This window comes from Protopterus annectens, chromosome 8.part0 (assembly GCF_019279795.1).
Source record: "Protopterus annectens isolate FY-2018-M chromosome 8.part0, PAN1.0, whole genome shotgun sequence".
In the NCBI taxonomy this organism is placed as follows: Eukaryota; Metazoa; Chordata; order Ceratodontiformes; family Protopteridae; genus Protopterus; species Protopterus annectens.
In genome coordinates, this window is record NC_056741.1 from 1,141,897,482 (window position 1) to 1,142,041,660 (window position 144,179).

Consider the following 144,179-nt stretch of genomic DNA (forward strand, 5'->3'; position numbering starts at 1 on the left):
AATAAATGGAGGTGTAAATGTTGCTAAGAATTGGGTTGTGTTGTTTGGAAGAGTGGTTAGGTTTAAGAAAAAAATTGTGAACTGGAGATGAGAATGTTAGTTTGGTGAAGCTTAGTGGAGAATTAGTTGGGAGAGGTGCAAGGTATTTGTGAAGGGAGAAGGCACTGAGAAGTACTTTTGTTTCTGAGTATATGAGTATATCAAGGGGGGACTGAGATTGGTAAGAAATTGTGATGAGTGTTGCAAAAGTTATAGTGGGGAGAAAAACTTTCTGAGATAATACAGGAAACGTAGAAATCTATGTAATTTTCTGTTTCTCCTGACTTATGAGACAGTCATAATAAGTAGATGTGTAGATAGCCATGCTTAAAATACTTGCTTTTATTAAAGCACAGTATTTTCTGCTGAGAAGATACTGGCAACAACCTGCTGCTGATGTAATTACATGGCCTGAACCTTCCTGCAATAGACATGATCCTAATTCCAAGGGTTCATTTTCTTATTATATTATTCACACTCTATATCTGTTTGTAATATATTATATTCATGGATGGGAATGAAGAAGTGGTATCCTCTGTTATGTACAGTGCTTTATAGAGTTTTCAGTTCTGTTTACTTTGCCTGCTATCATAATAACACTTGTGCTTATATGATTCAGATATAAGAAACTGCATTGCTCCCTACTAGCAGAAATATTGCATGTTTTCATACCTCCTTATGCATGGTGAATAGTTTGAATATGTCCAGACATGACTTTTTGAGGCATTTCTACTTCTGACTGACTTGTCTTGAATGACTGTCCGAATTGGATGGCTGCAAATATGTTCCTGAATAGCTGCAGTACAGCTGGTTCATTTGTATGCTGGAGTCCTATCCACCTCACCAATGTCCTGCAGCAGGGCTTCCTCAAATATGCCCAAGACATTTATGGAACACTTAGAGTGACGTTCCAAGGGGCAGTCATTACACAATCAATGCACCTGTATTCTGCTGGTCAACATGTAAGCACACAATGTCTAAGAAGTCTTAGTTGACAAATGCTTGTTAGAGAATGCACAATATCCAATAATTTGTGTAAGGCCTGACAGTTCAATCAAGAACTCATAAATGTGTTCATGATAAGTACATTTTTTCATCTGGCTCTGATGTTTCTGCTTGTGCTGAAAACAGGTTGAGGTTTGCTAAACATCTTGCATTTGCAAAGCAGAGATATTTAGCTCCAATTTTTCCACACCAGTCATCCAGCCACTCTTCAGGGTGATATGTACCAAATAACTAAAAGCCTGTAATATAGTTTTTCACATAAACTTTAACTCAAAGTACAAAACTTCTCAGGTTTGCATTTTAAAAAAAACTCTTTTAAGCACACTATTTTCTCAAGACTTTTGATTTTAAATGTATCAGAAGCAAATCAGTGATGTATTTCACTTTTAATGATGCATTTTTCCTGAAGATAAACCTGGTTTCATCTACACGGTAATTCATTGTTTGAACTAGAGTACTGGCAGCTTTGTTTACATAGCCTCACCTTGCATTTTCTGCAGCTATTCTTCCAAAGACTGTACAGACCACTGTACAAGCCCAGCTGATGAGGTATGAGATGGCACTGTTAAGTGATTAATTCAATTTCTTTTCACAATGTTTGCAAATTCTACCCCTTGTGAAACAAGATTCATTATCAGGCCCTTTTTGGATCACCATGTACGTTAAATATTTTACTCAATATTCTCAGTGACTATATACAAAGCAACAGAGTTCATAACAAACATATACAAATACTTTGAATGACTATCTATACAAAATAGAAACCTTTGCGTACAAATTAACCAGCATAGTTCATGTGCAGTCTTTACTAAGTATTTTCAGGTTCATCTTCATTATTACTGCTAGCACTTGATAACCAGAAAGCTGTAGATCTAGAAATATAGACTTAAGAACCAAACACATTCTACTGTCTCTGTGGCACAAGGTGCAAGTGCAGTGAGACTAGCTAAAGAATATAGCTCACTAAGGGTTGAAATCCCTCTAAAACATACTTTTGCAAAGGGTGTCAGAATTCCTATTTCTCAAAGTTCTCCTGTGGCATTGACAGTTAATCAGCAAATCTGGACAGAGGCAGTCAGTAAATCATCCCCTATATAAGTCAAATTTGTGCATCATGTGGGGTCCTAGTAGCTGCTAGCCTTGTAAAGAACTATGAACCTACGAACCTATGAACTAAGTATCAAAAGGGAATCTTAGAGCTCTCATAGGCTGCACTGTACTGAACTATATAGACCAAAGAACATATAGAAATTCATGACATGGGACGATATAGTACTTGACCTCAAGATCATGAAGATGCCCCACACAAAAATCTCTGGCACCCTACAGTATGAATTTGCATGTTGAAGCAAGTTATGCAGTTTAACCATGTTGACAATCTAAATGACAAGTGAGATGCTTGCAGTAACTACAGTAAAGGCTTTTTTGGTCTCACTTTTTAGCTTCTAGGAATTCTGACCTCATGGGTTAGTACTTGTGCTTCAGAGTCTTGCTGATGTCATTGACCAGACTGTTCACAGCAGCTGTAAGGCTAGAACAGACTGCCAAAAATCCCTAGAGTACAGTCAACATTTTTATATCCTACACATAAGCTCTGCAACAGAAGTACCTTCTATGTCACGTGTATGCTTACAGGTGGCTTGGAAGGGATCCTTGTTATGTTTTATGGAAAGCCTAGGATGCTACCCCTTATTTGGACCTTCTAAATGTCCATGTTGAGGCCAAGAACCTCTGTGCATGTCTCCTAATTTAGCTAAAATACAGGCCTTTAGAAAGACATCGGGTGTCTTTTCCACACTGTGCTTTTTGTTGAGCTACTGTATTGGGTAAGGGGTCTGATGATATGATATTTTGCATTAACTAGTAGTCACTGTCTTTTAGAAATATTGTAATAATTGTGTCATTGGCATTAGGTGTAGTTGTGCCCAGCATACTGACTATGTGAAGAATGCATTAAAACCTGACAAGTATTACATTGGACATCACTGGTGATGGTAAGAAAACTGCAGGCTGACCTACCATCACTGCTATTACCAGTGTTGTTTTAAGCAAGGGGGTCTGTCATGTTGTGCTAAGGATGGATAAACTGCCAAACGAGTCACTGGGAGAGATGGCAGTGATAAGGTGCAACAACTGGCACACTGCCAGTGGATCACAGATAGACCAAATCAGTGAAGCATTTCTAGTAATACATTAATAAATAGGTTATGTTTGTCACACAGGTGATAGCAAATTGTAAAGAGTGATTTGGGGAATATCAGTATACTTACTGTTAAAAAGCCCCTAGAAAAAAATGTAGAACCTAAGGACAGCTGAGGCCTGGTACAGTATACCACCATGTGACTGCATGTCTATTCACAGATGAAAAATGCTAAGGAACATTTCCTGCATAATAATAAAGAAGCATCGGGTCTTAAAGAACACTTCTTTGATTTTACAGAATGATGAAAGTACGATTTACATCAATTTTTTTTAGCACTTCTCTGAGTACCTAGATGACTACTTTAGGCAAACATTCTGGAAAGCTTTTCATCTGTAACTTCCTCACAAATTTTGCTGGGCCACTGTATGCCTTCTGATTAACCTGAGTTTAAGTTTTTGGTATAGCTTTCAACTCAAGTCTTCCTAATTAAGACAATTACATGTGCAGAATGGATGGAAAGCAGATAGGGCAAGCAGAATGCTGCATTTTAATACGTTTGTGGTTATAATGTCTGGGTTTGCATAAATTCAGAACAACCCTCCACTGCAGACTTCCAGTTCATCAGAAACAGGCCAAACAAGCATGCTGAAGATGCTTGTATAGAACTCAAGTAACCATATTGTCTGCAGTGTATTGACCTAATTGTTGTTTTTCTATAGTTTGAGAACTTCTTAATTTTACTTTTTAAAACATAAATTGTGTTATTCTCTTTGCTTAGACTTTCTACACCTACCTGTCATAACCTTTCACTGATAATTTTACTTTTTAAAACATAAATTGTGTTATTCTCTTTGCTTAGACTTTCTACACCTACCTGTCATAACCTTTCATTGATATCTTGAACTGTTTGTAAGTTTCTTGGAGGCCATTTTTTGCTTGGGCTAAAGGGAAGTCTCTCTGTTCATCAGTGGCAGTGATAAACATTGAGCAGCCTGCCTGCCCCTGTGGGAGTGGTTACTGCCTTGAAACTGTAGTTTTATTGGCCATTTTGGGTCAATTCCAAACTCCTTGATCTCCCTCTCTTAAAACCAGATTGCCTCGTGGTTTTGGCGTCTTTTCAGACTTGTTGGCTGTTGGGGAAGCACCCACCAAGAGGAGAAAACGCTGAGAGAAGAAAGGAGCCACTTTTGAGATTTTGAGTATTTTTCTTCAGATTATTTGCTAAGTTTTTCTGCATAGCCGCCTACTTTGAGCATTTTCTGGCTTGTTAAACTTGATTTCTGCATTGGTAACTGTATTTAGAACACAACCTAGAGATGTTTACTGAATTTCCTGTTTGCATTTATTTTTAAAATCATTTTTTTCTTAAAACTTGCATTTTATCTGTCTCTGGCCTAGCACTCAAGTGTGTGGTCATTTACTGCACTGTTATAACTTGTTGATACTTGTGAACCTCTGCTGTCTTAAAAAAATCAAAAAAACAAAAAAAACTTGTTTTTTTCCCACTTTTCTGAGATTTAAAAAAGTTCAATTACAGGCTTTCTGTTCTGAACTGTTTGTAAGTATCTTGGATATTGGCCATTTTGGGTCAATTCCAAACTCCTTGATCTCCCCCTCTTAAAACCCTCTTTTGCACAGTTTTGCACGTTTTTGTGCATAGCGCAACAACGGGCAGCACCGCCTAATTGGGTTTAAACTATTCCTGGCTCCACGAAGTCTGCTCTTCACTTTTTCCCTTAGAACTGCTCTATCTCTCAAATTAAACACCATATTCTCATTCTAAGGCCCTTCACTGGTCCAAATAAGTAATCTTACAAGTTAGCACTATTAAACCATAAGCACTACATTACTCTTATACTCTCTACAATTACCTTGACCCCTATTGGTCCGTCTTAATTCAGTTTCCCTATATTACTCTAGCATGTCCAAAGGTCAGTCAATGGTTTCCTCTCCAGTCCAGCTGGTGAATCTGGGAATTTTGAGGCAATGTTACAACTGTCTCACGTACACGGACAACCCTCTCCTCCTCCAAACAGGTTCAAATATATGTGAGAGATGCAACCATATAGCCAAACTGGAGGCTGAGCTCTCTCATCTCAAAACTGGTGAAACCAGTCAGGAGGAGAATGTAACCTCACACAACACAATTTCAGTATCACATAGTCCCACCACATCAGTGAACCAAACACATAAATACACAAAAACATACTCAGAGGCTCTAAATAAAAATCTACCTAAGCAACAGAGACATCCAAAACAGACATCCAAGCAAACGCTACCCCAAAACAAAACACGCACAACACATAGCCCACAAAGTCAGTGTGCCAAGAAGCCACAGCCCTTAAGGCTGAATAACACACCTGATACTCTTGTAATAGGTGACTCTATTGTCAGACACACTGACGTCCCGCTCACCAGGCTGAGCAAAGAGAAGGTCACAGTGAGCAGCCTGTCGGGCGCTAGTATTCGCCACATAACGCAAGCACTCAGGTCACTCCAAAGCAAATACAAATATGACTCAGTCATCGTACATGCTGGTGTGAATGACCTGAGATGTACCTCCCTGGACTACATGAAAAGAGACATAGAGAAGCTCTCTGATCATGTAGCCCAGGCCAGTATGACCCTGACCTTGAGCAGCATCTTACCCTCACCTAGAATGATGCCACAGTACAAAGACAAAATGATAGATTTTAACAACTGGCTAAAATTTTGGTGTCATTCAAAGGGGATCCAGTGTCTGTCAGCCTGGGATGACATGCTCGACAAGCCACGTTGCTTCGCTAGGGATGGCTTGCACCTGTCACCACTGGGCTTTCGGATATTGGCAAAGGCTCTTGCCACCCCCATAGTGCCTTTTTTAGACAAGGCTCAAAAGTCAAACCCACCTCCATAGACAGCACAAGGAACAAGAAACTAAGGGTAATGCTGCTAAACACCAGAAGTCTTAACCTCAAGATGCACACTCAAGCTCTCCTCAGTATGGAGAACATCGATATCTGTGCAGTGACAGAAACCTGGTTCAAGGCTCCAGGGAGCACCCCAGCACTACCAGGTTATACCTCATATCATGCTTTTCGGCCCCAAAACCCGGACCGAACCACAAAAGGAGGGGGAGTTTCCATATTTATCAAGGATATCCACACCTCCAGGTTAGTGGCAACGCACGAAGCATCGGAGACCATCCAGGTGCAACTAACAGTGGGCAAGACTGCTTTTCAGTTTATAGCATCCTACAGACCACCCTCTCAAAGTCAGGAATCCCACTCGGCTTTCCTGAAAACATTGGAGAACATGAAGATCTCTCCGAACACCATTATATTGGGCGACTTCAACTACCCAAACATAGACTGGGAGCACTACTCAAGCCCCAGCACCTTAGCCCAAAGGTTCCTGGAAATTATAAACTCAAATGCTATGGAACAACTAGTCACCACTCCCACAAGAGGGGATAACATACTAGATCTGATCATTACCAACATGGATACTCTATGCTCCATACCAGAAGTATATCCCTCATTGGTAAGATCAGACCATAAATTAATTTCACTGGATATCTACATCCCGACCTCACCCCCAACCCAGAAAACCACAGTGAAAAACTTCTCAAAAGTGAACTTCTCACTTCTCAAAACCGAAGTGGAATCCTTCAAGGCCCCAGGGCCAGTGGAAACTACGGCCCAAACTGCAGAATCCTATATAAACGCATTCTACGGACATCTCCAGGAATGCATGGATCATGCTATCCCAAACAAAACCAAGACCCAATCATCCAAAGGCAGGCATCCAGTCTGGTGGACCCCAGCCATAAATAAACTGTACAACAGAAGGAGGAAGCTACTACATGACAGAGCAAAATCCCTAATAGGGAAGGCAGCTCTGATCAGTACTAGTAAAAAATTACGATCCCTCATAAAATCCTCCAAGGCCAGCTTCGAGAGAAAAATTGCACAGGACACTAAAGACAATCATAAGGCTTTTTTCAGTTATGTTAGGAACCTGGGACTTGTTCTGAGTTGATTCTAAACAACAAAAAATACACTGAACCCACAAACATCGCCAATATCCTGGCAGACAGGTTCAGTGCAAACTTCTCCACCCCCTCGCCCCCAAAAGAGCAAGTATCTATCCCGGCAGAGGGCTGCCTCCCAAACATCTCTGATGCTCAGGTGAAGGCTGCCCTCTCCAAAGCAAAAAACACTGCTTCCATGGGACCAGATGGCATCCCAGGTTGTGTCCTACATGAACTCCAAGAAGAACTAACCCCTCAAATAAAACAACTGTACAATCTCAGCCTCACTACAGGATATGTGCCCACAGAATGGCGTACAGCAACAGTGGTCCCACTCCACAAAGGTGGAGCCTCTATGGACCCTGGAAACTATCGCCCCATAAGCCTGACTAGCCTAGTCTACAAGGCTATGGAGAGGATCATCATGGAGCTCATAAACAAAGACTTTGAGGACCTACAGACACTAGATCCTACCCAATTAGGCTTTGTCAAGGGCAGATCCTGCCTTTTGAACCTGGTCGACTTCTTTGAAACAGTCACCAAAGCCATAGATGAAGGGAAGGTAGTCCACACAGCCTATCTGGACTTATCAAAGGCATTTGACACAATACCCCACTCGGGCATCATAGATAAGCTATCCATCTTAAATATAAACCCCTATGTCACAAGATGGGTCGCAAACTGGCTCAAAGACAGAACCCACAGAGTGAGAGTTGCTGGAGCCATGTCAGACTCGAAACCAGTCACAAGTGGCATCCCACAAGGTTCTGTCCTGGGACCGCTCTTGCTCGGTATATACTTTTCCGAGGTACAGGCCAACGTGGGAGGACTATGGCTCACCAAGTTCGCAGATGACTGCAAACTGGGCACCATAATCGACTCTGCAGCTGACACAAACATCCTTCAAAAAGGTCTCAAAGAGACGGATAACTGGTGCCAGAGCCATGGTCTAAAGCTAAATCCCAAAAAGTGTATAGTCATACCCTTTGGCAAAAACAATGTGCCCACAAATTACCACATAGGCGGTAACCCATTAAGTACAGAGAAAGTAATTAGGGATCTGGGGACCCAAGTTGATAGCAATCTCTCCTTTGACAATCACATTGCCAAAGTGGTTAGAAAGACCTTCTACATAGCCCACCTCATCATGAAAGGATTCACATCTAGATCAAGAGAGGTAATCGTGCCCCTTTATCCATCCCTCATCAGGCCTATCATAGAATATAATGCCCCTTTTGGGATGTACCTTACCCGACACCTGCAGCAATTAGAAAGACCCCAAAAGTACCTCACCAAGAGGATCAAGGGACTCAAGCAGATGCCATATGCTGCTCGGTTAAAAAAACTCCAGCTCTACTCAGTTGCATACTGCCTACTTCAAGGCGATCTATGCCTGACATATAAAGCTATGTCCAATCCAGAATTAATGGACATGCTCCACCTCAGTAAATCTAAATCCCTTAGAGCCACACGCTCGAGGGACTTGAACCTCAGCACAGAAATAAATAGAACTTGCTGGAGGGACAGATTCATAACCCAGAGGCTCCCTTCGCTCTGGAATAGAATTCCAATTCATGTTAGGCAGAGCACCTCACTGAATCTCTTCAAGAAGAATCTTGATGAGTGGATGGGGGATGATAGGTTTGTCCCGGGGATTACTTCCATGTCACTATTAGACAGAGGCACAGTAAACTAAAACTTAAAAAGGGCACAGTATACTCAAATCAAGGGGTAGCGTAAGCCAAACAAAATCGGGCTAGGTTTGTAATTGCCCCAGGGCAGATAGCCTAGTATAAACCTATGAACCTATGAACCTATACTCCAGAATACCAGAAAGCCTTTAGTTCAATTGCAGGCCACTGTGCTATTCTTAATTTGATCTGGCAAATAACCTATGTAGACTTCTTATGGAATCTTTATTTAAAAGCTCAGCGTCCTTCTCCGGTCCACCGGACTCCTTCAGTCTATTTTGCCTATTGGTAGTCATCCCTGAAAGTAAATGTGATGATAGGTTGAAATGAACCATCCCCTTATTTACTGTCTGGACATTTATGGTTTTTTACTGGATCCTTCAGTCACTATTTCCACCAAGAATACTAACTGTATGACTGCCTTTTCATGCTTTTTGCTTATTACAAACACTTTTTTCCCATACCACATCTAGATTAAGCTTTCACTTTCATGTTTTGATCTTCTTTATCCGAAACCATGCTGGCATTTTTATAGCTCAGACCCTAGTCTGTCTGTAGTGAGTGGGCCTTCTGGTTGTGTAGCAGAGTCTAAATGTGATGCTAATGATTGACACTAGTGAACTGGACTCATTAATGAATAGAGGATATCAAAGAGCCCTCAGAAGTAACCAAGGTTCAATACCCACTTGAGGAAGGGTTAATGCAAATACTGAGATCATTAAATAGGCTTGGTGAAAGAGGGTGGAGCTGAGAATCAGCATAATGTCATTTTTAATACTTTTCAAACTAGGTACTACATTCAATCTATGACCACAATCCACATGCCAACATTACAGTAACCCTGGAAAGTAAAAGGAAAGCTCAAAGTCAACAAGAAAAGGACTTTACCAACCTGCCTACTGCTGCTGGGAACCAGATCAGTGGAGCAGAGCATCATTCAGACCAACATGTTTGAACCAGAGGGATATCTAGAAAGGATGCAGTCCTTTGAAGAAAAAGTCACTAGGAAGGATCCCTCTTGTTATCAAATACCAAGCAGCATGAATGGGGAATTGTTCCTAGGTATGTAATAGGCGAATGATCATCAGAGCCTTTGTAAGCATAGCCTTGCAACGCAACCCAGTTGTGTCCCTGTGTATCACGGACATTTATTAGGAGGGGTATGTTAGCTGGAAAGCTTCTGGAGGTTATTGGGAGTATGTTAGTTTGGGCATTACTGCGGTGAGCTAGAAAACCTAATGCAACAAAATGGTAGACTAGCCCAGAAGATATCAAAGGTTAAGGAGATAAAATTGAAATGCAATTAAAACAAGCTATTGTCATATGAACCCTCACACAAGCATAACGTTAGCATACGTGTTTCTGTCTTTACAGCTGTTCCTATCCTTTTCACTTTTTCAGGACCCCCTCCTAAGGGACAAATACAAACAATGTGGTAAATGTCTTGTGATACTTTCAGCTGCTAGAACTGGCAGGTAAACTGTGAGATATATCTTAAAGAAACAGGCAGAGACAAAAAGAGTTGGAAGTGCAGGTATAATCTTAAGGACACTAGCAGATATAATGGGCCTGTTGTTATTCCAAGACTCAAAATTGCAAGTCAAGAATTATGAAAAAAAAGAAAAGAAGACCACAAAAATGCAGGGGGGAGCAAATGTCGAACATCACTGTTCTCCTTTAAAGTTTTTTTCCAGAGAGCAGGCCTCCCTGCACCCCTATATTTTAGACAAAAAGGAATACTCTGAGAAATACAGATTTTGGACTTAATATATCTAACTCTGTATTTTGGTTCATTCACTCCCACTGTTGCTAGACTCAGACTAATGAGTCTAAGAACTAAAAATGGTTACTCAATACAGCTTGGTAAAGAATTTGCAAACCTGCTAATATGTTTCAAGTCTGACAAAGAATAATTTTAATTATGGTTCACCTTATTCCATAATCACGCATGGAGTTTATTGGGTCATTGATCTTCTAGTAGAAACCATGTCTTTTAGAGGGCTAAAACTTTTTTTTTTATTTTTTTTTTATTTTAAACATCCTAATGGGATAAGAGGATGTTGTTGACTCATTCCACCCATCTTGGAATATCTTACCCTTGCTGAAGGGGGAATGGACCCCTGAAATACACACATCATGATCTGTAATACTGCCTGTATGCAGGATATTGCCTGTAGTCAGATACACTAACCAGTATTCCCATGTAAGACTATCAGTATAGCCATATTTAACTTTTGCTGTCCAGTTTGTAAGTGTAAGTTTTTGTAGAAGTGTTCTTGTACCAGACTACTGTCTTCCATATAGACTAAGTTGCTAGTTAAAAATATTGTGCCACTGTTACACACAACTCAATGGCTGGCTAGCCATGCAGTAACCCACAATTTGTCCAAGGCAGGTCAGCTCCGACTTAAATGATAAAGGGGAAAGGTGAATAGTCAGGTAGGGTAAAGTTAGGTTAGGAGGATTAGGGAGGGATGAGCTAGCTGGGAGAGGTACTAAAAAGGTCAGGATAAACCAATTCAATCTTTCAGTTCCTACTTTGGCAGCTTTCAAGTGGTGTAGCAATGTGGGTGGTCTTGGAAGTAAGGCAAGAGCCTTTATGATTTTTTTCTTTTAGCTCTGGTGACAGGTAGTGCTTTTTATCAGGAAAGTTAGGCAAGTTATTTGGTATCAGTAGGTTTAAAGTTCTTTACTCATAAAAAAGTAGGTTTTCAACAAGCAGTTTTCAGCTATTGTTTGCAAGAGGTTTTACTGGGTCTAAGAGTTTAGGTTATAGAAGATTGTGGGTCTTTGTACAGAGTTACCAATATAAAAAACAAAACAAAAAAGGATATAGTGGTACACTTAGTTGTTAGTTTAAGTTTCAGAAGTGTAACTTTCATGTATGGTTTTAAGAGGGCTCTTGACAAAAATAAAATAAAAATAAAACATATAAAAGTAATTTCAAGCCAGGATTGGAATATCTTTGTGAGGTGGATTACAAAGGCCCTAAACAAGGGACTCTAGGTCAGACCCGAAGCCTGGTGATTTTAGTCATGGAACTTGAGTACAAGAAGCCATAGGATCATATTTGCAATGGTCCTTACTTCAGGGTGAGGTTGTTAATTACCAACAGTGTTAATAGTACAATAATATCTGGACAGTTGAGAAGTGTGCAACAATACTGCAGCCAAGTCCTACTATAAATCTTCTGCGGTGAACACTCTCACCCACTGACTCCTTCCTTCCTAATCTGTTTTGGAGTTAGCCACATGCACCCAAGTATCGTCTCCTGACATTTGCACATGCTCCATCGGCAACACCGTCTGCTGGTCTTTCTTTTTCTTTTGTTTAGGGCTGCTTTTCTGTTGGCCTTCTATGGGGCCTTCAGATGGTTAGTAATCCTTCAACCAAACTTATTAAGAACAGACTGCTCACTGAACAGGCTATTATTTGTTGGTCAGAAGTGGTTCAGAGTAGGAAGTGGAGGGGTCCATTGCAGCAGTAGATAGGATGAGGAGTAGAATTAAAAATATCACATGCAAGTTATCAATCAATAATACCATGTACAAGTTATCAATCAGTAATACCATGTGCAAGTTATCAATCAATAATACCATGTGCAAGTTATAAATCAGTAATACCATGTACAAGTTATCAATCAGTAATACCATGTGCAAGTTATCAATCAATAATACCATGTACAAGGTATCAATCAGTAATACCATGTACAAGTTATCAATCAATAATACCATGTACAAGTTATCAATCAGTAATACCATGTTCAAGTTATCAATCAATAATACCATGTACAAGTTATCAATCAGTAATACCATGTGCAAGTTATCAATCAATAATACCATGTGCAAGTTATCAATCAGTAATACCATGTGCAAGTTATCAATCAGTAATACCATGTACAAGGTATCAATCAGTAATACCATGTACAAGTTATCAATCAGTAATACCATGTACAAGTTATCAATCAATAATACCATGTACAAGTTATCAATCAGTAATACCATGTACAAGTTATCAATCAATAATACCATGTACAAGTTATCAATCAGTAATACCATGTACAAATTATCAATCAGTAATACCATGTATAAGTTATCAATCAATAATACCATGTACAAGTTATCAATCAGTAATACCATGTACATGTTATCAATGAGTTTGAAGAGAGTTTACATATCTCACCATAACAGTGAAGTCAAGAACTTTATCAGAACTCAGCTTAACAGTGAAATCAAAACCTATTTCACTATTAAAAAGAACAAAAGCAGAAACTTATTTTTTAATAATTATTAACTTTTTCTTTGTTAAAGTATTTTTAGTAGTGTTATTTCATATATGTTGCCTTTGGTACTGCTTTCTGTTTTATTTTTATTTGAGCAGCTAAACATTATTCAAACTCTTTCTTGTAAGATGGCCTAGGGTTACAAAGTGGCTTTTATGCAGTGTCTTTCAGCTTTTCCCGGTTAGGGGTCGCCACAGCGGAACTCCGGTCCGCTAATGATTGGCAGTTGATTTTTTACGTACGGGCTTGCCAGGCCTGATGCACAAACTTCAACGAAGGTACGCCCATTCACGCATGTCTCCACACAGAAGACGCTCTAGCTGAGAATCGAACCGGACAGCGTCTTACTGTGAGGCGACAAGTAAGAACATAATATACTTGCTGTTATAGATTTTGATGTCACTAAAATACTGGAGGAGTAGAGTATGTACCAAGAAATAGAACAGGAATATTTTCCAGTGGGTTTCTGCTTCACTGTACGAGTCTGATAATGTGAAATGAAGATTATGACTCGGCTCACACAGTTCTTGTCCCCCGAACTTCACAAAAGGGTACTATTATAGTAACAGAATATATAATGGCACAAACAAATTCCATTTGACACTGCATTTGCCCTGAGTCAGCAAACTTCTATTGTTTTTTTAGGGTTAGATGGGCAAGCAAAGTAAAAATGCTTGGTCTTTGAATGAATCCCATTCATTTCTCACTTCGTTGAAATGAATATGATACAAAATAATTATTGCTATTAGCTCCAACCTCTATTAAATGAAGACACTCAAATGATAAATTTGTTTTATTCAAAACAGATATACTAATGCACAGAGTAAAAATAACAGTATTTGTGAAATGGTACTATAAAATATTACAGTTGTTTAGAAATATTTATAAGAAACTGCTTTCTAGCTGTTCATTTTTTTGCTTCTCCTGGTTTCTTTGATTCTGGTCCAGCAATCTGAGCTGTCGATTCAAATTTGACAGGAATGGTAACTTCTGAGGACTGGATGGCTGGTTTAGGCAAAGGCGCTTCCACAGTCAGGACACCATCTGGGGCCAGGGAAGAAGCCACCGTTGCAGAATCCACACCAGCAGGAAGCCTGGGATAAAAAGGGGAAAGAAATATTAATCTTTGTGTAAGTTTGTATGTACCTTCATCTGTATCACCAGTAATCTTCCAAATGTTGATCTTGTTAAAATGACCTTGCAATCGTCTGTAGCCATACAAAGGTAGATCAGAATGAATTCTAGGGATCGTTTTGGAAGTATCATAGCTAAGTTCTTAGGTTCTTCATACTTAGTATTACAGACTAATTAAGTATTTAGCAGCTGAAATTAATCAGGTATACTTGATGATAATGACACTAGACAGGCTTAAGCATTTTATGCCATTTATTTTATTTTGTAAACATACTACAACTCTAAGGAAACAAACTGCCAGGAAATTAATACTAACTGCATAAACGTTACTATGCAGTATAGCATATGTAGTATTGTATTGTGTGCTACAGTAACCAATGAAAAGCAATAAGCTGTATAATGCTAGGACAGTTAATACTGCAACGTCTGAACATTAGCGAAGAAGAAGAAGATGTTGAGCTTTTAACAGGTTGCTTCCTGTACTTGGGAGACTCTCAGCCTTAATGCACCCACTGTCTGATTCTGAACCATTTGCTTAACCACACATGACTCCCTGGTAGTACCTGAAAAGGGATACTTGGTTCCAGTACACTTGCTTGTTTAACAAATAAATTAAAAACAAAAATAAAATAAAAATGAAATGTTGCACTCAACAATATGCATTGCTTGCCAGCTATAATTAAAACTCTAACCAAACACAATCATGTAGGCAGTCTCGTTATTATATGCTGTGAATCATGCTCCTCTTTCTTCATTTATCAGTATCCTAAATATACAAGCAATGACTTCTGGAATATGGCAGGAGTATTCACAAAATTACTAGCTCTGTCACACTGCTATAAGCTAGCATTATGAATTATTTCTTATTTGTACATAATAAGGTTACGTTTGCATATTTAGCCTATTATGTGCAGTTAGGACAGAATTCAAAATATTGTCTCGCAATAATTTGCTCTATGTGATGATGCTAATGATTTCTGAATACCCCCATAGTCTCTTCAGGTGTTACATGCAAAAAGCAATTTATTATGTAAATTTGCAAGATTTGTGTTGCTTATAAAAATGTTAGCAAACATCTTCAATTGTTGGCTGTTACTTCTAAAACACTGTTTATAAAGTAGGCAATAGCCTTTCATTTTGTAGAGCCACCTGGCAGAAAGAAAATTAAATGTGCCCTAAGCCTGCTTAAGCCCCGCAGTAAGACAGGGTCCCCTCAACTCTTTAATAAATGACTACTGGCCCTAAATGTTTAAATTGTCCCTTCACTCTTTGTAAAGAGAGCAAACGCTAAGGGACTTTTAGAATTAGAAATCAGCATTCTTTGCTGCCATTTGGGTGCATCTGAATTAAGATATCCAGACCACTTCACATTTTACCTTGTTCATGCTATGTCTGTTGGTGCCCTAGAAGAGGCACCAGTGTGCATCCTGCCTGCATTATTTCCCTTTTTTTTTTTATAAAATGTATCTGTGGCCTCAGAGACCACGTCATTAAAAAGAGCAGACCCCTGTAGTCATTTTTTTTTAAACAAAGAACAGTGAAACTTCTTTGACACCTACTTCATTTGATCCACAATCATGATTTAATGTGCAGCAATGCATTTTATAAATATGGGGAGGTTTGGGAGATTTTATGTTATTTATAGACCTCTTTCGATTTTGTCAGTCCTGACAGATCTCTAAATCAAAAGCATGTTTTGGTTCTTCCTCTAAACCTCACCCTCACCACAAATTAAACTTCTTTCAGCTTACATTTCCTCGTCTATTCTATCTTCACTCCATTTCTTACAAGCTTCTCCACCTTCAAATTCATTCACCCTTACATCATCTCCTTGTCAAAGTCTGTTGTCAATCACTGTACATCTCTCCCTGTGTACCTATTTTCAGCTTCATTTGCGGCATCATCATTTCTAAGTTCCTTTTTTTATGTTTCTGTTGCGTTGTCCTTTCAAATCTGCAACATTTAATTTGCCTCCTAATCGGTGACACTGGGATTTTCTTTTATTTTCTGTCATGTACACTGTGGCTGTACCAACCTGCTTGACTAAGTAGTGTTTGAACATTGGTTATTCACAAACTGGATCACCAAAGCATATTGCTAAAATGGAGCACTTGATGAATTCAAACAGCATGCATATTGTGCTTCTGAATGCAAGCACAAACTGATGCTAAAAAGCATGACATTTAAAGAGGATAGCAGGGTGGTGTTGCTACCACTAGCTAGCTACCAATGAATGTATATTTTAATAACATTAAAAAATGAAAGAAGTATCAGAGGTCAAACCACTGAATCACAAAGGAAAATGTGAAGGAGGATTCAGACGTCTGGAAGGACATTTTTCTACTGTAAGGAAATTATCATTCTTTGGGAAAGTAGAATATTTGAAGGTGTTTATCTTAACTCCAAATGGCTGGTCAGACTTGAGATATGATGGGATATTACTTTTATGTTTGGAGTTGTATTCTGTTCTGGAAATATTCACAGAAGCAGAATTCTACTATGCACTTTTTCACTCTCATAACCAATGAGTTTCAACTTAAATGAAATTTTCTGGAATACAGCGAACTGAGGAAATATTTTGGATTTCAGTGTCAAAAGTTCATTTTTTTGAACACCAACAGGTTTATATGTCTTTTCTGTTAGCAATATAGTTTAGTTGTTAATTATACGTACATGTAAACCTAACTATATTTTGTCATTGCATTTTACTTTTCTATAAAACTATTTTTGTATAATTTAATACCCTTACAGAAAAATCATTTGCTTTATTTCTATAAACTGTGATTTCCATGAGAGCTTTTATCTCAATTTCTCCACCCTAAAAAGGCCTATCTAACTTGTTACTTGGCATAAAGTGCACCTCTAATGAAAGATTTACTAATTAAGAACAGACTGCTCACTTAACATTTGCAGATATATTAGTAACTATTTAGGTTAAAATCAAAACTCACAGAAATAGCAGTCAAAGAATACATTTTTGCAACAGCCCTGTGAGCATGCATACTGCTATTTATACCTAAGATCACCATTCCCCAATTCATCTCTAACTCCAATATATATTGTTGTTACTTTTTCTAAGCTGAACATACTGCTGTGTTACAAGGTACAACTGATTAAGTGAAATTTTCTACTTACTTATATTTTCTTGTAAAACATCTTGAAATGAAACCATGTTCGTCTTGTTTCTCTTCATGTTTACCTATAAGGAACAGACAGTGGAGTTAACAAAATATGTGTTTTATGGCAATAAGAACTTTCAGTGGATTACCTAGCTGGAACTGAACATGTCCAACATTAGAAATGTACCTCCAGTAGCAATATAGTAAAGCTTGCTGTCTAATTTCACTTTCCTCATAGCAACATGGCTTGATTAATTTTCCTTCAGTCTCAAAATGTAAATGTAATACACTTGTTCATTCATTTGCTTGCAAGAAAGAGCTCTGAACTGTTATAATTATGAGAAAGTATACAGAATACTTTAAAAGCAATTTTACACAATTATGCCTTATTAAGATCTTAATCGGTGCAATAAACAATGTTTTCGCATTTACATTTTTAATACTAAAACTACAGTTTTCCATTTGCAGCACCTTTTAAGCAATGCCACATGTCCTGCTAGTGCAGTATCTCATATTCTGTGGTTGATTCTAGTTGCTACATTGTTTCAATGCTGTTCCCATTTTTTATAATTTTTAATATAATAATGGAGTACCTTCAATTAGATCTGCATTTAATGCATGCAAGTCTATAATCCGCAGCAAATCTTGCATCCAGAACAGTAGACATGAGAATTACACCACAGGCAACTTACTGAATGTAATTTTTGTTCGGATGAAGTCCTGAAGTGTTGGTTTGCAGGACAAAAGTGCTAAACATTTTTTTAAATTTGTATTCAGCCACTGGCCTGTAGAGTTTTCTTATGTAGACTGCTCTGGTCGCAAAATTTGTCATGGATTATTGGCGCTTTTTCTTGCTTACAGCTGTCTTTGTTTCATACAAGTTTATATTTAGCAACACACTGATCTTTCTTCCAGTACAGTCAGCTATCTTCAAGTTCTAACTTTATTAATAGTAAAACTTACAAATAATCAAACAATGCATGCTAAGATGAATAAGACGAACACCAGGGTCTCTTTTTTTTGTTACCTGCGTCTGACTCTCATCTGCCACCTGCTCCTCTTGACATTCACCAGGTCAGCCAGACTTGCCTTAATTACCCCAGGGCTTTACCCAACTCATGTCTGAGGCCAGCAAGGAGATCAAGGATGCTGGTGCACCATCATACTGTACCATGGAATGTGTCCTAACCATACCGAATTACTCAGTTTGTACCAAGTTTTGGGGTCCAAATGAAGGGGTGCCATGATTCCCAAGTGGCATCCCTTCATTTCTGATTTTTTTCTTTTGTTTTTTTTTTAATTTTCCCACTGTTTGAGCTGACGCCATCACATGCACGATGACGTCAGCTCCATCAGGGCTACCAGCCTGTCTGAATTGAGCTCAAGGAGCTCAAGTCTTTTCCGGCTGGCCTGGCTGCTCAAATGTGAGTGGGAACGGCACTGTTTTAATGCCATCAGTATCAAACTTTAGTACTCTGTGATTGTAATTACTTTATCGTGTTTGAATGGCAGCTATTAATAAAGAGCGATGGTGCACTTTGCAAGCAGTCTGTATTGACAGATAGCTTTTTGTGTGGTTTTTACTACTTGTAACACGCGTTACTTCAAATGCTTTAAAATTTAGATGCTCGTTGCTTTGCTAGATGGTTTCACATTGTATTGCTTGGCAAGTGGTTGTCTAAGATGCTAGCGTAATAGGTTACTGTAGTTTTCAGCACACCATGCCATGGCGACTTGAACACTGCCAGACCAGCTGGAAAATAAATAAAGCTGAGAGTAAAATGAAACATTTAACACGTGTTCTTTAATAAGTGAACATCATGCATAGGTGTGGATGCATGCATCTGCATATATTTTATTAGCATTGTATTTACTTTATTTATGCCTTTCAGTATAATCTTAATCATTTATAACAGGTCCTGTGAGAACTTCATGTAAGTTTTTGTGTGAGATGTTAAATGGGTTGTGAATTTTAAGTGGTGGGAAACTGATAATGGAGTCTCTTGATCATGTTAGCTTCTAAATTTACACAAATTAGAAAATTACTAGAATCGGACATCAGAGTTGATTCAAAGAATTATGAATAGCATGGGGTCAAATCAACTAAAAGAACGCCTAATCCATTATTGCCGAAATGCGAGCGGGAACGTTATAATAGATTATTTTAGGGAACAGCAGCACTCTTTTAATGCGAGCTGGAACATTGTAATGGATTATTTTAGGGAAAAGCTGCACTCTTTTAATGTGAGCAGGAACATTGTAATGGATTATTTTTAGGGAACGGCACTTTTTTTAATGCATTATCAGCAAAATGCGAGTGGGACCATTGTAATGGATTATTTTATGTTTGGGAACAAGGAATCAGAAGGTCTGGCCAGAAAGAATGAAGGCAAGTAGGGAAACTGTGTGTGTGTGTGTGTGTGTGTGTGTGTGTGTGTGTGTGTGTGTGTGTGTGTGTGTGTGTGTGTGTGTGTGTGTGTGTGTGTGTGTGTGTGTGTGTGTGTGTGTGTATGTGTGTGTGTGTGTGCATGTGTGTGTGTATGTGAGCATGCATTTATGCATGTTTGTGTGGGTCGATCTGTGTGTGTGTGTGTGTGTGTGTGTGTGCGTGTGTGCGTGTGTGTGTGTGTGTGTGTGTGTGTGTGTGTGTGTGTGTGTGTGTGTGTGTGTGTGTGTGTGAAAATATCCCCATTTAATACACCTGGTGGCTAAAGGTATTCAGGCTCAAACCCTATACTTTGGGTACAGGGTAAAAAGAGCCTAAAGTCCCTAGCCACCACCACTTGTGAGCTTTATACAGATTTTTTTGTGCTAAAAGTTGAGAGTTGAAAGCTATGGGGAGAAGTGAGAACTGAATTCACTAAATGATTTTTCAGTCTTCCTGTTTTTCAGGAAACTACTGATTTGGCATAGTGGTATGTTGCTCTGACTGTACTGCATAGGGTCCTAGGTTCAAGACTTGCCAATGAAATGCATGGTGGTAACACAACATTTTATTCTAGCAACTTTCCAAAATTATACAAGCAATGTTTAAAATGTGTCCCCGGTTTCTGACCTTTTCTCCCCCCCAAAAAAAAAAAAACTAAAATTGAAAATAAGTGTGAGAAGCTGTGCAAGATGCCTATGGCTTACACTACTGTCATTCTATTTATAGTGTGGATCTGGAATTCTGAATTGGGCAGATTTGTCATTATTGGTTCATGCATTTTGTTTCATTGCCCACAGTACAGCCTACTGGAAAAATGTTCAAACAATAAATTTAAAATGCCCTCTGTCTAACAAGTGTGCTGTATTATACAAGGAATATAACTTAATAAAGTCAGAAAGGTGTATCAAAGAAAACAACACATGTATGTTTCTTGTTTTGTGTGCAAGGGGCCAGTGCTTTGAAAACAGCCCAAAGGTAATCTTTATCCACCACTGGCCAGATACATTTTGTTTGGATGTGGTGTGGGTTTCAATGAATGTGAGTTTCAAGGGCAGAGAAGTTTTAATGCCAAGACTATTTTCATTGTGAGACAGTATTGCTTTGTTTAGCAGATGTATGTTAGTGTTTGTGCATTGTTGTGCTGCAAAATGTATAAAATAAAATCCAAATAATCATTGTAGAACTAAAGCAGTATGCACTATGCACACATTATGGTAAATGGGGTGAAATAGCCAGGTAATGGAACTTTGGAATGGCTGCAGGGGCACTCTGGTGCCATATTTTGGTTGTCTGTTCTTCAGTTTGTGTTGAAAATTAGCATCCCACAATTCCATTAGAGTGGGTGAGGTTATGTAATTATGTATGCAAATTAGATGTCAATCAGCGTACAGATTTGTACCTATTTTTCATGGGCCTTCTCCAGATGTTTGATGTTTCCAGGTTGAGAGGTATAGTCTTAACTCCTATCACTCCATGGCAGCCTTGCAACACCTACTAAGAGGCCTTTGAGAGCTACATGCTCACTTCTGTGTTTGCATACATTCCCAACCCTTCTAGCAGCATGGTGTTTGCCTTGCTCTTAATGCTGCCACTGCAATGTGCTTGGGCTGTCTCCCAGCATTAGCCAATCACTCCAGTTCTCCTCCACCTGGTTCCTGCAGGACACATGCAGCTATTCAAATACAGGTAATCTGGGGTGCAGGTAGGGCTTTATCCATGTGCACCATGGGGGTCAGGACAGCAACATTTGATACTGAACAGTGTAAAATGGAAAAATAAAACATGAGCTACAAGTGGCACAGATAGCGGTACAAATGATAATTATAAAAATAAACAGTAAAATGCACTGAGAACAACAATCCATAGTAAAATATTTGTACACTCATAGAGTGCAGTGACAAGCTAGAAGCATAGCATTTCACTCAGAAATCCCATCAGCTTTTTGATTCTTTTACAGCTTGCAGTTTGGGTAATCATAAAGAAAAACAAGCTGTTTCTGGCTAGGTATCTAAAGATTCCAGAGATTAGCCTCTTGAAGAACTAGTAGTGAACATTCAGTTAGAGCTGTTGTGACTTCTGCTATGTTTTCAGTGGACTAGGCTTTGCAGTGATCGCTGCGGCTGCCAGCTGGTCTACAGTGTCATATGTTTACAGGGCACTTCAGCTAGAACTAATTAGAACTGACCACGGAATGCTCAAGATGCTGTGCCCGAAGTCTTCATTTCAAACAATGTGCACATGAATCATCATAGCCTGCTCAAAGCAAATCTTTCCTCCAGATGCTCACCTACAACTCTACTACTGTTAGTTTGAATTCTTTACATATTTTAAAGGTTCAACACACAGTTTGTAAGACAGCTCAACACTCCCTGTTTAGCTTACCCATAACTGACCTACAAAAGATACCTAGGAAAATGCCATAAATGTAACAGAGTTCGCAGAAGTGTCACCTCCTCTGCTTCTCAACTAAGGTATAAAATAATAGTATTTAAGAAGTTAGTTGATTTGCAGCAGGGTTTACAAGAGTGTGATACATTTTATCATTGTATGTGTAACTGCTAATTGAGTGTATTGAAATGAAAACGTTAAGTTTTCTTGGTATTCATAATGGCCAACAATGAAAATGTATTTCTAATACACCACTGTTAATGAGTACAAGTATGAATTATCTCCTTCTTTTGAATAGTTCTAATAACATACATAGACAGATATAATACAAAGTGCTATGGGAGCTGAACCCCAAAACTGGATGTTAAGAGCATTTGTGATCCAGAAACAACAAAATGCCAAACCCTTTGAAGTAAGGACATACATCAGCCTTGGTTAGCATTTCATGACATGGACCATATGTTCTTAAATCATTTAGAAAGGTTGTGCCTTGTGAAAAGCAGGACCAGTTTCTTCTTCTTCTCTAAGAACCAAACCTGCATGTTACATCACACAAATCTAAACCTTAAGATTAATGAAATAGTTGAAACAAGTAGACCAGGTGTGCCAAATGCCCACATTTCATCTGAGATACCATTGGGAAGACCATGCCAATATGGTTTCCAGTGAAACTACTAAGGCTAACAAATACGAATCAAAGGCAATTAGTTAATCAATTTTTAAATAACTTTCAATGTCTAGTTCCTGTTCTGGTCTGAAAAATTAATGTGCATATTATTTCTAAGCAGTTGCAGACTTTACTCTAAACTCTGCTTGTAACAGTCAGGTTGATTACCATATTTTTTGTATATACCATACCAATAGCCTCAGTTGTCTCTGAATTTAGATTATCTTACTCATGGGTTACAGTCTCTTTGCCTTTTATAGTGTGAATATTTAAGATTCCTTTTGGACTGTAAATTATCTCACTAATGTCTTAGGTTTTATGAATTAAACAAAAAAAATAAGATATGCATAGCTTTATGATGTTTATTGTAGCAAACTTTGCTGCCAAGGAAACTTAACTTATTCCTTCCCCCACAATTAAAATAATATTGTATGAATTTTGGAAGGCTACCTTCCTTAGAGTAAGGCATATTTTATGCTAACATTAAAAATTCAGAATTATATAAATGCAAAAAATGTGGCAAAGCATGACATAGTCAGCAAAGTAAAGATATTTAAAAGAATGCATCAGGGCACATTCAGAAAAGTAATTTCTAACTCTTTAAGATAACAGTTTAATGTTGTATCTTTCGGCTTTTCCCGGTTAGGGGTCACCACAGCGGAACTCCGGTCTGCTAATGATTGGCAGTAGATTTTTACATGCCGAGTTGCCGGCCCTGACGTACAACCTTCAATAAAGGTACCCCCATTCACGCATGTCTCCACACAGAAGACGCTCTAGCTGAGAATCGAACAGGACAACATCTTACTGTGAGGCGATAACGCTACCACAGCACCACCACCCCAGTTAAGATAACAGTTTAATACTGAAATGATATAGTACATGTTTAATTTTTGATGGCAATGTATTTGTTTGTTTTTCTAGAGCTCTATACAAAAAATATGGTAACCAACCTGACTGTTACAAGCAGAGTTTAGAGTAAAATCTGCAACTGGTATGGGGGATTGAAGCATAACCCGCACACTATTCCCAAAGCGAAATGCTTTTTTTGCCTTTTGTTACACTAAGAAAAAAGAAGTCAGAAACTTAACATTTTATAGTGAATATGTATTTGTATACCGTAACCAGTATGACAAAATCTTTGGGTTTGTTCACCATTAGATGAAATCTGTTTACTGCATTCATGTTATATTTTATTTATGTTTTTATTTTTTGTTACATTTGCCCAGTTGTCCAAGTAGCCTGTGGCCTATTTCCAGTGACGGACCAGGAGGAAAGCTCCATAAATAGTCATAGGCTGAATACATTTACATGTAGAAAACCAAAGTTGTGTCTTTCCATATAAGTAGAACTATTTAAATTCATTATAACATAAACAAACTAAATCAAATACTGGCTTATCTATTATGACATAAAACTGTTAAAATAACAACACATAGCCTATGAACTTGTGAACAACAGTGATAAAATGCATTTATTATATATACAATGATAAATACTTTTATGACAATGTGCTGTACATTTTTGATACAGAGAATCATTAAGGATATTAAGACATATTGAAGGGTTGTATCATGATCGTAGGTTATAGGTATTCCCTAATTCTAATAACCTTAAAACTAGAGAAAGTTTTGCTCAAATTATGAAAAAAGTTCTTAAATGTATAATTCAACTCAGATGTGCTGGCATCCGCTATTACATGGGGTAAGTCAGCATGATTTTTGGAAGGAACTTTTGCCTTTCCTAATCTGTGATTTATGCAGTCTGTCTGCTGGCTTAGTAGGTGCCAGGCTTACCAGACACTCAGGTGCATTACAGGGATGTTGTAGTACTTTTTTTAATACCATGTCTTTGTTTTTATAATTTAATTATCCTCATCTCTTGTCTTGGACATATATGCCAGTTAATAAAAGACACATTTTCAATGTGTGGACATTCTTTTAAAATACATAGTTCTAGTTTGCAACGTCAAAAAATCACATTATGATGCAGGTGACATTTACAGCATCTAAAATTTTCTTATCTCTAAAGCTAGACTTGTACTACCTTCAGTTAAGTCATGTGATATGCTAATGAAGTAAAATACACATGCATCATTGTTTACCAAGCCATTGCAGCAGGAAGTTATCTTGCTAAACAAGCATGCCAAACTGCCAAATATCCCATGGTTCATGTTAAACAAAGACAAATAAATAAATAACCTTGTCAGTTTTTTTTAACATTAAGGGAACTACTAAAACATTAGATAGCTTATATAATTTTCTATGCAGTAGCCCTTTTGACTTTAAAAATGGACCACTTGAACAGCTGAGCACTTTTCACCTCTGACAAAAGAAAATGTTTAAGTATTTCAGTTATATTTTTTGTTTGCACATAAAAATTTGCAGTACAAAATTAAAAATAACATCCTGGCCAGAGCTTTTTTCTTGGGCCTAACCTTGTCAGTCAGGAATAAACCCTTCCACTTATTAAAATGTATTACCTCCTGGCCAGAACATTTAATCTCTTATGCCTCTCCCTTGAGCCTAACCTTGCAAGTCAGATATAAACTCTACCATAACCTGTACCTGAGCTCTGGATTCTTGCTTAAATATTCGCTTACAGTTTTTATTAGAACATACTAAGGCAGTGCTCAGGCAAGAAAACAAAATTCTCTCCCAGACCAAGTACTTTTTATGTAATTACAAAGCACAACTGCTGATAAATTAGTTTTATGCCTAAGTACTTGTGTCCTACCTCAAGGTCATTAAATCTCTTCTGACATAGAAAGTGTACAGTTCTTTGTTAGTAAAACACATCACATGGCAGGACTTGTATGCAGTCATTCTATATGCTATGACATGTAACAGTAACAAAAGATTGTGAATGAGGAAAATATATGTTTGTGCAAATAATTCACAGTTGCCCACTATTGTTGAATATGTAATCATGCTAATCCCCCACAGAGTAAGATAAGTGGTGACTACAACATGGGGCTTAGATTGACATCATCATAAAAAGGATAAGGTTCGCTTCCCAGAAATTCTCAATAAGCATTGCTTACCTATCCACAGATGTCATCAGTACCATATGAAACACAGATTGCAGTATCATCTTCCCCTCACTTATCATAATAAAAAAACAAAAGTATAGTCTGTGGGATATGACCAGGTCACAGACCATTACACACAGCCTTATAGGTAGGCATTGAAATTGTGATCAAGTATCCTTGTGGGTAATAGAATGGAAGAGAGACTTTGATAATGTTTGTTACTCACAATGTAGACTGTTTTCCTTTTGGTACATAGTTGGTTCATTTTCTTAATCTGTTTTCTTATTGCATGTAATAAATGAAAAGTGCACACCTAAGGCATTTAATAGTTTTCACCTTTTTTTCCTCTTTCAGAAAATACTTTTTCATTAGTATGTAGAGGTTCAAAGAGAGAACCGATGCAACTCCAGGTATGAAATATGTACCGTTTTTATGTTCACCCCAATGTGGTTTGATGCTGATTGCTGTCTGCATTTCAAAAAATTATTCTTGCTGGTACCATCTGGTCAATGAAAATAAAAGCATTCTTGTTATCCCCTTGGGCAAGGCTTTAGATCTTAAAATACAGGGTTTAAAAGGCAATAAAGGAGTGCTCTCATGAAATTCCAAACCATAACAAAAGGATAATCATGCTAAGGCTTCACAGATTTATTGTTCCTTTCATAAAAGAATTAGATTCAACTCACTTGCTTGATGCTTGTGGAACTCCTGGAATGTAATGCATATTAACTGAGGAATAAGACACTCCAGTAATTTAATGAAGGTTTAAATAATCTAACAGCCTACTATTAAACTCAGGCCTAAGGTGCATCCTTCTACTATTAAACTCAGGCCTAAGGTGCATCCAAGCTTTTTATGCCTATCCTGACATGTTTCAGAACCTGATGAGCATTCAATCAGACATGACACACGTGAGGCACTAAGCAAAGTCTAAAGACCATAAGCTTGTTTCTTGGAATTATGGGATTGGATCTATGAATCTGGAGGGCAAAGACTTAATGCAAGATTGTAGTATCACAGAGTATTCCCCCTACTTTAAGTTACAGCATTCTCAAAGTTAGAATGTATACAAGATGCAAGAGTGTTGGGGTGCCGCTTCTCATATCAGGGAGTACTGAAGGGAGCCCTCACTTAAAAAAAAAAAACTTCAAACATGTCAACGGTGATTTTCAAAATGCAGGGCTTTTTTAACTAGCAGATTAATTTCATAATTTCAGGATTTACACTATCAAGTCTCGCACTTTTGATAGGAAGCTAGAGAACTGTCCTTCATACGTATAAGGACCTTTTCTGGATAACAGACACCCCATGCCTGCACTTGTCTGGATTTGTTGCCGCTGCATTAGTTTTTTTTTTTGTTTGTTTTTTCTCATGGTCTTGCATTTTAACCAAAACAACAGGAAACAAGTAAAAAGGACTTGCATGATTCTTGGATAATGACTTCCATCACATGTAAAATAGCATTGTATAGAATCTCAGGTACACATTTTTAACATTGAATAACCATCTCAGAAGTCCCTTTCTTTTCTTTGACTTCTCATTAAAGCAAGTCCATATTTTGCATTTCATGTATTCAATTTAAATGTATGCCATTTACCACCCTTTCACATCCATTAATTTTGGTGTCTGATTATAAGCTGAAATATTTACAACGAGCTCAAAGAATAATTTAGTCACCAAGCCTTTTTTATTTTAATTTTAACCAATTTTCTCCATTCAGAAGTATACATTTTCTCACTTATTTCATCAATCCATCCTCGACCCCTCTTACCCATTTTGCACATTGGGTTGGGGTGTCACTTCAATAGTGACAATCATCTCGAGTTTACACTGCCAGGTGGCTAGCCCTGCTGCAGTTTTCTAACCTATTTGTCCTAATACAAATACTTCACATGTTTGTTTTATCTTCACATATCAGTTAGCTGCAAGCCCTTATGTACAGCATTTTTCTTTTTCAAAATAAGCTTAAGGAAAAAAATGAGTAGCACTGTTGTCTCACAGCAAGAGGTTTCCCGGTTCACTTCTCAGCTGGGGTGCATTCTTATGTTCACATGCGTTTTCTCCAGGTACTCCAGTTTCTTTCTACATGCAAAGATGTGTAGAAGGTGGACTGGTGGCTCTAAAATGTCCATAGGTGCGTGTGTGTGTGTGTGTGTGTGTGTGTGTGTGTGTGTGTGTGTGTGTGTGTGTGTGTGTGTGTGTGTGTGTGTGTGTGTGTGTGTGTGTGCATGCATGTGTATATATGAGTGTGTGTATGCATCTGCAGTTGTGTGATAAGTATAAGAAAAGCCTAGCAACAGTAAACTCTATAGATGGAGGTGGATATTCATTTGGTCGCTACAGCAACTGGGTATGAGTCAGTAGCATTGGATGTGGGCATAAATGTGAGTAGTATGTGCATTGCAGCATACAGATATTCTGACCTGGAACCTTGGGTAACACTTTAGTCCATAAGTGCTGTCCAACGCAATGAAAGAAAATGCTCATTTCTCAGAAATGTAAATTGATAAGGATCTCTTTTCTCACCTGAATGTGTGAATTTTCATTTTGAAACCCAAGACACTGAATCATTTGTAAAAAAAGAACTGTAAGGACTAACATGTTAAAATTAGGGATAAAGTATTCTCTTCACCACCCTATCAGCATAAACACTTTTCTTATTCCTCCAAGAGGAGACAGTCTTGGCATTTATATAAATCTTAGAGATGGGGTGAAAAGTGCAATGTCCAAAAATGCACATATGGTTGCGAAGGACAATATATTCTGCAGTAGGAGGACTTCCAAGATGGCTGCACACTGATCAAGAGCTTACTTTCAGCTCTCCCAATGTGAAAAAAGAAATTGAGAGAGAATGGCCAATAACTCTGCCAGATTTAGTAAATGTAGTTACTTGCTAGTAAGTATACTGCCTGGTTGCCAGCCAAGAAGAAACTTAAGAGAGCCTGAAAGAAAAATAGACAGAAATGCTGAAGAGAAAACATTGACTGGGAAGAATCCTGAAGCTGTTTATTAAAAAGCAGTTGAAGCTCCAGCTTTGGTGCAAGACATGGCTTCCAGTAAAAAATAAATCAAATGTGCTCAGAGCTGATTAAAATAAACAAAACATTGAATGAGTATATAAAGTCAAATACAAAAAGTCTGGAAAAATGGAAGAAGCTTTAAACAACTATTCAGATGAACTGATGAAGTTGCAAATAGTGGATGAAATGAAGAAAACACTTGCTGAGTATGAGACTGCTCAAGAACAGCTGTTTCAAAAAATGGTAGAGTCAGAGAACAGAGCCAGCAGAGAAAATTTAGGATATTTTGCTGTACCAGAGAAACTGGAAAAACAGATTGCATTAATTTTATGGAAGCACAAACAGGCAACTGAACTGATATTCCATAGCAGAATTTCTTAATTGAAAGGGCACATTGTATGTATGCTTCAAATCTGGCCATGAGAAAGAAGCAAAGACCTGTATTAATGAATATGCAAGCATACCTGCAGAAAGAGTTGATCCTGACAAAACTGTAGCAGAAAGGAAAAAATTGGAGACAGTAGAATGTTTGTGGAAAATGATTATTCACTGTACACCAGGCAAAAGAGAAGCAAATTTATCCCAAAAATCAGGGAATGTCAAGGCCAGATTCAAGATGCTCTATCCATCTGTCTTCAGAATATTTTTTCTGGGAGGATCAAAATAATTTTTTTGATTGATGCAGAACAGGTTAAGGGGGAAATACAAACATTTGTCCAGCAAAAAGTAAGCCAACAGAGGGGGGCTCAGCTTCTCATTTTTCTCAAAATAAAGCTCATAAAAAAAAATTGCCATTGAAACTTTTTCCAGTGTTCCAGAAGAAAATGCTTGAGAGACAGAAAGGGCACAGGAGATGACAAAATAATCAGTAGTTCCTTGGACCTAAACCAAAGTTTGTGACTGGGAGATGGAAATGAGCAAGAAGGAGATCTGCAACACTAAAAATAGTGAATAAATATTAGATTATAAAGCATCAATCAGATTTGTAAGATAGGGTTTTGCAAGAAAAAAGGAAAAGATTACACTTCATTGACTTCATTAAAGTTGTGGGGGACTGAAAAGTGTATACCTACTTTATGTCATTAATGTTTGGAAGGACACTAAGAGGAAACAGGAAATTTAACTGTAAGTAAAACAATTCTTTTTCTTAACAATATTTGTACAAAACATTTCATGATATAAATTGTATTTTATATAGTAAAGCATTTAGTTATAGCTGTGTGTGATAAATGTACTTAAGTAAGCAAGTGCCATATATTTTTTTCTTCTTTTTTTAGTTTTAAAAAGGTAGGCATTACAATGTAAAGAGTGAAGAAAGGCTTGGCAAAAATATGTTTAAGTTAACATGCTGTAATTTTGGGTTGTTGAGATGAAGGATGGGGGGTAAAAGTGCACAAATTATAGTATATGTAGAGTTGATATGTTTTCTCTTACTTTTACATAAGTGAATGTCTGTATTAAGGCCCTTGTCATAATCTAATTGTAAGTTTTTGTGTAAGCAAGTAAATAAGAGAACACTGAATGTAATGAAGTTTCCTTTTTATTCTACAGTTTCTACTGTGATAAGCTGACCAGTATGCAATAAAAATGCCAAAGTACCTTTTTTAAGGCTAAAAGTTAATGCTGTCTGAAAACATAGAAGCTGTTTTTCACATCTGTGAGGGGAAGAAAGATAAAACAAGAACAGACAACAATAATAGGAGTAGGAGTACAGGCTGCAACATGCATCTTAGCATGGATAACTATAATCTTAGGTTAGGTTTTGTCTGTGTATGTAAGTTTAAGGCAATTGTTCCAATAAGAGGTTAAACTTCATTATTTGAAGATGTACATAGTTTTGTGTGTTTGTTTTAAGTTAATATGCTATGGCAGTGTTTTGGGATGTGTTTATTTTTTTGTTTGAAGGTTTTCATTAAAATAAAAGTCTTGTAAAATGTGACAAAGGATCAAATGGATATGACAAGAAACAACTGTATAAAAGATCAACATGTCAAACGTTAGTGGGTTCATGTGACGCAAATGCTTTTAAAATAGCTGTCATAAATAATAGATTATAATAATAACTTCTTATTATAATGGCTACACTAAACATATTATTTTGGCATGTGAATGACCTTGCAGGTATAGACAAAAAAGAAATGCAGAGCATAAATAGTAATGCTACAGGAGGCACACTTGGAAAGAAATGAGCATGTGAATTTGATAAAGAATTGATCTAAGGAAGGATACTCAGCAGATAACATGGGCAAAGGAAAATGGGAGTACTAATGGAAAATGGGAGTACTAATGGAAAATGGGAGTACTAATGGAAAATGGGAGTACTAATACTAATTGCAAGAGAAACTCCAATATAGATAGAAGAAGAAAACAAGGTAATAATGGCAGATTTGTGGTAGTAAGGGGCTACTGACAAGGGAGGATTACACTGGAATGTATTTATATTTCACCCAAAACTTCTATTATGGAGCTTAAGAAAATTTGGGATAAATAATGAGCTTTCATTAGGGAACATTACTTTACATGTAGGTAGGGTCTGGGGAACTTAGAAGGGAACATATAACAAAACAAGGTAGATTTCTGAAGAAATATGTAAAAATATTTGGTATGGAAGATGTGAATTTAGTAGTAGGAACTTTAACAGAATTTGCAAATTATTCCCCAAGGTAAAATGAATAAGCTATACCAGACAGAAATTATATTTGACAACAACATGTGCATTTAATTGAAAGCTTCTATACACATCCAATAACTATTTCAGATTGTGTACCAATTAAGTAAAATTGAGAAACTGGTACTACCCCACCTACCTCTTAAAAACAGAAATTTAAGGAATGGGTAGTGGAAATCTAAGAGTTATTATGGGAAGTTAGAATTTTATGCAGAAGTTATAGCTAGTGAGTAGGATAAAATGAAAGTGCAGTTTAAGAAGAGGGTAGTTGTAAAAGAAAAAGAGATATGGTTAACATTTTTATTTATTTATTTTTATTTTTTATTTTTACATTTGTTGACCGGGCTAGTCTAACTGGATATATGTCCATTTTCAGTAGAGGCCCGGGGAGAAAAGCTCCAAGCATTAACAGTGACAAAGTTTACAATATATCAAAAAACACTTAAAATCACAGTACAGAGGCAACATTGGTCTAAAGAAAAAAGACACTTAAAATCACAGTACAGAGGCAACACTGGTCAAAAGAAAAATTATACTAAACACAATAATAAGATTGAGAAAGATGCAAAGGCGAGAAGAGCCTTTTATTTTATCCTTATACTAAGAAGGAAAGTGACTAGAATTAGAGGTTTAGGTTAGTGGAGTAGAGAAAGAGGTGAGTGCAGGATGGGGAAAGAGATATCAGTCTGTGTTTGCACATGAACAAAGCCAGTGAGTTTTAAAATGTTCTTTAAGATGTTTTTTAAATAGAGAAGTAGAAGCAAGGGTTTATATTTCAGAAGGTAGTTGATTCCAGTTTTTATCTGCTTTGTTTGAGAAAAGTGAGTTACCAGCTTTGTTGTAAGATTTAATCGAGGAAGCTAGGAGCTTATTAGCAGGGCGTAGTGTAGCCAGATTTTTGTATGGTGTAATCATATTAGTGAGGATAGGGGTGTTGTTGGGGTGGTGTAGGATCTTTTGGGTGATAAGTAATTGTTGAAAAAGTATATGGTTCTGTAATTCTAGCCATCCCAATTGTTTGAGGTTGAGGCAGTGGTGAGTTTTAAAGGGGGAGCAAGTGATGAATCTTGCTATGCTATTATAACAGGTGGAAAGTTTGGAGAGGTTGTTTTTAGATAGGTTAGTATATATAGCAGAGGCATAGAAAAGGGTAGAAATAAGATGGGTCTGGGCAATAGTTTTTCTGGCAGAAGGGGTAAGGAAGGATTTAATTCTATAGAGGATCCCAAGTTTTTTATTAACAGACTTTATAGTGGAGTTAATGTGGTCATCGTAGTTGAGGCGATTATCAATTGTTACACCTAGTAGGTCGGTTGTGGTATCTGGGGTTATGTTGGTAGCATTCTTAGAGATTATTGAGAAGAATGGATGAGGTGATGTCAAACCCAGAGCTGTTGGACATGCTACACTTAAAGAAATCCCAATCCCTCAGAGCTACACGCTCCAGGGATCTAAATCTTGTCATCACAATAAACAAAACATGCTGGAGGAATAGGTTCCTGACCCAGAGACTCCCCAGACTCTGGAGTAGATTGCCCATACATGTCAAGCAGAGTGCCTCTTTGGATCTCTTCAAGAGGAACCTTGACGATTGGATGGGAGAAAGGAAATTCACCCCAGGGATCACGTCAGTTGCCCTGCTAGACAGGGGTCCAGGAAAGTAAATAATGTGGGAAGAAATAGCCAGGGAATTGTTATGGCTAGGCTTGTATAGGCCCTAGGGCTGATAGCCTAGTACCAACCTATGAACCTATGATTTATGAGTTGGAGTAAAAAGCAGTAATTTTGTTTTTTTGGGATTTAGGAGGAGGCAGTGTTGCATAAACCAATTTTTAACATTATGGAAAACAGTTTGGGTGAGGGACTGGAGAGAGGCTATGTTCTTAGCTGTACAGATTAAAGTAGAGTCATCTGCATATTGAATGCAGGTGGCTTGTGGAATGTTTGTGTGTAGATCGTTAATAAATAAGGAAAAAAGAAGGGGACCTAGTATAGAGCCTTGGGGTACTCCAATATTTACTGGAAGTAAAGTAGACAGATTGTTATTCCAAAGTACTGCTTGCTGTCTATTTTCCAGATAAGACCTAAACCATTGTAATGCTTGTGGATTGAGTGAATTGGCTTTCAGTTTGTCTAGAAGTAAGTTATGGTTAACCATATCAAAGGCTTTTGACAGGTCAATAAATAGTGCAAAGGAAAAAGAGTTATTGTTACGATTTTTGTTTATCATGTCGGTGAAGGATAGCAGGGCAGTCGTTGTGCTATGGAATGGCCTGAAGCCATGTTGGCAGTTTGCCAGTAGATTATTTTGTAGAAGGTGGTTAAGTAGTTGTTTGTGAATACATTTTTCCATTATCTTAGCTATTGGGGAGAGTAAGGCAATAGGCCGAAAGTAAGAAAGCTCAATAGATGATCCACCTTTATGTAGAGGGATGATGTGGGATACTTTCCATATGGTAGGGATTTTGCCTTCTGAGATAGTTCTATTAATAAGGATAGAGATGGGATAGTCTATGGTTTTTGCGGCAATTTGTAGGTATTCAGCTGGGAGACAGTCAGCAGAAGGGGTGCAAGGTTTCAATTTTTGAAGGAGCTTACAGATATGAGATGTAGGTACAGGTTGTATTTGAAAGGTAGGAGATGAAGTCTTAGAGGTATTTAGAGAGGAAGCAGTAAAAGGAGATAAAGAATTGGCTAGGGTTAGAATGGCTTCTGTGAAGTAGTTATTAAAGGCATCAAGAATTTTTTTGGAGTTAGTTTGGTTGAATCCTGCAGGGGCAGGAGTAGTAGAGTGGCCTGGCCGAATAAGTTTGTTAATCCCTAACCAAAATTTTTGTGGAGTTTGTTGACTGGTTTGTTGGAGGTGAAGGTAGAAGTCTTTTTTGTCTCTAAGAATATCTTTCTTGGTGGCATTTCTTAACTGTTTAAAGTGGTGATGATCTCATGGACATTTGGTGGCTCTCCATTTAGCCCAGATTTTGTTTCTGAGGAGCATCTTTTGCCTTGTTTGTTTTGTGAGCCATGAGGCAGATTTGGTTCTTATTCTGAAGAAAGATAAGGTGCATGGGAATCGTCAGGAAGGGTTCCTGGTGTATAGGTTTCATGGTGGCTATTAATAAGGATCCAGTCAAGTGTGGTTTCCTTACTGCTAACTTTGTGGATTCTAGTTGGAATAGTTATTATTTGTGAGAATCCAAAGAGATTTATGTGATTAGTAGGGTTAGGGGAGCTGCAGGTAGACCAGTCAATGTTAAAGTCACCCAGTACAATGGTCTCCTGGGGTAGTTGGGTACAGAGATAACTAAATAAGTTTTCAAGAGTACTGGTATTATTACCAGGGGGGGATACATGCAAATTAGATAGATAGATTTGGAGTTGTTGATTTGGAGTTTAGCAGTCAGGGTTTCAGACTTTGTATCTAATGATGGGAGCACATTAAAGGGGGATATTTGTAGATTAGATTTATAGAGAATGGCTATGCCTCCACCTTTTTTGGTTTTACGGTCACATCTAAGGATATTATAGCCAGGAGGGGTTATTTCCTGGTCCAGAGTGGATAGTTTTAGCCAAGTCTCTGTAAGGCAGAGAATATCAAATTAGTGCACTTCTAGGAGTGCATGCAGGTGGGAAATGTTATTGTTTATACTTTAAATGTTAAGGTGAGCTATAAGGAGGGAATTAGGTGGTTTAGTTAATGTAGGGATCACAGGCAATGTTAAATTGTCTAGGTGATTGGTATAGTTAGTATTGGGGCCAGGGTTTGGATGGATATCACCATCTAGGAGGGGGTGTTGCTGGGAGTATTGTAGAAATTTAAGGATTTTGTGGAAATTGTTAAAATTCTTTTTGATAGTGATGTAAGTAACTTGGGTTGTTCTGTGATATTTTGGTAGTATATAGTTAGAGGTACAGGTTATGTTACTGTGGCTAAGGTAATAGATGAAAGAAGATGGTAAAGTTTGCTGGAGGTGATGGTTTTGTTCAGGAAGAGAAAGATTTTCTAAGAAGGTTAGTAAGGTGTTGAAAGAGAGACTATTGTGGTAGTTAAGAGTAGTATGTTTGTGTAAATAGTTTTGTGTGTTGGGGCCATTCTAGTAAGTAGAAATGAGGTAGGAGTAGTTTGTATGAGTAGATGAAGCAGAAAAAAAGGAGAAAGTGCTGAAAGAGATTTAGTATGGTTAAATTAAGCAAATAGTAAAGTAGTGGAGGTTGTATAGGAGTTGATTTGGGAAATAGTCAGTGTATTAAATGGTGAGGAAAGGTGAATGAGTAGCCAAACGAGAGTTACTTATTACTAATGAGGAGAGATATAGGCAGGGGAGTGGCTTAGTGATGAGGAGGATAGTGATAGGATGAGCAGAAAGGGGGGGGGGTTAGTGAAGTATAAGTTTAGGACCACTGGGGTGGGTGGGAATTGGGAGTAGGGGAGCGGAGTGAGCCCGCAGGGTGAACAGAGCAGGTTAGAACAGGTAAAGGAAGAAATTCCAGAGACAATCAGTGAGCAAAAGAGTCTTGAGGAGCTCTTGGAAGTTCCAGGAGAGTGGGGTAAGATAGCTCAGCTGTATAGATGTTAAGGGATAGTAGAGAGGAAATAGGAGGACAGTAGATAAGCAGCAAGGGACAACCTTAGGAGCAGTCTAGTACAGCAAGGTAAGTTAAAGGTAGTCTGGAATCCAATACAGGGGAGTAGGGAAAATAGATGACCACACATGCAGTGATTAGGGTGCCACCTAGTGGCCAATAGGTATAAAACAGCAAAGCCCTATGGTATACAGATAGCAAGTACAGAAAGAAAGTAATTAGACTTATTTACAAGGGATGATAAAGGTTAAATTTTTGTAAAATAAGGATCCTACAAAACAAGAAGAGGGACAACTGCAGAGTGCAAAAAAGAAAATAAGGGAATACCTGGGTAATATGCATGGGTTTAGAAAAATTGCTGTTAAGCAACTGTTTTTTATACTAACTCCAGAGCACAAAAATGTTTAACACAACTTAGGCAACAGAAAGTGCAAAGGGTTGTTGCCAAACTTAGGGAGCCTATAACAAGAAAAATAACCAGAGATCCTATAGAACTATTTATGGAAGACTTAATTATACTAAGGTTAAAGACAAATGAGCCTCAACAACTAACAGTTAAGATAGGAGGAGATGAGATGAAAATGGTGATGTATAATCAATCTGATGGAAAGTCTCCAGGAATAGATGGTATTCCTGTAGAAGTTGGGACGCTAGGACTGAAGAAAATGATAAAGATCTGGAATATTTTGTTTAACAGTATTTTAAAAGAGGGAGATCACTACTCTCCTGGAAGAAAGCTATAGTGGCTGTAATACCTAAAGAATGGAAAGACCCATCAGACCCAGCTCCAGAGAGACCAATTCAAATTTTAAACCATGATTATAAAGTGTTTATGTCCATAATAGCTAAAAAAATGGCAGAGGTGTGGCCAAACTAGATAGCTATGTATCAATGTGGTTTTCTGGAGGGGAGGCAAACATCTGACAACATTAGTAGAACAATAATGATGTGGAGGGAAGCAGAGAGTAAGAAAATAGTGCTGTTGGTGGGTCTTGATGAGGAGAAAGCATTTGGCAGAGTAATCCAGGATTTTATGAACAGAGAAATGGAAGCAGGAGGGTTTTTTTCTGAAAAGTTGTGTCTAAACCAGCTGGAAACACGCTATAATAAAATAGCAAGATTTGCAGTTGGAGCTTCACATAGATTACATCACTGTATGCCTCTAAATCAGCTCAGTTGGCTCGGATTCCCACAGCTTCTACACTTTAATCAACTAACCTTTGTCCACAAAATTCTCCAACAACCCGCTAGAACCCCTTGTCTCCAAAAATTCATTCAACTGTACACTTTAGCCCAATCTCTTCACTCCAGTAACCAACATCTTCTATACACTACCAAAGCCAACAACTCAGCGGGGGAGTCTCTTTTCTCTAACTATATTCCTAAACTTAAGAATAAGCTGCCAACCCCAATAACATCTAGTAGCTCCCTCTCACAATTCAAAAAGCTCATCAAATCACACCTAGGGTACACCTGGCTATGTTTTTGTTACTCCCCTGGTTAGGCCTTCCTGATTCCCATGCAATCTTATATCCTCTTTATTTAACTATAAAATGTAGCAACCTCATTTGTTTAAGTTTATAACCATCTTTTTCAATTCAAGCACTCTGGTAGCAAATGCATCTGTACATGTTTTAACCCACACAGTTATTTCTACTATAGCTGTAGCAATATGTGATATAATAAGACTTTTTGCAGGAAGTGAAATTTCTGTCTTTTACTTTTCGTATTATTTACCATCAACATAGTATTCTGTACGTTTGTTAAATTGTTGAAATGTCTGTAACTGCTACTCTATGAATACTAGTATATGTTAATATTATATTTATAACTGGAGCTTTTCTCCCCGGGCCTCTGCTGAAGAAGGACTTTCCCGGTAAACAAATGTAAAATAAATAAAATAAAAATAAATAAACAGAGGAACAAGGCAGGGGTATCCTATTTCTTCTTTATTTGCTTTATATTTAGAGCCATTGGCATACAAAATAAGGGACCCAAAAATTCAAGGATGTAATTGGTAATCAAGAAAAGTTGGCTTTATTTGCAGACAATATTATTTTGTACCTTATAAAACCAGGAAAGGATATCTCAGTGTTGTGGAACATCTTGAGACAGTTTCAAGTCTTTTCAGGATATAAAATTAATGAAAATAAAGCAAAAGGCTATAACTGTAAATTATGTACCCACACATGAAATTGTTCATCAATATTTATGGGGACACAATTAAATGAAGTATTTAGAAGTATGGAATAAAAATAATTCACTTATGGAAGTTAAGGATACATGGGAAGAGACTAAAAAAATAATACACAAAATGAGAAACTGGAAGGTCATATTTATGGATATGGATAGCAAGATACAAGCAGTGAAAATATTTTTAGTCCCTTTAGTTTTATATATAAAAGTTAGACATATTTTTTTTATCAACCAGAGGAGATGTTATGGACAGTAATTAATAAAAGGTTGAAGGATTTTATCTGGGAGAGGAAATGGGTGAGGGTCAAGTGAGATAAATTGATCCTTCCAGCAGAAAAAGGTGGATTAGGATTACCTGATTTGAATATGTATTTTACAGCTATACAGCTAAGTTTCATATACATAACACAAATAGAAAGCTATAATTCACAGTGGAAAGGGATTATGAGTAGCAAGGGGTGAAATTCATGCAATAAGGAGTGTGTGGAATTGAGATTAACAATAACCATACAGAATATTATATTCATAAAGTAGCAGAAAGTATTCTAAGAATTAAGCCAATGTGAGAATGGAGAAAAGAAATTTCACTGATATGGATAACTGCACTTATGGGTACACAGAATAGGCCAGAGGGGGCTATAATTTACTGAAGAAACTGTCAAAGGAACCAAGGTATTGGGAACAAATATATAGAAAGGGGAAAGGTAATAGAATGGGAAGAAGCCAAGAAGACATTTGGGCTGCAAGGATTGATATCTGAGTATAGATAAAGACAAATAGATAGACGAATCCTAAGTGAAAGACCTGCTCTGGTAGAGTTTTTAATTGCATCTAGAACAGAAGTTGCTGTTAAAAATGGGGATAATTAGTAGGGCATATAAAATTCTGCATGATAAAAATAAGAATCAGAGGAGGTTAGATAAAGATTGAAAAGAGAGATTGGATAAGAAATTTATGAGGAAGCAATGGAAAGACATATGTATGGCTTCCGAATTTGCAACAAAGTTTAGGAGATTGAGGATTTTTGATAGGGAGTGTTTTCTTAGGTATTTTTATACCCCTAGCAGACTCTAAAGAAGTTTTCTTCAGATAGATGGCAAATGGTGGTGGTGTGATGGGAAAAAAATGCTAGCTGGAAACATATCTTTTGGGAGTGTAATGAGTTGGCAGACTTTAAAAGTTCTCCACAGAGTACTCTGTCAGAAATACTGGGTGAGCAAATGGGTGTAACTACGAAAATTATTTTTTGAGCTGGAATACAGGTTCTGAATTATTTAGATATAGTAAGGCCTTGTTAGGTTTAATTCTGATGGCTGCCAAAAAAGTAATTACTATGAAATGGAAATCAAAGTCTACACCAGCTGTATTTGAAGTACTGAAATGGATGAAGTGATGATAAATATACAACATAATACATGAAATGTATAATATTTACAATTGGGAATATGTTATTATGGTGTGTCTTCTTGTATACAAACAAATGTTTGCCCATGTCTTAAGTGATAATTCAGTAAAGCTTTTAAAAACAAAAAAATTCTCTACAGCAAAAAAAGATTTGCTAATTTGAGCCAGAAAGTACATTTCATTTTGGGAAACAATTATTCTGGTGTGCTGTTCTCAGTGAAGGTCAGGTTGGTGTGTTTTTTCATTTTCTAGTGTCATGTACCACCTGGTCAAATTTGTTAGCTAAATATGAAGATATCACTAGCTTGAATTGCTTGGAGGGAGTTTTTGGTGAGTTGTGCTGTTATCCATTTCATTTTTTTTTTTTGCTATCCATAGGATCTTACCAGATGACGCATTTATCTTTGCCCAGTGGAGCTATTTGTTCATAAGGGAGGGAGCTAGACATCCCTGGGCTGGCTAAGAGACATGCAGCCCATTTGTTCCTACCTAAGTTAACCTATTGGATCATCTCTGCCCCTGTAACAAGAGCCAGGTGGTACAGAATAGCCCAGATTTCTGGTCCATCACATGGCTTACCCATCTTCCAGTGGGGCATCCACCTTCCTTGCAATGATTCTCTGAGCTCTGCTGCATGCTCTCTGCCTCAGGGAGCATGCATCAACATACTAGATCCCCTGCTTGCGCAAGTTCTTCATAGCAGCAATACTGTCTAGTGCCATTCTCTGTGGGAGGAACAGCTGGTGCGTATACCTGGCATCACACATGTAGTGATGTGGTGAACCAGGACCACGTCCTCTGCACAGAATTTGTAATTGTTGATTTGATGTGTCTTTGATTTAGGTACTGGTTTAATTTGTGGATTTGTTAGGTTGTGTTTTTTATCAAAGAATCATAGCATTTTAGAATATATAAGACAACTGGGTAAGATGGCCATTTATGCCTTACCAGTACTCAGCCTTAGTCCTTACCTCCTTAGTCAGGGAATGATAAGCCAGTTATATTGGGGTGACTTTATGAATACCCATCCAATTGGATAATTCCCTCTTAAAGGAAGGCACTGGATCACATTTCTTAATCTGCAGAGAAAATACGTTCCAAAGCAGGGATAGTCATTACTTAATAAATCTGCCTCCATCAAATTCTGTATTTTGTTTTAAAGTTTGTTTTATTGTATTCCACTGGATCACTATTTCAGTGGAAGTACTTTGTGTTTTTAAAATGGAGCTTCCCCTTATCCTACAGTTGTGAAACTGTTAAGTTAGTATATTTAAGTAATGCTTGCCTTTCTGCAGAGGCACTTATTTATTTATTTATTTATTTATTTATTTATTTATTTACTCTTTTGCTTCTGTCTCATTTTTTCTTTAGTATGTTTGAAACCATATAAACTGCAAATGAAACTTTTGTGATAGTGTGAGGTACAAGAAGTGTACTCTGTTCATAAAAATGTTTTATACTGAACCAAACTTGTTTCATGACCTTTCAATAACCCTTCTGTGCACGTCTTATGCATTTAAGAAATTTGTGCCTTTTCTCTAATATGTAAATAGGCCACTAATCAAGTTACTTTTGCATAGAAAGTGGTCTTAAAATAGCAAGCACAATGTATTAATCAGAATCCTAACATGGTACATGAAGTCATTCCTTCCAATGGAGCTCTGTAAGATTGTACTCTATGGACGCATCCTGGTTCTTTTGAGAGAATTAGGTAACATTGTCTGAATTCAAACAAATGTATATATCTCCAGAACCGTAAGTGTTACTAAGGAAGCATAAATGCCAAACTGTTAAGCACAAACTAATCTCTACAGTGGACACTTTCATAGGATCATAGAATCATAGGAGGTTATTAGACTAATGCCCCCAGGGCTCTTACAAGCCTAGCCAAGTTCAACCCATGTTCCCAAGGGTGTTTTGTTCAAGCAGACACTCAAATCAGCACCTAATTGTCCCTGTCCAAGAGGGACACAGGTGAAACCCCCAAAGTGAATTTCCGGTTACCCATCTAATTGTCCAAACTGCACTTAAATAGGGCCAATGAGGGGCTTCGTTTAACATGAATAGGAAGCTTGTTCCAAAGGTGAGGCAACTTCAGTGAGACAAATCTGTCTTTCTAGCAGCAAGTTCTGTTGATGTCACATACCAGGTTAAGGTCCTTTGAGAAAGTGACCCATGTGCCATTTGACTTGTAAATATGCATTACCATTAAAGTTGGGTCAGAGATTGTTCTATATACAAGGCACAGGTCACCACTAAGCTGTCTGTATGACACAGACTAAGTCTGTCCGCATGAGACAGATCTTGATTTGTTTATTAGATTCCATGTCTTAAATAGATTTTATAAGTCACAATAATACAAATATTATTTTTTAATATTTCATAAATATCTTACAGTATCTTAGTAGCTACTCAAGCAATAGACTGCCAGCAGCATTTTACTCATCCATTTGTGAGCTTTCAATACAAGCCTTCAATACAAGTCTCAGCAGTTTTGTCTTTGTGGATAGATTGTTGGAATACGTAGAGAACTATTAGACCATATAAATAAATAAATGGTATATGAGCCACTTTTAATATCTCTTTAGCCTGTACAAGACAGATTTTAAGTATAAATGCAGTTATGCTGGCTGTTATATAAGCTTTATGAAGAAATCTACCAAAAGCATGTATGTTGTATTGGTTTGAAATTATTTATGTAAATATGTATAGGCAATGCTGGATGTTTAGAAATATCACTAGGATGTTCCTAGAGAAATGCCTGGAAATAGCAGTAGGGTTTAATTTGTTAATGCAGTGAACAAGACTACCTTAAAAGAATGGATTGTACTAATATGCTAACACTAATATATTATGACGGTGTCAATTTTTTTTTCACTTGCACACTGCAATCCTTGTAATCTCAATCCACCAATTGCTGGAAGTTTAGACTGAGGTACCTGATAGCATTCATTGCTTTTCCCTGTCCTTTTCCTAGGAAAATTCCTTGAGTGCAATAATCATAATTTAATCTGGAAGGTAATAAAAGTTTATTAATATTTCGCCAGTCCTGCAACTTTTTTCTTTTTTTTAAAATCAACATCTTCCACTGTAATACTAAACAAATCTCTCGACTTCTTTTATTAAGAATTCTGCAAGAAATCAAAAATTATGGGGAGACAGAGGCACAAATTTTAAATATTACTCGAATTCACTTCAAAACATTAGTAGAACACCGAGTTTTACATCAATGTGCATTTTATGGACAATAGGAAGTATTAAACTAATGTCTGGCATTATTAATTGACTGTAATCTTCAGTACTTTTGCATAAAATCAAAAATTTTATGAGGAAAAAAGGCCAGAAATGTGAGTCAGAATCAAAGATGTTCTGCAAAAAAGGCGTAGTTGAAAAATATGATGGTGAGACATACTGCCAACATGTCTATACTGCATCTCCATTTCTACTTTTAAAAGATCCTAAAGTTAATTAAAAAAAACAGATATAGCTCATTTATGTACTAGGGCTCTTGTTATCTGTGTGTGTGTGTGTGTGTGTGTGTGTGTGTGTGTGTGTGTGTGTGTGTGTGTGTGTGTGTGTGTGTGTGTGTGTGTGTGTATGTTGCAGGGATAGTCTGCCAACTTGCTATGGATATTTCCTTCAGTAGTTTTTGAGTTAATAATGATAACAGCTTGGATTCAGGAAAAAAAGACAGAGGGCAGCACAGACATAAACTGCATTAGTAACGGCATGCAGAACCTTAATTATCTATTCATAATAGTGTTCTTAAAAAATAAGCGTTCAAACTTCAGTGCTGATATTTGGCCACTGCAGTCATACTCATTAGTTTTTGTGAAACTGTGAACTGTGTATCTTGATCATTCACTAGCTTCTGCTTTCATGATTAAGATTACAAATAGTTGTAATGTTCCTCAGCCCCCTGTGTTCCTTTACCAGACACAAAAAAACTTTCAGTAGGGTTTTCAACAGCTGTTATTTCATGTTATTCCTGCATTTTTTAGTATTTAATTTATAATTATAACATTTACTTAGTTTCTGGTGCTTATTCTAATATAGAGATTATCAAATATGAAAAGATAAACGATTTCTACCTGCATCTATTACCTGTACAGAACAAGTTCTTTAAAATATTAGTTAAAATGACTTCTCTACTGTGAATGGAATATTTACTGAATATTTATAAAAGTGCATGAATTCTAACGATGAGTGTTAATAAGCACAAGACAAAAACGTTCTTAATCTATTAGCCCGTTAACTGCTTAACTGAATCACGGAAGGAAGGACACCCTTTATTTTCAGGCATCTAAACTGATGTATTATTATTAACTGTTACTCAAGCCTTTAGGCTTACAGGACTGCTAATGAGAAGACTGGGTCTTCATCATGTAGAACAACACAGCACTGATAACAATGGAATTTGTCAACTATGAGTACTGCAGTGCTATGAAGTCATGTGTATATGTCTGTAAATATGCACTCAGTGTTTTGCCTACTACAGATCCTTAAGAAGTAATTTATTCTTTTGAAAGGATTAGAATCAAAAGTCATTTATATGCCAGATCCAATGCAAGAATCAGGTCAGTTTCCTGAACACTATTGTAAGTAGCATTTCTAACTTTTTCAAATGTAGAATCTATGTATATATCTATTTGTCAGGCATTTTTTAACCTACTGAAACACAGGACAGAGAAATTATGTTTCATAAAAGAAACAACTATAACTATGACTAGAATTAAAAATAAAAAAATAAATAAATACAATGAAGGCCACTCTTGTGGTGTAGAGGGATAAAGCCCTGACTACGGCCCAGCCATCCTTGCATAGATTAGTGGCTCAGGTGACTGACAGAGCAGCATGCATGTCCTGGGGGGAGGAGCACTTTTGATACTTCCTAAGGGGACACATGGTCCAAAGGGTGAGTTGCCTTTGGATGCAACTGTTTAGTGTTGGGGGTTGGGAAAGGGAAAGGTACATAGGACATATAAAAAACACACCGGATGGAAGCACAGATGGCCAAGCCCTGAGAACACGTTTAAGATCCATAACCATCTCCAGCAACACCAGAGCAAGACTAGGGGAGGTAAGAGGATGCTGGTAGATCCAATGTTGACATGGGGCACTGGGGGATGGGCAAGTATCAATGCAGTCCGAAAGGACCAAAAAATAAAAAATAAAAATAAGTTTGCAGATATCACAGTGTATAAAATAAATTTTATAATAGTAATAAAACATTCCACTGTGGACAATATTGGGTAATATCAAACCTCCCAAAGAGGTAAGGCTCTCTTCTAGTACTGCCAGACCTTAGAATGCTGGCAATAATGGAGAACACTGGACTACACATAATTTATGTCCAAGAGGGCAAATGCTGGCATTACTTAACTTAATATAAATAAACATTCATTACATTTTTAATCCACTTAAAAAGTTAAATAGAACAGCAACAACAGATATTGCATCAACATGCATTTCCAAACAATAAGAACTATGAAACTCTAATGCCTGTCATTAGCGACTGACTATAATCCTCAGAAATTTACCAGAAAACCAAACATTTCACAGGTGACATACATACATACATACATGCATACAAATATTTCAAACACGGACATTAATGCCCTTCTAGCTTGCCAATATACCAAAACACTTGTTCCCATAATAAGTGTCCAGGCTGTTCTTAAAAATATCTAAACTAGTACTTGCATTAATGTAATTTGGTAGTCTGTTCCATGCATCAGCTACTCTGTTAGAGAACCAATTAGTGCACTTCTCATTCCTATAGAATCTTCTTCTCATTCCTATAGAATCTTCTACATAGGTTGTCTGATGATGCTCTAGTCATTTTGGATAACTCCAAACATTTCCAGAGGCAGTTGCCTCTAAACGCCCTATATAGCTGAATAAGACCTCCACTTAGATATCTGTAAGAGACACTGTACAAGTTCAGATATTTTAGTCTTTCATAATAACTTAAATTTTCAAATCTATGGATGCTCTTGGTATATCTCCACTGTACTCTTTCCAGTTTACTCATGCTTGTTTTCTTATAGGGTTTATATATTGTTATTCCATACTCAAGTTTTGGACTAATATAACTAACAAATAATGATTTCATTATTTTTGATTTCCTAGACTTTCTAAATCTTTTTATACATCCTATAGTTCTTTAACTATCATTAATCAATTGGTTGATATGATTAGAAAAACTCATAGCTGAATCTACCCCTATACCCAGGTCCTTAAATGAGTCTACAGTTTCAATCACTGTGTGCTGTATTAAATATTCACCTTTCAATTTACGTCTTCCAAATCTCATATGCTAGTTTTTGGATGTATTTATCAGCATATTTTCTCCTGTGCCCAAATGGTCAATTTAGTCAAGTTATTTTGCAAACATACCTTATCTGTAACACATGTAATCAGTTTACTCAATGTCAAGTCATCCACATATAGACTGTAGAACTCCTCTGATGAAAAAGTTAGGTCAGAAAGATACAATCTAAACAAGTAAGGGCCCAGGAGAGAGCTCTGTGGGACACCCTGACTGTAACCAAGGATTTCATCTGTCTAGTTGCTGTATGATACTTGCCATGTCCTATTTGTAGGCTATGCAGCTATCCATCTTATCAAGAGTACATCAATACCTAGTTGCACTAATTTATTGATCAGTGTTTTGTGTATGACCCTGTCAAATGCTGAAGTTAAATCTATATATATTATATCACAGCACAATTTTTCATTCATAGCTGTTATTATACTGTTATAGAACATCATGTTACAGGTGATAATAGATCTGTTTTCAGCATATGCATGCTGATATATGGTTTCAAGTCCCAACCTATCCAGTTCTGACAATAACTTATCCAATATTACCTTCTTCATTATTTTTACACAACATGAAAGTAGACTTAAGGGTCTATATGACTCTGGGTTTGTCCTACTCGCCTTTCCCTTAAAGACAGGTTTAATAAGTGCATGTCTCCAATCTTGAGGAATCTCCCCATATTTATATGACCTAGTGAATAACAGGTATAATGGTACCATAAGTTCTTGCTGAAGTGTTCTCAGGTCATTGTTACTAATTCTGTTTCCTCCCTGGGCTTTGTTTGGATCCAGTTGGTTCAGTTCTTTTTCAATATAATCTAATTTAATTCCGGTATCTGGGGTTACCTGAATGTCTCTAGGACAATTTATCATCCCTTTTGTGGAGCCAAGCTGTTTTGCATAAGATTTTGTAAATATATCTATAATATGTTGTGTCTGAGAATAAATTTTAGAATCTGCGCACAGTTTATCAATTTGTGTCTTTACTCCTTCCACATCTTATACATCTATAAAAAGGTTTCCTATTATGCTCACTATCTTTATATACATTTTCTTCAAATTTTTATTGATGTTGTCTCACACTATGCTTAATCTGTTTGTCCAGCTTGTTTATTTCAGTTTTCAAAGTTGTAGTTCAACCTATCTTCCATTTCTTATATTTTTTGTCTCTCACCTTAATCAGATATCTTGTTCTTACGGAAATATATCCCCTGATGTTGTATGTCTAGATTCTGATGTTAAACTTTTTTTTGATTTTTTACACTCAAACAATTTCTCTTTCAGAACTTTCTACATTCCATCTGCAGTTTTTTTCCACTGAACACCTCACTCCAGTTAGGGTTACATAGTGACTGTTTTAATTCCATATAATCTATAATTAACCTTCTGTGCATTGGCTTAGATTTCAGTTTGGCAGAATTATCTAGTAACAAATTAACCTTTATAACCCCATGATCACTGCACATCAATAGTAGTAAAACTTGACTTGAAGTTACACTAATTTCTCTGGGAACACAAACACTGTCTAGTATGTTCCGTCCTCTGTTAGTTTTTTTTTCAGTCTGAAGCAATTGTTGTTCCTGAATATACGCTTTGAATAATTTCCTTACTAACATTGTTGAATCAATATTATTCCAGTCTGTTTCTGGTAAATTTAATTTCCCAGATAATATTATTCTTCCCTCCTGTGTTTCATGCAAGAAATGTACAAATTATTTTAAGTAATCTGCACTTGACTTTGATGGCCTATTCACTCCAACAATTGTTATATGTTCCAGGATTGTCTTTATTGTCACAGTTACGCAGTCTATAGTATTGGTGTTATCACGGAACATGTAATAATCACAGATCTCACAGATGTCTTTAATCCCTATCATAGCACATCCACCTGACTTTTTGTTAGAATGTCTGTTACAGTAAAAACATTTATAGCCTGACAGATCTGGTTTCCAGTCATTGTTCTTTAACCATGTTTCACAAACAATAACAACATCAGTCTTGTGGGAACGTAGCAAATTTTGGCAAAATCAGAAAGCAAAAAAAAAAAAATCACAAACATTAAAAGTTAATAGAATGGCAGGTTTTACATCAGCTTAAATTTTCTGAATGATAAGTAATTATGATTTTTGAGGTAAAGGCAAAAAAATGTGAAGCAAAAATCTGGGGTGTTCATATTAACTATGCTAAATGTCCATGTATATTTATGGCTTTTTAATACTGTATTTTTCTCATTATACCTACTTTCTAGTCCAAAGAAGCCGCGGTGGTGCAGTGGTAGAGTTGTCGCCTCACAGCAAGAGGTTCTTCCGTTCGATTCTCGGCTGGAGCGCCTTCTGTGTGGAGTCTGCATGTCCTCCCCATGGTCGAGTGGTGTTCAAAAGACATGCGTCAATGGGCGTGCCTTCGTTGAAGGTTGGGCGTCGGGCTGGCACCTTAGCACCATAAAAATTGACTGCCAATCATTAGCAGACTGGAGTTCCACTGTGGCGACCCCTAACCAGGAAAAGCCAAAAGAAAAACAACAACCTACCTTTCTAGTCCTGGTATAATGGCAGTAAATGCAAAATTAAAAAGCTGTTATTGTATGTGGTAATTTAACTACGACCATGAGGTAGTGTTTCTGGTTAATGGAAATCAAGATGAAAGATACTGATTTTAAAACTTTCCTCAATGAAATGTTTTGATTCTGGTGAATGAGTATGAAAGGGGGTAGAAAGTGTAGCAGTAATGGAGAACACAGGGATATCAGAACGTTAAGGATGTTATGGGGGCAGCACACAGCTGTGAATGTACACTACTTCCATAGTATTTACACAAGGACACTAACCCAGTCCAGTGTTCTCCACTTTTACTAGAATGCCTCTAGGTAGTGTGATATTGCTAAGAATGCCTACCTTCTTGGGTACTGTTACATTCTTTTGCTAACAGTCATGCTAAGAATGGCTATTTATGCCCAGTATTCCCTAGAAATATGTACACAATTTATATTTCACAGTGTTGGTTCTCTACATATGTATGAAATGTATATTCTGGATAGAATTATATTGCCTAAATATCATACACTGCAACTTTGTTTTAAACCCAGTTTCATAATTTCATATTGTCTTCTAAGTTCTTGCATTTATACATGTACTCTCAAAATAAAAAATAAATAAAACAGGTTGCAATAAAAAGCTAGAGTGCTTTGTCTGATTACTTAATACAAACCAGATACAGACTTTACACAAGGTATTCAACTTCCTAAATTTGAGCATAAGAAGTTAAGCATACAGCTGCATGCTATGATCTTCTCATCCCCCTCATTTAAAAAATGGAGAACAGCCAGTCTAGAAAACAAAGGCCCGCTTATATCTATAGTTAAAGTCTGAATATTTCCAACATGTCCCTATTTATCAAACTTTAGTTCAGATGAAGCAATTGTCATGTTATACCTCTTGCCAGGTAAAGATATTAAGGCAGCTTATGGACATAATCAGTCCTTCTTTTGCACAATGATGAAAATAGCTGAAAATTGAAGTAGATTGTCTTCTCCAAAATCCTTCACTGTCAGGAAAACCTGTTAGGCTTTTTGGTGTCACTAAATATATAAATTTTCTTACAGCACAATTAAATTAAATGTTACAGGAGTAAGACACAATCTATATACCTTTGTGTAATCCTTGTTTATGCTGCCCAATACACGCGCTCTTAGAGAAGGAACATATATATCCCTAAATGTATTATACCTCCCTAATAACTTTAAGACACACCCTAACACACTGTTATATTACTACACCCTTACAGTAGAACTTCCATTTCCCATTCATAAATCCCGAGTGACTTAACTGTCACTAGCATATACAAAACTGGAAGAATTCCAATCCTGGCTCCAAGCCACCCTCCTAGAATTTCAGGCAGATAATAATAAATGACATTCAGTATCTATTTACTGTGACACTCTGAAAGGTTATGTACATGGTAGACTATATAACATGGGAAAATTCACTGCTAAATAAATACTAAACAAATGTCAAATGGAATTAACTTACTTATATGCAAGTTTAGCTTCTACAAATCCAAAACTCTGGTGAATATGTATATTAAGATTTTAAAGAATATCACAATGACAGAACTCTCCAGTTTATGGACAAGCTGGTGTGGCCTTGGAAAAAAAGTATAGTCCTAATTTGTATGTGTTTCTTTCACAAGCAGCAAAAACTGGCTAGGATACTTAAAACTGTAAATAATGCAATACAACATCCTATTTATAAGTAACACAATTCCATTAAGCATTGATTCTACATTGATTGACCTGCAATGTAAAGTACTCTGAATGTGTAAAGAGGCTTAATTTTGTAGTGATGTTTACATAATAATAGAGCCTACACAATATAACTGCTATAAACTCAATATATGTGAATGCCTTGTGCTACAAGAATTAAAAAAATTCTTCCCTTATTCAGCCACATTGTGTGATGCTTTTAAAGAGTTAAACCTGAGGCAAGATAATACAGTTCTTGTATCTAATCATAATGGCCACTCATGCTAAAATCCTAGTCTTGGTACTAAGCTTGGATGCAGAAAACTGTTAATTATCTATAACATCATATGATTTGCTTCAGTATTATAGGCCTTTGAATTCCATCATCAGTTAGCCCAAAAAAGTTGGAATGTATATTGTCTGCCAAATGGACCAATTTATTTTAGTAAATTTTAAGAGGTAACTGAAGAAAATGAAAACACTGTCACCTGTGTTAGCATGTCTGGCAGGAGATTTGTGTATATTCTCGCATTAACTTGTATTGTATGCCAGCATGTCTAATTGTGAAAATGTAAATAAATTGTTAAAATGTTGAGTAGTTTCCTGTTTGTAAAACTGTTTAAATAATCTGTCAGTGTTTTGATAAATTTCTAATTGAACATGTTTGTGAGGGAGATTCGAAAGTACAAACTCTCTGTGGAAAATCAACTAATCAGTAGGTAATGTCATTAGATATTCCTGGTTGCTATGTAATTATTTGAACAAATGATTGACAGGAAAAAGAACTTTTTCAAACAGCTTATTGTTATTTTTTAATAAGACAGTTGAGACCGTTAACCTGGAGTATAAAAGAGACTGGTGAAGTCAGTTGTGGGCAGTTAGTTGAGAGTTACAGTCAGTTACAGTGCTGTGCAGTGGAGATCCAGAAAAATGACTTACCAGAACTCTAAGCCTGCCTTTGCCTTGCTGTTATGTTTTAGATTAGGTCAGGGACAGTGTTGTCTAGTTAGATTAGGAAAGTTTAGTTATTTAAATAGAGTTTTTCTAAAGTAATGGACTTCTATCCTACAATTTAATTTTACATTTCTGGTGATTGAATTCTGGTGTTTATTGAAAATTATTTATTTACATTCTTGTAATCATTTTACTTATTATTAAATGTTTTTCATTACTTTACATTGTGGCTGGACAATCAGTGTGTTCTTTAGAGATTAGAGAGTGTTTATACCTGTTTGATACTTCCAGGTCATCTCAAATACATGGCTGCTTCTGGTCATAGCTATCATTTATTTTGATATTTCATTTTTAATAATTGATAACTCTTTGAAGGGTGTGTCGACCTGTCTGACTCTGGTGGCAGTGTTTACCATTTGTAATTGGGAGGGGATACAGCTGGAAATCTGTGTCAGGCTTCCCATAAGTGTTAGAGTGTATGAGATTTAAATTTATATTGAGTGTGAGTGATTCAGAGGTCTTAAACTAGAAAACATTGCTGTGGAAGTGTATAATAAGGGATTACATTTCAGGTGAACAGAGGTGTATGGTCCAGTCCTAGGAAATAGAGTGTGTTCCTGTTGTGCTCTTATGGGAAATTGTGGAATTTTACTCTTGTGTGCTCCATACTCTGGTGTTTTCCTTGACGCTCCCACATTGGAGTCAGTGGTGAGGATTAAGGCTCCTTAATCACTGACCTGGGTTTTAGGTGGGGGACTTCACATATTGGTGGAAGTCCTGTGGGATATTAACCAGATGTTACATTACTGGTGGCAGTCCAGTGGGATATTAACCAGACATCACAGTAACAAAAAATGATGTTTTTTATCACTGCTTGTGTTTGTTTTGTCCATTGAACCACTAATACTAAAAATCAGGGATAGCAATACTGCAAAAAAAGTTGTAATATATCTGTTTTCCCTTACAGAACTGCAGACCTCCAGTATTTAGTTTTAAAACATTACAGAATTTGGTACATTTTCTGAATATAGAAGCTTAAGTTAATCATTCAGTTATTTTATCAAGCAGCCTCTAGTATATTCTGTCTGACAGTTTCTTGCATCCAAGTCAGATAAAAATACTGAAATTTCTTTTAAGCTTCTTAACCCACTTCTCCTCCCCTTCTTCATATAGTCATAAAACATTAGCATAAGGTGAATTACTATTTGTGTTGTCTTACTGTAAATTAAACAATGAGTGGTATTCATATATAAACAGTGCATAGCAAAATGCTAATCAGCGACTATGCTAGTATTAAAAGACAATGTGTAATGCATTGCCTACATAACTAAGTTGCCCTGCGAGGTGAGCTCTAAATTATGTAATGTTGCAAATCCCTGCAATTCTTGTCTAGGAAATCCAAGCCTTTATCTAATACACCACAGAACATTAATGTGAGAAACATTAACACTAACCTGAAAATATTAATAGGTAAAGAAATCCACAGAAGTGTGAGTATTATTACAAAATGGTTTATACCATCTATACCCACAACATGAAAATTAATTATATGGATTTAATTCCCTTAAGTATTGTAAATTTTATTTATTTATTAGATGAACTCTTTAGTATTAAAATAACTAATGGAAATTGTTTTACTTTGTGCACCCTAGCATACTAAGAGTAGTAAAACATTAAGCTTTTTTAACAGCAAGTACATATTATTAATTTAATATTCAAAGTTCCACAGTACGCATGTGCAGTCCAGTCTTACAAATAAGGAGTAGAGAATATACAATTTTGGAGAGTCAAGTAAAAATACGCTGATGTGGCACACCCTTGTATAAACAAAAACAAAGAATATTTTCAAGGATATGTACAAGGGTAGTGTGAGAGTGGTGAGGTCTGTGGTAGGAGTGACAGATGCATTCAAGGTGGAGGTGGGATTACATCAAGGATCAGCTCTGAGCCTTTTCTTATTTGCAATGGTGATGGACAGGTTAACAGATGAGATCAGACAGGAGTCCCTGTGGACTATGATGTTTCCGGATGACATTGTGATTTGCAGTGAGAGTAGAGAACAGGTTGAAGAAGCCCTGGAGAGGTGGAGATATGCTCTAGAGAGGAGAGGAATGAAGGTCAGCAGGGCTAAGACAGAATATGTGTGTGTGAATGAGAGGAAGGACAGAGGAGTTGTGAGAATGCAGGGAGCAGAGTTGGTGAAGATGGATGAGTTTAAATACTTGGGATCAACAGCTCAGAGTAATGGTGAGTGTGGAAGAGAGGTGAAGAAGAGAGTGCAGGCATGGTGGAATGGGCAGAGAAGAGTGTCAGGACTAATTTGTGATTGACAGATACCAGTAAGAGTGAAAGGGGAGGTCTACACGATGGTAGTGAGACCAGCTATGTTAAATGGGTTGGAGGCAGTGGCACTGATGAAAAGACAGGAGTCAGAGCTGGAGGTGGCAGAGTTAAAGATGTTAAGATTTGCATTGGATGTGACGAGGATGGACAGGATTAGAAATGAGTATATTAGAGGGTCAGCTCAGGTTGGATGGTTTGGAGACAAAGCCAGAGAGGCAAGACTACATTGGTTTGGACACATGCTGAGGAAGGATGCTAGGTATATCGGAAGAAGGATGCTATTGATAGAGCTGCCAGATAACAGGAAAGCCTAAGAGGAGGTATATGGATGTGGTGAGAGAGGACATGCAGGTGGCTGGTATGGCAGAGCAAGATGCAGAGGGCAGGAAGAAATGGAAACAGATGATCTGCTGTGGGGACCCCTATCAGGTGCAGCCAAAAGAAAAAGAAGAAGAAGATGATTGAAACCCTAGACCAATATTAGCAAAAAAGAAAATATGAATTCACAACTGAAATGCTATCATTGTCCATGTTTTTTAAAGACAAAACATAATGTTAAACTTAAATAAAAGGATGTAGCATCACACTCTCTTTGCTTATTTACATAATTCTGACATCAAAATTTGAAACACTACTCACCAATCAAGTTCAACCCTAAATGATCAACAGAGAAGGTAGCTCAGTCCTATTATTTCAGTTGGGGTTATTAAGTATATTCTTGTATATTCCCCATCATGGGATGAAAACAAAATTTATACTATCTTTTTACTTTCAACCAACTCTAATCTGAAACATTATGGCTGTATAACTAATCCAGTTGGACCACTTATAATATTTATATTTTCTGTCTTTATTTATATATTTTGACCTTGGCCTGTCTTTTGGTCAACTCTGCAGTTATTTCCTTTGCTTCGTTAAAATGAGGTTCATAATTTTTCTTGAAGTTTCTGGGATCACCTTCTTCCTCCATTGGTATCAGCTGATTTAACAAACATTTTTTGTTTACATTTCAAACTGTCTGACTAAAATATCTTATATCCTTATATAGCACTTTCACTAGCAGCACATGAACCCCTTTTCTGTCAACCTATTTAATTAACATTTCCTGAATTTCAAGTTTAAATGATGTCAAAATTTCACATGACAAAAATACATGCTACTCTGACCTGCTCTGCACATCCAATGTAATTTATCAGTTCCAAGAACAGGCATCACATCCTTGCTGGCTTACTGAAAATGTTTTACAAATATTTCCATGCAAATATGTGTAATTTGCTAGATTTCATGTACCCCAAAATAACTGACACAAATATTCCCAAACCCTCTCATAAAACACATCTGCTTCCCTTCCTCACATTTCCCTCCTTTGCCACACCGTATCTACCTTTAAACCCATTAGAGTTCTATCTGCCCTACAATTTTCTCAGTTGTGGATTAGTTTATTTTGTTGTAACAAACAAATGAGACACAAATATTCAAGCTTAACAAATTCTGCACAGTTCAGATTATTACCTGGTCCCAAGTAAGAACTCTCCATCTGCTTTAACTGCTCCCAACAAATTACTCTCGTTCCTTGGCTCCCCTATCTGTCTAGTACCGTTTCTCTTCTTATTCTATTTATCCTCTAGGTAACCCCATGAGCTCCCACTTCTTAAGGAATTTATTTCTAATCCACTTCTTAACCAATTTTATTATTTGTTTTACAGGTGATGTCAGTTTGTTTTCCCTCAAATGATTTCTAGAAAGTGCTTCTCTGTATTTCTCTTATATTATTGCCCAAAAAAGGTCTAAATATCGTCCACCTTGTCTCAAATAACTCGATAATATGACGTTATACGATCTTCACTTGGGCTGATCTACATTATACTCAGTAAGATTAGAACTCCTGGGTCCCCCATTGATTAATGCAGTATCACTTTGTAGCCTTTCTGCAACTTAGATGAAGTAAAATATCAAACTTCCTATAGTTTTTATGAAAAAAAGCTGGGGAATCTACATGAAAAGCTAGAAATGCATAAAATATAAGTGGTACAAAAATCCAGGGGATGGCCTTGTGTGCTAAATCCAACAAAAGCGGCTTACATTTCCTAAACTCTTTTCCCAGTCTATTAATTATTTCCTCTTTTCTCTCAGCAACTGATTTCTGCAGTAGCTCCCCCAACCAAACACTCATACATTTAAAGAAAACTGCCTCCTACAAAAGAGAATAAACTTCTTTTACTCCCTCAGATAGCAACTATATGCATGACAATTGTCTAAACTTTTGACTGATTAATTTTATAGAATGAAAATCATCCAAAGTGGTGAAGGACTTCAAAGAGGACTTTCAGATCCTCTTCCATGTGTGTCAGAAACATTAATATATCATCCATGAAAAGGGAAACTGTTACTTCCTCTGTCCCAACCAAATAAGCTTTTATATCTAACTACCATACAGTAACCGCTAGTTGCTCCAAATACAGTATAACAATGAGGAACACTGGGTATCACTTACATAATGGCTGCAACAATCCTGTGTTTGTTTTAACTTTACCATTGTTCTTAGGAAACCTGCAAACTCTTCTGGAAAGCCAAAGTACTTTAGCACCCAAACAAACAAAAGGAAATCTTCAGCAGGTAAAGATGTACCTAGCCAGAAAAAGCTCCAACAAAACTCCAAGCAAGACTGTCTCAAATCACCACAGGAAAAGCTTTTATTAACATCCTTTTGCAACAATGTGTCTTTAGGTTAAAAAAACAGTAAACAGCCATCATCTGGTTTATATAACCATCAAAACCACATAGCCTCAAACACAGTTACTTATTGGTCAGCTTAATTTCATCTACTTCAACTTCAAAATAGGTTGAATACTACTAAGGCCATTCAAGCTCGGGCTTAAATCTGCTTGTAGTTTATTAATCCATGTAGCCACCTGGCAGTGTAAACCTTGGCTCTAGGTGATTGTCACTGTGAAGAGACACCCTGACCCCATGTGCAAAAATGGGAAAAGGGGGCTGTGGATGAATGGATGGATTGATATACTCTGCATTCTCTGACTGAACAGCTATGTCCCCACCTCTCTTACACTCATACAATTGCTATGTAACTAAAATTCAAAACAATGAGCTCCAGATGTATTTTTTTTCATGTATTTTTTTAATTTCAACACTTTTTGTTTCAGGCGTATGATCACAGCTTCTTTCCTCTAGCTTTATGGTAGGCTTGCAGATATAAAATGTCCAACATTGTCTGCATTTGGATAAATATACTATGACTTTAGTGTCACGGGTGGCATAGGTAGCAAAATGAAATTTATTTTGTATAACTGCATGTGTAAATAAATTATCCCTTGAAATAAACTTGAAAAAAGTGCATCTATGATGAAAATGTGCCCCCTTTTGTGTGTGTGTATGTGTGTGTGTGTGTGTGTGTGTGTGTGTGTGTGTGTGTGTGTGTGTGTGTGTGTGTGTGTGTGTGTGTGTGTGTATGTATGCGTGTGTGTAAGTAAAATATGAACACCTCCATGTTGTTCTTTGAATCATAATAACTACTTTAAGTTACGTGCATATCTGTATCGAAGAATGTTTTTTTCCATGTTATTATTTACAAAATCTGTTCTTTTTTAATTTCTCCAAGTCTTTTGGGTTTCTAATACCATGACGGGAATGGACCCCATTCCTAAGTCAAAGTACGATTAAAATTCATGAAATTAGTATTGTTTCACTCTTTGATGTTAGCCAAAAGTGCTCTTTGCAGCACCCACAATGTGCCCAGTAATGACTCCTTCTGCAGTTCGTATGGTGTTACATGAATTGGTAACATATTTAAATACGATTTTAAATTCTTTTTTTATAAGACCAGTTGCTCCTACTATTATTGGAACTGTCTGGGTATCTTTCTTCCACATGGCTCTCATTTATGCCTGCAGATCGAGGTTTTTTATGACCTTGTGTCTCTCTGTACGCAAGACACTGTAGTCACTAGGTGTGGCGATTTCAATGATCAATGTTACTTTTGTCTTCTTTTCTTGGACCACTATATCTGGTTTTCTAGCATTTATCTTTTGGACTGTTGGTATTGGGTGATCCCATGTGGTGTAAACTTCATCATTTTCTATGATTCTCTGTGGCTCATGTTTCCAGTGTTTTTCAGCTACTTCGATACCATAATGTTTGCACAATCTCCAGTGTAACAATCTTGCCACATTATTATACCTTTCAGTATACAGTCCCTCTGCCATTAGAGAGTCACAACCAGCAATAAGGTGTGTGACTGTTTCCAATTCGGTTCCACAAAACCTACATATGTCTGTTTCTCCCACATGTTCAATGGACTTAGTAAACCAGCGTGTACGTAGCCCACTATCTTGGGCTGCCAATATTAACCTTTCATTTCTTGATGTAAATTCACCTCTCCTTAACCATTCCTGCATTCGTTCTTGATCAACATGAGGGTCTTCCAGAAGTTTTCTATACTTGCAACTATATTTATGTTTTTCCACATTTCTTATTTTTTTTTCTATTTCTTTAAGGATGTGCCAATGCTTCTTAAGTATTCTTTGAAGTGATTTTGTATCATTATAAGTTAATAAAATGCATAAGGACTCATTTACGCTTGCTAGTCTTACATTACCAGTACTTTGTACCAGATGTTCAGAAACCCTTCATTTCTTAATGTAATAAACACCTCTATTTGTTCTTTTATTAATTTATCAGAATAGCCTCTGTGAGAAAAATATCTTATCAGACCCATCATCTGCTTCTACATATTTGTTTATCTATGTTTACCCAAGCCCCCTGTAATATCTGTAAAATATACAAAAACAATATTACTAAACATGTGTGGGGTGTGCATACTTGTTCTGCATTTCTCTGTAACTCATTGGAATAAATGGTAGTATGTGATTCTTTATGTTGACATATCTTATTAATGTCCAAAAAGTTAATACTAACTGCCAAGATGGTTTTCTTAAATTTTAGGAAGCAAACAGTTCTTTCTAGATACAATATGAACTTATTTAAATCCTGTTTTGTACCATCTACCATGACATAGTAAAAAAAAATAATGTCCACAAATCTTCTATAAAGCAAAACATTCATTAAAATGGGTTGGTATGTTCTAAAATATAGTCCATCTCCCATAAAGCCAGTTCCAAGTTGGCATTTGTATAAGCAACAGGTATACCCATCACCAATCCCTTCTTTTGCAAGTATAAACATTCAGTGAATAAGAAAAAGGCACTTTTATTGCAGACTTTAGATACTGATTCTCTCTTCAGCGTGATGCTAAATGAATATGGACTGAAAGTGGTAAACTTTTTTTTTATGTTGACAGACAACGTCTACAATTTTTATAAATACAGTATGTGAATTACTAATACTAGTTTTACAGAATAACTTATTAAGTTTTAATGAATAATTATACTTGCAAAAGAAGGGGGTGTTAATAGGTACCTTATTGCTAATACATATTCTAACTTATTATTGGCTTTATGGAAGATGGACTATATTTTAGGTTACTGATTACTTAAAGAATAGTGAAGGTTTAAACACAGCATCTAAACACAGCATCAACCTTCTCTTTTGATGGGTCCCACAGCTTCTAGAAGACAGACTTTATCTTGCAGCTCTTCAGAGTCACATTATGGTTAAAAAGAAGTTGTTGTAATGACCCTTTCCGTGACTTGGCATCTATTAGTATGTACCGCCTTTAGTTTCGGTGAGGTCTCAGACTCTGGATCACTATTTTCTACTAATTTTGAGAAAACTAAATTTTTGCTAACACTTTGTTTTTTGGTTGCTTTGCAATGATTATATATTACACAACTGTGAGAAAACATGGCTGTCATGAGGAAAAAATGTCTACTCACTGATGGCCCACAGTCCATGATAAAAGACCATTATAACATTGTTTGTTAAGCTTAGTTGATGGCAAAGGAAAGCTTGCAGCTAGAAGAACATAATAACATCAGCAACAAATGATCTTGATGCCGAAGAAGTGAGTAAGATGACAGAGCATTTGAAAATTCTCACATGTATATAAAAGCCACCCAATGGTGAGTTGTCTGTGTGCTGTTTAGTTTATGAAACTTATTAAGTGATCTTTCTTGGACCTTGTTGGGCAGTGGACTAAAGCCTGACTAAACAAGGAAACACCATCCCTTGACCTGTGTACAACAAGTGACAAAGACTAGAACTTTATCGACTGAAAATGACATCAGCTACCTTTCAGTGAGCTAATGGAAAGACTCTGTTGGGGTCCTGCCATATGACCATAGAGTTCTACCAGTGAGGCAGATTGTCTGTACTATGGATGAGATTGTAGAAAGCATAAATAAAGAGACAAGTAGTGCATTTCTAATTTTCTGATACTGTTAAAACTATTACCCACGGCATAGTTTCACAGATGCCAGAATGCAAAATATGCTTCTGAGGTATTATGGGTAAGGTGAAAGATAAGCAGTGGGAATTCAGAAGTCATCTTCTGGATCTTAAGTCCAGCTCAGTGTGATGGAAACCACTCATCTGGAACAAGTGCATCAAATAAAAGCAGCATAATAGAATACAACTAGCATAGCAAGGGCAAGCCACCCAAACTCTAAGGCTATAGTACTGAACCAGGACCAGTACTGTGTTCTGAGAGGAAGGGATAGGAGAGTGGTGACTACAGTATATGTATAGTGTTGACTTTTAGGATTACATGGGTCCTTCTTACTTAAATTTAATTTTCTAAATGAAGGAGAACTCACCTATACAATGTCAGTGGTATGCAGAGAGACATGTCCATGCTCTCAAATGGGGAGTGTGCATCCAAATAATGACAGACGTGTGCATAGAAAGAAATCTGTTCATGAAAACATGGACAACTACATTAAGGTTGTTAGTAAAGCATATGTGAAAGTTTATTATTGATGCACAATTTCATTGAAGCTTAAATTAATATATAGGTTTACTTAGAAATAGGCATATGTCAGTAACTAGGGAAAATACGGCCACTACTTGCAGGACATATTTATTGTAGAATGCTAGAAAGTATTTATTAATTATAAACAATGTTCCTGCAGCTTTAATAATGCATAACTTCGTAAATATTGCAAAAACTTAAGTTAAAAAATATGTCTCTAAGGCAGCCTACATTTAGATACTTAATGGCTGAGTTAGTGTGAAATACACAAACACAACTTCATCATGACCTTATTTTTGCAGCAGCTGTACAGTTAGATTACTTACTCCATGAGGTATGAGGTCACATTTCACCCCTTAAGAATTTGCAAAGTCCTTCCATCTATGGACATTTTATTCAACACATCAGAGCAGTGCACTCTTAAAACTCAGCCAAGAGGCTTTGCTGTACAGCTCTCTCTCTCTCTCTCTCGGCTACAAATCAGAAACATACTTGACTCTTTCCATGTAAGGTACCGTATTAATTCCCACAAACATAATGAGCCTCACTTGGGTGTGCAGAACAGCTCTGTAATCTAAAAACTAAATGAATGTCACTTGACATAAGCTGCAACGGGTGGATGAATGAAATCATGACAAATTCTTAATACTTTACTGAGCCTCCATAAAAATACAAAACTATTGTTTAAACTTAATTTCAGCCTGTATTTTTTTCCTTTACTGATAAAATCTTAACTGTCGTTTTAAAAGTTGGACTAACTGTGTATGTAGTTAACAGTTTTGCATGTTAGTATAGATTAGCCCTGATGTGCGGCAGCGAGCTGTAATTAGCAGATATCAAAGCAGGGAAACAGAATGCCCAACAGATTCTTCCATTGTGGCACAGGATGTTATTTTTAAGTTATCTGGAAGCCTGCCTTATATGTACTGGAGCAGCAAACTAGTGCATAGGGAGAGTCCCAATCTGTACAAGTATTTTCTTCTTGATAAGTCAGAGCTGCTGCCATTGTCAGAATCTTTGATATGTTGCAATACTGCACATGAAGATTTGTATGTATCCATTCTGTACTGATGCTGAGACAAGTATGAACTAAACTCTCAGGAAAATGATTTTAAGAGCAACACCATAGTGAACAAAGGTACAGAAATAATTCCACCGCTAACACTAGTGTTCCACAGTCTGCATTTTTTTTCATTGTTATTCAATGGCTTGTTGTAAGACTGTGTAAGCCATCCTTTAGGCAAGAGTTCAAGCCAGCTTAGTATCACATTTCTTGAGTTTCATAGTGTGTCCTGATTTGAGTAGGTGTCTGGTGAAGAGGCAGGAAAACTTGCAAGTATTTTAGGACTTTAGTAGGAAAAAAAAGCTTTTCAAACGTTACCCCAAATATGCAAAAATGTGTTTTTTGCAGTTTAAACAATACCATATAAAACAAGAGAAAAAGGTAAGCCATAACAGTCTTCATTTTATTAACTAAGTTAAATTAAATCTGTAACATTTGTTGAAGGCTTGGGGTGTCTTGCATTATACCACATTTTAATAAGAAATTACCCCTGTTGACCATCTGAAAGGGAGGCAGGCCTTCTTGCTGAAATGAGATCTAAGTTGCAAACAAAAAAGCACGTAATTATCCCTAAGTCGAAAATGAATCAAGGCAACTCTATGGAAAGACCTCATAGGTTTTCCATGGCATATTACAGAAGTAGATTGCCTGGTCTTTCTTCCACACAGATATTGCTGCTGCCCTGTTGTTCCTCAACCAACTTTCAAACTTAGGCCTGTTAGTTGGTAATCCTGCATCTTAAAGTCTGTGCTACCAGGCTGGATATTGGCAAACAAAAGGTAACAATGCAAAAAGTGAAATTGCCACAAATATTTTAATTAATTAATTAATTAATTAATTAATTTTATTTTATTTGCTTTTGTTAACTTGGAAAATCTGTCTAGGACAGGGTGCCCATTTTTAGAGAAAGTCCAGGCAGGAAAGCTCCAAAGCATACAAAACAGATAATAAGACATAGAAGGCAAACACAATACAAAAGTCAATCCCTTTCCTTCATATGACTGCATTGTGCAGTGTATTCCTTTCTATAAGCAGCAGCTGTATAAAAAGACAATGAAGAAAATTGTAGTTTGATGGCCTACGTATACTATGGATAGATGGCTATACCCTGAAATGGAACTGTATTTGTGGTCACACAACACATCTAGGGAGATGTCTTAGGGCAGAGGCCTGCACTGTGATGCTTACACTTAATCGTGACAGTATTTACTGTACTAATAATTGTTAATGGTGCACTGCTTACCCATACAGAATTATGGAAGTTACCAAACAATGGCATGCTACTGATGTCTAGGACTTTGAGTCACAAGTGACTTTAAGTGTAACCCTCCTGACTCTGTTAATATTGTCTTGTAGTATTACGTACAGTAACTTGTCACACCTGGCTGGTGTTTTGTGTTTGAAAAAGACATATCCTTCTCAATTCCCCTCTTGGAGTGACTTGAAACTAGTATTTAGATCAAAAATGGTCTTCAATTTCCACTGACGAATTGTTTCAGCAATACTCATATTTATGGGGACATGATGAGGTGAAGCATCTATGTGTATGGATTAAAAAGGATTCTGTTGTGACAGCTAAGGATATGTGGGAAGAGAATAAACAAAAGATAATACAAAAAAGAGAGAAACTGGAAGCTCTTATTTATGGATATGGGTAGTGAGATACAAGCAGTGAAAATATTTTAGTTTTACATTCAGATCAGGCATATTAAAAAAAACAGCGGAGAAGTTGTGGATAATAATTAATAAAGAGTTGAAGGAATTTATCTGGAAAGGAAATCGAGCAAACGTTAAATGGTATAAGTTGGTCCTCCCAGTAGCACAAGGTGGTTTAGGATTACTTGATTTGAAGGGATATTTACCTGTAAAGTTAAGGCTTATATATATATAACAAAAGCAGAAAGTTATAAATCAAAGTGGAAGAAGGGTTTGATGATGAAGGTGGGGGTTTGTTCAAGAAATAAGGAGAAGGTGGGATTTTGGATGCAGATTCTTAACGAGAATAATAACAAGTTTACAGAAAGTTGAGACGGAGTTGCCATGAAAGCTCAGCTTTTTCTAAAAGTAAAGGCCAAGACCCTCCTCACTCTGACATTCTCAATGTTTCCAAGACAAAAAAATTAAATTCATGCCCTTGATTATCTCAATGCCCGATTCTGGCCAGGGTTGAACAGAGATGAATCTATCAAATGTTTACTTAAACTTAAGGCTTTAAATCATTAATTCAACTGTTTTAGCTAGTGATATTATTCTAAGAACTGAACATATTAATCTAATGAAATATGTTCCTGGGTTTTATCTTGTTGAGTGGTGTGTATTATTTAAATGTGCCATTAGTAGTGTTGGAGAGGGAGTGTCATCATTGTTTTTTTTAAGATCTGATTGAATGCATGGGATTTAAATACATTTTTTATGTAGGATCATTTTATTTGATGAAGTTCCATGTAACAAATTGTCGGAACGAAAGTGCTTATGTTTTGTATGTTTTGAATTTTGTGGAGTCTGTAATCTAAGAAGTACATCTGCATTAAATAACTGTTGGTTTTTAGTGAAGACACCTTAGCTGCTTTTTCTTTTGGGAGCGAGTTTTGGATACCTGTTTTTTTGTTTGGCAGTGGTAACTACCCTATAGTCTGGGCAAAAGGGGGCATAGCTAGTAAACCTGTGCCAGCCTTTCCCAGGTGTGTGTGTGTGTGTGTGTGTGTGTCTGTGTGCAAATCAAATCTCAAAGTGTGTGTGTGTCAGCTACTTGGGCAGGGACATGAAGCACTGGTTAGACAGAGTGTTGGAGGACTTGGCTTGGACCCATGGCTAAGGACTTAACTTTATAGCTGTGCCAGTGGGGAGTCTTACTGGGGATCTGGAGAAAGAGAGAGGAACCATCCCTGGACTTACTGTAGTCACTGTGTGCTGTTAAGGGAAACTGCTCTTGATGCAGAGAGCTACATCTGGAAATATTGTGTGTGCACCTGTTATCCTCCCAGTGAACATCCCCCCACAGGTGCCAGTGGTGAGGATTGAAGCTCCTTGATTACTGGTCGAGTAGTGGGTCATCACAAGATGAATAAATGGCTGATTGTATCAGGTATATAACAGCCAAAAGAATACAATCCTATAGATGACTGTTTATATCAGGCATATAACAGCCAAAAGAATACAATCCTATCAACAGTCAGATACATCTTGAGTAGTAGACACTGGCATGAAGTGTATTCATAGATTGTTCTTAATTTATTATGCTTACTATTTTAAAGAAACTATGACTAAATTAACAATAAAGTACTTGAAAATGTAAAACTAAATCATACTATAGGCCATTAAGTGGTAGAACACGCATGTCAGTTGGTTCATACAGCATAATGAACTTCCAACAGAAATGAGAAGCTGGACAATATTAAAACTTATATAGAGACATATACACCAGTGAGGAAGACAATCTAGGAGATGAAAAAAGTAAAACTATGAACATTCTACATCACAGCAAAACATGTATGAAAAATTTTCATTTTATCTAACTCCAAATCTTAGTGGTAAACTAGATACATCAGCCTGTCATCAAGTATGCATGTGGACAATGTTATGGTCTTTGATGATGGACAAGAAAATCCATACAGACCTCTCAGACACCAAATACATCACTATCTAACAATGAACTGCTAAGGAATAACACTTGGGGGGAAATCTAAGGAAAACATTTACAGGAAAGCAAATCACATGAAAAGCAATGTCTTTTTCTTTCCCTTTTTTTTTTGTTCCCCATCAGCCTGAAAATGTAGCCATCCTAGCGTCCAGTCTGAGCCATTTGTTCCCCTGTCCTACTCAGTATAGTAAGTACCCAGATACTGGGATGGGGATCTCCAATTCTCCTCTTTCTATTATTGGCAACCACATCTCATTGCTCCGGCAGTGGGAATTGAGACTCAGTTGCCAGCTATCCTTTACATACAGCCATTAAGGATTTTTTTCTTGTATATTCTTTGTAAATTGTGTCCCATTTGTCAACACTTAATTATCCTGTTTCATTTCTTAAAAATGTTGCTAGGTAAGTAGAGTGAGCTGCCATGGACCTAGAATACAGAATATTTCACCATTACTCTATCTCATTAAATTGCATATTTGTGCATTTTGTGTTCATTTGACTGCTTAATGCACTGATTCATTCCACTTGGTGGATCTGACAAACTGCAAACTTTCTCAGTTCATACTTCAAATAACAACGATCCAGATACTGAACTATCCTGTCAGTGCTACATGTCACAGCAAACCAGTGACCACTCCCAAGTGCCCCTAAAGCAAATGCTTAAGTCCTTGTCTATATTATGATGTATAAAAGACACGAGCAAGACAAGGATGAGGAATCAGTCTTTCTTTTTCTACAAAATTGTCAAGTAAGTGACTAAGTCAGCTTACAAACCACGGACATATACACACGTGCATATACACAAATCACCTAATATATTACTACGATGACAATGAAGGCAAACCACATTACTGAAAAACCGGGTGAGCAGTAAAACCAACTTCTGGTTTTAGGTCATTGTGTAGGAAAGAGTGTTGTACTCAAATAACTTGCTAAAATGTATATAAAAGATAGAAATGTTGATTATTAATTACCTTACATACAGTGTTTTTGTGATTTCTTTGGATAATTTAACTCACATTATGAATGGGAAAGCATTTTAATATACACATCTGAGAAAATAAAAGATAATCTTAAGTTCAAATTTTGTGTTTTTGTAAATGCATCCTATGCTGGAGTTTCTGTAGAAATCTCCATTTTAGTTACTACCCAGCTTTCATTTATACATTTGCTAGGAACAGTTACTTAACCACAACAATTGCTACCAGCATGATACTGAAAACTCAAATACTGGTTGGATGCAACAGGTCTACACAGATCTGTGTTGCAAACGGATACGTCAAAACATTTATTTTTCCTTTAAACTTACAATTAAATATCATGACTTCCAGGACAGAGTGAAGGAAAGATTCCAGTCCTTTTAAACATCTGCCAACAAAATGTGAAAATAATATGATATCAAGTACTTTGAAATGTTAAAAAAGAATAAAATTTTAACAGCTGTTCAGTTTATGAACTAGCAAAAGATGCCAAATATATATTTTTAAGTATGCTTCACTGTGGGAAAATGATAAACCATTGTTCATAAAACAATAGCCACCTGTCTTGAGCCAAATGCAGGGGCTGGTAAAGGGGTTCTGTTTAAATGTAATGTACCTGTTACTGCAGCATCACACTTTTTTCCTGGGGAAAACCAATGCCTTTACAATTTCTAGGGATTTGTTTTCATTTTATCCTCATCAGCTTCTATATTAAATACACAATGGTTATGTGTAAACATTAATCTGATATATATTTCAATGAATGCATAGTAATTAACTGACATCACTGTGATTGCAAAGAAACATTTTGGCAAAATATAGTTGGCAGTGCACAGTACAATCACTCATCCATCCAGATGACTGGTTAAGCACTTTCTATGTTCTAAACAGCATATTGCATGAAAAAAGAACACGACCAAAATATTGTTATAATTGCTTCATAGTGTTTTCATGCAAAAGCAACTAAAACAGGATATATTCCCTTATAATGTCCCTCTTACAGCTTTGAACTTCTCTAGTTGGCCATGTACCTCACAAAAATACCAACAACCTGTGTCCACCCAGAATGTTGGCCAATGTTTTCTATCCTTATCCTGTCAAAACTTCCACTTGAGATGAAATTACTTATACCCTTCTGCTACACTGGCTGTGTGTGTGTGTGTGTGTGTGTGTGTGTGTGTGTGTGTGTGTGTGTGTGTGTGTGTGTTTGGGGTGGAGGATAGGGAGAAACAAGTGTTTGTGTGTAAGTGTGTGTTTGTGTTTTCAACTCTCTTCCAGCTGCAGTGTTTGATCTCCAGTAAATGAACTCTGAACATGTCAGCAAAGGAAACCAAAACGTTCACAATACAATAAAATTAATATTTATATTTGGCCAAAAAGTGAGCTACTGTTTACAAAATGCATTAGCATTCTTTGAACTGAGTTCACTAAAACAGCTCATTAAGCATTATTATATAAGATCTCAAATTAGTTGTCATCTGCAAATAGTTGTTACGTATTCACAACAAATACTGCAGTAATCTTATGTATTGCAGAGGTACATACATAAAATGAGCTAGTCAGATTTATACTTTACTAACCGGTAATTTCCACGACTCCATCCTTAGTTTTGACCACTAACTCTTCTGGGGCAAAGTGACTGACATCCAGGCTGACCTTCCAGCGATCGGCTGTTTGTGTGATCTCCGAGATGCCACTACTCAGCTGGCGGCTCAGGGCTCGACTGTACGACGTAGGGTCAATAGGGGCTGCGGCGGCAGGTGGAGGGGTAAGAGCAGCCCCAGCGGCTACTGGCAGCGGGCTTCGGGGTTCCACCAAGGGATCAGGTACACCAAGAGAGGAACGCAGGTATCCCGGCCAGGTAGTGCTGGGCCAGCGGTACCACCAGTCCTCTGGCAAAGCTGGCATCCCGAACGATTGGTCGAACAGGCGGCTGCCCTGGCGATACCAATCTCGAAAAGGGTCCCAGCTGGGGGTGCGTAACAGTGTGAATGGAATTCGGCGCTCAGTCATGGTGGATGTAGCTCCAAACTTTTTGCAGAAGTTCTGAGTATGAGCCTTGTTTCGTTTAGCCAAGAGTGAGTATGCAGTGTTCTTGGGGGAAGGTTGTTGGCACTTTATATGCAGATGCTTGCGTTATTTCTGGCAAGGTATTTGAATGTACTTCTATTCATGGAAGCTGCGCAAGGAATCTGGAATGCTGCCGACCATGAGTCAGTGATTAAAGCCTCTCAAGGTCTCGAACTGCTGTCTGGGACCCATCAACGGGTACAGCTGTCACTCTGACTGCACTGTTCAGCTGAGGGGCTATTGTACGAAAACACTCACATTTGCAGTGTGTCATAGGCTTTAAGCTTGACGCTCATGCTATAGGGTTATCTTTTCAAACCCCCCAAATGGGATTATTATATTTGGCAGGACAGACTGTAACCACAACCAGTGCAAAGTCATGGGCTTTACTTTTTTGTAATAAAAAATAAAAGCTCGTTCTTGTACAAATTGAGTTGTTTCTGTCATTTCATGAAATTAAGCTATTCTCATACCCAAAGTAACCGTTTTATGCAATTGTAAGAGGAACATACCTTTGATCTAAAATCTCAAGTTATTTGCAGATATGTGCAAATTGTCTCTGTTTGGACCTACAGGACGCGATTAGAGGAGCAGGTCATGAAGTCAGCATGCTGCAGTTTTTTTCTATTTGAAACCACTAAAAAAATAATTTCAGTACGTTTTGTCCCTTTGTTTTGCTAGTGAGGCATGGCTTGCATTCTCAGTTGGTTATAATGATTTGCGTTTTATGGTTATTTTAAAACAAACCGGTTGCCCTTTTAGACTCCACACTTTCTATATTTTCTAAATGAATTATTTAGCTGTCATTAATATGCGTTCTCTGAATCCATGCTTGTTTAAGAAATAATAACCACTAATACATATCACTAGGAGAGAGAAATAATCCAAGCCAGCAAGGGACAGTTTCTCTTGTAGATGGTAGGTAATACGACCCTGTGACCTGTCTTTTTCTCTGTGTTCCTGTTTTCTGGAATGTTCCAGAAGTATTGATCAGCACTGTTGTTTTGTGTAGAAATTCTCACCCCTACATCGTATATCCTACTGTTTACTTTTAAGTATTACACTATGCGCTAACAGCAGTAAATGTAACAAGTTAAATAAAACAGACTTAGTAAATGCTTATTTCTGGGATACTGATGGAATGGATTCTCTTTTACATTTTACTGACTGACTAATAACCGGGAGTGCAGCCTGAAATATCTGCTTAGTAACTGAAACTCATACTATTGCCTCCTCCCACACACCTAACATAAAAAGATCATGACCGTAGTTTTTTCAGAAACGTTGACCCCTATACTTAAAAAACGATTTTGCCCCTATACCCCTCTCAAAAAAAGGCTTATAGGGGAATATACATGTTTTTTAGTCTTTTTCTGATTAGACTTGATTGATGTGCGTGTTCTGAATTCTGTGAGCCTAGTTGATTCTAAGGTGTGCTTATCACACATGTAATAAAATTAGCACACTAAGTATGCCTGGCTATAACCTGGTAATAATAACCAGTCAGATACAGTTGATAACCCATGGAGGCTGCAGTCTTAGTGCTGGGTTAGAAAACTGTGAGTTTATTCACTATCTTTGTGTGTGTGTGTGTGCGTGTGCGTGTGTGTGTGTGTGTGTGTGTGTGTGTGTGTGTGTGTGTGTGTGTGTGTGTGAGATTTGTTGAGAGATGCACATAGCTCTGTTATGCCCCTCTATACAAAGTGGCAGTACATGTGAGTCATGTCAAGCCATGCTCATGTTATGCATTCTCAGTGCTGGTAATAAATGACTTCTGGCTAAACCTTTGGTCTCCATGTGAGTTTTTGTTATCCTTTGTTGACCAGGTTAGTCCCACTAAGCTAATAATCTCTTTTCAGGAGATACCCAAGGTAGTATTTATACTACCGGGGAAGTTTGGCCAGGGCAATGGGAAACTTCCCCCTGCTCTTTTCGATAAATACTGTGGAATCTTTTACATTCACCTGAACTGTCATGAACTCAAGCAGATAGGGCCTAGTTTAATGCCTCATCTGAAGAACGGATCAAAATATATAACAAAAGAAAAAATGACAAGAAGATTTCTGATGACTCATTTAGAACAAAAAAGTTTAAACTAATAGCGGCGTATGGTCTGCATATTTACAAAGAAGTAAGCATTTTTGGGTGAACATTTCTTCAGAGAATCAAGTGGTGACATTTATGCAGTGTTATGTATAAATATGTCCAAATACTGATTACTTCATATCCTAGTTCAGCAAGGTCAGATTAAGAAACCTAAGATAAATCCTACAACCATATTAAAATGCTAAAGGGGCATTTTAGCCTAAATTGCTGGCAACTGCAAAAATAACTTTCAAATATGCTGTGATGCCCCACCACCGGACCAGTAATCAAGGAGCCTTAATCTTCACCACTAGTACCAGTGGGGGATGTACATTGGGAGGATGACAAGTTACACACAGTATTTCCAGATGCAGCCCTCTGCATCAAGTGCAATTTCCCTTAAGAGCACACAGAGACCACAGTCAGTCCAGGGCTGGTTTCTCCCTCTTTTTCCAGATCCCCAGTAAGACTCCCCACTGGCTCAGCTATAAAGTTGAGATCTCAGTTGAAAGACCAAGCCAAGACCTCCAGCACTCTCATTGTCCGATCAGTGGTTCGTGTCCCTGCCCAAGTAGCTAACACACACACTCTTTGAGGTTTGATTTATACACACACACACCTGGGAAAGGCTGGCACATGTTTACTAGCTATGCCCCCTTCTGCCCAGACTATAAGGTAGTTTCCCCTGCTACCAGTTACTCCTTAAAAGCTACTTTAAGGCCCTTAACAAAGGGTGTCCAATCTTACAGTGTAATGTTACTGTTAATACAAATGGTAGTTTGACCAAAGCAAGGTTATTAGGAGTGGCCCACACAGTGTCACCAAATAAATAGGCAAGTACTCTCAGAACTTAAATATGTCTCACAAATATCAGCGACAATGAAAGGTTTAAATGTTTAATAATAAATTATAAAAGAACAAGAAAATACTCAGTATATAATCACAGTAACATTAGAGTTCAAAATCACAGGAAATATTTAAAAACAACATTGCAGGACAGTCTCAAATAAATAAAGAAAATCGCTATACTATACTTCACTGTATTCTGACTGAATCTAAGATAATTACTATACCCTAGTTAACTTACTTACAGAACAAGAAGGCAGATGTGGTGAGTGGATCTTGATGTTGTCAGGTCAAAAACAAAATACAGAATACTCAGTCTCTCCCAGAGAGTTTTTAAATGAATTTGTCAAATATTGCTGCTGGGATAGCTTGCAGAATGCATCATTTCTTGTCGTCTGACTCTATCCCAGCTGAAAAACAACCATTGATGCAGCTGGTAGCATTGAGCATCTACCTGCGAAAATACATAGACCTCAGATGTTTGGCAAATGGTGGATGTTATAAAACAATTAAACATTTCCAAGAAAATACTGAAAGCCTTTAGTTCTAGACATTGTGTCTGTTACTGCACTGAAACTGAAAGACAACATCCTTTATTACATGGCCATAAAGTAATTTAATTTCAGCTATTTTTCTGACGTTAGCCTCTTGTGTTCCAGTTTCCATTGTTAAAATATATGCATTTAAACAGTTACAATAGTGCAGGTACATTTGTGTTCTAATCCAGTAGGGTACACTGTGGTTACATCTTTAAACAGCATTTTGTAAAATACCTCTTCAGCACACATCTGTACAAACCATTTTCTATGGCATACAGTTCTAATACATTTGTAACACAAGCATATGAATCGGGTTGTTATTCACAAATGACATGTAATTATTTACAAAATTCCAGATAGCTGGGCTGGCAGTATCTCCTTTCCTGACATTTCTACCACCCCCCCCACCAAAGACTCAAGCTAGTTTTTCAAATGACTCTTGATAAATGTTGCATGAGATGGATGAGTCTATCTGGCAATACATTACCCCATTCCTTGTCTTGAGAGTCCATCCGCATTGGCATTGCTAACCCCACTGTAGTGCTGAACTGTCATATCATATGCCTGCAACCCTAGGCTCCACCTGAGTAACTTGGCATTTTGCTGGCTGGCTCGATGAAGCCATGTTAAGGGATTGTGGTCTGTAACTACAGTGAATTTCCTTCCATACAGATTCATAGGTTCATAGGTTCATACTAGGCTATCTGCCCTAGGGCATTTATAAGCCTAGCCAGAGTGTGTTTGGCTTTCGCCACCCATTTTAAATTAATTTTTCTATGCCCTTTTTCGAGGTTAGTATACTGTGCCTCTGTCTAACAGTGACACAGAAGTGATACCCGGGGTAAACTTACTATCTCCCATCCACTCATCAAGATTCCTCTTGAAGAGAGTCAATGAGGGACTCTGCCTAACCTGGACTGGGATTTTATTCCAGAGTGAAGGGAGCCACTGGGTTATGAATCTGTCCCTCCAGCATGTCCTATTTATTTCAGTGATGAGGTTCAAGTCTCGAGTGTAGCTCGATGGAATTTGGATTTTCTGAGGTGCAGCATGTCCATTAATTCCGGGTTGGACATGGCTTTATACATCAGGCACAGATCGCCTCTGAGCAGGCGGTATGCCACTGAGTAGAGCTGGAGTTTCTTTAACCGGGCAGCATATGGCATCTGTTTGAGCCCTTTGATCCTCTTGGTGAGGTACTTTTGGGGTCTTTCCAGTTGCTGCAGGTGTCTGGTAAGGTACATCCCAAAAGGGGCATTGTACTCAATTATGGGCCTAATGAGGGATGAGTAAAGAGGCACGATGACCTCCCCTGATCTAGATGTGAATCCCTTCATGATTGGATGGGCTATATAAAATGTTCTTCTAACCACTTTGGCCACATGGTTGTCAAATGAGAGATTGCTATCAACTTGGGTCCCCAGGTCCCTAATTACTTCTTCTGTACTTAATGGATTACCACCTATGTGGTAATTTGTGGGCACTTTGTTTTTGCCAAAGGGGATGACTATACACTTTTTGGTATTTAGCTTGAGGCCATGGCTCTGGCACCAGTTGTCTGTTTCTAAGAGGCCCTTTTGGAGGATGCTTGTGTCAGCTGGAGAGTCGATTATGGCGCCCAGTTTGCAGTTATCTGTGAACTTGGTCAGCCACAGTCCTTCCGTGTTGGCCTGTACCTCTGAGAAATATATACTGAACAAGAAAGGTCCCAGGACTGAGCCTTGTGGGATGCCACTTGTAACTGGTTTGGAGTCTGACATGGCTCCAGCAATTCTAACCATGTGGGTTCTGTCCTTGAGCCAGTTTGCAACCCATCTAGTGACATAGGGGTTTATATTTAAGCTGGTGAGCTTATCTATAATGCCCGAGTGGGGTATTGTATTGAAGGCTTTTGCGAGGTCCAGGTAGGCTGTGTGGACCACCTTCCCCTCGTCAATGGCCTTGGTGACTGTTTCAAAGAAATCGATCAGGTTTAAGAGGCAGGATCTGCCCTTAACAAAGCTGAACTGGGTAGGATCCAGTGTCTGTAGGTCCCCAATATCTTTATTTATGAGGTCCATGATGATCCTTTCCATAGCTTTGCAGACCAAGCTAGTCAGGCTTATGGGGTGATAGTTTCCAGGATCCATTGTGGCACCACCTTTGTGGAGTGGGACCACTGTTGCTGTACGCCACTCTTTGGGTACATATCCTGTAGTAAGGCTGAGATTGAACAGTAGTTTTATGTTTGGGTTTAGCTCTTCTTGGAGTTCATGTAGGACGCAGCCTGGGACACCATCTGGTCCCATTGATGCTGTGTTTTTTGCTTTGGAGAGGGCGACTCTTACCTGAGCATCTGAGATGTCAGGGGGGCAGCACTCTGCTGGGATAGATATTTGTCCTTTTGGTGAGGAGGGAGAAGTTTGCTGACCCTGTCAGCTAGGATGTTGGCAATGTCTGTGGGTTTGGTGTATTTTTTGTCATTTTGGACTAATTCTGAGCATATCTGGGAATTCCCACCCAGGTTCCTTACATAACTAAAGAAAGCCTTGTGATTATCCTTAGTGTCCTGTGCAATTTTTCTCTCGAAGCTGGCCTTACGATTTTATGAGTGCCCGTAGTTTTTTGCTAATACTGATCAGAGATGCCTTCCCTTTTTGGGATTTTGCTCCATCATGTAGTAGCTTCCTCCTTCTATTGTATAGTTTGTTTATGGCTGCCTTTGGAGGATTGGGTCTTGGTTTTATTTGGGATTGCATGATCCATGCATTCCTGAAGGTGTTCATAGAATGCGTTTATAAAGGATTCTGTGGTCTGGGCCGTATTTTCCACAGGCTCGGGGGCTTTGAAGGATTCCACCTTGGTTTTGAGCAGTGTGAAATTTGCTTTAGAGAAGTTTTTCACTGTGGTTTTCTGGGCAGGGGGTGGGGTCGGGATGTGAATATCCAGTGAGATTAGTTTATGGTCTGATCTTACCAGTAAGGGATACACTTCTGGTCTGGAGCATAGAGTCCCCATGTTGGTGATGATCAGGTCCAGTATGTTTTCCCCTCTTGTGGGAGTGGTAACAAGTTGTTCCATAGCATTTGAGTTTATAAATTCTAGGAACCTTTGGGCTAGGGTGTTGGAGCTAGAGTAATGCTCCCAGTCTATGTTTGGGTAGTTGAAGTAGCCCAATATAATGGTGTTTGGAGAGACCTTCATATTTTCCAGTGTTTTCAGGAAGGCCATGTGGGGTTCCTGGGTTTGGGAGGGTGGTCTGTAGCAGGCTATAAACTGGAAGGCAGTTTTACCCACTGTTAGTTGCACATGGATAGTCTCTGATGCTTCGTGCTGTGCCACCAACCTGGAGGTGTGGGTATCTTTGACGAATATTGATACTCCCCCTCCTTTTGTGGTTCAGTCCAAGTTTTGGGGCTGAAAAGCATGGTATGAGGTATAACCTGGTAGTGCTGGGGTGCTCTCGGGAGCCTTGAACCAGGTTTCTGTTACTGCACAGATATCGATGTTCTCCATGCTAAGGAGAGTTTCAGTACATGCATCTTGAGGTTTAGACTTCTGGCATTGAGTAGCATTACTCTTAGTTTCTTATCCCTTGTGATACCTATGGAGGTGGGTTTGTCTTTTGAGCCTTGCCTAAAAAAGGCACTATGGGGTAGCAAGAGCCTTTGCCAATATCAGAAAGCCCAGGTGTGACAATTGCAAGCTGTTTCTAGCGAAGCATCGTGGCTTGTCGAGCATGTCATCCCAGGCTGACAGGCATTGGATCCCCTTTGAATGACACCAATACTTAAGCCAATTGTTGAAATTGATCATCTTGTCTTCATATTGTGGCATCATTCTTGGTGAGGGTAAGATGCTACTCAAGGTCAGGGTCATACCAGCCTGGGCTACATGCTCAGAGAGCTCCTCTATGTCTCTTTTCATGTAGTCCAGGGAGGTACGTCTCAGGTCATTCACACCAGCATGGACAATGACTGAGTCATATTTGTACTTGCCTTGGAGTGACCTGAGTGCTTGTGTTATGTGGCGGATCCTGGCACCCGACAGGCAGCTCACCATGACCTTCTCCTTGTTCAGCCTGGTGAGCGGGACATCAGTGTGCCTGACAATAGAGTCACCTATTACAAGTGTATCAGGTGTGTTGTTTAGCCTTAAGGGCTGTGACTGTTTCACACACTGGCTTTGTGAGCTATGTGTTGCATGTGTTTTGTTTTGGGGTAGTGGTTGCTTGGGTGTCTGCTTTGGAGGTCTCTGCTGCTTAGGCAGATTTTTATTTAGAGCCTCTGAGTATGTTTTTGTGTGTTTATGTGTTTGGTTTGCTGTCGTGGTAGGTCTATGTGAGACTGGAATTGTAGTGAGTGTGGTTTCCTTCTCCTCCTGACTGGTTATGCCAGTACTGAGTTGAGAGAGCTTAGCCTCCAGTTTGGCTATATGGTTGCACATGTGTTGGAATTTGTTGGGAGGAGGAAATGGTTGTCTGTGTACATGAGGCAGTTCTAACATTGCCTCAAGATTCCCAGATTCACCAGCTGGACCAGAGAGGAGATTGACAACTGACCTTTGGACATGCTAGAATAGTATTGGGAATTCCTTTATAATTGAAAAAAGGGCCAATGGGGAACAAGGTACTCAAGGCGAGTTTGTGAGGGTGTAGTGCTTTTTCTGCAGTGCCCATACTAATACTAGACATTCCTTTTCTACAGCTGCATAGCATTCCTCCCTGGGTTGCAGCCTACAGCTGAGATATACCACTGGGTGCTCTTCTCCCTCTGAGGAAACCTGGCTGAGTACAGCCCCCACCCCATGGTTTGAAGCATCCATCTGCACAACAAATTATTTGCTGTAATCTGGACTGGCTAACACAGGGGGTCATCCCAAATCTCCCTTAAGCTTCTAGAATGCCCGCTCACATGATGGGGTCCATACTACTTTATCTGGCTTGTTTTTCCTTGTCAGGTTGTGAGGGGAGCAGCTATGGTACTATAACTGTTGACAAGCTTTCTGTAGTACCCTGCTGTCCCTAATAATGCCATCATCTGCTTTTTGGTAACAGGGGCAGGCCATGCCTGAATAGCTTCCACTTTGGCAGGTTCTGGTCTGATCTTACCATTCCCCACTCTCTGTCCCAGGTAGGAGAGCTCTGCCATACCAACTGACACTTACTGGGCTTAATGGTCAACCCTGCCCTATGTAGTCTGCCCAGCACCTCCCTGACATGCTGTAGGTGCTCTTGCTAGGAATGGCTGTAGATGGCAATATCATCCAAGTAAGCAAGGGTGAAATCTCCTGCTTCTGCTAGGATACAATCTACCAGTCTCTGGAAAGTTGCTGGGGCCTTTTTCCTCCCAAAGAGCATCTTTGTGAACTCATACAAGCCAAAAGGAGTCACAAAGGCTGACCTCTCTCTCGTGTGGGGAGCCAAGGACACCTGCCAGTAACCCTTGGTAAGATCAGTAGTGGTAAGATACTTAGCCCCAACCAGCTGCTCTAGGGCTTCATCTGTTCTAGGCATTGGGTAAGCATCTGACTCTGTGTAATTATTTAATTTCCTGTACTCCACATAGAACCTGGTGCTGCCATCCTTCTTTGGTACCAGCACCACTGGGGTGGCCCAGGGACTGCTGGACTCCTGGATTACCCCTACCTTCAACATTTCCTGTATCTCCTCCCTCCGAGTCTGTTTGACTTTCTCAGGCACCCTATAAGGGGCCTGCTTAATAGCCCTTTGGGTCCTGTATCCACATGGTGCTGTACTGGGGGGGGGGTGCACCCTGGTTTCCCAATGAACATGCCCCCAAATACCTGTAACACTGCTTGGATTTCTCGAACCTGGGTAGGGGATAGCTGCTGGGACATTGCTACCCCTTCCACTGAGGTGACAGTCTGAGCCTCACTGAGGAGATCAGTCACCCGATCCCCCTCAGACTCCTCCTGCCATCCACTGTAAACACTTAGCACCAGGGCCTCCCTATAATGGTAAGGTTTCATCATGTTGACATGTTACAATTTGTGCCCCTGCCTCCTGCCTAGCTGTTCTACCATATAGTTAACATCACTAACCTTTCTTACCACTTTGAAGGGTCCCTCCCAGGCTGCCTGGAGCTTGTTGTGTCTGACAAGAATGAGAACCATCACCTGCTGCCCTATAGCATACTCTCTAGCTCAAGCATTCCTGTCATACCAGACTTTTTTCTGCTGTTAAGCTTCTGCCAGGTTCTCCTGGGCCAAGCCATTGAGTTCCCTGAGCCTCGTCCTGAGGTTTAGGACCAGTACCTACCCATGAACCTATAAACCTATGAACATATGCCACAACAGACTCCTTGTGGGATTCACACTCATCCCCCCACTCATCACAAATCAGATCTAGAGGTCCCCTCACCCTATGCCCATACAGAAACTCAAAGGGTGAAAAATATGTGGATTCCTGGGGCACCTCTCTGTAAACAAACAACAGATGGGGCAAATATTTGTCCCTCTGCCTCTTAAAGAGGTCTTCAAATGCCTGTAGCATAGTCTTTAGTGTAGAGTTTAACCTCTCTTACCAGACCATTAGTCTGAGGATGGTAGGGGGTGGTCTTTAAGTGCTTCACCCTACAGTGCATCCACAGACAAGCCAGAAGGTCTGACATGAAATTGGCACCTCTGTCAGTCAGTATTTCCTTTGGGAAACCTACCCTGCTGAAAATCTCTAACAAAGCATTTGCCACCTTTTCTGCTTCAGTGGAGAATAGGACCACTGCTTATGGATATCTGGTAGCATAATCTACTACCACTAGGATATACTTCTTCCCTGTGAATGTGGGGTACTCAGAGAACCCACAATATCCATAGCTACCCTCTGAAATGGCTCTTCAGTCACAGGCAAAGGCATCAAAGGAGCCTTGACCTTGTCTCCTGCCTTGCCTACTTTTTGGCACTGCTCACAGGTCTGCACTACCCTGTTACATCCCTGAAAATCCCAGGCCAATAAAAGTTCTGCATAATACATCTCCTTGTATACCTTATGCCTATATGACCTGGAAAGAGAATGTCATGGACTGTGACTAGAAGTGCCAGATGGCTCTGAGCACTACCAACTGCTGTATTCTCTCACCATCTAGCCCTCCCTCAGGGGTCCACTCTTTATACAGTAACCTTTTGTCCCAGTATACAGATTCCCCTTTTTCTTGACAATCAGATGCCTCACTGGCTACCATCCTAGGGCCTTGTAATGTAGGGTCTGAGAACTGAGCTTGTCTCAACTCTCTCTTTATAACTCTTCCCAGCTCCCCTTCCACAGGAAGTCTGGTATTCTCTGACAGCAGTGCCTCACTGTCAGCCTGGGTGCTACTACTCACCTCTGCCTTTGCAGCCACTCTGTACAGAGGAAGATCGGTACCCACAAGCAGCTGTGGCTCACCTTCAGTCTATAGGGTAGCTCTGTCCCAGAAGTAGCCACATCACCAGTCCTGGCTTCAAGTGTGTGGTCTCTTTGGGTCCCTCCCAGACTATCAGACCCACATGCTTGTCTCCAAGTCTGACTGTGTGTAACTGTATGCACACAAGGTTCTGCATCATCAAAATCATTCCCTGTCAGGACATCTGCAGGGATATCCTCAAATGCACCTACTTGTTTGCTTCCTTTTCCACCTGCTCATTCAAGGTGAATGCTAGCGAAAGGTATTTGGAATGGGGTCCCTCCTAAAGCTTTGACTGGAGTAGACTGCCCAAGCAAGTAGTGCTCCTGTTTAACCATTGCAGGTTTCACAATGGTTAGTTCAGAGGCTGTGTGTCTCTTAGCAGTGGCCTGTTTCCCACCTACTAAGATAGGATATAACCTCTTGTGGTAGTTTGGTACCCTTGTTGTCTCCAGACAACTTACTGCTGGCATTCTGTCATTCCCACTTACTGGCTCTCCCACCTTGCCTCTGTGGAAATCTATATGCTACATGGTCTCACTGGTTGCATTTAAAACATTTAACATTTGATCCTGGCAATGTACCTGAACTAATGGCTGCCCCTGTTACTGGCAGACTCTTTTGGAGCAGTTTAAGCTGCCCACCATGGGTTCCCTTAGACCCATGAGCAGCACTGGGTATCCCTTTCCTGTGCAATGATGCCTTGCTTGCAAGGTATAGGACTCCCCTTTTCCCCAACTTCTCTGCAGGCCTGCATTTCCTGTCTGCCAACCAGATTCTCATGTCCTCAGGCAATATACTAAGGGGTTGTTCCCTCACCAAAAGGTCTACCAGCCCTTCAAAAGTGGTGACCTGACACCCAGTCACCCATCTATAAAAATAAGTACTTAACTCAGCAATATATTCACACACACTTTCATCTGCCTTGCATCTATGCTCACAAAACGTTTTTCTATAAGCTTAAGGTGTTAACTTAAAACACTCTAACAAACAATTTTTAACTGTATTATAATTTAAGCAATCAGTATCAGACAATTTAGAAATAGCAGTTACAGCTTTATCATGGAGTAAGGGGGTTTGGAGCCATACACAGACCCCTTGGTCAGCATTATACTATTTACAAACCCTTTCAAACATATGAATGAAACTATCAAAATTATTGCCCTCTGTAAATCGTGGAAGAAATTTACTGACCTTTGCTGCTTCTGGGGATCAGTTATTTCCTTCCCCATTACCTCCATGACCCTGGCAAAGAGTCAACATCTCCTTTTCATGTTGTCTCTGCCTCTCATTTTCCTCAGCTTCCAGATGTCTCAGTTTCTCATTTTCTTCAGCCTCCATGCAGCTCAGTCTCTCTGCTGGTTCTATTTCCAAATGTTTGGCCTCCAGTTCAAATCTGTTTAACTCCAGATGGATTTTTAAGTCCTCTGTGCAAAGGTTCAACTGTCCATTTTCTGAGAGTTGTACTTCCCCAAGGCCAGTCTGCTTGTCCTTCTGGTTGCTGGTCTGTGATGCAGCTGCTACTAATGCTGCAGTCATCTCTACTTTAGTCAGGTTGGCATGCACCAATTGTTTATCTTGGCACATCTCAGTCAACTGACTCCTTGTCAGCTTGCCATACTCATCTGCTGACATTCTTGCCTGCTCTCCTTGACTAACTAAGCTAACAAAAAAAATAAAATAAAACTGTTGTGATATGAAACATTGAATGTTCACTGTGTGGCTGATTGAGAGTGCAAACACCTTCTTTAGTGACCACTGTTTACGGGCTACAGGAATTCAGTATCCACACCACTGAATCCCAGTATGTGTATATCCCACCACTGCCAACCAATAAAATGTGACACCCCACCACTGGACCAGTAATCAAGGAGCCTCAGTCCTCACCACTAGCACCAATGGTGGACATACATTGGGAGGATGACAAGTTACACACACAGTATTTCCAGATGCAGCTCTCTGCATCTAGTGCAATTTCCCTCAAGAGCACACAGATACCACAGTCAGTCTGAGGCTGGTTTCTCCATCTTTCTCCAGATCCCCAATAAGACTCCCCACTGGCGCAGCTATAGAGCTGAGATCTCAGCTGAGTGACAAATCCAAGACCTCCAGCACCCTCTTTGTCCAACCAGTGCCTCATTTCCCTGCCCAAGTAGCTCACACACACTATTTGAGGTTTGATTTATACACACACACACACACACACACACACACACACACACACACACACACATGGGAAAGACTGGTACAGGTTTACTAGCTATGTCCCCTTCTGCCCAAATTATAAGGTAGTTTTCTATGCCACCAGTCACTAAATAGCTACTTTAAGGCCCTTAACAAAGGTTTCCAATCTTACTGTGTAATATTACTGTTCATAGGTAGGTACTAGGCTATCGACCAAAGGGCCTAAGTAAGCCTAGCCAACAAGGTTCCCTGGCTTATGCCACCCAGGAAAGTTAATTTCCTGTTCCCCTGTTGAGCAGAGCCACATAAGTGATCCCTGGGTTGTATTTCCTATTTCCCATTCACTCATCAAGATTTTTCTTGAAGAGTGCTAATGAGGAACTTTGCTTGACATAGATGGGTAGCTTGTTCCAGAGTATAGGAAGTATTTGGGGCAGGAATCTATCCCTCCAGCATGTCCTGTTTATTGTGGTGACAAGATTTAGGTCCCTACAGCATGTAGTTTGGAGGGATTGGGATTTCTTTAGGTGTAGCATGTCCAACAGCTCTGGGTTTAACATAGCTTTATATGTTAGGCAGAGATCTCCTCAGAGTAGCCGATATGCTATAGAGTAAAGCTGGAGTTTTTTTAGATGGTCATTGTGTAGGGCATCTGTTTGAGGCCAGTAATCCTCTTTGTGAGGTACTTCTGTGGCCTTTCCAGCTGCTGCAGATGTCTTGTGAGGTACATTCCAAAAGGGGTGTTGTACTCTATAATGGGTCTAATGAGTGCTAAGTAGAGGGGAACAATGACCTCTTTTTTCCTGGATGAGAACCCTTTTGTGATAAGGTGTGCCACATAGAAGGTTTTCCTGACTACTGTGGCGATGTGATTATCAAAGGAGAGACTACTGTCCACCTGGGTCCCAAAGTGTCTTATCACACATTCGGCATTAAGTAGACTGCCGTTTATGTGGTAGTTCATGGGTACAGAGTTTTTACCAAAGGGGATGACAATGCACTTTTTGGCATTGAGCTTGAGGCCATGCCTCTGACACCAGGCATCTGTCTCAGTGAGGCCCTTCTGTAGGATGTCCACATAGTTTGGGGACTCGACTATGGCTCCTAGTTTGTAGTCATCTGTGATCTTCGTTAGCCAGAGGCCTTCTGTTTTAGCCTGTACTTCAGAGAAATAGATACTGTTAATACAAATGGTAGTTTGACTAAGAGCAAGGCTATTTGGAGTGGCCCACACAGTGTCACCAAATAAATATGCAAGTATTCTTAGAACTTAAATATATCTCACAAATATCAGCCACAATGAAAGGTTTACATATATTTAATAATAAATATTAAAATAACTAGAAAATACTCAGTATATAATCACAGTAATATCAGAGTTCAAAATTACAGGAAATATTTAAAACAGCATTGCAGGACAGTCTCAAATAAATAAATAAAATCTCTAAACTATACTTCATAATATTCCTGACTGAATCTAAGCAAGTTACTATACTCTAGTTAACTTACTTGCAGAGCAAGAGGGCAGATGTGGTGTGTGGATCTTGATGTTGTCAGGTCAAAGACAAAATACAGAATACTCAGTCTCTTCTCAGAGATTTCTTAAATATCTCAAATATTGCTGCTGGGATAGCTTGCAGAATGACATCATTTCTTGTCATCTGACTCTTTCTCAGGTGTAAAACAACCATTGATGCAGCTGGTAGCATTGAGCATCTACCTGTAAAAATACATATACCTCAGATGTTTGGCAAATGGTGGAAGTCATAAAACAATAAAACACTTCCAAGACAATACTGATAGCCTTCAGCTCTAGACATTGTGTCTGTTACTGCACTGAAACTGAAAGATAACATCCTTTTATTACGTGGGCATAAAGTAATTTAATTTCAACTATTTTTTTTTTAAGTTAACCTCTTGTGTTCCAGTCTCCATTGTTAAAATATATAGATCAAAACAGTTACAATACTGCAGGTACATTTCTGTTCTAATCTAGTTGGGTACACTGTGGTTATATCTTTAAACAGCACTTTGTAAAATACCTCTTCAGCACACGTCTGTAGAAGCCATCTTATATGACATACAGTTCTAATACATTTGTAACACAAACATATGAATAATGTTGATATTCACAAATGACATATAATTATTTACAAAATTCCAGATAGCTGGGCTGGCAGTATCTCCTTTCATAACATATGCAGCTAGGGGCCTAATGATGGAATGATACAGCCTGTTGCTCTATTAAAATATTGTGCTGTCTGTGAGATGAAAATCTGGATGAAATATATAGATTCACAAGATATATTCACAATAAATTTTGCTAAAAAAACATACTTTCTGTTCTAGTATGAAGGTGACCAGGGGTGCTCTGCAGGGCTTTATGCTGCTGGAATCCCTTTTGTTTGGCCAGATCTCTAGACCCTGAACCAAGACCTCTAGCTATTCAGGTTTGCAGATGACTGTAAACTGTAAGTCATTGTCAAGTCACCCTCTGACACCCAAACTCTGCAGCAAAAACTTACACTTGCAAATACATGGTGTACTAAAAATGGGTTTATATTAAATGCTAAAAACTGCAATATTGTCATATTTACTAGACTACTCCCCAGCATACAACATAAACAATGCCCCAGTACAATATGGGAATGTTTGAGACCTAGGAACTTGATAATTCCCTTTCCTTTGATCATTATGTAACAGTAGTCAAAATGTCCTCCCACTAGGTGCAGCTGATTGCCAGGGGAATATCACTGAAATCTGGAGAGGTCATTGTCCCTTTATATTCAGTATTGATTAGACCAGTTATTGAATACAATGCCCCCTTTAAGATGTACACTACTAGTCATATCAAGCAAGTTGAATGAAGCCAGACATTCCTAACTAAGAAGATCACTGACTTAAACAAAGTCATCAGAAAAGACAAAAATCACTGTTCCTGTGTTTAGTATCATATCAATTATTTTTTTAGTATCTTATAAATTCTTGAGAAAAGATCTATGCCTTTCAATCAGAGCCATTAGGGCCCCAGTGGTTCTAGACCTCATGTAATGTCACACTTTAAGTAGTGCTACACATATTAGAACCAGAGATGTAAATCTTCACCACTAGACAAACAAATCAAGGTGAAGAAACAGGCTCATTGCACAATGTATTTCCCACCCCTACAATATAATCCCATTGCAAATTAAGCAGTGTCATACATTCTTTTCCTTCAGATGTGAACTGGACAAATGGTTGGATATTCAAAAATTCACCCCTGACTTGACTGGCCTGGCAACCATTGAGAGGGGGATTTCAGCCTGAGAGTGGGTACTGGCAAAGCATTAATGGTTATTAGATTCATTTGTCTTGTATTTCCTATGATCCCGTGATCCTAATTAAATTTAATGTTTATAAAGGCACATTGCCTTAATTAAATGATACTGGTATCTCCTTGCTTATTACACCCAAATAAATTTTTCATGCATTGTTTCTTAAGAAGTACTTACAATGTACTACAATGAACCTTAAAATAAATGCAAGCTTGAGCTTGAATGTGCTGAGTAAAATAATAGCTGCAGTACGTCATGGAATATGAAAAAAATACATGTTCGCCTTTAGTTGTGGTAAAAGATTTGTAGTGGAAGAAAATGGCGGCAGAAGTTAGTGTTACACTTAAAATAAATTAAGAATGTGAGGCCACAGTACATCGCATGAGTTTAAATCCGTGTGGGAAGAGCGTGATGTGCATGAGGAAACATTTTATGAGAAGCTTGGAACACACTGTGGTTCTGAAACCATTGTGTCTGTATGTCAGGAAGTCATAGTAAGGGTTTATAGCAGGAAACTGTTTTTCCTTTTGCATTAAAAGAAACAGTGACAAAGGCCAGTTAATTGGTTCAGAGGGATAAAATCCCTGACTGCATCACAGATGGACAGGTTCAGTTAGTGACCTAGGCACTGGAATGAGCCAAAAAGGGAAAATGGGTAGTTTGCCTGTCTTGGGGGGAACAGTCTGATTACCGTAGTGCTGGTATTCTTCTTAGGGGGGTGTATGGTATACAACTTATGGTACTTGTCACTACAACCCAGTGAAAATAACCTTCATAGTGCATCCTTGGAAGCATGCATAGGTCATGGGAATGTGCTGCAGGTCCCCAGTGCATGTATGCACATTAGCTGTGAAACAGTGGAGCTATGCCTAATAGAAATGCTCATGAGGTCTGCCTCATGACTGATGAAAGCAGGAGTATTTTGTAGCTTTCTGTCCTGCAGACAATGACAGTCTAACCCTTAAACACCAGCAGCCCTGGACTGGAAGCGGTTGAAGTCAGACCCTCAGGCCATGATGTCTTTGTCCCTGAAACAAAAATTCTATAAGGCAGCTTGGGGTACAAGGAATGCATGTCTGGATGATGACTCCTTTCGATCAGTTTTGTCAGTAGATATCTGACTGCTGCCCATGAAATGAATGGCAGGAGAGGAGCTGATAGTGGGCAGGAAGGGAGGCAGAAAGCATGGAAAAAAATGGGTAAGGAGCTTGGAGGGCTTGCAAGAAATGGTATCATTAGTCAAATGACGCATAGTGAGCAGAAAGCCTTGAGCTCTGCTTGTCATTACAAGGGAGGGTGCCATGTATATTTGGTGTGATTATAAACTGACTATTAATCAGGCTGCATGCAGTGAGATGTATTCTCTCCCTTGAGCAGAAAAAAAATAGTATATTATGTAGAAGAACTGTGCTTTCTAAAATGTAGCAACTGCTTATCAATGAACATTATTTGACAGTGAGTCTAAACAGTTTCAGATGATGACTTACAGAGTTTGTTTTTGTATAGCAGATTGCATTTCAGTTTGAACTTTGTGCCATCTGTTTTTCAAAGAATAATGAAAAAATTATTCAAGGCTTTGAATACGGTTATGTACTTGGAATGATTTCATGATTACTGCAAAGACAAAAAGCCACAATCTTAGTGACTTCCATAAGGTGCTGCAAATATGGTAGGCTGATGTCAAAGGCCTTTGGCTGAATAAGTCTGCCAATGATTGGAAACTTGAAGCCATCATCAACTCCTCCAGGGACGTCCAGATTCAACAAGTTAATTATTAAGGTATTTCCTCTAAATCCAAAGATGTTATCATACCCATAAGTGAATACAGTACTCCTTTTGGCATGTACCTTACCTAATGTATGCTCAAACCTGAAAATAAAACACTGCTTCCTCTTAATCAGGAGCCTGAGCTCCATTACCTAGGCAGGACACCTTAAAGCTCTAACTCTCTTTTTTGCCTCATACAGGCTCCTTGGCAGTGACCTGTTCCAGGCCTACAAGGCCTAAAATGGCCCTGTCCTAAATTACTTCCTGGGTATTCACATAATCATAAATATTGTGAACACCATGCTAAAGACCTTAACCATCACCATAACCTGTTGGCATAATATATACCTCAATCAAATAATTCCTCTCCTGTGGAACAATCAACTTGTTTATATTAAACAAAGTAGCTCCTTCAAATACAGCCTGGACAAATGGATGGAAAACTGCAAATATAGCCTCAATCTCACTCCACAAACCTTTATGGGAAGGGTTAGCAAGGAGTACAAACTGCAGTGGCTAGGCTAGAAAATTATCCTCCTGATAAATTGCCTAACAAACTATGAGTCTATTGCAGAATTATTGGATTTAGGGTTAAATAATTTCATGTAAGTTTGGCAAATGACAGACTGAATATCAGAGAGCGTTTCTAGACAAGAAAGTAATACACTGCTTAATGGATAAGGTGATCCCCTCCCACCTTCCAGAAATGTGCACATATGAAAGAGTTACACGTGTTTCTTAGATGATTCACTATTATGCAAAGTTGATGGCTAACAAAATACAATTCTCCCACTGCTGTTTAGGCTGCTTTGCAATGAGAATATCTTGAATAGTATGGTTTCAGAAAATGCAAACAATACTGACTTGTGATGTAAACTATGATACAACTTATAGCATAAGTGTTGTGATTCGACATGTCATGCTTTTCGTAAATGAAAGACCTATCACATATACATCAAGTACCTTTATTTGGCTGAGGATTAAGTATTCTCAAATCTCAAATCTACAAAGAGGCATTTGTTTTTATTTTTGTAGTAAAGAAATTATATTCTTAATCTAATTACTGATCACAATCCATAACATTGTTTACCTACACTGGCACCATCAAAAATTCAGAGATGGGTTGTAATCAGAGACACTAGTTTACCATTCTTAAAAAATAAAGTTCCATTTCTATTAAATGATATCAGGGAATTATGCCCATTATTTTAAATATAATTGTAGTCATTGCTGATATTCCATTATGAGTTTTACTATATGGTGACAGCTCAAAATTTTGAGGGTTACTGTATAAGGGGATAGATTTATTGTTTTGCATGTTTAGTGATGTGTGTGCTCTGTATCCTCTTCATCAATTGCCTAGTAACAACCTATGAGTCTAGATGAGTGCTACTACTAGAGAAAGTGATTTTAGTTACATAATATGTAGGGTTAGAGGCAAGAATAAGGTTAAGCTTAACACACATGAGTAAGGTTGTGTGTGGTGGGTGAAGTGGGTTTATGATAATGTGTGCATTATGAGTTTTCACTGTTTTGTGCTTTCAGTGTTTTTTGTTTTTGATATTTTGTTATATAAATCTATATATACATATGCAAATTCTAAGCATACAGCACCAAATAAGCAACTCAGGGTACTCAGTTTTCAATTGTCATAGTAGTACTGATAAACACTCTAGAATTCCATTACCTGAAATCATAGGTAATACTACAGAGTATGTGAATGCTTTGATTTTGATTGAGGAACATTTTCAGAACATTCCTGCTAAAGCAGATTTTAGAGCAAATGCATTCTAGAACTAATCAAAAACAGTTTTAAGTTTTATTGTGTGAAAGCTGGCTAGCTGCATCAGATAGAATTGCTGTCCTATGAATGGTATCATACGGAGAATTGCTGTTAAATATTTCCTGAGCCTAGGAGAAGGAAGAATAAAAGTGGCAAAAGAGAAGCATCCATGAACTAGAAGAAAGAATATGAAGAAGCCGAGAGATATTTTCTCTGATTATTTTTTCCCTTTACTCATATGGTGGGAAAGAGGCCTTTTCTAACTTTCCAGTTGCTCTCAGAGACTTCATTTAAATCCAAAGTAGATTTATTTCGGGAAATTTGTTTTATTTGGCAATCATATTATTTATTATTTTCAACTCTCCTTGCTATTATACTCTGTAGTGAACACAAGCCATCTATTCTATTTTATTTATCTTTATTTTAGTTTGTTTACCGGGGTAGTACACTAATCACTGTAGGATATTTGAAGGCACAACCCGGGTAAAGAGATTCACAAAAAAAGAAAATAGAACAAATTCACAAACACAGTGTAATCACAAAAGATAGATAATCCCATAGAAAATTGACACACTATGTAAATAATATTAGCAGAGTAGATAATTAAATATACATTCATTTTAGTAGTAAATATGAGAGGGATGAAGCAGCTGAGAACAGAAGATCAAAGTAGAAGTGATATAAGTGAGGAGGTAGTTAGGTTATGTGTGTCCAGTGGAAAAGCATTTGCAGTCAGATTTTTGATGACAGTGTCTCTTGAGTTGAGCTCTGAAGGTGCAGAAAGAGGAGATTTCTTTAAGGTAAAGGTGAGGGGTTGCCAGAGTTTGGATGCCAGAATGGTGAAGGAATGGTTGGTACAATGCAGTTTAATTTGGGTGTTTGGAGTGAGGGAGTTAATTGAAAGAGGTTGCAGAGGTTGTAGGGGGTGGTTTTATTATGAAGTTTGGCAGCAAGAGGTGGAAAGCCACCTGGTTGAAGTAGTTTGATAACAAGAGACCTAGAAGTAGCTCAGCTCTGTAGGAGACTGGTATTCATTTGGCCTTGGAGAGGGTGATACAGTGGTGTTCCTGAGGGGAGAAACTGGAAATTAATTGGAAGATTTTGTTTTCAATGGGCTGTAGTATGGATGAGTTTTTTTAGAGGTTGTGGCTATGATGTTGCCCATATTCAAGTACAGCAAGGAGGACTCCTTTGCCTATTGCAGCCCTAGCTGGTCTTTTGAGAAACAGAGATATTTTCCAGGATGAGAATAAAAGAGAATGGATCTTTTTCATGGTGTTTTTAATGTGACTTTGGAAGTTAAGTGACTGGTCTAGCCATAAGCCTAAGAATTTAAATAATGTGGTTGTTTTTATTGGGAGACCATTGAGATCTGCAATGTTGAGATTTTTAAGAATCATTTTCAGCTTTAGTGAGCTTCCAAATAATGTATTTTTGTTTTAGAGGGGTTTAGGAGTAGCTTATGGTTGTTCAGCCAAGGATTAAAAGAGTGAGGGTCAGACTGAAGCTGGGTTTGAATAGTTGAATGTGAGGGATACGATTGAAGAATAAACATGTCATCTACATAAACAGTAATATGGGAGATCCAAGGGCAGCTTGTTAATAAAGACTGAAAACAAAAGATGGGTGAGTATGAATCCCTGGGGCATTCCTCTCATAAGGGGTGCTGGTGACGATAGGGATGAGCCTAATTAGACTGTAAAATATCTATTTGTTAAGAAATGTTGGAACCAGTGGACAGTGTTGGGGCTAATCCCGATTTCATGGAGAGGGTGAAGGAGCAGGAAGTGATTATTTAGTTCATAAGCTTTGATAAAGTCAATGAAGAGTGCTCCTGAAAGTTTTCTTTTATCAATGTTGAGAAGGATCTCATCTGTAAGTGACCATAGTGCTGTAATTCTGCTCTGGCCGACTCAGAATCCATGTTTAAGAGTGAGGAGGTGATACTGTTGGATGTAAGTGGGCAGTTGGCTGTATATTAGTTTTTCAAGTATTTCCCCAAGTGTAGGAAGGATGAAGATAAGGTGGAAGTGGGAGGTATTTACCGGCTGAGGCTGTTTGGGAAGGTATTTAACCAGAGCAGATTTCCATATGTCTGGCATTGTACTTTGAATTAAGCAAAGGCTATAAATATGTAGAAGAGGTGTGGTAAGGAAGTCTTTGCAGAGTGACATAAACCAAGGGAGTAGGTTGCCTGTATCAGTGGGTACCTCCAGGGGTATGTTTTCTAGAAGGGGAACAAGTTCTTTGTGTGCAATTTAAGATAAAGGGGGAGTGGTTGAGTTGGGAGGAGAGGTAGAGGTTGTAGTGCTAGGGAGGTTGCTGAATTCTTTGAGAAAATCAGAGGTAGAGAGTTGACCTTGAAAGGTCTGGCTGGTGATAGGAGAGGAGCTGGGATCAGTGGATTTACAGCCTGTGAGAAGATTTACTTCCTGCCAAAAATGTTTGGGTTTGCCTAGAAGACCAAATTCTTGATTTTGAAGTAGTTGGTTTTGTAGATTGCTTAGCTAATTACGAAATGAGGTAAAGGCAGTATGATTTTCTAGTGAGAAGTTTTGTCACCATGAAAACCACACATTGTCATTAAGTTTCAGCATATCTTTCAGTTCAGTGGTTAGCCAGGGGGGCTGTTGTATTTGAAAAGGTGCTGTGTGAGAGGGAGGAATATGTCTTGAAGTTGATAGTTGATTTAATGTTGTTCATATAAAGAATGAGAGTGCTTCCACCTTGTCCATTGCCAGGTCTAGTGTCTTGGAGGCACCTGTAGGAGGGACGCAGATGGTGAAAATTAGTATTGTTTTGTTTGAGATTTGTTTCATTGACAAATGTGATGTGAGATGAGTGGGTTGTAAGGAAGGTGCTTATCTGATCAAGTTTATTAGAGATGCTTTGGGATCAATAAATGCAATGTAGAGGGTGGCAGTGGCAGGAAACATTATAGGTGTTATGTGGTGGCAGCGGCCTGCATAGTATTCAATGTTACGTCTGAGGAGAAGTATGAGCAGGATTGGGGTGAATTTATAAAGGTGTTTAAGACATTTGAGGTGATATCACTGGAATTTGGTAGGTTTGGAGTAGATGCAGTAAAAGGATGATGTAGCTGGAGTTGAGTGAGAGCGGTAGGTTGTGAATGGAGGGTAGAAATGGGTGGGGTAGGTCTTGAGGTTCAAGTGAGTGATTGTGGGGCTTTGTAGTATTCTAAGATAGAGGGGTTGTGTGGTGAGAAAAGAGATGGGGTTAACGATGGCATAGTGTAGTATATAAAAGGAAGGAGGAGAAAGATGGTGAGGGGTAGAAGCATTGTGGAGCCTGGGGTAGAAAGGGAGTTGTGAAAGTAAGAGGTGGGAGTCTGTGATGATGAGAGTGGACCAGAAAGTGTACATGGGAAGGTGAAGGAGTTGAGAATGATGAGTTTTTCTTGATGGCTTTATTTAAGTGTGGATGGTAATGAAGCTGGACTGAAGTTTAGGGTGGGAAAATATCTCAATGAGGTGGTTGAGGAAGTAGAACATATGTTTAGTGAAGCTGTGCGTCCCTTTAGTGGGTGGTCAGAAGTGGGAGGGAGGAAGGTGGAGACAGTGATGTATAAATTTACAAATGTACAAATATGTACAATCTACAATTGATTACCCGAACCAGCGTATTATTAATAATATAAGAGAACAAGTCAGGAATTTCATGATCATATTCAGTATTATCTGCTATGTATTACAAACTGGAGAGGGACTTCAAGCAATAATAATATAGAGTGAAAGCACTAGAGCTCTCAAAAAATCAAGAGTCTGTTTTATTGGAAACTCTTTTTAATATTATTTCTTTTCGAAAGTGGAGAATCTTTGCATGGAAATGTCTCCATCAGCTTTTTCTGGTCCATATTACTTAGTCATACCACAGTATCTAAACCCAAGTACCACTGGTATAAAGACAGTGAAGTCACAGCATCATAGGAGCATATAAATTGGAGTTGCAGTCTAATCCTAAAATATTGTACTGACTTTTGGGAAGTGGCAGGGAAGGTCTTCCCCACTGGAAATGTGGAAAAGATGGATTATATAGCTCTAACTGTAGCTCTGCACCAACCAGAATTATGCACACTATGGTTTTAGTTGCATAAAAACATCACCCGGCATTGGAAAAGTTCTACTTCTCCTTCTGTAAAGGAGTGTTGGCAAATTCTTTGAGGCATTTATGTAGCAGAGCTGCTGATAGTCAGAAGAAGAGTCAAAGAAAATTCGAGTTTCTCTAAGTGGTTCCCACGTCAAGCTGTTCTATATACTATACATTGAATATTCTATTTTTTTTCCTCTGACAGTGCTTGAACTTCTGATGTAAAAATTTTAATAAGTAAAATTATAGAAAAAAGAAGCTAAGAGATGTTTTGCAGTTATATGACCTGTTTAGATCTTCTCCTGCAACTACCAAAATACAGAAGCATGAATATTTGTTAATGTACACCTTTTCTTCATAGTATAAAGTCTTGCATAATATGTTCCCAGATTCATAATGGCTTTCATTTTCTATTAGTCTATACATTTTGTGTATATGCAGACATCCAGAATTTGAATATGTTCTCAAATTCACAATGGCTTTTTTTCTATTTGTCTGTATATTTTGCAGATATGCAGAAATCCTGAAATTTCTAGAGGCATCTGGAAACAGGAGTCCCAGGTGTTTTAGGGCTAATACAAAATAAAGGTCTGGCAGAAACCTTATTTGTATGTAACTTGGCTGTTTATGAATACTTACTGCCTGTTTACTGTTAATAATTAAATTAAAGTAAAATTATTTTTCATCAGAAAATTGCATTTATGGTTTCTAAAATAATACAGCTGGGGTTGCACTAGTGAATATTTATATGCACACATTTTTCATTAATTATTTTTCCCTTGATCTTTTTTCTTACTGCTTGAGCACGTGGTTTCATGTCATAAGGTGTGCTTTTGTTTCTGTGTTTATATTTTTCATGATTTCATTTATGCAATTGGCAAAGTTGGGTCAGGATGTTCTTATCACAATATATTTTACAGGAATAGTTGACATTTGTATATGCTTTTTTATCTGTATTCTACAGTTTTAAGCTTCAGTTGGCTGGGAAACGTACTGGCTAGGGTAACAGTCTCTAGTTCAAGTCATGCAATGTCTTACTGACCTGACTGCTTTGCTTTGATACTTTTTCTGAGGTTGGCCAACAGGATGCATTCTGGGATAATTTTTTATTTATTTTTATTTGGAAAATATTAATGAGCTGCAGATTGTGCATGTTTTGTTTTGGATGTGTGATGTTTTTGTTCCATTGGGTAGTATTTTGTGTGGTAGTATCAGCATTTTTATGTCATTTCACTGAAGCTACTTTCATTGAAATCTTTGTTATAGACTATATAACACTGATAGCCATCTTCATTGAAAAACCCCCAAAACAATGTTTTTTGCAGGGAAGCCAACCACTTTACCCCAACCCAACATCCATTTACTTAGACTATCTCGACTGTCACAAACTGCAGGAAAGGACATTAAAAACTCCAGCAACAAAAACAATTAAATAAATAATTTAGCATACTTACATAAACAAACAAATAAATAAATTAGCATACTTACGTGTGTGTGTGTGTGTGTGTGTGTGTGTGTGTGTGTGTATGTGTATGTCTATATATATATATATATATATATATATATATACATATATATATATATATATATGTGTGTGTGTATGTATATATATATATATATATATATATATATATATATATATATATATATATACACATATGGTTCCCTATTGAAAATCAAAAGCCTGAACACTCAAAAAAATCCTGAAAACACAAAATAGACATACTGACGTCATTGTGGCTTTGCTATTGTTAGCCCTGTGGTGTTAGGTTGTCATGCATTTGGTTTAGGGTTGTGAGTGTTGGTTTATGTTATTAGGTTAGGGTTTTTAAGTGAGTTAGGTAGTGTCTTTGTATTGGCATATTAGCATTATTTTTTGAGTTTTCAGGATTTTGATTTTCAAGCTTATAGTGTTTCAGGCTTCTGATAGGGAACCATACATATATATATATATATATATATATATATATATATATATATATGTGTGTGTGTATGTATATATACATTCACACACACACACACACACACACACACACACACACACACACACACACACACACACACACACACACGCATATAGCAGTACTGAAACAGACTGGGGATACACTTAGCTATGTGTATGGATGTGCATTTTGTGTTTATATTTTATATTTATTTATTTATTTGCATTTTGTTGACCAGGTTAGCTCTGCTTGGCAATGTACATTTTCAGATAGGATGTGGAAAAGAAATGTTTAGAAATGTTATCATAATGGAATAGTGGAAAATGTAGGTTAGTGAAAATGCACTGTTTGTAATAGATAATGCCATAGTGCAAGTAAGAATGTACAACACCAACTTGTAGTAGCACTAATGTATTACATTAGTAGAATCTGCAGAGTAAACAATGATGTTTTCAGAGGTATCCTTTGGTATAGTCTTTCTGAATACTATAAATGTTTTCTTTGTTTTAAATGCCAATTTGCACTTTGGTTTAATTGCTGCATAAGCATTTAATTTTTATTTTCAGTTTTCCTTTGCGGGTATGGATGTTTGTTTTTCTTTTCTCGATTATTTTTTTTTTATTTTGATAAGGTTCTTTGTCTGATTTTTTTTTTAGGGGTTGGAGACCCTGCAACTCTTGACATTTGCCCAGTCACTGCAGCTTTACTCATTCATTCCATACTGGGAGAGAGCCAGTTGCAGCACGGACAGCCATCAGGGGATTTTTGAAGCTTACGTTACATCTCCTGATCATGCTGCATAAATGCTTGGGGGGAAGGAATGTGTAATTAATGGATCATGGGGCTGTCATGCCAGGTCCATGAATGATGTACCTGCCTGAGATGGGCGGATGGGTATGCTTAAGGGGCTACACTATTCAAGGGCATACATGATGGCTTCCATTAATTCCTTGGCCTCCACCAGAGATTTTTTTTTAACAGGAAAGATGCTCAATGACTTGTCCCTGAGCCTCCATCCATAAAGCCGTGCCTTTTCCTGTCCCTCCCTGGTTATTAATCTAGTCACTGTGCCACTACCCACATCCTTGTTAGCTGTGTCATTGCTTGGGGGGGGTCTTCCCTCCTTTTCCCTTTGTTTTTTTTTTTTGCTTCCTATCGAATGCTGCTTTTCAGTCCCGTGTTAACTTTTTATTTATTTATTTTTTTTGCTATTTTGCTTTTAATCATTTCTGAATCGATATTTATATCTATATATGTGTGTCACTGATGAAGCTGTTTTAGTGAAACTGGACTGTTGCTCGTTTCAGAGTGGCTAAATAAAGCTTACATTCATATTGCATTCTGGTGGTTGTGTATGCAATTGTATTTTTTATTAGTCATTCTAAAATATTTTTGCAGGTTTTGTCTGCCAATGCTTGTACATAGTCATGCCTGCTTTCATTGCCTGAACTAGCTGCTAAGTTTTTTGCAGTGTTTTCTTTTTTATTTATAAATGTTAGGGTGCACTTTAACTTACTTCAAGGTTTTTATTACATGCTATTACTATTTATTGTAATAGTTTGCTGATTGGTTGACTCACTTTAATTGAATTAACTTTTTAATTAGTGTTTTATTGATTGTGTTATTTAAGTTGGAATGGCACTCTAGTACTGTAGTTCTGATGAAGTCCTAGTGAAGGATGAAAACATTTAACTCATATTTTGTGCTGCAATAAATTTAGATCTTACCACTGACTGCTTTGTGCTTGGCTCAACTTGGATTTTGGTCATTTTTTTTACTAGTCTCTATGTAGATATTTACATGACTGTACAGGGTTTCTGCAAACTACTCCACATAGGCAGCTGTATTCTAAGGGTTGGAGGGGTGGCTGGAATGTTGCTAGACTATTGCTTAGTAGGAGGTAGTTAGCAATGGAATAGTTTTTAAATGTTCCAGGGTTAGCTGGGGGTCCTGTCTTAATATTTATTTCAAAGGAGAGAGTTTTGTGGTCTGACCTGACACTGAGGACATTACACTGGGGGGTATGATTTCCCCATGTTTGTGAGGACCAGGTCTAAGGACATTTGTGCCCCTGGTGGGCATACAGACTAGCTGTTGAAGGCTGCAAGTTTGAGGTTGTGTATGATTCTCAGTTAATGTTTGGGTAGTTAAAGTCACCCATTAATATTGTGTTGGGCTGAATGGTGAGTGTCTCCATTTCATTCAAGTATGTGGTCTGGGCTGCCTGGGTCATGGTGGGGGATCTGTAGCTTCCAAGGATATAATATGGGACTTTACTTATGGTAAGGACAATGTGGGGAAGCTCAAGTGAGTTATGCTGTTTGAGCAGCCTTGAGGTGTTTTTGTGGTTGATATAAATTGAGACTTGTCAACCTTTAAACTCCCTAGTGCAGTAGATTGTCTAAATGTGTGGAAGGCATTATAGCCTTGCACTACCAGGGTGCCTTGTGCATCATTAACCCAAGTCTTAGTAACTGCACATATTTCTATATTCTCAAGGATGAGGAGAGCTTACAGGGAGTGGAATTTCTGTTTAGATACATGGCATTGAGCAGTAATGCCTTTGGATTATTCTGAGCAGGTTTAGCCGCATCATTAGGTTGATTGTGTTGGCACTGTTGGGTGGCAAATGATTTATCTAAACAGTTCTCAGTCTCAGCCTTTATTTATTTTTTTTACTTTTGAACAGTTTATTTCTTTATCTGTATTGCACAAGAAACAGAAGCCATTAAAATATTCAAAGATGCACTTAAAGAGCAGAATCTACAGAATCTACAGAACAAAATTTACAGGAAAAAAATTTTACAGAAAATTTTATTTACAGAATCTACTTTCACCTGCTACTGCAAAAATGGTTAGGTAATTGATCACCTCATATCATAGAAAACAAAATACATTTAAGAAACTTTTCTCAGCTTACTAATGTGGCATTTTACACATGTATATTTCATATCCATATAGGAGTATCTATTTATGTGTTTTATGTATAATTGCTCTGTATTTTATGTATATCTTGGCTGTATGTTTTTCTTTGTTCTACTCTCAAAAGCATTATGACTGGATCTTTTTTAATCATATCCTATCTGCATTGAATGTTATCATTCTGTACTCAGCTTAGCATGAACATATTCTGCATGTTTTATTGTTCATTAATAAGATCCTCTGTCTGCACAGTATTTTAAGTATATTTTGGTTTGTATTTCGTTTTTCCTTTCTTCTCAATGCACTCTAATTGGATCTTTTTTTAATCCTACCCTATCTGCATTGAACAAAATCATTCTGTACTCAGTTTAGCATTAACTCACTTTGTGTATGATATCATTCATTAGTAAGATACTAATGTGTTCTCTGCTGTTTGAGCTCAGGTTGTGGCTGGAAAGAGTTAAGAGGCCAACACACCTTTCTGGTGAACAAGTAATAATAAATAAAAAATAAATAACACCACCCTTCACTTATGTCTTTTTTGTGGGATTACTTTTGTTATTATTGTTTCTATTTATTCTTCAAATAGACACTCATTTCTTCTGGCTCCTTTTTTTACATTAAGTTCATTACAGAAATTAAACAAAGAAAAATAAAATAAAATATAGACAGGACCACACCAATGTCCTTTTCCCTTTGTATGGAGCACACCTTTTTAACTGGGTTAACACATGTCTGTCTTTCTCTCACTCTCTCTCTTGTTTATAGCCTTTATTTTTCACATTGTATATTTTCATCCCAACATTTTTACATTTTTTATTGTTTTCTAGGATTTACCACTCTTTTTTTACTGTCTGCTGCCAGAACCATATTATTCACAGAAGTTCAAAAGTGTGGCAAATTATCCCATTTGCTGTACTTCACACCTCTTATGTCATCAAACCATTCAAGTAAGAAGTGAAAATGGTATTAACAATCAGCTATACAGTTAACATTAACACAAGATTTCTCTAAATCAAGGTCAATATCTGTTAATGCCACATTTCTCTTTCTGACATTGTTTCTTCTGTTTGTCATAGTATCCCCATCATATCCCTTCCTTCCCCTGCCTATTTATAAAATGCCTTTTACAATGTTTTACGACTGCTTCTGTGATGATCTTTGATAAAATATTAAAATCCATATTGACTAATTATACAGATTTCTATTTTTTATTTTGCTATATTACCCTTCTGCTTAATACGCATAATTACTCCCTCACAGCAGTCTTTGTTCTATTTCCTTCATTCTAATAACCATTCAATAAATCTGCACCTAATATTTCTGATTTGCTGTTAAGGTGTTAAAATCTTGCAAAATGTATGGCTAGAGCTACCACTACAGCTGTATAAATGTCTTTCTTGTTAATTTCTGCTTGTTTTCATCCTGTTTCCTACCTCCACATTTTTGTTGTTTTCTTTCTCGTGTTTTTTTTTTTCCTTTAAATATTTAAAAAAAATTCCTTCATTTTGCCATTACCTTTTACCATTCTGCAATCACTATCTCCTAATAGTTTGTAAACTGTTTTCCTTTCTTCCTTTCTACTATGCTAACAATGGAATATCCATTATTCTGTTTTGTAATGCATACTTTTATATTTTGTACTATTTATAATTTTTCATTTCTCTTACTTCTTTTTCTATGTTTAATTCCACATTATTTATTTCCAAAGCTCAATGCAACTCTTCTGCTGTCTTTTCTTGTTTTTTTTTCCTTCATTATTATTTTTTCCAGTTTCTTAGTATAAATAAATAATTATTATAAATAGACTCATTACTATGTCCCCCAACCAAGAATACCATTGTAAAAGGGCAAAATGTCTCACAGTCAAGCAAAGAAGTGGCTTCCTATTAAGTTCTCAACAGTTCAAACTTCTCTACATCCAAATGTTCCCCACCTTAGCATATGGATTACTACAACAACCCCATCTTATAACTTCAGGAATCATGACCATTCTTCTCCTGTACTGCTACCACAGAGAAATAGGCTTCACTGCACAGATCATTGCTCCAAAGTCTGGGAGTTATGCCCTACTATCTCAATGAAATATCATCATAGCCAATGTTCTGTAAATAACTAAAGACTCAACTGTTGGTACTTGCTGAATGTCAGTGTTACGTCCCTGGCCACATTACCTAAGCGCATCATATTCTGTCACTGTCTAATAACTTTCTAAGTTTCTGTATCCCTCTAACTGTATATCACATTTACCTTAAGATTTAACTGTCTTGTATACAGTGCGTATGACTTTTCCATAACGCATAAGGTCATTTCAGCTTTAATCAGCCATATAATGTAAAGAATTTCTCATACATAAATAAAGTAAGTAGAGTAAAGCATACGTGCATAACTATACTTAACTTATTCTTGCATTACTTTAACCTTGTACGCATTGCATTGACAGTATCAGTGTTGAATAAATTAATTTTATTGGTGTACTTTTCACCAGGCTGAGACTGAAGTTTGTCATTTGTGATGTGTTCTACCCCAATTAAAAAAAAATCAGAAACATAAATAAATAAATTGTCTCCTAAGCAAGGCTTACCATGATGCATAAGCCTTAACTCAGAAAGTTTATGCATTATAGTAAGCCTTTCCAATTCAGAGAAATTGGTCTCTCACAATAGTTTTCCCCTGCTAGGGCCAGAACACAGAAAGCAGTCTCACTGGGAGGCCAAGGATGTGGCTAATTCACCAGAAATGGTGGCAGCTCCTAATTAACTCAGCAGAGTGTAATCACTTCACTCAATAGGAGGAAAAGGTGAACACTGCCTTTTGTAACATTCACCCATTCAGTCCTACAGAAGCAGCTGTGGTACAGGGAAATAGTGGAGCGTGTGTGTGTGTGTCTGTGTGTGTATGTGCATTCACACTACAGAAGCTAATTAAGGGATGCAGACTTTGTGTGTGTGTGCACATATATGTGTGTGTGTATGTATGTATGTGCATTTACACTACAGAAGCTAATTAAGGGATGCAGACTTTGTGTGTGTGTATGCGCATATGTGTGTGTGTGTGTGTGTGTGTGTGTGTGTGTGTGTGTGTGTGTCTGTGTGTGTGTTTCTTTGTCTGTGTCTGTGTGTGTGTCTGTATGTATGTATGTATGTATGTATGTATGTATGTATGTGCATTCACACTACAGAAGTTAATTAAGGGATGCAGACTGTGTGTGTGTGTGTGTGTGTGTGTGTGTGTGTGTGTGTGTGTGTGTGTGTGTGTGTGTGTGTGTGTACACATTCAAGCTCAGTGTGAGCCCTACACATGTGTATGTTGGACAGCTATGGACCATACATGATAGAGTTGACAGTTCACCGTCTCTGTCCCTGAACACAGGAACTGGCTCCACCAGCAGTTGCACTGGCAACACCATGTCCAAGGTCAGACACTGTGCTAGTACCTGACAGTAACTGCTGTCTGCTGGGACAGTGTCCCCCACGGGACCCCCTAGGACCATGTGACCATGGCCTGACACATCATGGTGTGGACAGCACACTCCCTCTGTAGAGCTGGATGTACTGCCACTACAGGAGTGTAACTGTGCATGTCCACCTGGACTCTCAGCAGATGGTGATGACCTATGTCCATGGGTCCAGTGCCCAATTTCAACCACATGCTCCAGCACAGACAATGTGCAGTCCAAGACAGACACTGTCTCAGCCCACCATCTGTCTACTGCATCAGTGAACCAGTCCAGGGTGTCCCCAATGTGGTGGAGGCAGTCAGATGTCAGACTGTGCTGCATACATAACCCTAAGCATATGTCTGGTGTTCCATTCAGAATTTGCCTGTGCCTCCATGACAGCCTGAAACATGCGCTGAGTGGCCTGTGATGTGACACCTGCAACAGGTGGTGGATGGACAGCAGTCCTCCTATGAGCACCCCTAACAAGCCGCCTGTGTGGGACCTCACCAACTCTCTGACTCTGGCCAGTGTCTGCACTCATTGAAGCCATAGTTACCACACTGGCCTGTTCAATGTCTCCACCCTCTGACTGTTCCATATATGAAGTCTGTGGAGACTGGTTACATGTGTCCATACTGACCGTGTGTGGTGACAATGCGAGCAGAAGAGGGATGTCAACCTCTGGAATTGATTCAGCCCCCAACAACCCCACCTGTGCTTCACTGTGGCCACCATCATCATCAGAGTCTGAAAAGGCACTGACATCAGGTGGTGTGGGGGAGAGACCCCAACCCCCCCCCCGGTCACCTGTGGTGGAAACCAAGACAAAAGCAGTACATTACTGTCTGCATCTGTATGGAAAACCCACAAATAGTTATAATAACGAGGCTCCACAACTGCATTACCACTCTCACATCCTGTCCTCCACTTTCATGCATAACAGACTTCTTCACAACAACATACACATTCGACTTCAAGGCCTTTATAACAAGCACGTTAGGTAAATCACGTGACACTTGGCCAGTACAATGTACCTGTTAGGTATGCAATATGACACTATACCTGATAACATAGCGCATAAAACCCAGTACACCTATCTTAACAAGTATATACAAATACAAGTTTCAGTGCCTAAGGTATGTACCATTGACCTTTCGGTATGTACAAGGCATGTTGGATTAATTGCCTCATGTACACCAGGAGGCTTATTCACTCTGAACTATAACCATAAAAGTGTTTCTGTTCATTCAGCTACACTCCTTTGATTACCCACTCAAGGAAACTTGGGTAACTGTTCCAGACTGGAACATGCAAACATTATACTCTGGTTATGCACAACATTACCTGCACATATGATATTATCCTAGCCCTTACCCTTAATAGCATATGCATGTTCCATAACAAAACAGTATCAAACTTACTAGAAGCAGGACCATGGCCTTGGACAACTCCTGATGGACCTGTAAAAAGGTGAGGTTGAGGTAGTTTCAGTACCACTGCATGTTGCAGCACAACAAGGTAATACCTGTGTATATCTCACATGTACAGTAGCTACTGTGTTACTTGATGTATTGCTGACATTCTGAGTATGAGTGTACAACTGAGCTAACCCCCCCTCACAGCACATAGACCTGACACCCACATAAAGGTATATACAGCCTGACAGAATGACTGCTACAGTATTACAGTGGAGATCACAGTAAGCTTACCTGCATGCTCCTCTGCTGCTGTGGTCACTGTGGTACCCACCTCCATGGTGTATGGTGTGATGGATGCCTGAGAGCTGTCATGTGTCTCTAGGTTCACCAGGAATTCCTCAGTGGCCATGAGTGGTTGTTCCATTTCAAGCCTTCCACTGGGGATGGCACGATCGCTGGCTACATCAGCTGCCCTTCATCGTGCAGCATTCACCATGTCTGTAGTGCGGTGTTGAACCTGCTCATATGTCCTGTTCTGGTGGCCAGTCTCATTCACATCCCAGACAAGGTCTGCCCACAGTGCAGCCTGTTGTTCTGTGTTGTGCCTCCCCCTGGATAAGAGGATGTGATGATGCTGCCTTAGTCCTTGAAGTATAAGTACATTCTCTGCATCTGAGAAGGGGGCTTACCTTCTGTGATACATTAGTCTGAAACACACCAAAAGGGAAACACATTACAGGATCATATACATGGATGTCCACTATGTACAGATACAGTAGGAACAAAATTGCTGGCACTATCGACTGCTTGCTCACACATGTCATACCCCACAGTCTGACAATATACTCCATGTGTGGATACAACTGAGATAGTATCATTATTTAGGTAGTTTCCTGTTGCCATGAGAGATTCTGCTGTATGATCATACACCCAACACTCTGATCCACAGTGGTGTGTCCCCTAAGGCCAGCCACTCAATAATATGTCATAAGACCAGTGCTAGACAAATAGCAGTATGCGATTATGACCACTATATTGGGATGTCCAAAAACACCAGTGTGCTACAATGACAAAAGACAATGCAACGCTGATATATTGTACATCCCCTGTATGTGTAAGATGGCAGGGTGTCAATGACATGTCATTACTACAGGTCTAAGACAGACTTACTGCTGTAATCCCTATTCCCCATACCCCTATCTTCCCATCTGCATCCTGTTATGCACAAAAAAACAGTTACATATCTGGTGGAGTGCAGTGCTCCTCTGTTGAAATGTGCTACTACTAGTTTCACAAAGGTGTGCTCTGTGTGAGGAAAGTCTCCTGCAAAATGTTTGCCCATAGCCAGCTACTTGCATTTTAACATGTTGCTCATTAGCAGGTAATTGCCTCTAAACCAATCTGTGACTCTGATATGCTAATTACAGCCAAAACAGCTGAGTTGCAGTATCATTAGCCAATGACATGCAACCACTGTGCAATATATAAGGCCTTCATGTAGAGTGGGGCCCCTTTTGTACCTGTTGAAATGGACATTACTTAGGTGGGGAGACTACATTGTCACAGAGGGTAGGTCTGTAGCAGAAACCTTTACAAAGAGCTGTGTCTACCACAGGCTGCAGCTGTTGTTGCAAGTAATAGACACAGACAGTGAATGCGAACACTTTGGGGGACAACACACTGTATGTGTATCTATGTCAGACGTGTCAGCTTTGTTGTAGAGGCATAGCCAGGGTGAGAGTACCTCTGATACTCCAGTTATGGCATGTGTTTTAGGCAACTGTTTCAATAACAGAGTACAAGGTGACATATAATAATGCTATATGGGTATGAGATGTGTGTCCCTACCTGCAGGCCTGTGATTTCCAGCAGTGAAAAGCAGTTATTTACTTTGCAATGCTTTGTGTTGATAATGAGTGCATGAGTCATTCATTAATTGCTGTCTTCAGAATAATGTAACTGAAATGCAACACAACACTGGATTTGAACCCAGGCAAAAAGTACTGTATGCAAGGCATTTAACTGACTGAGCTACTGAGTTACTGCTACAGTGGATGTATTTGCAAGATATATGTGCACACATACAAGCTATGACATACATTACTACATCCATCAGAATGTGTGTGACATTATATGGATGTATTTCTGCACTAGAGTCCCAGCTGAATATGTATTTTGCCATGAATGCCTTAGCAGGTGACATTCTACATATTGCTGATAAAAGGGCAAATTTACCTGCTATCACAGGCCTCAGTTACATCCATTATCATGTGTTTGGCTGTCTAGTGGTATACTATTGCACCAGAGTCCAACGTATACTCCCATTTATTCCATGAGTTTTTATTCCAGTTTGTGCAGTCCAGAGCAGCATACAGCTCCACTGAAACACACCTAATAACTGTAATTGGCAATTACTGTGTTTTGTTTTAAATCATCTGATCACCTGTTTTTAAGTAAGACTTGTGTGGCATGGTAGGTTAAGGCAGGTGTGATGGGCTCGGTTTCAAAACATGGTAGAGGTGTTTATTTTGTACATGTGTCTTACAATGTTGGAAACACATATAGTCATTATAGCTCTATTTAGCTGAGCATAGCGAAGCTGCATGATGCAGTGCTTCCCTCAGCTCTGTGCTAAAAAAATAAATAAAGAAAGAAAAAAGAGGAGATAGGAAAGTGGTGAAATGGGAGTAAGCAGAGGGAAAAACATAGCAAAAGGCAGGGAGGGATGTGCAGCAAGTGTGTAGGAAAGAACCATAGCTATCCATGTCTTGTACAGCAGCAACTGTACACTTCAACAGAATTTGTAGATGAATTTAGATTCTCAAACCCCAGAGAGAGGGGTGAGGACAATATAACTGCATTATCAAGCTGATTGGATCAAATTATGTGTGTCCAGTGAACATGTGTGTGAAATGGAGAGCTATGTATGGAACAATATTTTTTTTTGGGACAGGTGCCTATTTTTTTTATGGTCAGAATGGAATGTTGGAGAAGCGACATAGGTACATGTAGGGAGGTAAGTTGGGTAGATGAGGATGCATTTTCAAACAGAAAGACAACAGACATGGGTGGTGTGTGACACATGGGGGGGTGAACACCTTGGATAGGGAGGGTGTTGTGGAATCCGAGTCCCACATGCCTCCAGACAGCAGTAGTGTGACTCATGTCCCCACCCATGTAAAATGTCAACAATGCTCCATCACTGCCCCATGGGTGGCTGTGCTGGAGGCTGCAGACAAGGATGAGGCTTTCCCACCAGGGTGCTCAGCATGCCATCAGTCCAGTGCAGGCAGTGGTCATAGCCATGGTGGACTACCCTGTGCACCAAGACCAGCAGCTCTGCATGGGTGACAAAACTCCCTCTGCCACCGTTCCCTGGGGCAGTACTACCCAACACCACAGGTAGTGTAGGAGCAGCAGAAGGGGTACCACTGGTCTGGGTCCCAGATGTGCTGGGACCTGGTGCCACAGCCAGGTGAGGTAAGGTAGGGGATCAGCTGGAACCAGCCTACCTTGACATGCTGTGGGAAATGATGTATAGCAATACGTTACAGTTAGTAATGACCAAACCAATGTTAGTATTAACAGAATCAAACATCATATTTATTCATCCAAATACATATTATGTATAACATGTGCAACACAACATTAAGTAACATAACAGTTAGTATCGTAACAGCATGCCAGTAAAAAGTAAACCATAGGGCCAACAAAACAGTTAGTTTAACAAATATGTTAATATTGCATTTAAATAAAACATAATAATCAACCACATTTTCCAATATATAGTTAGTTTAACAAAATGTTATTATTAAATTATAATAAAACATATCAATAATATAGCACATTTTTCCAAAATATAGTTAGTGTAACAAAATATGTTAATATTAAATCATAATAATAAATAACATAAATAAATGAAGATAAGGGGTGGGGAGAGAGAGAAAAACTCCATTACTGACATTGCAGATTATATCCCTCAATACACTGAAACATGTACTCTACAGGTGTGTAGTGTCAGATTTGAGTACAGTGACTACAATTCTCCTATAACTGATATAGCACATACATACCTCTCAAGATGTTAGCATGGATCAGTATGGGCCAAGAAATAATAAATGCAGGTACACCACTACACAGAAGAGTTTCACATAATGTGGACTTACATAGCTACCCAGGTGTTCTCTAAACGGATTTGGTAATACATTGCATTCCAAGTAATAATTTATGTGCTAATCATGTGACAGATGGATTAAGAAATTGTAATTACATTATGAGAAATTGTGACACTTGAGAGGTATGTTTGTGTACAGTAAATAAACTAGACAGTCATCATACCTTAGTTGGCAGGCATGAGATTAGAACCCAATAGCTGTAACTGCTTTGGACATCTGCAAATAATGTAATAATTGACTGCAGCAACTTAGTACAGACATGCAAGAGATACAGCATACTGGGATTACACAGCTTTATTTATGACTCAACAATGCTGATGAACACATTCTTGGTATTGATGTTATTCTGTGAAATCTAAACACACTATCTGCTCATAACATGGGCCACCTCAACCATATATTTGTTGTGTTCCTGGTGAGAGAGAAAATGTGAGCATTAGGTGATTGATACTGAAAATTTAGTGCTATATACCACTGGATTCGAACCCAGGACTGTGAGTGGCAAAATGTACTGCATACAAAGCATTTAACAGACTGAGCTAATGAGTCAGTGCTGACTATTGAGTGACTGATACTTGCCTGGAGATCACCTGGAATTATACCATGAATTAAGTAATACAAGTTACAGGACATTCCTCTGGCATTCTAGTACTATTGCAGTGTTATAGTAGACTACAGAGACAGTAGAATACACATGCATGGAATACAACCATACTGCATATATGAAAAAAGCTGTAGTTTAGAATCAACAATGTTAGTGAACACATTTTATTGTTAATGGTTTGAAATATCTGTGAAGTTCACACACAATATCTGCCGATGGACTAGGCTACCTCACCTATATACCTTTATTATCTGATGTCTGATGAAGAGAGAGCATTATGTGACCGACACTGGCTTGGAGATAGCCTTGGACAGTACTATGAGTTGAGCAATACAGTTTTCAACCATTAGATTTACTAGCTACAGCTATTACAGTGTTACACTTGACTGCAGCAACTTTACCATAGAGAATCAATGCATACAGATTTACTGTGATGGTTTTGACAACACAGTCCTATTGAACAACATTTTGCTTACTGTTATTGGTATTGCTAATGCTTTATTGAAATACAGTTCTTATTGTTCATTTATTGCACAACAACTCTACAGCTGTAATTGCCCATTTATTGCACTACAGTTCTACATGCCAATTTATTGCAGTACAGTTTTTCTTGTGTATACTTTATTGCAGAAAGTATTTTACCCTTTCTTGCTTATTGCACTATAGTTGGGCATACTAAATCCGTACTTACCATGCTCACAACATAACCTGGCCAGGCACCTGGCATGGGGCTCGACATTGTGAGCCCTCTCAGCTGCAGCTGTTGGGAGAGAAGCACACCATTATGCATACCTGTTTTGCAGACATTCAGCTTGCATTTTAGCTAGACAGAGGAAGACATACTTACATATTTGTGGCACATTCCTAGTGCAAGCTTCCTGGACCGAGATGTCCAGGGTTCCCCTCTTTCTCCTTTTCAGGTCATCAAAATGGTGATGATACTGCTCACCTGTGTGGGGGATACCAATAACACTAATGAGTTCCCTGGTCAAATGGTCCCTGGCCTCTGCCTTACACTCTGAACCCTGGAATCCACCCTGTATCAGTCGGGGTTCGTGGTTTTTAATAAGGAGCCTGACCCATGATCCTGGACTCCTGAATACCCCCCCACTGTGCCTGAAAGTGCACACCTTTACCAACACCACCAACTATACCAACAGTTGATTGAACCCCAATGACTGTTGCAGAATTCCCACCTATTGGACTTACTATAAGTTGTTTTTCCACCCCTACATGTCATTCAGCAACATTCCAAAAAGTGCTGCATCATTTAGCAGCCTACAAACCAACTAAACAAAGCCAAGCAGTGCAAAAACTCACAGAACCATAGTTTTAGTGAGCCTTAGTACCAAGCAAACATCGGTAGTCGTTAACATGTTTATGCACTGCTTTACATGAATGAGCAGTGCTTAGCAGAGCACAGCAGTGTTAAAATTCATAATACTGTAATGAAATTAGAGAACAATAGTACATTCATTTACAGGCACATTCTGTCTGTTATGGACTTGAATCCAGGACGTACTACACATAAGTACTTTAAGTACTTGGCTCCCTATTGATCCTTTTTGATCAGTCAAAAAGTAGTTTCTTATACTATTCTGGCATGTCCAAAAGTCAGTTTCGGGTTTACTCTCCAGTCCAGCTGGTGAATCTGGGAATCTTGAGGCAATGTTACAACTGCCTTATGTACACAGACCACCCTCTCCTCCTCCCAACAAGCTCAAATATATGTGAGAGATGCAACTATATAGCCAAACTGGAGGCTGAGCTCTCTCAACCCAATACTGGCGCATTCAGTCAGGAGGAGAAGGTAACCACACACACCACAAATCCAGTCTCACATAGACCTATCGCAACAGAAAACCAAACACATAAACACACAAAAACATACTTGGAGGCTCTAAATAAAAATCTGCCCAAGCAGCAGAGACCTCCAAAGCAGACATCCAAGCAGCCGCTACCCCACAACAATACCCACGTATCACATAGTTCACAAAGTCACTGCGCCACACAATCACAGCCCTTCAGACTAAACAACACACCTAATACACTTGTAATAGGTGACTCTATTGTCAGACACACTGACGTCCCACTCACCAGGCTGAACAAGGAGAAGGTCACTGTAAGCTGCCTGTCGGGTGCCAGGATCCGCCACATAACACAAGCACTCAGGTCACTCCAAAGCAAGTACAAATATGACTCCGTCATTGTCCATGCTGGTGTGAATGACCTGAGATGTACCTCCCTGGACTACATGAAAAGAGACATAGAGGAGCTCTCTGATCATGTAGCCCAGGCCAGTATGACCCTGACCTTGAGTAGCATCTTACCCTCACCAAGAATGATGCCACAGTATAAAGACAAAATGATCAATTTTAACAATTGGTTAAAGTATTGGTGTCATTCAAAGGGGATCCAGTGTCTGTCAACCTGGGATAACATGCTCGATAAGCCACGTTGCTTCGCTAGGGACGGATTGCACCTGTCACCCCTGGGCTTTTGAATACTGGCTAAGGCTCTTGCCACCCCCATAGTGCCTTTTTTAGGCAAGGCTCAAAAGACAAACCCACCTCCATAGACAACACAAAGAAAAATAAACTAAGGGTAATGCTGCTCAATGCCAGAAGTCTAAACCTTAAGATGCATGCACTCGAGGCTCTCCTCAGTATGGAGAATATCGATATCTGTGCAGTAACAGAAACCTGGTTCAAGGCTCCCGAGAGCACCCCAGCACTACCAGGTTATACCTCATACCATGCTTTTCAGCCCCAAAACTCAGACCGAACCACAAAAGGAGGGAGAATATCCATATTCATCAAAGATACCCACACCTCCAGGTTAGTGGCACTGCATGAAGCATCGGAGACCATCCATGTGCAACTAACAGTGGGCAAAACTGCCTTTCAGTTTGTAGCCTGCTACAGACCACCCTCCCAAACTCAGGAACCCCACTCGGCTTTCCTGAGAACACTGGAGAATATGAAGGTCTCTCCAAGCACCATTATATTGGGTGACTTCAACTACCCAAACATATACTGGGAGCACTCCTCAAGCCCCAACACCCTCACCCAACGGTTCCTAGAATTTATAAACTCAAATTCTATGGAACAACTGGTCACCACTCCCACAAGAGGGGAAAACATATTGGACCTGATCATCACCAACATGGGGACTCTATGTTCCATACCAGAGGTATACTCCTCATTGGTAAGATCTGACCATAAATTAATCTCACTGGACATCCATATCCCGTCCCCACCCCCAGCCAAGGAAACTACATTGAAGAACTTCTCAAAAGCAAATTTCACACTTCTCAAAACCAAGGTGGAATCCTTCAAAGCCCCCGGGCCAGTGGAAAATACGGCCCAAACCACAGAATCCTTTACAAACGCTTTCTATGGACACCTACAGGAATGCATGGATCATGCTATCCCAAATAAAACCAAGACTCATTCCTCCAAAGGCAGGAGACCTGTCTGGTGGACCCCAGCCATAAATAAGCTATACAACAGAAGGAGGAAGCTACTACATGATAGAGCAAAATCCCAAAAAGGAAGGCATCTCTGATCAGTACTAGCAAGAAACTACGATCCCTCATAAAATCATCTAAGGCCAGCTTCGAAAGAAAAATTGCACAAGATGCTAAAGATAATCACAAGGCCTTCTTTAGTTATGTCAGGAACCTGGGTGGCAACTCCCAGATATGCTCTGAGTTAGTTCAAAATGACAAAAAATACAGTGAACCCACATACATTGCCAACATTCTGGCAGACAGGTTCAGAGCAAACTTCTCCACCCCTTCCCCCCCAAAAGAGCAAATGTCTATCCCAACAGAGTGTAGCCTCCCTGACATCACAGATGCACAGGTGAGAGCTCCCTCTCCAAAGCAAAAAACACAGCATCAATGGGACCGGACGGTGTCCCGGGCTGCGTCTTACACGAACTCCAAGAAGAACTGAACCCTCACATAAAGTCACTGTTTAATCTCAGCCTTACTACAGGATATGTACCCAAGGAATGGCGTACAGCAACAGTCGTCCCACTCCACAAAGGTGGTGCCACAACGGACCCCGGCAACTATCACCCTATAAGCCTGACTAGCCTGGTCTGCAAAACTATGGACCGTATCATCATGAAACTGATAAACAAAGACATTGGGAACCTCCAAACACTGGATCATACCCAATTCGGCTTTGTTAAGGGCAGATCTTGCCTCTTGAACCTGGTGAACTTCTTTGAAACAGTCACCAAGGCCATAGATGAAGGGAAGGTAGTCCACACAGCCTACCTGGATCTCGCAAAAGCCTTCGACACAATACTCCACTCGGGCATCATAAATAAGCTCACCAGCTTAAATATCAACCCCTATGTCACAAGATGGGTTGCAAACTGGCTCAGGGATAGAACCCACATGGTCAGAATTGCAGGTGCCATGTCAGACTCTAAACCAGTTACAAGTGGCATCCCACAAGGCTCAGTCCTGGGACCTCTCTTGTTTGGTATATATTTCTCTGAGGTACAGGTAGGGTTGCCAGCTGTCCGTTTTTTGACCAGACTGTCCGGTTTTCTTACAAATTGTCTGGTCACCAATTTCATTCAAAACCGGACACGTAAAGTCCGGGTTTTGCACCACTGATTTGTGTTTAACTTTTTTTAAAGTAGGCAATGCTCTCATTATTTGGGTTTGCAATTTCCACTCCTGGTTGGGTGGCTGGCCCTTTAAGAGTCGTGTGTGTCAGAAAACTTTGTATGATGTCATGTCAATGGGAGAATGGTAGGCAGCTACATCTGCAAAACAAGTGAGCTTAATGCCGGCTCCCAGCACATGAGAAATTGGTGTTGGGCGCTAACTAAAGAAGCATAACGTGGCCACCTGGTATCTTCTCAAAGCGGATGTTCTTACTCTGAGGTTTTATCGAAGTTTGGTCAAGTCTTTCTGTGGTCGGACCTGAGGCTTGAGTAAGTAGAATGTACAGCAAATGGTTACAATGGTGTACATGTAAGTTGAAGCATTAGGTGAATAATTTTTGCAGAGCTGTGGATTATTATCTTTTAAAATGATGTGTGCAATTTAGGTTTAGGTTTTTCTGCAGGGGGATCTGTGATCTTGGTGGTCTTGAAAGTATGCACTTGTTTTCTTACTTTCTGAAGAGTGGTTTTGTTGGTTTTGTAGGCATTAGTACTGGCATGCTGTTGCAAAAAAAATTCCCCTTGCTGAGCTGTGTCTTGGTGTCCATCTCACTGTATCAGGCCGTCAGAGATACTGTAGCCTTGACCAGTTTATAGTTAAGCAGAGGTGACCAGCTTGACCACTCTGCTGGAATCCTGTTTAGCAGCACACTTTGTGACTCTTGATAGAATTAAGATGGCATGTGCTAACAAGCATTTATTTTCTGGAGCATGAGAAGTCTGTAATTTTTGTATTTACTTATTTATTGCAATCTCGCTTTTCTAGTACAAATATTCCACTTGGAGGAGAAGCAGTGCAGAATATTAGGGACAAATTCAAGACACATTTGAGAGGTATGCATGCTAAAAGGGATTGTGTACATGCGGTGTGTAACTAACACGGCTGAAAGGTGCCTGTTCAGTGTGTTTTTAACCCCTATAAGGGAACAGATCAGCACACACCACCTAGAGTACAAGGGTGCTGCTTCAGTCAACAAGAAGTATTGCTGAAGGGGGACCCTAGCACACACTATCACTCTTACTAAATGTATACAGTTACATTAAAAGCAGCATGCAGCCAACATACCTTTGCCCCCTGAAGCTACAACTTTTCTTATTAGTTGCAGTTAAGTGTATTCTCTCTTTGTTTACTTACTTTTGTTTACCTGAGAAGTCCAAATGGGCTAATTAAGCAGCCCCTTTTTATCGGAGGCCTGGGGATTAAGGCTTCAGATATGTACAATTTAAACTAAAAGAGAAAGCTTCAGTCATGTACAACTATGTAATGAAAGACACATGTGAAAAGAACATTTTATTAATTTGATAACTTGATAAAAAATATACATATGTATATGTTGTACATAATCATATGTGTATGTGTATATATATATATATATATATATATATATATATATATATATATATATATATATACACACACACACACACACACACACACACACACACACACACACACACGCACACACACACACACACACACACATATTTATTATTATTTAACATTTGTTTACCAGATAGTCCTGCTGGTGTAATCACGTGGCGTGGTACTCACAAAAGTGTACAAACTCCAGTATTGTGTTTCACAAAAGGAAACAGACTATCAGTGTTTGTTAAATTGGCTGATTTACTATGCTTTTTAACAGAAAAGCATAGTAAATCGGCTGAAAGGAGGCATCCGGAACAGAAAAAGAGGCCGTTCCCATCAGCTGATGTCACAATGATGTCACAAAATGGGTGGGGTATGGATGGGGCAGGGGGTGGGTATGGGTGGAGTTATGGGTGATGCGAGGGGTGTGACCTTAGTTTGGTTTTAGCCACAAAGAAAGATGGCAACCCTAGGTACAGGCTAACATAGGAGGACTATGGCTGACCAGATGACTGCAAACTGGGTGCCATAATCGACTTGCCGACTGACACAAGCATCCTCCAAAAGGGACTCACAGAGATGGATAACTGGTGCCAGAGCCATGGCCTAAAGCTAAATGCCAAAAAGTGCATAGTCATCCCCTTTGGGAAAAACAAAGTGCCCACAAATTACCACATAGGTGGTAATCCATTAAGTACGGAAGAAGTAATTATTTGGGGACCCAAGTAGATAGCAATCTCTCCTTTGACAATCACGTTGCCAAAGTGGTTAGAAAGACCTTTTATATAGCCCACCTTATCACGAAAGGGTTCACATCTAGATCAAGAGAGGTCATTGTGCCCCTCTACTCATCACTCATCAGGCCCATAATTGAATACAATGCCCCATTTGGGATGTACCTTACCCGACACCTACAGCAACTGGAAAGACCCCAAAAGTACCTCACCAAGAGGATCAAGGGACTCAAACAGATGCCCTACGCAGTTAGGCTAAAGAAACTCCAGCTCTACTCAGTTGCTTACCGCCTACTCAGAGGCGATCTGTGCCTGACATATAAAGCCATGTCCAACCCAGAATTAATGGACATGTTCCACCTCAGGAAATCCAAATCCCTTAGAGCTACACGCTCCAGGGACTTAAACCTCAGCACAGAAATAAATAGGACATGCTGGAGGGACAGATTCATATCCCAGATGCTCCCCTCACTCTGGAACAAAATCCCAATCCATGTTAGGCAGAGTCCCTCAATGACCCTCTTCAAGAGAAATCTTGACGAGTGGATGGGAGATCGTAGGTTTACCCCTGGGATCTCTTCTGTGTCCCTACTAGACAGAGGCACACTAAACTAACCTCAAAAGGGCTATCTTCCGTGACCTACTATACAGAGGCACAGTCAACTAATCTAAAAGGGTGGTGAAAGCCAAACACACTCTGGCTAGGCTTATAAATGCTCTAGGGATGATAGCCTAGTATCAACCTATGAACCTATAAGACCGTAACTCTACCCATGGAGTTAGTTGGATGTTATAAAAACTGGTATACCTTCACATATACTACTAGGCTACCTGTTAGCATTGCTGAGCACTGCGCTGTGCAAACATGCTTAAACCTGCCTTTAAATAAATAATTACTTCCGGTTTCTATTTTTAGATGTTTGGCAGGTGTCTGCTATGTATTTTTGAGTTCTGCTCAGCTCCGCTGCACTCCGCACCGCACTGCACAAATGTAAATGAAAAAAATTAAAAATAAATTTAATTATGATAATTAATTACATCCGGTTACTATTTTTAGATGTCTTCCAGGTGTCAGCTGTCTATATGTGAGCACAGCTTGGCATTGCTGCACTCCATGCCTTGCAAACATGCAGTAAAAAAAAATTATAAAAATATTTAAAAAAATAGCACATCATAAAAATGACTTAGACAGCTAACACACTTCATAACATTACAACAGTGGCAGAGAGCCTCACACGGATCTGCAGCCACAGGTAGCTGCTACACCTCTTCCTACACTGATTTAATTGCCATGATCCTTGGCTGTCCCTTGGTAGCATGCCATCACTAATATGCATTGCACGTTGTCGAGTGGAAACCATGGCCCTGTGCATGGATACATTCCATGTAGGTTCTACACTGTGCCTACATGGATTTCTGGGGAGTATCTTCTCTTTTTGAAGAAAAAGTGGTGATGCATCATCTATGTCAAAGCCTAATTTAGTACACATAAAGAAAAACATTTCAGACTTGCTAGTCCTTTGACTTTATAAGGAGCCTTTGCCTCAAATCAGCTTGAATAAATACTCATGAAATAGCGAGCATAAGACAGTCAGCATAAATTGTATACCAGTCAGTGGAGAACACAAAGGCATACTGGCACAGTGAAATCCATCAAGGAGGAAGATTAATCCATTAGTGCCAAATATATGACCAGAGTCATATAAATACTGAGACATTCAATGGTCCGCCTGCTTATAATACAACTTGTCATTTGCCTTACATTTTAGAAGCAAATTGTCTGCATACCATTCTCTAATCTTTCTCTTTAAACAATGCAAGCCATAAAAATTAACGTTATGCATTTCATTAATAATGACTGCTTGCATTGCTGTAAGATTTGTCACATTCTCCCTGAAAATGTCATAAATGCCCATTTCCTCAGTTGCCTAAGATTTTCCACCATAAAGGCACCTGCATTTATACACTCATGCAAGGCTGTCATGCTTCCAAACTGCTAATGCACTTACAAAGGCTTGTAAGCTGCTGTATTTTTTCAGTCACAAGATATCTAAATTGACTTATGTTAAGAGCATAGACTGAATGACCACACAATGACCACATGGAACCGTACCAGAAAATATTACTTACTGACTGTTGCATTTCTGCTTATATCATGCACAGCTGCATTAGCTGCTGCTCAAGGTTTGAATAAATTGTCTTAAGAATTTGTCCAATTGAGATCAGTACTTCATAATCTTATATCACAATATCCCATCTTCCGATAAAATTCATGAAAGCTGTGGCTTTCAGAGCCATACAGAGTAATAAAACCTGGCTTTTCGACAGTATTTATGTTAGTATTATGTTTCAATAAACTGAATCTGTCATTTACTTCCCTCTGAGTAGGAGCCTCTAATAACAGTTACAGATCCTCTGCGTGCACATATTTTTTGTCATTTGTTCACCCTCTATATTGAACATTTCATATCTGTTACGTTTTCTTCTAGCAGGCACTCATTGCCCTTTATGTATGTTATTTTTAATATGACTGAGATGGCAGCAGTTTGCCTGTAAAATGTTTTTCCTACCTGATGGCTTACAGAACAGAATAGGTCCATACCATACCTATTTTAGCTACATTTGCATTAACATTTACATTAAACAGAGGAGTAGCACATACAATATCTCCTTCAGCTGCATTTAAGTTAAACAGAATGGTCATATATGATCTCTGCTTTAGCTTCAGTCAGATTAAACAAATTAACATTATACAATATCTGTTTTAGAATGGCATTGCATTTATTTATTTATTTTATTTTATTTTGACATTTATTAACCGGGTATGCCAAACTGAGCGAAAGCCCATTTTCAGCGAAGGCCCAGGGGAAAAAGTCCCATACAGAAACAATTACAAAGACAAATTCAAAAATGGTTGGAAATATAGGATAACAGTATTTACAGGAGATTTTAGTCCGCAGTAGTGGTGCTGCGGTAGCGTTGTCGCCTCACAGCAAGACATTGCGTTCGATTCTCAGCTAGAGCGTCTTCTGTGTGGAGGCATGCGTGAATGGGCGTGCCTTCGTTGAAGGTTGTGCGTCAGGGCTGGTAACTCGGCACGTAAAAATCCACTACCAAACATTAGCGGACCGGAGTTCCTCTGTGGCGACCCCTAACTGGGCTAAGCCAAAAGACAAAGAAAGAAGTATTTACAGGATATTTTAAATACATAGGATACAACTAAGAATTTGAGTAAATATAATATATAATATAATATAATAATAATATAACACATGTTTATTACGCAGATGACTCCTTATCCCAGAGGCTTACCTGGGCCTGCAAACACTTTCAGTTCTTCTTTTGCTAGTAGACATCTTTAACCAGCATGTTAAAATAAACCGGCTTTAACACTTGTTTCTAATCTCTTCATTACCTAAGGTCTGTATGTCTTCATGTTTCTTTCTGCCTCTTAAACTACTTTTTCTTCTTGATTTCCTTTACCATTTTAATGCGTAATACTGCCTACAGAATTTAAATCAGCCCAGATTTTTTTCATGATGCTGTTCTCCCATTCATGTTTGCCAACTATCAGACCTGGTCCATTGTCCTGTTCTTTCTTGTGTTGCACCCCACATCACCCAGTGGGGAGGGAGGGTCTTGGCGCTTCACAAGCATTTAGCCTTTCAGTTTGACTATAGTGCTGATGACTCACAGTGCTGGGGGTAAGAACTGACTGGCAAAGTGCTGTATTTCAGGCAGGTACAGGGGGTGGTTGTTTTTAAACTAGCCTAACTCTCCCACCCATTGTATTCCTGAAGCACGTATCATACATCAACACTTCCAATACTGAAATGAACAAAGGCCCAAAATGATTAAAGGTCCACAGTGACACAAAACCAAGATGCAAAGTTGAAAAATCAAGTAGACCACCATGCTGGAAAGCATAAACTTTAATAAAACAATCAAATCACAGCAGAATAAGCACTTTCGAGTGTCCCCTTCATCAGGTCCATAAAACTAAATTAAACAAAGCTATATATATCTAAAATATCAACCAATCAGCATTAAGCCCTCCTCCCCTTTAAAACAGGTTTCATAGGTAAGACACAGTTCAAACTTGGTGGGCTGTGTGCTAAAAATTCAGCTATCCAACCAGATTCAGTGCTCTCAGTCTTATTGATAACATTCCCTTCCTTTCACCCTTTACCCCCTTAGCCTCTGACCCTCAGATTCTGACAAATATGCATGGACAGTTTCCTTCAGTTTCTCCTGACAGTCTAGTTGATATGGGCATCCGGAGACAGTGCAGCAACTGCCTCATGTACTTGGACATCCCTCTACTCTTACCACCTAGGAACACAATTTGTGAGCGATGCAGTTTCATTAAGAACCTAGAGACTATGCTCTTTCCCTCACAAGCTACTATATCTGGCACTGAGAAGGTTGTCAACATAAACACCACCCACACCTACACAATACATACCCACATATGCGGAGGTCCTCAACAAAAACATACCCAAACAAAAGAGACCTCTGAAGCAAAAACACATGCAAACTCCATAGCCCACCACACCACACACCAGACATAGTCCACATACCTGTGTCTCATAGCCACTAAGGCCTAACCATAAAACCAACATATTAGACATAGGAGACTTCATTGTGATATATGCAGATGTGCCCTCCATCAGGCTTGATAAGGAGAAAGTCATGGTTAGTTATTTGTCAGGTGCCAGAATTCACCATATCACACATGGACTCAAGTCTCTCAACAACAGATACTGTTATGACTCTGTCATAGTCCATGTTAGCGTGAATTACTTGAGATGTACTTCCTTGGACTATATGAAGAGAAACATAATAGAGCTCTCTTAATATGTGTCCCAGGCAGGTATGTCCCTAGCCTTAATCAGCATGCTACCATCACCCAGAATGATGCCTCAATGCAAACAGAAAATGATTGACTTCAACAATTAGCTTAGTTTCTGGTGTCATTCCAAGGGGATCCTGTACCTGACAGCCTGGGAAAACATGATCGACAGACCACGATGCTTTACCAGAGATGACCTGCATCTGTCTCCCTTGGGCTTCTGGCAAAGGCTCTTGCCTTCCCCATAGTGCCTTTCTTAGGCAATGCCATGAGGTGAAAACTACCAACATAAAAATATCATCAAAATGCAAATTAAAGGTCATGCTGCTAAATGCTAAGAGTCTAAACATAAAACTGCACTCATTGCAAGCTTTCTTAACCCTGGAAGATGCTGACATTTGTGCAGTCACAGAAACCTGGTTCAAAGTAACACCCCAGCCATACCAGGTTACTCATCTTATCATACATTCAGACCCCAAACCGTGGGCAGCAAAGCAAAAGGAGGTGGAGTTTCAATATGTATTAAAGACATACACACCTCCAGGCTGGTCAAACAGTATGATGCACAGGAGACATTCCAGGTGCACTAAACCTTTGACAAGACCCTATTCAAATCATAGCTAGAGACAGACCCCCAAATTAATTGGAAGCAATCTCTCCTTAGCCTGAACAAGCAAATAGGAGCACTAGTGAAATACTCCAAAGCAAACTTAAAGTTCAAACTGGCCACATCTACTAAAGGCAATCATAAGGCCTTCTTCACGTATGTCTGCCATCTCAAAGGAAGCACTCAGATCTGCTCAGAATTAGTAGTCAAGGACACCACATACACAAACACCATAGATATAGCCAACCTGCTGGCAAACAGGTTCAGCGAAAACTTCACCCCTCTGTCCCCCATCAGTAAATCAGGACATCCCCAGCAACTGCCCCCCTCCCCTTATCTCTAGGGAGCAAGTCATCACTGCCATCTCAAAGACAAAAAAATACAGCCTCCATGGGGCCTGATAACATACCAGGCTGCATCCTATATGAATTCAGGCAAGAACTTACAGCACCAATAGACACCCTATTCAACCAAACCCTGAGCACCAGCTTCGTTCCAGCCAAGTGGAGAACTGCCACTGTCATCCCTTTGCACAAAGGTGGACCTTCCACCAATCCAGGAAGTAATAAACCCATCACCCTAACTAGCCTGATCTGCAAGGCCATGGAACAGATTAACAAGGACATTGGCAACCTCCAAACACTCGATCCCACACAGTTTGGTTTCGTCAAGGGGAGGTCATACCTGTTGAACTTGGATGACTTCTCTGAGTCAGTCACCAAAGCCATGGATGAGGGGAAGACAGTGCACACCACCTACTTTGACCTGGTCAAAGCCTTTGATACTATTCCCCACTCAGGTATAATAGATAAACCCTCTCAACTAGGCATCAATCCATATGTTACCAGATGGGCAGCAAACTAGTTCACTGATAGAACCCACCTAGTCAAAATAGGGGAAGGCACCTCAAGCAGTAGACCCGTAATGAGTGGTGTACCCCAGGGATCGGTCTTGGGGCCTCTGTTATTTGGAATATACTTTTCTGAGGTGCAGGCCAAAACCAGTGGGGTATGGCTTACCAAGTTTGCAGATAACTGCAAGCTGGATGCTGTCATCAATTCCCCTAGTGATGTGGACATACTCCTAGAGGGTCTCACCCAAACAAATGACTGGTGCCAGAAACATGGCCTCAAACTGAATGGCAAAAAATTCATCATCATCCCCTTTGGAGATAGTGATGCACCCATAAATTATCACAGTAATAACAAGCTCCTAAACATGCAATCAGTCATGAGGTACTTTGGCACCCAGGTTGTTAGCAAACTGATTTTTGAATACCATATTGCCTCCATTTTATGGAAAGCTTTCTACGTGACCCACCTTATTAGGAGCGGGTATCTCATCCAGGGACAAGGAGGTCATAACATACCTATATTCTTCCCTTACAAGACCCATTATTGAGTACAATGGCCCTTTCGGCATGTACCTCACAAAGCACATGCAGCAGCTGGAGAGATCACAGAGGTTCCTTACCAGGAGAATCCAAGACATCAAACATCTACCCTACACATATAGGCTAAAAGCCATATCCCTCTACTCAGTCTCATACAGACTTCTCAGAGGTGACCTTTGTCTGGCATACAAAGCAATCTCAGACCCTGCCTTGATGGGACTGCTGCATATCCGCAAGTCAAGCTCCACTCAAGTAACCCACACACACCTCCAACATGGTCTGTGACATCAATAGAACTTGTTGGCCTGACAGATTTGTGTCCCAGAGACTCCCCCTTCTGTGGAATAGGCTCCATCTCCACATCAAGCAGATTGCCTCATTAACCCTTTTTAACTATAACCTGGATAACTGGATGGGGAACAGAAAATACATCCCTGGGATTCCACCTCTGTCCCTACTGGACAGGGGCTTCGGGTGCTGACTTGTCAGAACATGGGCTAAATTCTTGGCTATGCTAGTAAGGGCCTCAGGGCCAATAGCCTAGTAATTTTCTATGATCCTATAAAGTAAAGTACAATGACAAGGGAATGTTAAAGAAAACATGTTTAGCAATCAAGAAGACTTTAATAAAGGATTACAGCCAATGAAATTATACTGACTAAGGAAAGTCCACAAGCATATTCTTCAGCAATACTTAAAAATTAATGTATGCAGCTCCCCCACTTACTAAAGATTCTAATGATGCACAAATAAGCCATGTGTCTAGTTTTGAATATCTAGCCCCTCACTTGGTTTGAGTATCCTTTCTCATATTAGCTTCACACTAATTTAGTGGTGGAGTTCTACAACAGCTTGAAGTACATTATAAACTTTCAAATTATCTGACACCAGATACAGAAAAAGCAATTGTTGTCAATGTTCTTATCTCCAGACTGGGATATGTACTGGCTTTGCTAGCCTTTCATTCTCCTGGCAATACACAATTGCTATAAATAACTAATAATACATTTGATGGATTTGTATCCCCATCAGATTCTAAAAGAACATAATTCTTGAACCCAAGAAATGGCAAAATGATTACCTGCCTCTACCTGACCTGCCCTTTTACTATTACATGCATTTGCTCTTTAGTTATTGCCCCTGGAGCACTGCTATCCTTCAGCACAAAAGATAATCATAGGAATCCACCACTATCCCCTGAGGTCCAGTGTCCAAGGAGCATGTGCCCTTAAGTGAATCACATTTACAGTGACAGTGGGGCTACAGAAATATTCTGGCAGCCAGCTAAGGAAATTAAACTGATATGTTAGTATTCAGAGTATAAAAAATGCTAAATGAGGACGTTAACAGACTGCTACAAGTACCAATGTTTCAAGGATATGCTGATTCTAGCTTGCAAAACAATCACACTGTTCTCTGTAATAGTTAAAATTACTGCTAGTATTAGTCCATTAATTGATTGCTTGATAAATAATATTGTAAGCTGGTGAGATATAACCCATTATATGATTTACAGTGTTTTGCTAATGTTGCTACCACACATTCAGGTTTGAAAGGACAGCAGTTCAGTTCCTAATACTCTGTACCTGTTGTCACTTGTTTTAATGTACACACACCTAGGCAATTTGTTTAGTGCACCCTGTTTAACGTACGCTAATGTAATCTATGTATGCAATCATTTTATGTATGTATGTTAGATTTAAAAAGTAAAAGATAACCGATTATGGTGGTTCGGGCACATGTGCAGAAAAGCAGAAGACAATCTGGTGATGAAGGTTTGAGACAGTCAGGAAGAAGGTGTGAGGAAACAAGGGCATCCAGGAAAGAGGTGGAAGGATTGCATGGGACAAGATCTGCAAGATCTGCAACAGTGAGGCATGAGTGTTGAAGAAGGCAGGAGACAGGTATTGAATAGAAAGAGATGGTGACAATTGACACAGCACCCCAACCTCATGTAGAAATATGGGAAAAAGTACTGAATTTGAGAAAAATACATAATGGAAATTGTTGATAAAGAATTACTTTCAGGTGGAAAGTGTCGGGGACTTTCATTCTTCCATGTCTCCCTAACTCTGAACTTTGGTATACTTCTGCAGTTACCCCAAAAGCATTTAGTGCTGCAATATTCATTTAATTCAGCGGTATGAGAAACTGCATGCATACTTCCGTTACACTTCTGACATAAATGTAAACACATTTATATTAATTTACTTTTCAGTTAATGTTTTGCTTTTTGTTTAAGTACCTGGTGAGAGTATTTTACTGCTTAAGTAAAATTAATAATTATGCTTTCCCACATAAAACCTCTAGACCTATATATTTTGAAGTGGGGAACTGTGACCATTAAATCACTGCTTACTAGGATATTTTGCTCTTCACCCTTGAAGGGTAAAACTTTATTTATACAGTTGGCATCTGTCTGTATGATATTTATAAAACTCTAGGCTAAAGAGGCTAGTAGTTGTGAAAACAAGTAATGTTCTAGGGTATTTTCTTGGTGTATTATCCTGTTCCTCAGTTTCAGCTGAGGGCCTTCCCTTATGGATCTAAAGTGAGTGACCAATCCAAAGTGAGTTGGTGACAGAGGTATTGACACTGAAGAGAAATGTATACTCTTAGTTCTTTCACCAGCCCATAACAACCCACTAATTCCTTAATTTCTCTTCCATTTACTGCTGCTTACTATTTTATTCTATTTACTTACTTTTATTAAAATAACGTTTTGCAGAGTACAAGCACTGACTACATTATCACACTGCATGAGTGGAAAGCTTAACACACATTCAGATTATAAAAATTCAAACTGTTCTGTGAGACACACACACACACACACACACACACACACACACACACACACACACACACACACACACACACACACACACACACACTGCTAACAATTAATACTACCTCATATGAAAAATATGTATTTATGTCATAAGCCTACAACATCCAAGTCAGCCCCACCAAAATGATTAAGCTTGATAGCAGGTGCCAAAACATTACATAGTGAGAGCAATACAGATTACAGATATATTTTCAGATTTGTACAGATTGTAAAGTGCTTTGCAGACTGCATTCAACAGAACATGACAGTTTATTACACCTTAGTGCACAACAAAGATCACCAACATTACTGTCACAGACAAGATGTGTACTTTCATTCTTTTATGACAGATGAACCAATACGGATTCAGTCAGTCGCTTCACATAAATGTGAGTGTGTGCATCCACACAGGAGCCATTTTAAATATCAGGGCCCACTAGAAAGAGTCCCAAAATGTGGAGACTGAATGGCCAAAAGTATGAACCTACATATACTAGGTTAAAGATGCCAATTCTTGGAATATTCCCTTTTCTCCAAAGTATGGTGATCTCGGAGTTGGTATATATAGGTTTAAGGTGTGTGTGGGGCTCACCCCGTACATAGAGGGGTGCAGGGGGAGCTTGCCCCCCTCAGAAAATAAAGAAACTCTTCTCATGTGTTTTAGGTCTTTTCTTTTTTTTTTTTTGGCTTGTCGGCACTCAGCATTTTGAGTGCTGACATTTCAATAGGGTACACACACACACACACACATATATATATATATATATATATATATATATATATATATATAGCAGCACACCTAGTGCATGACACATCTGAGAGTGCACAGAACTGGAAAGCAATCTACTACAAATGATCCAGCACCTCCGAAATCTTAATAATAACAATAACTTTATTATTGAACTCACAGTTACAAGCGTAAATACACTAAAATATTATTAAAAAACGACATCCATGTGAATGAGAGTGAGGAATGAACAAACCGATTTTGCCCATTGGCATCATCAGTGTTAATCCAATAGCTGCTACAAAGTGGATAATAAAGGCAACATTTAAAGGTACAGTGCTCATTGTAAATACATACAACTAAGCATAGTCACTTGTAAATGTATTTTAAAGCATATATATATATATATATATATATATATATATATATATATATATATATATATATATAAAAATTTTATGTTTAGATGCAACCGATAAACCTTCACCAATGACCCTGTCAATACCCACAAAAATAAAATGTGCAGCTGAATGTTCAATAAAATTTTCTCATAAAGAGAGATTATGGCTTATCAATTTAGGGGCACTTTTCAAGCTGAGATTTAATGAATATTGTTAAGGTATCTGGACTAGAGTGGCCTATAGACACGGATATGTTCGATTTGTTTTCTGAAAATGTCTGTATGTATAAATATATATATATGCTTTTACATACATTTAAGTGACTATGCTTAGTGTATGTATTTATAAATGTGACCATATTCAATTGTGATGGTTTATTTATGTGTTATTTTTGTTTAGGTTTGGCCTTTCTGATGGAATCTTATAGTTCTTTTGGCGATCATTGATTGGGTTTCTACACTTAGGGAATGTTACTACAATAAACACTGTACCTTTAAATGCTGTCTTTATTAGCCACTTTGTAGCAGCTATTGCATTAACACTGATGATGCCAATGGGCGAAACCGGTTTGTTCCTTCCTCACTGTCATTCATATGGATGTTGTTTTTTTTAATAATCGTTTAACATATTTACGCTTGTAACTGTGAGTTCAATAATAAAGTTATTATTATTATTATTAAGATTTTGGAGGTGCTGTATCATTTGTAGTGGATTTCATATATATATATATATATATACACACACACACACACACACACACACACACACACACACACACACACACATATGTATGTATGTATTTAGGTGGCAAATGAGTAACAAAACCCTAACAATTTTTACATTTGTTCTGAATTTTACAGCTATGCATCATCATCATCATCAACAACTCCCTTGTTCCCATTTGACATGGAGTTGGGGTGTCACATCATAAAATAACTGATTTGGGTTAGTCATAGGTACTGAATGAACTGAGGAGTCAGTGTCAGATGATGCTTTTTATGTCACAGTTAGTAGTAGTCTCCTTGTGTTTGTAGGGCATTACAGATTGGAAGATGGAGCCATGCTACAGAGCATGTGCAGTACAGTCGCAGGGCATGTACTCAGTCCTTTGGTGAATCATCATTTTTAAACTAGTTCTATTACACTCAAGAGACAAGCTAGGACTCTCTCCTTTTTTTGATATGTCACTCTACCCATCTCTTTTTTTTATACAAATGAGAAAGAAAAGCTTCTGAAATAACTCTTAAAACCAATGGGCAGAGGCAAGGCCATATGGGAGTCATGCAGACCACTGAAAAGAAGTAAGGAGAGAGTTAATGAAAGTACTGACCACTTTCTTTGTCAAATCTTGGGAAAATGCCAGTACCTGAGGACTACATTGAGGCAGATCTACAAAAAGACTAAGCAAGGCAGACACAGGGTAGATAGAGTACTTAATTTAACTTTAATAGTAAGAAAAACTGCAGAGGGTTTGTTTTTGGATGGTGACTGTCGACTAACACATTAGCATAAGTACAAGCGTAAGTACAAAATTTAAACAAGAGACAATGTAAGTAACTTATCCAATGAAGCAATGCAGACACAAGTGAAAACAAAGGACATAAAGTGCCTGTGAAGGTCTCAGAACAGGTAGTTTGAATATTGTCGTGCTTCAAAGAACAGAGAGCACCAGTAACGGCTTATGTTATTGGGCTACAGCCACAAGTTAGTTTCACTTAACTCATTGCTTCCTACAAGTGTATAGTTATCAGGAAAGCAAAATTCCTGTGTATCCTGTAAGAGTATGGAAAAGTCAGTGAATTGCAGAAGTGATTTTCGCTGAATACATGTCAAGTGAATAGGTGTTTACTGAAAACAACTTTCGGCGAACTAATATAGACCCATACTTAATATAGGACATATTTCCATGTTTACATTAAAAACACAAAAACAGTGTGATATTGTCATATTGGGGCTGGTGTATTCAGGCAGTAGGTGTTAGTAAAAAATTACATTAAAGCACATCCAGCACTTCCTTGACATTATAAATGCTAACTCTCTTCCACCAATAGATAATGGGTCTACTTTATGCACTCGAAAGCTGAAAAACCCGAATCCGAATAGCGCGACACGTAAAGAGCAAACAAAACCACGAAAGTGGAAATATCAAATTTGCATACTTGGCCCGTCTGCGGTATAGCTCCATAAGGTAAGTGTGCGATATTTATGGACCTTAGGGTTAGGGAGGGGTTAAGGTAAGTGCATAGGTAGGTAGTGTATGTAAGGTTTTGTGTAGGTAATGTATGTAAGGTTTAGTGTAGGGTTTTGTTAAGTGTATGTGTGTGGAATAATATAGCAATAACCCATGCCTGGATGTGGGTAATGCTGGATTTACCCACAGTTGGTGTGGTTTGGTCACGAGGGCGAAGCCAACCGTGGGTAAATCCAGCATTACCCACACCCAGAAGTGGGTTATTGCTATTATACAATGACATTATTTAAGAAAAAAAATAATTAATTTTCTTTAATAATGGCATTGTATAATGCCTCCTTGCTGCCCTTCCGCAGCTGTCTGGTATTCTGCGGCAGTTCTGATGTACTGCGCATGCATATGCCTACGCAGTACATCAGAGCTGTGGGCAAAAGCAACGGAGTAAGCAAGATCTCCGTTGCTTTTTACAAACTGTTTTGCTATGTTAAATGGGTTTAACATAGCGAGACAGCTTTAAAAAAAGCAACAGAGCCGTTGCTTTTTTTAAAGCTGTCTCGCTATGTTAAACCCATTTAACATAGCGAAACAGTTTGTAAAAAGAAACTGTTTCGCTATGTTAAATGGGTTTAACATAGCGAGACAGCAGAGCCGTTGCTTTTTTTAAAGCTGTCTCGGTATGTTAAACCCATTTAACATAGCAAAACAGTTTGTAAAAAGCAACAGAGAAAGCAAGATCTCCGTTGCTTTTTACAAACTGTCTCGCTATGTTAAATGAGTTTAACATAGTGAGACAGTGTGAAGCAATGGAGATCTTGCATTCTCCGTTGCTGTCAAAAAAAAAAAGTTATAGTAATGGAAAAAGTCTGGGCAACCGGACCTTTTTCTATTACTAGGACCCTAGGGTTAGGGAGGGGTTAAGGATAGTGCACAGATAGTTGTGTATGTGGGGTTTAGTGTAGGGTTAACAGTAGGGTTTTGGTGCTTTAATTTAGGGTTAGAAGTAGGGTTTTGGTTAGTGTATGTATGTGTTTTTTTTATTGTGTTTGGGTAGGTAGTGTATTGCCGGTGGTGAGTTGGCCGACTATGATGGTTCGAGGTTTTAAATTTCGTGCTTTAGTATGATCGACGTATTTGTGTTTCGCTCTTTATGTGTCACGCTATTTAGATTTGGGTTTTTCATGTTTCAAGCGCATAAAGTAGACCCATAGATAACCATCCTACTAGGGGCCCCAGTATCCTAGATCTAGTCCTCACAAATATGGCCACTTCTTGCACAGCCCCATATGTATCATCATGCATCGTTTAAATCAGACCATAATTTAGTGACCTTTTCCTGTAACACTGGTGGTACTTCCTCTGTCAGTAGTGTTGGGTTTACATACTTCTAAAAAGCAAACCTTCTTCAGTTACTTGATGACTTAAATCAATTCTACTGTAACCCTCCTCTGAAGGATCCCATTGCTAAAGGTGCTACTTATGACTCTGACTTCTATTCCCACTGAAATAGTTGTATTGATAAGGCAGTCCCTATCTGCAGCAAATATGAGAAGTTTAAAAACAAAACCCTGTGGTACAACACCTGTATAAACAGATAATATAACGAGAAATAAACTGCGTAATGCTTTTAAGAGATCTCATTCTACTTACCTTCAGGGTACACTTAAGCAGACTAACAAAGAGCTTAAAAATACCATAATGAAGCTTAAAACAGAGTCTGAACGGTACTAAAACCAAAAATTACTGCAAATCTTTCTTTAACTATTAAATCACAAAAAAAAAGTAATCCAGAAGCGCAGAAGTGCAAGCACTATGGTATCCACTGGAAAGAATAGTCCGGGGTATCACAAATAAATACTTTAATAAAAAATGATTAAGTGCTTTCATCAACCAAACTGTTGACTTCTTCAGAATACAATGTTATTACAATCATACTCTTAAATATCTTTGCTTTTTGGCACCAATACATAATTGACCAATTAACCTATAAGATCTTATTTAAAGTGATACCCTATCTATACATCTAAATATAGTACAAAATAAAAGCTACTCTAAACAATAAATGCAATAAAATCACATTAAAATTCATAGTGCAATACATATTGTATATACAGCCAATGCCCCTCTAAGATCTCTAGTTTAACAATGTGCCACTAATACAGGCTTGATAGGTATGTTATCATTCATGCCGGGGTAAGTAGTGGCGTCTAGTAGCAACTGCCACTTGATTCTTTCTCCCCCCTAATAAAGCCTTAATATTACCTCCCCTCGGATTACTATATACTTGCTCCAATAAGGCAAACATAAAGCTGTGGTTTTCTTCTTTACTGGCTATGTGCCTATAAAGGGCATTGTTGACATCCTTCTTTTTAATATTGTATGTATGTTCATATATTCTGTTCTTGAACAATCTTTCTGGATTCCCAATGTAATACCCTGAACACAACATATATTTAGCTAAATATACTATGTATGTACTGTTACAATTTCCATAAATAAACTTAACTTTGGTTGTGTTGTAATTGTCAAGTATAATACTGTCTAATTCTAATATGTATTTACAATAATTACAATTTCCACACTTCCGTGTATGTCCTAATTTATTGTGTTTCCTCATACAATAATTTTTTCTCTCCAAATTGCACTTAATATTCCTGTCCATCTTGTATACAAAACTCAGTACCTCTTCTATAACTTGGCTGATATCACCATTAGCCTTCAAAGTATTCCAGTTGTCACGTATTACCCACTTGACTCTATCTGCATAAGGTCCAAACTTCACTATACATGCCTTATTGAAATGAGGTTGATTAACTTGTTCTTTCCTGGACTCAAACTGCCAATTCCTATTACCTAAAATGGACTTATATTTTTGCCCCATTCCTTGGTGACATAATTTGCTACATCTTCTATTAAACCCTTAGGATAACCTCTCTCCAGAAATAAGGAGCAGATGTATTGTATTTCTAAAAGATTATCACTATGACTTTAACTATGTCAGGAAGCTCAGAACTTACACCCAACAATGTTTGGAGTAAGTCCACAATAATACTACACTCTCTGACCCAAAGGAAATAGCTAATATCCTAGCTAATAAATTTAGTGCAAACTTTACTCCACCCACAGTTATAGCTATCCCACAGATTCCACAATGCCATACACCCCTTTTAATTACTATGAAACAAGTTGTCTCAACCCTTTCAGAAACTAAGAATACATTACCCATGAGCCCTGACAGCATACCAGGTTGCTTGATTATCAGTGCAACTATGGCCTTTCTGAGCCCATACTTAACCTCTTTAATCTAATCATCTTCATTGAGTACATTCATGACGCTTTGAAAACAGCTACTGTAATGCCATTACACAAGGGTGGCACAGCCATATACCCTGGTAACTATAGACCCCTTAATCTCACTAAACTCATATGTAAAGCTTATCAGACCCCTTACTGAATATTATGCACATTTTGCATGTATTTATGTAAACATATCACACAACTTGAGAGACCTCACAGATTCAAAACTAAAAAGATCAGTGGCCTCAAAAATCTTAGTTAACAGGAAAGACTGACAGCCCTTTCTCTGTACTCAGTCTTTTACAGACTCCTCCATGAAGATCCATGCCTAGCCTTTCATGCCATGAAAGATCCAACCCTATCTGATTTCCTCTTCCTTCACAGAACTAATGGTACATCAAATACTCTGTTAAAGGAACTAAACCTTCATCAGCAGATAAATAAGACATGTTAGTATGACAGACTCACATCCCAACATATCCCTCACCTCTGGAACAAACATCCACTAAATGTCAAGCTGAGTAGCAGCTTTGCCACCTTCAAAATAAACCTTGATAATTGGATGGGCAGCCTTAAAGTATCTTCTGGTCTGTCTTGTCTTGCCCTTCTGGAGGCTAGAGAGAAACATTGACTAGTGTTTTCTAGGTAGGCTGGAAATGGTCTGCAGACCAGTTGCCCAGTACTTACCTATGAACGCTGAGTAATGTAAAGGCATTTTAAGATACAACTTCTCTTTTGACAAAGCAGCTATAACTAGTTCCTATATTTTCATAACTGCATTAATTTCGTAAAAGCTGTGTGGCCTACAGATAAATAAATGATGCCATCTTATACAAAACATTAACTCACATAATGCTGCTGCAGATACCTGCCATCTAACACAAATGGTTTTGTAAGTTAATATTCTTTTGAAATATTGTGAATTTGCATAGATTTGGCAATATCGCAACACAGCAGAATGTGCTATCACCTCTTGTCATACATCATTGGAAAGCTTGTGAACAGCTGAACAATTCCCTCACTGATATCTTACATCTGACTTGTACACTTAAAGAGATATCATTTTTTTTTTATCATAACACTAGTATTTTTACCAAAAATAAAATACAGTTTTTCTTTCATAAATATGCTATATAAAACTTATCTAAAGACATCTTTGAGACTAACACCAGTGTATAGCCATTGTCTACCAGAGAGATATCATATTTTATATTTTTTGTAACTTACACCATTTATCAGATATTATAAATCTAATGAAGTATGTTTTCAGTAAAGGAGTTGGGAAGAAAGCTCTTAGGAAGCAAGTGGTTTCCTGGCTTAGAAAATCTCAGAAAGCAAAGGCGTTAATGCCTCCTGCTGTTCATGGATTAAATGGCTTAAGGTAATGCCAAGCATAATGGACCTTTGACTTTGCCTACATACATGGTTGGTAAACAAATAAACAATATAAAAATGGCGAAGCAGCTATATAGGAGTAGTTCTCAGAAAGCCTTAATAGACTACAGACTTTATTTTTTCTTTGTCAGCATCTTTGTGTATGTTTATATATTCACACATCTTTTAAACTGGGGATGTGGAAACCCTAGAATAACTATTCCCAAGACTGGATTCTAGCAAACAATCCCTGTTACATGTGATAGGTGCATAAACTTCTACAAAATGCACTAGTTTATGAGCACATTCCAACTACAATACCCTGATTAGCATAGCTTTCCAAAAGGAAGACCATGATAGACAATTTTAATTTTGTAACCAGTGGATATGAACCAGTGAATCTAACATTCAAAAACTGAAAATGGAGTATTGACCTAATTATCTCTAATAGATTTTTAACAGTTTTACCAAAATAATAGATTGTACTAGATAAATACCACTGTTATCTTCAGTCTGCCATATCGTCAAACCATTGCTCTTCATTCAGAATCCAATGCCCGACAACCAGTCTTCACCAATAGCTGAATAGTTTTAAAAGCATCCCCAAGCCAAATACAGTTTTGTAACACTGCACATCCCCCACCTCTATACTTCTAATATAAACCTTATGATAGCCCTATACAAGTGTCTCTGAACCTGATTAATAAGTCTGTATTAACCTTTTTTGCCCAGACAGGTTCCTTCCTTACTTCCATTTCTTCAAATTTCTTACCACTATATACCCCATTTCATTTCTTATCACTATACACCCCATTTCGTAACTACAATACTATATTTTTCTGCCCGACCAGGTTCCTTCCTCACTTCCACTTCTTTTAATTTCTAATCACTAATCACAAGATCTGTCATCTGTTTGACAAACCCATTAGTACACCTCTTTAATTGCTCAATGTGCAAGATTTATTAAATATATAAGTATCTTTTATGGTTCTGCTATGAATTATAGACTTCCAGGAAGTTGGCAACCCAAAACACCAAAAAATAATGGCTTAAATACAGAAGGACAAACCATTTAGCTTTAAGCTTTTTTATAGTGAGGAGAGCCCACCTCCATGCATTCCCTAAACTTATATATACCAATACCATGGTGACACCAACTCGAAGAAGGGAGAAATCCCCAAAAGTAGGGAATCATTGCTGGTATGCACTTAGAAATCACTCCAACAATTTCTTATGGAGAACATCATTCAACATTCTGCCTTTTGATGTTTTTTTCCTATGGGCAACTGAAGCTCTGGGAATTTCACCTCAGCCAGCTGTAGTGGAATCATTTTTATTCTAGAATAGTTTCCTTTATTTCATATGAATGCAATCTAATTAGCAAATGTATCTGTGATCATTAATGTATACTACTTAATGTCTGTTCATGTACATTATTGAATGTTTGTTTGAAAATGTTTGCAACATGTTGGAGTCCCCCTCCATTGACCACTGCTCTAAAGGAGGTTTTGACTAAATCCAGTCAGACAAATGTAGTAAACAAAAGCAAAATAAAACAGATAAAAAGCAGATCGCAGAGAGAAAAAGATACATTGACTACCCAGACTGAAACAAAATATTCAGTACATACTATATGAAAAAGTAATGTGCAAGTTGGCTACTTTTAACAAAGAAACCAGGGTCATTGTCTGGGTGGAAAATTACTGAATGGCACAGAAGTTATAAAAATCAATGGAGCTCACAGTAAAGAAAATAGATTTATTAGTGGTACGCAGAAGGGTTAAGTATGGGGACCATTCCTCCATAATGCCTACGCTGGTTATATCAAAATGCACACAGAATATACTGCATGTTGCTTTTCAGGTAACGGAGATGCCTACATCACAGTTGGTAAATAAAGTAGGGTGAAAAGAATGAAAAGATGTAGTAAGCATCAGTGCATGACCAGAACTGAGTTTATATAACACATCAATTTAAATGCATATTTTTTTTCATAACTGAAAGAAATACAGTTTTGATATTCAGAAGCATATTAAAGACATTTAGACTTTTTAAAACGCATGCCATATAACTGTGTTGCATGGATGAAGCATTCCAAAGCTAATGATCAGTCAACTGAAAAAAATGATAGAATGGCAAATTTCTTTAAGAAGAGTACATCTACAATACAATCTGTACTTGCCAGATGTAACTCTGTACTTCATATGAAACTATTTGGTTTCTATGTGGCTTACATGGAATTACATTTTTCATTCTTTTTAAGTATTCTGTTTTATTAAAAGATGAACATTGAAGCATTTGATCTAAAAATAAATATGTGCGGTAGCTTTACTACAATGCAAAAACCTGCAAAGGATTTAACACAGGAGAGAACTCCACAAAAGTGGAATTATATGCTGAGGACAAAAATGCATTAAACTGAAGATACTTGCATTAAATCTAAAGATGGGTAGTTACTGTGAGAAACCAGAAATAAGGACTTGAATATAATACTTGGATGTAGTAAAAGGCATTACCTGAAGAAAAGAGGAAATTGTTTTCCTTGTAAAGGTACTTTATGAAACCCACAGTTTATTAATATGTACATTTTCTGAAGATGCCTTCTTCATACGTGAACAGACAGACCAAAAGCCGCTCATAAAAGATGGCATGAATTTTGTATGGTTTGCATAAGAAAGAGAGAGAGACAGACAAAAGTGCTTTCTATCTTTCTCCTTAAACATCTGAGGAAAGTAAAGAACAAAGATGACATGACAGAAACATTCCAGTTTATCAGGGAAATAAGGTCTAAAGCTAGAACCTTTCAGGAAATGTGATCTGAAAATCAATGGGACAGAATCTGTAGATAAATAAGTTATTCAGAGGCATAGTGAAGAAAATATTTGTTCACACAGCATTAAAATGTACGACCAGCTTTCATGGACAAGTTGTGGAATCAAACCCTGAACAAATGAGGCAAGAGTTCTACCCAAGTCACACAGGAGTCAGTAGGTTAATAGGTTCTTAGGTGTATGCTATGCTAATGACCACTGTGGCCTTTATAAGCCTAGCCATGCATCCCAAATGTATCCCACAAGTTTTATTTTAGCATTAGAGGTTATTTTAAGGGGTATATATAAGCTAGGGTATGATTTACAGATAGACGCTGTCCATCAGAGACATAGGTGTCAGACCAGGGGTGAATTCCGATTTCCTTTCCACTGGTTCAGGCTACACTTGAATAGGGTTAGGGAAGAACTCGGCTTCACATGGATTTGAAGACAGTTCCAGAGGAGGGGAATTCTCTGAGCCATACACCTGTCCATCCAACATGCTCTATTTATGTCACAAGCAAAGTTTAAATCCCTAGCTCAAGTAGTTCTGATGCTATTGGTTTTCCAGATGTGCAAAATGTCCATCAGAGAAAGATCCAAGGATACCTTTTTATGCCAGGCACAGATTACATCTTAAAAGTCTGTAGAAAGCTGAACATGAGGCATTGAGGTGATCTGCACAGACATGTTGTGCACATCCTGTATTTATTTATCTTTTTTTTTTTTTATGAAGATCCTCGGTGGATGTTCCATTTGTTTCATGTACCTGGTCAGGTATATACCAAAGAGGACTTTGTACTCAATGATGGGTCTAATGAGGACTGAATACAGATGAACAATGCTCTAGATGCCTTGCACTTGCTTATAAATTGAGCAACACAGAATGATTTACCTACTACCTTAGACACATTGGTCAAAAGCCAGGTTAATATCTACATATGTCCCCAAATCCCTGACTACTGTGTCCACTCTTAGGGGTATGTTATCAATGAGGTAGTTTCCTAAGGTGTTCAACTTCCCACACCGTACTATTATGCATTTCTTGGCATTGAGTTTTAAGCCTTGGCTTTGGCACACGTTGTTTACCTGTGTTATTCTTTCTTGTAGGATGTTAGTGTCTTGGGGGGTTCTATGACTTCTTGTTTGCAGTCATCCTTAAACTTGAGAGGCTTTTGACTTTGGCTTTGATTTCCAAGAAGAAAATGTCAAAAAGAAGAGGATCCAACACAGAGCATTAGGGACTCCACTAGTGACTGGCCTCTTTGTGGAGGTGGGTTCCCCAATCCTAAATTCCTGGGTCCTACCTGAGAGCCATCTGGCTATCAGGCATACAATATAAGGATTAGTGCCTAATTCCATGAGCTTGTTTAAATGCCTGAGTTGGGTATTGTATCAAATGCCTTAGCCAGGTCAAGGTAGGCAGTATGCACAATTTTGCCCTTATCCATCCATTGCCTTGATGACCTTTTCAAAAAAGTTCTCCACGCTGAGTAGGCATAATCTGCCTTTGATGAAGGCACACTGATTTGGACCCAGTGTCAGAAGGTTTCCTGTGTCATTATTAATCATATCCATGATACTTCTTTCCATGGCTTTGTATATTAGACTGGTCATATGGGTCTGTAAATCTCAGGGTCCATTGATGGACTGCCCTTGTGCAGAAGAATGACTGTTGTGGTTCTCCATTCACATAGCAGAAAGCCTGCCTAGAGGCTATGGTTAAATACTGACTCCAGAGGTCCAGATAGGTCACACATCAGGCTGTTTATGAGGCATCATCGGATATTATTGGGGTCCATCAATGCGGTGTTGTTAGCTTTAGGGAGTGCATTTAGAATCTGCTCACTAGTGATGGTTGAAGGGAGGGTATGTTTGATAGTATTACTTGGGAGGCTGGGGAGGAGAGGATGTAAAACTGGAGATGAATTTGTCAGCCAACAGATTTTTTTATATTTTTGGTCTCTATGTAAATAGCTGCATTAACAATCAGTTCTGTGCACTGTTGTAAACCTTCTTAGACATTTTGGGCATGGCTAAAGAAAGCCTTGTGGTAGTCTTTGGCTTGGGATGCCATCTTTACCTCAAAACTGTCTTTGAGAGACTTAATTTTCCCTTGTAGTTTGTTTAGCCTAATGAGAGTTTTTATCCTTCTGGGTTTTGCACTACTCAATTTTAGGTAAGACTTTTTTCCTTTTGTTGTACAATCTGTTTACATTTGGATATGACTTGTTTGTTTTGTTTTTTGGGATTGTTCTGGGCTTGTTTCTGTTAAACATAGCTGTCTCTATGCATCTATTAACAAGACTGTACAGGGTTTCTGTGCAATCTGCTTAGGAGTGTTCTCCTGGTTTGGAGGGGCTTGATGTTGCAATCACTTAATTATACATACTTTGCCTTAGAGTAGTTCCTAATTGTTACAGAGTTTGCTGGGATCACAGCATTGATTTTATTTATTTACTATTATTTTATTTTATTTGTTTTACATTTGTTGACCGGGCTAGTCTAGCTGGGTATATGTCCATTTTCAGTAGAGGCCCGGGGAGATAAGCTCCAATATAGATAAATGAAAAACTTAGTAATCAATATACAAAATAAGACTAAATAAAAATATTCATATTAAACAAGCAGATTTCAGGTACATCAAGAAAAAAATAAAAGAAAAAAATGAGTAAATAGCAGCATTAGTTGTAAACAATGAATATTACAGGTTACAACATAAAATTCTGTGAGGACAAAAAAAAACGTGTAGTGCAAGAATGCTTATACTATACAATATGCAAGTATAAAATATAGATAAACAGAAAGACTAAGGTCAAAACAGGAGATGGGTTAATTATATTCAAATATAATGTAAAAGAAACAAATATTCTTCAGTAGGGAATGTATAGAGTGACTGGGCACAGTGTAGTTTAGGAGGAAATCTATATAGGTAAAATAATATGTATTGGTTTATGAGTAGTGATGGATAGGCAGAGCTAAGTTTAATCAGGTGGATAGAAACCTAGTCAGGTTTAGTACAGGGGCACAACCAGTGTGTTCTAAGGTAGAGTTTTAGTCTATTTTTGAAGAGTGATAGAGAGGAAGGAGAGGAAAGGTTGCTGGGGAGAAGATTCCAGGTTTTTCCAACAGCATTAGAGAAGAGAGATTCACCAGCCTTGTTGTTAGGTTTAGAGGTATATAGAAGATTTTTGTGTGAGGAACGTAGTGATTTCAGATTTGTGTATGGAGTGATGAGGGTAGATAGAATAGGAGTACAGGAAGGTTTATGGGCAATGGTTAGTTGATGGAATTTAATCACATTTTGTAGTTCAAGCCATCCAAGCTGCTTTATATTTATGCAGTGGTGGGTTCTGTAAGGGTTTCCTGTTGCAAATCTAACTATGTTATTGTAGGAAATTTCCAGTTTGCTGAGGTTATTTTTAGAAAGGTTAGTAAAAATAGGTGAGGCATAGAGGAGGGTAGAGATTAAATGAGTATGAACTATGGTTGCTCTAGCTGTGGGAGAAAGGTAAGATTTAATTCTATAGAGGGAGCCAAGTTTTTTTGTTGACAGTTTTTATTGTATTGTTGATATGGATGTCAAAGTTCAAATTGTTATCAATGGTGATACCCAATAGTTTGGTGGTTGTGTTGGATGATATAATGGTGCCATTAGTGGATATAATTGAGAAATCAAGTGGAGAGGACTTGTGAGTTGGACTAAAGAGGAGGAGTTTAGTTTTTTAGGGTTCAAAAGAAGGCAACGCTGTGTAAACCATTGTTCAACTGTGTTAAATGCCTTCTGGGTAAGAGAGAGAAGTTCAGTTGTGGATTTGGCTGAGCATATAAGTGTGGAGTCATCAGCATATTGTATGCATGTGGCTTGGGGGATGGCTAAATGAAGGTCATTAATAAATATTGAGAAGAGGAGAGGTCCTAGTATGGACCCTTGAGGGACACCTAGGGTAACTGGTTGGTGGGTAGAAATAGTCTTATGCCAAATTACTGCTTGTTGTCTTTTATCTAGGTAGGACTGGAACCATTTTATAGAAGGTGCATCTAATGATAGGGATTCTAGTATGTTGATGAGAATCTGATGATTGACCATGTCAAATGCTTTGGACAGGTCAATGAATAGTGCTGAAGAAAGGTTATTAAGGTTACGTTTTTTGTTTATGCAATCTGTAATGGAAAGGAGGGCAGTGGAAGTGCTGTGTGAAGGTCTGAAACCATGTTGACAGCTGGAAAGTAAGTTATTTTGGGTTAAGTGGTCAAGTAATTGCCTATGGATACATTTCTCCATGATCTTTGCTAGATGTGAGAGAAGGACAACAGGGCGGTAGTTAGAGAGCTCATTTGAATGTCCACTTTTATGGAGGGGGATAATATGAGAGACTTTTCATAGGCTAGGTATGTGACCTTTGGCAATAGTCCTATTGATCAGAATGGAAATAGGATAAGCTATAGCTTTGGCTGATAGCTGTAGAAAATTGGCAGGTAGTTGGTCTGCTGAGGGAGAGCATGGTTTTAGTTTTTGTATGAGGGTTAGAATGTATGTAGTTGGGACTGGTTGTAAATGAAAAGGAGGGGGTGAGGTAGAGTTATAGGAAGGTAGAGTGAAGCTATTAGGTGATAGCTGACTAGCCAGTGTTTGGATAGTATTAGTAAAGACACAGGACACAGCTTTATTGTTTGACCTTAACAGAGAGGACAGTACTCTTGGGGAGTGCAGCATTCTCCCTATTTGTGAGTACTAGATCCAATACGTTTGCACCCCTAATGGGTGTATGGACTTACTGGTTCATGGTGTTTGTGTTTACAAAGTCCAGGAAGCTCTGGGCCTGCAAGTTTTGGATTGTGTAGAATTCCCAGTTTATAGAGGGGTAGTTAAAGTCCCACATGATTATGGTATTGAGTTGAATGGTATGTGACTCCAATAGATCTAAGTATGAGCTATATTTTTTGTGCATCTATAGCTTACAAGGATATGATATAGGACTCTACCTATGGTAATTTGTACATGGAAAAACTCGAGGATTATCCTGTTTAACAAAACTTAAGGTATGTTTGTTTTTGATGTAGATTGAGACACTTCCAGCTTTAGTCCCTGCATCTGCAGTAACTGGTCTAAATGTGTAAAAGGCATGATATCCATATATTGTCAGAGTGCTCTCTGTGGCTTTAACATGCCTGGGTAACTGCACAGATGTCTGCATTCTCTAAGGCGAACTTAGTGGGAATTGAGATTCTTGTTTAGGCTAGTGGCATTGAGCAATAATCCCTTTACATTCCTTTGGGTTGATTTTTCTACGTTGAAGGGTTTGTCAGGTTGGCACTGCCTGAAAAAGGCATTATAGGGGAGGACAATGTGTTAGCCAATATTCAAAAGCCTAGCAGGGACAGGTGTAGACCATCCTTGGCAAAGCAGCATGGTCTGTTGACCATATCCTCCCATGCTGACAATTGTACCGCCCTTGAATGACACCAAAAACTAAGTCAATTATTAAAGTCAATCATCTTCTGTTTGTATAGTGTCATCACCTTTGGGGAAGATGGAATACTGCTCAATGCTAGGCTCATACCAGCCTGGGACACATAGTCCAACAGCTCCTTAGTGTCTCTTTTCATATATTCAAAGGAGGTACATCTCAGTCATTTACACCCACATGGACTATGACTGAGTCATACTGATACTTGTGATTCAGTGACCTCCGTGAGTAACTTGGTGGATCCTGGCCCCGAAACACAACTGTCCATGATTTTCTCCTTGTTCGGCCTGGTGAATGAGGCATCCATAGGTCTCAAAATGGCATCTCCTATGACTAGAGTATTGGGTAGTCTGTTTGCTTGCATTATGAGCTTTGTAGTTGAGGCTCTATAGAGTGTGGCTGTATGTGTGGTGATAGTTTTTGCCTTCTGATGATGTATGAACTATACACTGGAATTGATGCAGACAGAGTTTATAGTCATTTAGAAGAAAACTCAATTATGGCAGTAGAACAAAAGAGTAATAAAAGAAAATCATATGGAAAAAGGATAATTTGTTGTTAAATAAAGTCATAGGGGAGAACTGTAAAAAGGAGAAGAATCTAAGTATGGCATAGATAGATTACAAAAAAGCATTTGATAGTATCCAACATTCATGGATAAAAGACCACTTTGCAGTTAAGCCATGATAAAGGACAAATTATTATTCCAGGGATAAAAATCCAAAGGGGGGTATTCCAGGGTGACTCCCTGTCACCACTGCTGTTTTGCCTTGCCCTTAACCCATTAAGCTGTCTGCTTAACAGATTAGGTCACGGCTATAATTTAGCTCCCAGAAAGAAACAAAGTGTAAAGATTTCTCATCTTCTCAGTGACTTAAAACTGTATAGCTCATCAGATGAGGAACTGAAAGCACAACTGCAAGTGGTCAAAATCTTTTCAGATGATATAAGAATGTCATGTCTTGATAAATGTGCAAAAGCAACCTTTAAAGCAGGAAAACTGCAGCACCAAGAAAACATCAGTTTGGGACAAGAATGTGATATAAAAGAACTTGAGCAATTGAGAGTGTATAAATATTTGGGAATTGATGAAGGATCAGAAATAAAACATGAACAAATGCAAATAAAACTCAATAAGAAATGTTTTAGAAGACTTAAATTAATCCTGAAAACAGTGCTAACATCTAGGAACAAAGTTCAAGCTATAAACCAATTTGCTTTCCCTGTCCTTTTGGAGTGACTGACTAGACCCAAAAGATGTTGGAGAGATTACACAGGAAAACAAGAAAGCTGCTTCATGCTCATCAAATGATTTATAAAAATCAGTGCATACCAAGATTATATATTCCTTGTTCCGAAGGAGGTATGGGCCTCCTTGAAATTGATTACATGTATAGATCTGCAATCATGGGACTGTATACATATCTGTTGACCTTACAAGACCCAAACATAGTGAACAAGTTTTGAAACATGAGGAGACTAAATCTAAGATGACTTCCCTTCTTAGTTCAGCAGAAGCATATCGGCATCAAGCAGGAATGGAAATCAAACTAAAAGTAGATAAAAATAAGGCAGTAACTGAATGTGCCAAACTAAAACAAGAAAGAATATAGGCTGAAGGATCAGATGAGTAGGCAAGAATAATTGGAAAATGCATTAATATAGTTGCAAGTATAGAAAAATCCTGGAATAACCTAATGTTGATCAGGACTGAATGCAGGAAGGGTTAAAGAGATGAAAGGTTAATACTGGCTGCCCAAGAGAGTGGAATCTGTATACATTGGTTTCCAAAGTCCATGTGAGAAAAACAGACAAACAGACAAATCTGCAGGAAGATAGCCACTGGTTTAAGTTCATGGCTATAGATGAGGCTAAGGAGGGAGTTAGGAAAGGTGACTTGGTCAACAAAACTGAACAAAGAGAACTTAGATGGATATTGTTACTATTAGCACATAAAGGGTCAGCTCTAAGTGAATATGTTTCACTCAAACCTGCATTAAAGAAAAGGAAACTTAAGAAATAATTATGTAGAAGGTTTTTGTTTTTAATTCTTTAACACTGAGTTTATTATATATTGTGTTCATTATGTATATGTATATATTTTAGTATGGTTTTATAGCTTTTAGTAAATTAATGTTTATATGATGGGGTTTAATAGCTATTAGCAGCTGATTGGTTCTTTCTATATTCTTTTTAGATTGCGAAAGCGCTTACCGTTGGTTAATAAAGCTGTCGCCTGCAGTTCTTTTGGCGTTTACTCTTATTTATGCTGATTGTATGTCTGTGCTTTGGTTCTGTGCCAGGAATTTCTTGGATATTTTTTGTTTCCTGTGCACGGTTTGTCCTCAGGGTAGCCGTTGTTTGTTTTAGTCTTCTTAATACTTAAAATAATTGTTTATGTTTATTTATTTTAAGTGACTTTTTTCAAAATGCCTTTTTGGCTAAATGGGTTGTTACTCTTGTCATTTCAGGACTATTTTTGGGATGGTGTACTTACTGGGGAAGTGAATGGGGGCTGCATTCTAAAAATTGTATACAATCCAAAATTTCTACCTATGCCAGTGACTTTAAATACCTATTTTGAAAAACTTCTTCTCAGCTACATGCACTAATGTGCATGGAGACTTATACTGTCTTCCACAATGCAGGGTATCATTGAAGATGACTCTTCTTTCACACCAAAGGTGGTTTCTGAACTTTTCCTCAATCAAACTATCTAGCTGCCAGCTTTCTATCTAAAGCCTGAAAGAGGGGAGGGACAATTTTGCCCACCATATATAGCTGATTGAAATATCTATTATACCAACACGTTGAAAGATTTCCGAGAAACATGCCAGTTAGCTTCATAGCAGGCAAGTAAAGATAGACAGTATATAAACAAGCATGTTATATAGTTAGAAAATTGCATAATTGTCTAGCAAAAGTACAGCAAGACCTTAGCTGAGCAGGTTTGTGCCCAGTCAGTTAGGACAGTTTCTAGGAATATCTCTGCTAAGAGTATTTGTGAGGCTAACATTTGAACATTTGTATGCGCCTTCTCTAAACACTGAAGCTAGATTCTCAATCTAAAAATAGGATAGTTTTTTTTACACTGTAATCTTATAAGCTATATTATAGGCTATCCACTCACATCTGGTCAGATATTATACACCTTGGTATTCTCCTATTCATCCATTTATTGCCCTGTAGCAATAAATGTTGGTGTTTGAAGACAGTAGCATTGTGGTAAGAGTGGCCTCTACCGTCCATCTCTTCTGTTACTACCTATGAGTTCAGCCTGCCATTTCAATTGTATACAGCTGGCATTAAGTCAATATCTGTGGATGTTTGTGTTGGGTGTGTGCATAGCCTTAGTGTCCTTTTACCCTGTATATCCATTTATTAAAGATTAAACGTACTTTTACTCTTTGTTAAGAATCTTGTTATGGGGTAGACATTAGATGATAAGAATATTTGTTGGTAAAGTACTTCACTGCAGAGTTGGTAACACCAAGCCAGAACAAAAGATGTCAGGGGTTACTCTGTCCTTTATGGCAAGGCTTAACACTTGCAGCTGCTTTGTAAGAGCTAACCTTATTCCCCATAGGGGTATTTTACTGCTTTCACGATTTAGCCATAAGAGTGAAATTTGTTGGTGGCTTATCCAAGTCATCTTATGATTCCCCTGCAGCAATTATATTCCTTTTCTAACTTGTGGTTATGGTGGGTGCCTTTGTACATGTGTCCTATATGGATTTTACAAGATACTGATATAGAATGGCATAATGTTTGCAGTATGACTTCAGAATCCATTCATTTATCACAAAGTAGAAAACAGAGCACAATGGATACATTTATATTCTCCTACAACATACATAAAAGGTCTGCACAAAATGTAAAAAAAGTTTCCTACCACATAAAAATATATTATGCATTCATACTGGTATAAGTGCACAAATGTGCAGGTTTTATAAGTAGCCTTTCTTTCCTTTTACCCCTTTCACACTGCCCAGAATCTGCTACCAAACTCTTCTCATGGAATCTCCAAGAGAGAAGACATTAGATCCTGTTCTGCAGAGATTCAAAGCTACACTCAACAGCACCTTTTCTCACTTACCCTAGAGACCTCTTAGATGTCCTTTAATTGCTTGTCATAGGCTCTTGCCCAGCATCCTTCTGCACTTTGAATCATTTTGCAGTGTGGCCCTACCCAAAATGCTTGTACACACGCACACACACACACACACACACACACACACACACACACACACACACACACACACACACACGCAGCTATGAAGTTATCAAACAGGCTGCATTTGTACACATGGGAATATTTAGAGACAGAAATGTACCACCCATTCTCCTCAACCAACCTAAAAGCATGTTATTAATAAAACAGATTTCTCCTTTAGAAACAAAGCACAACTGCTTTTGCCAATTCTTTATCATTCAGCAAAGAATGTTTTATTATTATCCTTACATTTTAGCTTTATTATCTTCATCAGATATGTCATGATGTCTCAGTACGTAGCTTTGTGTTTCTGAATTAGAAACAGCTTGTAGGTTTATTAGTTCTAGAGAAAAAAGGAAATATCCATTAATCTGAAAATGCATATGTAGCTGTTTGCTTCATTTACCATTCCAAACC

The 144,179-nt window shown here is 38.4% G+C and overlaps 1 protein-coding gene across 1 annotated transcript; it reads right to left on the reverse strand.

Annotated features, from left to right (window-relative positions):
• Nucleotides 1-13,950: 13,950 nt before the first annotated feature.
• HSPB1 (heat shock protein family B (small) member 1) lies at nt 13,951-68,499 on the reverse strand. The gene is made up of 3 exons (XM_044080655.1): nt 67,816-68,499; nt 17,442-17,505; nt 13,951-14,266 (listed from the first exon to the last, which is right to left on the reverse strand). Exons 1-3 carry the CDS (start codon nt 68,246-68,248, stop codon nt 14,080-14,082), a joined length of 684 nt encoding a protein of 227 aa, XP_043936590.1. The 5' UTR covers nt 68,249-68,499; the 3' UTR covers nt 13,951-14,079.
• Nucleotides 68,500-144,179: the final 75,680 nt, after the last annotated feature.

Bases quoted from the DNA above. Each gene is read 5' to 3' on its own strand.
- HSPB1 (XM_044080655.1), bottom strand. From the start codon at position 68,248: ATGACTGAGCGCCGAATTCCATTCACACTGTTACGCACCCCCAGCTGG. The intron at 17,506-67,815 runs GTTAGTAAAGTA...TGTTCCTTATAG, and splicing joins TGGAGTCGTGGAAATTACCG to GTAAACATGAAGAGAAACAA. The intron at 14,267-17,441 runs GTAAGTAGAAAA...TTTTTATCCCAG, and splicing joins TGTTTTACAAGAAAATATAA to GCTTCCTGCTGGTGTGGATT.